General features: G+C 46.5%; 1 protein-coding gene across 3 annotated transcripts; it reads left to right on the forward strand.

The window, feature by feature from the left end:
- Positions 1-26310: 26310 nt before the first annotated feature.
- On the forward strand, positions 26311-119492 carry FAM78B (family with sequence similarity 78 member B). Of its 3 annotated transcripts, none has more exons than XR_011498106.1 (3): positions 26311-26761; positions 106295-107429; positions 116348-119492. XR_011498106.1 is itself a non-coding variant. In XM_070497205.1 (2 exons), exons 1-2 carry the CDS (start codon positions 26499-26501, stop codon positions 106815-106817), a joined length of 786 nt encoding a protein of 261 aa, XP_070353306.1. In that variant the 5' UTR covers positions 26311-26498; the 3' UTR covers positions 106818-116341. The 3 variants fall into 3 exon arrangements, 1 of the variants encoding a protein (XP_070353306.1); XR_011498107.1 differs by having other exon boundaries at positions 106295-107223; positions 116348-119491; XM_070497205.1 differs by lacking the exon at positions 116348-119492 and having other exon boundaries at positions 106295-116341.
- The last annotated feature ends 24687 nt before the right edge of the window (positions 119493-144179 follow it).

Consider the following 144179-nt stretch of genomic DNA (forward strand, 5'->3'; position numbering starts at 1 on the left):
AGTATACTATTTGAGGGAATTATATTTTCACATACTATCCATAAGGTTCTTTTCTCTATTCAAGAAATATTTGTTGATCTTCTACGTTGATCAGCACATTGTTCTCATGTATGGAGGAAAAATGGTGTCTCCTTTGCCCTATTTATGTATTCACTCCTGAAGAACCAGGCTTAGATTTAGATCTAGAAAAAAATATTTAGTTGAAAGCTGAAATCTTTAGTTGAAAAATTTTTAGTCTCTGTATCATTGGCTCTAGGCTCCTCAGGCCTTAAGGGAGGTGGTTTTGATGCATTAGCAGCAGGAAGCCATTGTGGATTCTTGGGGGAGCAGTAACATGATGAAAGGGGTGTTTGAGAAGGTTCATTTGGCAGCAGAGTGCAGATGGATTGCATGGCGTGTGACTGGAGTGGTGAGGCATGATCTTAGATGCAAGCTGACCTGGGTCCAAACCAGTAGATGGAAAAGGAGAGAACTTGATTATAGAACTTGATTTACTATAGAAAATGAAAGAGAATGTGCCAAAGATTACTGAGACTGGGAGGAAAATGGTGCCATTAAAAAAAAAAGGAAGAAAGAAAGAATGTGGGACACTTGGAAAAAGAATCATGAATGGGAAGTATAGTCCTTCCAAATTTGGACTTACTCATTTGGACAAGATGATGACTAAAAAGAGCTATTTTATAGGCAGTCAGCAGTTAAAAAAAGAACGTCAGAAAAAGAGCTGGAGCAGCAGATGATGGGTAAGAGAGAGGAGGGGAGGAATTCAGGACCTGATGATCTGCTTCTACACTTGGCCCACCTGGAATTGACATGGCTTTGCCCACCAGCCAGTGAACAGTGTGGTCCAGGCCATGATCAATGTCTGGATCTGAGACCTGGAATTCTAGAGGCCTGTGCAGTCATCCTGCTTCCTAAAAAGATCCAAAAACTTCTAGGGGGACCCAGGAACCACAGTGGAGAGTGGAGTTCCATCAAGGAGGGAACACCAAAGACCAATCATTTGTGGAAAGCCCAGTGACTAAGCCACTGAATTTGAATCTAAAGCAGATCATTTGCCAACTTCCCCCAAAGTCATCTTTAAAGTAGTACAATTTCACAACTTATTGTTGTGGACTGAATGTTTTTGTCCCACCCCAAATCCATTTGTTGAAGCCCTAACCCCAAAGTAATGGTGTTAGGTGGTATAGCCTTTGAGAAAAGATTAAGTTTAGATGATGTCATGAGAGTGGAGGCCCCATGATAGGAGCAGTGCGCTTATAAGAAAAGGAAGAGACATCAGAGCTTCTTTTCTCTGCCATGTGAAGATACAGCAAGAAGGCAGCCATCTGCAAGCCAGGAAGGGAGCCCTTACCAAGAACCAAATTGGCTGGCACCTTCACCTTGGATTCCCAGCTTCCAGAATTGTGAGAAATAAATGTCGTTTAAGCCAAATAAATGTTGTTTAAGTCTATGGTATTTCGTTATAGCAGCCCAAGCAGACTGAGACACTTAAACTTTAAATAGATACTGCATTCTACATGGAAGTGAACTTGGTGGACTCCTGGTAAGCTCATAACGTTTCAGCATCATTCAAGCTCCCTTTGGGAGCAACTTGCATATCCAACACCAGTGGTACTAGATATTCCTGCATTTAAGCCATAAATTAAAAATAAACGGTGCTTGTGAAGATCATGAAACAGAGCATGAGTTACTCCAGTTTTGTCATTCTTTGTGATCACTTGTAGTTTTCATTTGTATTTAACAGTTTAAAACAGCAAAACAGAGTGGCTGGAGTGATCATTTGAAAATCATGCTCAGTGAATCTGAAATCCAGATGCCTCTGTAATTTACTCTTAAAACTAAAGTGTGTAACTGAGCCCTTGTGTGTTAGGGGCCAATTGTAGTTTATATATATATATAATCTCAACAGTAATGCAGTAATTATTTATTACTTAGATAATATTTTTTAGAAGGAGTATTTTATTTCTATTGCTGTCACGTGATGATAATAAAAAACAGACCAACTTTCAGTTAGCTTTATTATTTAAAAAAATTCTCTACAGAAAATATGCCCACTTATTACCTACACGCAGGGTGGACCATTCCCACTGTCCTATCCTTGGAATGTCAGATAGGGCTGGATTCTGAAAAACAACAGCATAGTGATGTGACACTAAATTGCCTTAGTTTCCCCAGTGTAAACAGCCACAGAGCGGAATTAAGAGACACAGATTGGAGCAAGCCCCCTTCTGCATAGATTGCACAACCCACACAGGACTAGTTGACTGTCAGAGAGGTCATATAACTTGCCCAAGCACCTAGTTATGAGTTGTTACACCAGATGAACTACCGGTACTCATCAGTATCTGTCTTCTCTCTTTCTTTGGCACACTGCTGGATCACGTTCCCAGCCCCCTTGCATCTAGGTGGGGCCATGTGACTAGTTCTAGACAGTGGAATGAGGGAAGAAGTGATTTATGCACTTCCAGCCCTGGTCCCTAAAACAAGTCTCGCCAAATTCTCCACACTTTTTCTCTTTTCTTGTCTCCTGGCTAGATGCAGACGGATCCAGTGGAGGACTCAGAAGAGACACTAGATGGGAGGAGCCTGGGTCCCTGAATCCCTACATGGATATATATAAGTGTGATCAAGCACAAGCAAGCCCTCAGGAGGACGAGATACCACATGGAGCAGAGACAAGCCATCCCAGCTGGGCCATCTTAGACTAGCCAGTCCCTAGCCAGCTCTGCAGATTATCACAGATGTATGAGACACTGAATATATAAATACATAAATGGGCTGTGACGTGGGAGAGAAATCACGGAGATTTTGATGTTATTACAGTTGTTACTCCACACTGACACAGTGCCATGGTTTGAATTGCGGTCATTTGACTTCAAAGCCTGGGCTCCCAAAGGGTAGAGCATGATGGGTAATAGAGCCCACCTCTTAGCCCAGATTGCCCGAATTCCACCTGGCTAGATAGAAAACTGCCCCTAAAATCCCAAAACACAAGATCTTACCAGTGGTACAAGATTTTAGAAGAGCCCTTGGGGAAATATCTGTGTCAGTTAGCTTTTGCTACATAAAAAACCACTTCAAAACTAAGTGGCTTACAATAATGGCAAAAAGAAAAGAAAAGAAAAGAAAAACATTATTTTAGTTCACAGTTTTGAGAATCTGCAATTTGGGCCTGCCACAGCTGAGCGATTCGTCCAGCCTGAGCTAGACTCTGCTAATATCAGCTGGGCTCTCAGACATCTTTGATCAGCTGTAGAGTTGACTGGCAGCTGGCTAGTCTATGATGGCTCAGGTGGGATGGCTTATCTCTGCTCCATGTGCTTTCTCTTCCTCCAGCAGGCTAGCTTGAGCTTGATCACTTGGTGGCAGTGGCAGAAGTTTCCAAGAGCAGCAAGAGGACAAGCCCCAGTGCACAAGCAGTTTTCAAGCTGCTCCCTTTGGCCAAAGCAAGACGCATGGCTAAGCCAAAAGTCAGTGTGGGAGGGCATTATCAAATGCTTGGGTGCAGGGAGCTGGGAACAAATGGGTCCGTTACTATAATCAATCTACCCCAATATCCAAGGATCAGTGTGTGGAGAGCAGAGCACAAAACAAGCATGTCATAGACTTTAAAGTTCCCAAAGTCATTTCTTCCAGCCTCTGACTTCCAAACCTCTAGCAATCCAATGGTAATACAGTCTGTGGGACAACAGCATCAGTTGGCTTTTTTTTGGAGCTTATTGGAAACCATGCTTGGGAGGAAATGACCGATTCATTGCTCCTGTGGCTGGTTTGGCAGAACTGTGGAGGCAGCGTCATCTCCATCTGACAGAAGGATGCTTCTGCTGGGCGTGAGAAATCTTCTTCCTGCAAAAAGTGAGTCATGATAAGAACGGAGTGCCAGGCCTCCCTAGTACTCCTCGGTGTGACAAGGAGAATACGACCAAATCCCTGAAGAGTACACTCCCTTTTCTAAGAGGGAAGGGATAAAGGATGCTGGCAGGAAAAAGAAAATGCTCCTGGAGCTGCTGCCCAGCCTACTCTCTGCTCCAGTTTCCCTTTTGTCTTGATTCCTATGTCCAAGATTTTCTTTTTGTGGCTTGCTGTTGTTTCCATAAAAATGCCTTTCACTTGGCAACATCTTAGCCAAGAAAAGCAAAATATCTAACAAGAAAAAACAGCTTGTCTATCATTTCAGTGACTTAAGGCCAGAGCAATAATGAGTTGTTATGGGTTGAACTCTGTTCCCTCAAAATTCCTGTGTTAAAGGTCTAACCCCGAATACCTGAGAATGAGACCTTATTTTGAAATAGGGTCCTTGTAGATGTTGTTAGTTTAGATGAGGTCGTATTGAACATGCAAACAGAAAGAACGCTGTATGATGATAAAGGCAGAGATTGGGGTGATGCAGCAGAAGCCAGGGAACACTAAAGAAGCCAGCAAACCACCAGAAGCTAGGAGAGAGATGGAACAGCCTTCAGAAGGAACCGACCCCACCAACACCTTGGTCTTGGACTTCTAGCCGTCAGAACTGTGACACAATACATTTCTGTTACGTAAGCCACTCAGTTTGTGGTACTTTGTTATGGCAGCCCAGGCAAATTAATACATGAGTGAATGACCACTTAATGTCATGGGCAATTTCACACTCGTTTTTCATTCCTTGTCCCCAAGACTGTTTGCCCTGGTTCCAAATGAGAGCACTGAGGCTGAGGCTGGCCTATACCAAAAACCATATTCAAGCGAGGGTCTCCTGACACTGCCCATGCATTTTCCTTTACACAAGGTTGCTGCATAGTGGTTGCTGACAAATGTTGATGGCCAGGCAAAGGTTGGAGCAGCAATTCTAAAGGCAGCTACATCCCCATTGTGCAATAGATTGGTTTCTGAAAGAATTATTTCTTAATCAATTCTTTATAAACTCAATGAAATTTTAAGTGCTCCTGAGGAGTTTCCCATTTAAAGAAGCCCTGTGGTAGACCCTTTTGTGTAGCAAAGGGTCTTTTTGGAGTGTGAATGATCACCTCCCCCCTCGACATTCATTTGCTTTGCAAACGTAACTTGTTTTCATAGGAGAGATTTTTGTGAAAGAGGGCCTGCCTTCAATTCTGCACCTCTGCCTCGGCTGGCAGGAGCTCAGTAAATGCTTGCTATTACCTTTGTGGTTAATGACAGCAATGAAGGATGCCCACAAGTAGCACTGCCTTTTAAGTACATGTGGTGTCTGGAATGAATTCCTCCCATTTCAAGCCATTTTGAGCATCCTCAACTCAAAACCATTGCTTGGGTAGAAGAAGGGGAAAACATCATTTTGTTAAACGCCAACGTTTACCTATTAATTACTCCCTAACTATTAGTGAGCTTTGTGTTAATTACTATTCCAAATACCTAAGTGTTTGAAAATTAGAAGGTGCTTCCTTTCCTTTTCTGGGTCTCCTTCAGGGTGCCTGCACAGGAAGATTCCCTTGGGGGTGCATATGGCCCACTGGACAGGGGATGGCTTTGGCCTTGGCCGGAGTGACCAGCATCTTACTACTTCAATATCATCCTCTATTTGGAAATGCAGGTTGCCAATGTTTTAGATTAGTTTCAAGGTTCTTTCCTGCAATTTCTTTTATTAGTAATTAATTAGTTAACTTCACAAGCATCAACTGAATATCTACTAAGTGCCAGGCACTGTCCTTGGCCCTGAAGATGCAGAGATGAGTACTCTAGCCCTATCCCTCATTCCTCACCATCTAAAGATACACGTCAGTCAATAACCACAACAATGTGTAAGTGCTGTATTAGAAGGATGGAGAATTGCACCTTGGGAACCCGGGGAAAAAAGCGCTACACTTTGCTAGAAATGGCAGGAACCATTTCCCAGGGTTGGTAGCATTCTCACTAAATCTTGAAGGATGAGTAGGAGTATGCCAAATGCATAACGTGACAAAGGACATTTCAAGAAGACAGAGTAATGCCCGCTAAGTTGCAGCTATGAGAACCTGGTGTTTGGAGACTGGTGGGTGGCTAGACAGAGGAGGTGATGAGGGAGTAGCAAGAAGTGAGTTTAAAATGGTTTTCTGGGGGCCGGCCCGGTGGCGCAGCGGTTAAGTTCGCACGTTCCGCTTCTCGGCAGCCCGGGGTTCGCTGGTTCGGATCCCGGGTGCGGACATGGCACTGCTTGGCAGCCATGCTGTGGTAGGCGTCCCACGTATAAACTAGAGGAAGATGGGCACGGATGTTAGCTCAGAGCCAGGCTTCCTCAGCAAAAAGAGGAGGACTGGCAGTAGTTAGCTGAGGGCTAATCTTCCTCCAAAAAAAAAAACAAAAACAAATAAAATAAAATAAAATGGTTTTCTGGGGCAAGATCACAAGGAAGCTTGGACATTAGTCTACAAGAAATATGGAGCCACTGAAACATTTTATCTTGGAAGGAAGGGTGACAATTAAACTTGGTGGCATGGAAACTGGCCTGACATGTAAAAGGGCTGGATGCAGGGAGCTGAACTGGAAGACAAATACAATGGATAAAGGTCTAAGCGAGGGAAACAGCATTGGAGATGGAGAGAAGGACGAAACTTTAAGCAATAATAACAAGGTCAACTTCCAAAAGTTTGTCACTGGGAGGTGAGAGACAGGAAAAGTCTGGGATGACGACACAGCTCAGGCTTGTGCATCCAGGTATACTAACCAAAAATGAGGAATGCAGGCAGAAGAATATTCATTTTCAGTTGATTTAGAGTGCAGAAATTACCAGGAAGCTTCAAGAAGTGATAATTGTGCTCACTCCTTCCAGGGTAGGTTGGGACCTGTTCATTCATTCTGACCCAGCAGCAATTAGTAAGCTGTACCTTGAGTAACAGAATAAATGAGTTCGATTTGCCTTCACAGAAACAGGAAGTGCTGGCCCTTATCAACCAACAATGGAGAGGTTTTTCAGCCAGGTTCTCAGTTACACATTACAGAACCCCTTCCAGCAACCTTAAGCAGAAAAAGAATTTATTAAAAAATATTAGGTAGCTCAGAAAATCTCCAGGAGGGCCAGAGAGCCAGGCTTGGAGGCAAAAGTGACCAATGACAACACTTGAACCACACTGTGGATGGCTCCTGCAGAGACACCACTGGAGAGTGTGACACAGCACGCGGTTCACACCCCTGACACTGGGCCTTGGAGGCTTAACACACCGCCTCTGCTGCTCCCTATAGCCCAGTGCCCCGTGGTCTCCCTCATCTGACAGAGGGTTACAGCCCCTGCTTCTTCACTCTGCTCTTCTCCTAATCGAAGGCTCCCATCAGCGAATCCAATTGGCAGAACTTGGACCTGTGAATATACCCAGCTACAAGGAAGACTGGGAAAATGAGTGCCTGGCTTTCCCCTTGGGGAGGAAAGACTTGTACTGCAGAAAATGCCCCAAATATAGGAAGGGTTTTAGGAAATGTGGTTAGGAAATAGACAAATATTAGCTTCAGAGAGCAACTGTTTAAGGAAGGAGCTAGAATTAAGTGATCTCTTCCTCCTGGGTTTTGTGAATCACTGCTTTTGTAGACATTACAACTTTTCACTTTGTCCTGTAGTTCTTTGCCCCAGACTGGAAAACTCCCTATGGCAGGTGAGGTGTCATTTGCAATTTTGTGTGCTATATTTTTGGTGCCATGCACCCAGGAGGAGCTCAATAAACATGTCTGTCTCCAAGCCCATGACAACTATAGAATTCTCTCTGTTGTTCCTTCAGTGAGCATTTCCTGTGCACCTACTGTGTATCCTGACCTACACTAGGTATTGCAGCTGATTCAGCAGACATGTTGGATACACATATGTTCACACACTACAGTCAACAGGGCCTTCTACGAAAGGTGCACACAGATCATGCCTGGCATTTGTCATCACTATGATAATCTATCATCATTACAGAAACGATCACAGTTTGCCCTGAAAGAGGCCTTCATGGTAATTGAGGGAGATGAGAGGTTCCCTTGGCAGGGCCACCTTGGCTTCACCTCCTTGGCATTGGTTTCTATGTACTCTGCCTCAGTAAAAAGAAACCAGAAGAGAAATGTTACTGAGTTCCAACGAGATATAAAGAGAGGATCTTCTCGGCCATTTAGCCAGACCCTGAAATAAGGATTCTAGGCCTGGAGGAGAGGCTTAACCTACAGAGAACTCTGTTCCAATCTACCTTTTCCAAGAGGGTGGTCATCAGGGATCCTCAACCATCCACACTACCAGTTCCCCAGCAGCACAGGGAGCTGCCCAAGTCTTACTCCTCATCCTAGCAGAGCCACTCCACCCAGGAGATCTGAATTACTGTAAGGAAAGAAAGTCATTTATCATAACTCTGCTGCCACAGAGTTAATCATGATCCCAAGGAGCAGAAGTGAGACCTTGGGAGACGGCTTCACTTCTCAGGCTTCACTTCTCAGTCTTGAGTTTCAGCGTTGAGCTGTTAGGAGGCCCCATGGGGCTCAAGCCTGTTTCCCTGGAAACACAGGCAGAGATAGTCTTCAAGGAAGCCAGGCAAATCCACTGTGACCAGGGGCCCAGGCCCAACCCTGCCTGTTGACTTCAGCAACTTCAGCAGATTGGGGCAAGCTGGTTGACTAGAACTAAGGGTAGGGTCAAAGCCCCAGCACTCAGTGACAATGGGGGCTTCTGTGTCCACTCTAAGAAAGCTCTCAGGAGAGTCTAGAGTGGACTTCGGATCTGAGGCAGGTATAACTGATTATACAGGTTTTAGCATATTGGGATCAGTCTCTTGCTCCCTACCACACTCTAGGCTTCTATGCTCTAGGTTTTCATGACTATGGCATCATTATTTTGGATCTGAGCCTTCTGAAACAGTCAAATCTGTAAGCAATCTCACCTTAAGCTGTTTTATGTCTATATCCACTTCCAACCAAGATGGAGTAAAAATGACTAGAGTTACCCTCCTTCCTTAAACAACTAAAAAACTGAACAAAGTATGTGGAACAACAGGTTTTAGACATTGGAAAACAGGCAGTAAAGGACAGGGTTCCCTGAGATAGAATAAACAAAAGGAGAGCCCTATGATTGTCCTAGATTAATGCTTGGAAAGAATTTCTTGGACATAGAACAGAGAGGAGTTCCATGCAAAGAGGTCTCCTTAAGTTGAAAAGATAGAGTTGGGAGGTTGGGGAGCCAAAGCAGGTAGAGTTCATCAACTGAAGTATCAGAGAAGAGAGACGTGCATACAGAGAGAGCTCTAGAGATCTGCAGGGGTTCCCCTGGAGTCTTTGGCTAAATACAGATTAGTGCTATGTGTGAAGGAACTAACTAAGGCAGGAGAAAGACCCACCAGAAAAGAGCAGGAGAAACAATTCTCAAAACTCACACAGGGCTGGGAATAGTTCACATTCCCAACAATCAGGGTGGAGAAATCTGTAATACATGGGGCATTAGAAAGAGTATTTAAAAGAGTACTGCCAAACTAGCTCCACATAAAAGATTACCTGGTCTCACATAACCAAGTTTAAAAACAAGCCTCAAAGGGATCACACTGTATGATCCTTAACTGCTTCCCATAACAAAGCATAAAGTCATTTAAAGGAGCACAAAAAATTTTAGCACCCAAAAATGCAAAATGTTTGGCATCTAATGAAAAATTATCAGGCATACAAACAAACAAGAAAATATAATCCATGTGATGAAAAATCAATCAATAGAAACAGACCTAGAAATGGTACTGATGATAGAATTATTAGACAAAGACATTAAAACAACTATTATAAATATATTCCATATGCTCAAGAAGATAGTGGAAATCATGAGCATGATAAAGAGAGACATGAAATATATTCTTTAAAGACCCAAATTGAACTTTTACAGATTAAAAATATATCTAAGATGAAAAATACAATGGAAGGTATTAAGATCAGATACTGTAGAAGAAAAGATTAGTGAATAACAATAGAAGTAACCATAGAAATATTCAAAATGAAATAGAGAAAAAAATATTTTAAAAATATGAATGAACTGCGGAAGTATTTCAAGAAGCCTAATATATGTGTAATTGGTGGCCCTATAAGAGAGGAACAGGAAAGGGAAGGAGGATATAGAAAAAAAAATTTGAAGAAATATTGAAGATATTTTTTTCCAAGTTTGATGAAAACTACAGACATAGACCCAAGAAGTTCAAAAGAAGAAACAAGACAAGTATACAAGGCACATCATAATCAGACTTTTTAAAACCTCAAAATCTTAAAAAGAGCCAGATAAAAAAAAAAAAGATATATCACGTACAGAGGAAGAAAAAAACCATTCGCATAGAGCTCCCTAAATATTTACAAATTTAACAACACACCTATGCATAAACCATGGGTCAAAGAAGAAATTAAGAGGGACAATATAAAGTATTTTGAACTGAAATAAGATGAAACCCAACACACCAAAGTTTATGAAATACAGTGAAAACAGTTCTCAGAGAGAAATTTATAGCATTAAACACATACTAGAAAAGAAGAAAGGTCTCAAATCAATAACCTAAGATTCCACCAAAGAAACTGGCAAAAAGTGGATTAAACCTAGTCGAAGAGAAAGAAATAATAACATTCTAAATCAATAAAATTAAAAAGACAATAACGATAGAGAGAGTCTATGAAACCAAAGCTGGATCTTTGAGAATATCAATAAAATCCATAAACCTCTATACAGATTGATCATGAATTAAAAAAAGAGAGAAGACACAAATGACCAATATCAGAATGAAGGAATGGATATCACAGCAGAGCCTACAGAATTAAAAGGATAACAAGGGAATGTTATAAACAACTTTATGCCAATAGATTCAGCAACTTGGATGATATGGTACAAATTTCTTAAAAGGTATAATTTACCGAAGCTTTCTCAAAAAGAAGTAGATTACCTGAATACTCTTATAGCTATTAAAGAAATTGTATTTGTAACTAAAAATCTTTCCCTGAAGAAAACTCCAGGCACAGATAACTTCACTGGCAAATTCTACCAAACAAGTAAGGAAGAAAAAATACCAATTCTATACAAACTCTTCCAAAAAATTGAAGAAGAGTATGGTAGGGAGAATAATGATCCCCAGAGATGCTCATGTCCTAATCCCCAGAATCTATGACTGGCATGGCAAAAGAGACTTTGTAGATGTGATTAAGCCAAGAATCTTGAGATGGAGAGATTACCCTGCGTTATCCTGGTGGGCCCAATGTAACCACAAAGGTCCTTATAAGTGAAAGAGAGGGGCAGGAGAGTTAGAAGAAGAGAGAAACTGGAAAATGCTACACTGCTGTTTTGAAGATAGAAGAAGGGGCTGTGAGCCAAGGAATGCAGGCAGCCTCCAGAAGCCAGAAAAAGCAAGAAAGCTGATTCTCCCCTGGTGCCTCCGGAAGGAAGTCAGCCTTGCCAACAACTCAATTTTAGCCTAGTAAGATTCATTTTGGACTTTTGGTCTCCAGAACTGCAAGATAATATATTCTTGTTTTAAGCCACTAAACTTGTGTTACCTTGTTACAGCAGCAATAGAAAATTAATACAAGGAGGGAGCATTTCGAACTCATTCTATGAAGCCTGCATTATCTTGATACCAAAACCAGACAATGACATTACAATAAAGACCTAAATAATATAAACACTAAATGTCTTTACTAAATTTTAACAAATCCAATCTGATAATATATAAAGAAGACAATTCATCGTGCCCAAATGAGGTTTATCCCAGGAAAACTATTATGGTAATACTCCATTGCTTTTCCAACCTGCCCCAAATTCCTTTGACAGACCTGGCCTCCAGCAGCCCACCCTGTATTATCTTCCATCTTTCCCCCATTCTACCCTTAGCTCAGGCTTTCTCTGCATCAGCCTTCTCTCCATTTCCTAAATAGATAAAATACCTTCATATGATCATGATACCCTCCACCCCCCTGCCCCGACAAACACTCTCTTCTCATCGGGGAACTCTTACTCATCCTTCACAGTCCAGAACAGATATCATCTCCTGCTCTGAGAAACCTTTCCCTCTGCCTCAGGCTCTTCCTCCCCATCTCCCCTACCTCTCCCACAGCACTCTATGAGGACTTCTATTATAGGACTTCACCTTCTCTAATAATTACTTTCTTCCTTAAACCAAGGGTTCCTCCAGGGCAAGAACAGAGTTCAATTCATCTTTGAATCCTCAATGCCTAGCACAGTGCCTGGCACGTGGGAGACCCTTCATAAATTATTGATCAATAGTCACCTTAGTAGAAAATAGTTGACAGTCGCTTGGGATACCGTCTAGTGTTCTGGGGGACAGAGACAACTGATCCAAAAGGAAGAAATGATCCTCAGAGGGGATAGGAAGAATTCCACAAACAAAACATCATCTTTCCACTCAAAATTACGATATCTAATTTATAAGCATTCAGAGCCCCACTATGTCAAAGCATTAACACATATAATATTCTATTTGAGAGCAGATAAGGAAGACTTGATTATACTCCTTATATTATATATAAGGAAGATGTGATTAATCCTACTCTTCTCATGAAGGAACTGAAGCTCAGGAAGGATAAATTATTCACTCAAGATTATGGAGTGAGATAGTGGCAAGGAAGTAAGATCCACTCCCAGCCTGGCTCGCAGTGCCCTACTCCACTCTTTTGAGTATATGCCACAGTTGTCCAGCCCTACCTGAGGGGGGTGAAATTAATAGGGCCTTTGTGCTGATTCTATGCATCCCATCTGCATTTCTGAATTCCTGCCCTCTGGATGACTTCCACCACGGGTAAAGATGATGGAAGTCTCCCCAGCCCTTTGACATGCCTCTCTGACCTCTAGACCTTCTAGGCATTGCTTTCACCTCCAGCAAAGCACTTGACCTCCTTTACTTCTCTCCCCAAAACGCTAATAAAAATAGCAAAGAGAATATGTTTAAATTGAAGTTTAATAGGTGCAGCCAGACAGAACAACAGCCCAGTAAGGCTTTCTCACTTTACATTTTAGAAGTCAGCAATCTCCCAGACACAGCCCACCAGTCCATAGTGATGGCGTCTTCCACTTTGGGAGTGTTGGGGGTCATTGCTCCAGTCTAATGTGCCTGAGAGTCATCACTTTATTCTTACTTGATGCGTAACTTATCACACTAATTTCGCCAGTCTGTCTTTTGGTTTTCACCATTTCTGCTCGTCTATCTTCAGCTTTACACATTCTGCTCAATTGTCTGCACATCCCTGTGAAACTTGAGTAAAGTAGATAAAATCTCTTGCTTTTGCCTCTACTCCTTACCTTGAGAATTTCTTTTATATTCCCCCCTTTTCACATCCCATCATTCTCTGTTATCTGAAAAAGGAGCTGAATTTCCTCCCATCGATCACTCATTGTTTTCATTTGTTTAATGCTGTATTTTAATTTCTTCCTCTTTGAAGAGGAAATTGCTCGATCTCTTTATACATTGCAAAATTTCTCAGTTTTGCATTTATTTTAGTTCTTACCGTAGCATGCTTAGGAAGATGCTCTCCCTATGGAGTGGCCCTTGATCTCCAACAGCCAAGAACAAACAATAAATCTTGTGTAACACTTTCCAGATTGGAAATTCAGTCACAAAGTCTAAGGATACAAGTAGAGAGGGCTTTAAGTCCCCTAAAATGGTAATAGTTATTACGATATCTGACATCAGTAAAGCTTTTCACATACATTATCCAACTGGTGGCCCTTCTCAACCCCCAACAACTATATAAGGTAAGCAGGGCATGGCAGTTTCCAGCAATAATAAAAATAATTACTTATTCCAACAGTAAGTGCTCACAAAGATTTCTGCCTGTGTTGGGTTTATTTTCACCATTTTGCATGTGACCTGGTGTACTTGGGTCTTTCTTCTCCTTGAGAAACAAGGATTAAGTTGACTCTAATTCTCAATCTATGCCTGCAGATAATTTATTCACTTTTCCAAGATTTCTGTCCATTCCAGGGAGTTTATGTCCTCCCACTCTCCTTTGACACAGAGTTCATGTCATTTCTCAACTCTTGGTCTCCACTCTAACTCATACAGTTGATCCTATATCTTTGCCTTAGAATTGACCCAGACAGAGACCTCAGCTCTATTCTTTAACTTATTTACACATACACACACACACCACCTTTGTAAATAAGGAAGACTGTATTAAAGGTTTGGGGACACAGAAGAGTGGGTCTTCTACATGAAGAAATAATACAAACCTTTTAAAATAGGACATTAGATCTCCTTGTTCTAAAGGGTTGAGCTCCCTATCCATTTTGGTAGGCCATCTGCTCTCTCTTCCTTCCCCTGTTTCTCTTTGCTCCCTTCTCTTCCCATCTCCCAAATACATAGTCATTTCTAGGAGAGAACCAGCTAACAACTTTTTGCCACATCTCAAGTTCCTTGTCAAATCCTCATCTTCTGCCCCAAGTAGTTTATCAAAGCATTCCCAGAACAAAAACAAGAGGAAATCTGGAGACAACCATGAAGATAATCTTTTTGAATTACACATACAAACAAGAAAACTGAAGCTGAAAGGCTTTATGTGATCTGCCCAAGACCAGCAGGTGGATATCACTGCCAATCCTTCATTAACTGAAAGACACAGCCTCAGAGACATAGCTTTCCAATAAAGCTCCCAGCGCCAGGCTATGGGGCTGTTTTAAGATACGCTCAACAGTGCTTCAAACATTTTAGAGAAACAGCATGGTCTTCTCCACTCAGCTCCATGAGGGGGTTTGTGAAATGAAATTGTGATGTGTGACCTGCTTGACGCTTGTCTCGTGTTGGTACAGGATTGTGGGTGTTGCCTCCAATTGCTTTGGAAAGTGTAAACATTAAAGTTATTTTGCTTCCACTGTGTGTGACACTTACGGAGCGATACAGATAAAATTGGTTTCTATTCTAGTAAACACCATACCCAATTAAAGACATTCGCGGTTTTTCTCCTTTCCTTTTGTATTGTTTTCTTCCTATACTGCTTATTTCCTTTACTATAATGGGATTGGGACTTGCTTTCTATTCATAAATCAACAGTTTCCAGCAGTAATAAAAATCAGTGCTTATTCCAATGGTAAATGTTCACAAAGATTTCTGCCCTCCTGTTGTGTTTATTTAGCCTGGACAGTGGCCCAGGCTGAATTTTCTGAGTAAACACAGCACACGTTAGTAGTCCCCACACAATCAGTCCCTGGGGATCCCCGCACCAGCTCCTTACAACCTCCTGTTGTATCTCCAGACACGTGTCCCCAACACAATTTGGACGGGGCAGTCCAGGAGTGGTGGGCCCTGCAACTAAAGTGGAGCTCCCATAGCAGGAGAGAAATACGGCTAGTCCCACATGTACAGCATGGTGTCAAGAAGGCCTGGCCTCAGTGCCAGAGCCTACAGTGGAGTGAGAGATGTGTCCTGGCAGAGTGCAGAGCAGGGCACATCCAGGCACAGTGATAAGGTAGGTAGCCTGAGGGAAGTCTGTCAGTCACCACAGTCAAGTTCAGGAATCTCTCTTTCTCTCACCCAGTGGGAAGGGAATGTCCAAGGTGAGATAAGGTGACAACTCTAGAAAGACTGGGGCACTGGGAAGGTATCAAGACAAGGTCCCCAACTCATTCAACAAGTATTTTGTGAAAAATCACTATGAATCAGGCATTGTTTTGAGGGCTAGGCAAACAGCAATGAAAAACATAAACATAGTTCCTAACCTCATGGATCTTATGACCTAGCAAGGAAGAGAGATCACTGTGAAATAACCACAGAAATGATTAATTACTAACATATGCTGTCAGGAAGAGGTACAGGGGGTTTTAAGAGTACCCAGTATACTCCTAGCTGGGTCTAGGAGGTGAAAAGCATTGCCGAAGGAGTGGCATTTAGGTTGAGCTCTGAAGGATGATTTGGCTATGTGCAAGAGCAGAAGCTAGAGGTCAGAGGTTGGAGGTCGGGGCACAGGTAAAGGAAAAAGAGTGATCCCATTGGAGGAGAGATCTTACGCAAATGAATGGAGGTGGGAAGTAGTTTGACTTACTCAATGAAACAAGGAAGGAAAGTGAGTGGATGGAAGAGATGAGACAGAACATGTGGGAATGTGAGGCAGGAGAGGTGGCCAGGCCAGACTGTGAAGCCTCTTGTCCTAGTCATGGCCGTGGTAAGACTGAGAATGGGGTCCCAAAGCAGCAGAAAGCCACTGAAGTGTTTTTAGAGAATAAGTGGTGTGATCTTACTTGAATTTTTAAAAGCTCATGTTGACTGTTATGAAACAAAACAGGTTAGGGGCAGGGTAGAAGGGCAAACATGGAGAAACTAATTAGGAGGCTCAAGAGAAACAGACAGAAGCCAGTTCTTAGAAATGGAGCATAGGGTAAGGAGTGGGTGCTGGGGAAGAGACAGAGACTCTGTGGCCAGGACCAGAGACTCAAGTGGGTACTGGGCCTCGTGAACGAGGCTCTAAGTCAGATTCAGCCCACAACCAGGGTTCCCCTCACTGCAAAGCTCAGAGGCTGAGGCTGGGCCTCTTCAGCTGCCTTTGGTAAGGCAAAACTTGACCCTTAGGCAAGGGGCGATGCCCAGCCCACAGGGAGTGGGCAGGGCCTCAGCTAAGGTAGAGGAGGTGTATCAGTTTCGAGGGCTACCGTAACAAAGCACCACAAGCTAGGTAGCTTAAAACAATAGAATTTATTCCCTCACAATTCTGGAGGCTGGAAGTCCAAAATCAAGGCATTGGCAGGACTACGCTCCCTTCAAGACTCCATGTAGAATCCTTCCCTTGCCTCTTCCTGGCTTCTGGGGGTGGCCATCAATCCTTGGCATTCCTTAGGTGCATCACTCCAGTCTCTGCCTCTATCATCACGTGGTATTCTCTTGGTGTGTCTGTGTCTTCACACACCTGTCTTCCTAAGAGGACACAAGTCATATTGGATTAAGGGTGCACCCTACTTCAGTGTGACCTTGTCCATCTTAACTCATTACATCTGCAATGACCCTATGTTCCAATAAGCTCACATTTTGAGGTACTGAGGGTTAGGATTTCAACATATCTTTTCTTTTTTTTTAAAGATTGACACCTGAGCTAACATCTGTTGCCGATCTTTCTCCTTCTTTTTCTCCTTCTCCACTCCTTCTCCTTCTTCTCCCCAAAGCACTCCCAGTGCATAGTTGTATATTCCAGTTATAGGTCCTTCTGGTTGTGCTATGTGGGATGCTGCCTCAGCACGGCCTGATGAGTGATGGCATGTCTGCACCCCGGATCCGAACCAGCAAAACCCTGGGCCGCTGAAGCAGAGTGTGTGAACTTAACCACTTGGCCATGGCGCCAGCCCCTCAACATATCTGTTGAAGGGAACACAATTTGACACATAACAGGAGGGTTATTGAGGTGGGAGCCACCAGAACCTGATCCCTCCCTTTAAACATCACAGTCTCTCTGCCCAGCAAGATCTGTAAGGATGCCTGCCTTAAGGAGACCTTAGCTTCTGCCATCCCCCTCTTTGCTTTCTGAAACAATTATTAAACAATTTAGTATGGGATAGGCACCGAGATACACAAATGGAAAAGATATGGTGACTCCCCTGAAGGAGCACACACGCTAATGGGAGACACTGACATATAAAAAGTAATTACAGGACACCCTGACCATTGCTATTATGGAGAAATATACAGAGCAGTAAGGAAAAGGAAAAAGAAGTCCCTGTGCAAGGTAGGGTGTGTATGCGGGGGACAAGGAGCAGGGAGGCTTTGAGGCTTCACAGTGGAGTGGTTCATAAAGGGTGGGCAGACATTCAGAGAGAAAAGACCTCGAAGAAGAGGAATCAGTGTATGCTGAGCATTCACACTTTCAGTAAATCTTTGTTAAGTGCCTACTATATTCTGGGTACTGCACTAAGCATTTGGGATACATTAGCAAACAAAAAGGCAAAAATGCCTGCCCTCGTGGAACTTACTTGTTTGTGAGATGTGAAAGTGAAAAAGCACATGGGGTAAAACCAGTGGGCAATGCTAAGCACCTCAGTGTGGCTAACGTGAGCGAGAGAGCTGGGAGATTATACTGCAGGGCAGGAAGGGGCCAGATTACAGTCTTTGTCATCACACAGAGGAGCATGAGATCACAAGGAGCCCACTTTCCTGGATTCTGTAAAGGCCAGGGCAGCATCTTACTCATCTTCATATCTCCAGCACCTAATACAATGCCTGACAGGTGGCAGCTGGTCAGCATGTGAATGCATGAATGAATGAATGAAAGAATGAATAGCTTTACACACACCTGTGAACAATGAGAAGTGTGTTTTAGAAAGATAACTCTCTGTGTAATGTAAAAGAAGGGATCGAGACAAGGAGACCAGCCAGAAGGAATTGCAATTGTCTAGATCAGTGTTTGACATAGAGGTTTGTTGGTTTATTTATTTATAAATTATATGTCAGTACCACAATACTGATATATGCATTAATAAATCATACAGAAAAATCAAAATTTTAACAGGAAAAGTTGAAAATAGAAATTCTATTGCTTTCTTCTTCTGTTCTAGTGGAGACCAGTGCTCTAGATGATGAGGACTGAATGGTGGCAGTGGCAAAGGAGGTGGAGGGCAGTGGCAAAGGAGGTGGAGGGCAGCAGCACACTTGAGGACAAGTGGTAGCTCTGCCTTCCACACACAAGAGCTGGACAGCAGCCAGCCCTGCTGAGGAGGGACATCTGTGGGTACACAGTGGCACTGAACTGCTGCTCCAACATCCTAAATCTAAATTCTGCTGTGTGACCCACATGCAGGAATCCTGGTAAAATGTACCACATCCAAGATTAGTCAGTGTTTAGCAGGATAACCCAAGGATAAGGTAAGAAGGGAGAAGAAGGGAAGATGTCTAGAAGAGGTGTGATTGAGGCCAAAGCAAATTCAGAGAAGGTGACTGCCTACTGCTGAGGCTGTTTACTGACCTGGGCCTACCTGCAAGTGGTCATCCCACCTGAGGCCCTCAAGCTGTACAACCAGTTTACAGCTTATCCCCTCCAGTCATGAAACCAAAACAGAAAATGGAGGGACTATAGTCAGGAGGCGCATCCACACTGACTATTCATTCACCCTGGAAATTCCTGCAGGCGGATTGTGTTCAATCCATCTGCCCAGATTCACATTACCCATCCTCTAAAATGGTAATGGTGATAACGCTCACTACCACTTATTGAGGACCTACTATGTGCCAGGCATTGGACTAGATTTACGTTTAGTTGATGCTCATGGAAGCCCTGTGAAGTAGTCACTGTGCCTCCCTAGTCTCATTTTATAGATGAGAAAAATGAGGCTTAGGAACATAAAAATTAATACAGCTAGTTCTTGTCCAAACTGAGATTAGAACCCAGGTATGTCTGACTCCAACTGCGTTAGCTTTTCACTATACCTCCCTCTGCCTCATGTAGACATTAGGAGCCACAGGTTCTTGTCCAAACCTCACTTTTTGGCTTCCTTGATTCCCACGCCTGCTCTCCCATGTGCTATGCTCAGCCGTATTAAATTTCCTGCTGCTCCCTAACATGCCATCCTCTCTGTCATGCTTCTCAAACTTGAATGCCAATGCTGCTGGTCCTCTGACCACATTTTGAGCAACAAGGATCTAGAAGCTCACTACAAATGCAGAGTCTCAGGCCCCATCTCAGACCTACTGAACCAGAATCTGCATTTTAACAGGATCCTCAGGGGATTTGTACGTGCATTATAATTTGTGAAGCACTGGTCTCACCCTAAACTACTTCTGCCTTACTTCTCACCAGGCTACCTTTTACTCAGCATCATTTGAGCATTTACAATGTGCCAGGCACTATGCTTAGAACTGAGGACACAAAGTCAAATTAAATATAAGGCACAAACTCAAGATGATGATAATGTATTCATGAGAGAGATATGTAAATAAACCATATTCTTAAAAGTATGAGTGCTATGAACAAGATAATAACACGATGGAGTATCTTATATACCTCACTATCTCCAAGCAGCATCATAATATCAGGCAACAAGAAAACGCTCAATGATATTTCTGGAAGAAAGTCAAGGAGGGAAGGTAAGAGAGAGAAAGCGAAGGAGCGAGAAATGAGACAAGGAAGGAATTGCACTAAGCTATAATTTCTAAAATGACAATCAAACAAGATGTGTCCCCCAGTGACTTCCCCACAGGGTGTCTTCACTTGAACACTTGGAGACCCTGATATTGAGATTACTGTAGCCCCTAACCCCACAAAATTCCCCTCTTCTCTTGTGATTCACTGGATAACAGTATTATCATTCTTTAAGTGATTAGCCTAAAAACCTTGGATTTATCCTAGACTCTTCCTTCTCCTTTGATCTTTCTATAAAGCTATTATAAACTCCTGCTGTTCTATTCATTCATGTACTAGTCACTCAGCCTCCACTGTATGTTCTGAGCAGGAGTTCGGGGGTGGAAAAGATCATTTCTAGTTGAAGTTCTTATCAAAGTCAGAGGGTTAGAGTGTGTGATCAGACAGAGATCTGAATCTTGGCCCAGCCACTTACTAGTTGTGACCTTGGGGCAGCCCCTTACTCTCTTTGCACCACCATCTGTAAAATAGGATAACAATATCACCCTACAGAATTACATAAGGGATAAATGAGACACACACTCTTGCTATTATCATTATTGTCATGGAGCAGGTGGGATTTGAACACGCAGTTGAGGACTAAGCTTAAACAAAGACAAAGAGGTGGAAAGGATGGAGGCCTGTGGAGGGAATGGTGAGTGATCTGCTTGGACTGAGGTCCAGGTATGTTGGAAGTAGAAGGAAAGAAGGCTAGATAGGCTGTTTGGGGTCCTGGGGTCCTATCATGGTGCAGTTCAATGCTCAGCCAAATGGTTTACAGTGAGTTTGATAGTAAGAAGAGAACAATGAAAGTTTCTACAATAGGGAGAATCACGATCAAAATTCACTCTGCCTTGATGTGTTGGATGAGAGTGGCAAAGATGGAGAGGGAGGAGCCTTCAGCCAGAAAAGGGAGTCAGGAGGAGAAACTGGCTTGCAGAAGAGAGGCGTCAACTCACTGAGATGGAGAAGATGGTAGTATATCCAAACAGAAACATCTAGTAGGCAGATGGACATGCTGGCCTTTAATTCAAGAAACATTTGGGCTGGAGGGACGAACTTGAAAGATATCCGTGGAAAATAGTAGTTAAAACCAATACCGTGGGCAAATGCCCTGGGGGAGTTCAGGTAGGGGAGCAGACCCTTAGGAATACTACCCTGGGAGATGTGGGGAAGCAAGAGGAGTCAGAGAAGCTAGGAAGAGAAATCGGTTTTGCAGAATCATGGAATTAAAAGAAAAGATCATCAAACTCTACAGATAAGGACTGAGAAAAGGACTTTGAATGTGTCAGAGAGAGGTACGAGTGACCTTCAACAGGACAGCTGAGGAACTAGGGCATCTTTCTTTATAGTCTTTGCAGCCTAATGTAATGTGAGACTGGTGGGTAAAGCATGATAAATATTGGCTCCTTGAAGCAGCTGCCGCATCTTAGGCTCAATGCCTTTGGCAAAGCTGCCCAAGTCCATTGCCATGGTCCACTTCAGGTTGAGTTTCTTAGTCTGGCCTGGAAGAGAAATTGGTTACTATGACTTGAAGTGGTGGTAGGGGTAATTCACAACCAAAAAAGAATTGTTTCTTTAATCCTGTACTCTTGGACCTTGGGGACTCATTTAACCTCTTGCCTGTCTTCTGACCATCTAAGCTAGACAGAAATCCATCTCCATTTTCAACAGCTCCAGAGGCAATTCCTCAATGACTTTTGGTAGTCTGTTCCACAGCGTCTGAAAACCCTTGCCAAGGTCAACTAGAAATTAGGCCATTGTGACCCAGAGTTTCTAAAAAGCTCACTTGACAAATTGAGTAATGAGTCAACCAATAGGAAAAATAAAGTCAGAGATCGCCCTGCTACTGGAAAGATGGAGCACGGGGTCATCAGAGGCTGAGGGAACAGATTGTAAAGGAGGTGCAGAGGTCAGCATCATGGAGAGTGTGCTCCAGGGCTCCAAATCGGGGAACTGAGGGCCTCTGTCATGCACAAGAACATCAAAAGCGGGAAGTACAAAGAAGCATCTGTGCTGTGCCCTGAGAATAAACTCGAATGAAGTTATTCACAAAGAAACATTGTCATCAAGGTCTTGTCATTGAAATTTTTCCATTTCTTGGTGCCTAGAACAGATAGCCCTTGAGATGGTTTATAGTGCTCAAAGACAATAGGCATGACCTAACAAGGAGGCACATTGGGGGAAAACAGTGGGAGCGCAAAGAGGTACCATGCATAAAGAATTAGGATAAAAATGTACGCTTGCTGTAGGTAAGGAGACAGAACTCAGGTAAGTTATGGGAAAGAATATTTTATCAGATTTAAAAATAATAATTTTATTCATTCAAACATTTATTGAGCAGCTCATGGTGCCAAGCACTAGGTTGGGTAATAGGAGATGATGCCACATTCCCTTGAGGAGTGAACAACCTGTTGAAGGAGACAAGTGTGAGCAAACAAATAGTTGTGAAACAGCTTGAAAGGTGCTAACAGGCAGGTATATGATGCTAACAGAAGAGAAGGAGATTTACTGCCAAGAGAGAAAGAGAAACTTCAAAGAGCAGAACAGAAACATTGTTGCACTTCTGAGGACTTTCATTTAAGCCAATGGAGTGGTCCATGGCATTTGCAGACTGAATATTCATGGATGAAAACAGTCTCGACCGAGTGATCTGAAAGGTCCCTGCTGTGAGGTAATTCACTGAGACACAAATTTGAATGGCTTGGTAGGAGGCCACAGTGTACTTGCCAGCCAGTTAGCTAGTGAATGGACCACGCCCAACACCTGGCATCTGTGTCCCAGCACGGCTTAGCTCTTCTCTTCTCGTTGACATCTATGTAGTAATTCTCATACTGTGATTAACATTTTTTTCTTTGCAGAGTCAGGGAAATATGGAATTAATAAGGTACAGATGTAATGAGGTCAGAAGTTTATTTTAATGGAAAATTTATTTAAGTAGCTTTAGAAATTACCTTGGTCCCATATTTATAGAACCATTAAGAGTCTAAAAGGATCCCTTACATTTTTCAGTCACACTTTACTGCTTTTTATAGTGGAAATTATATGTCATGGTGACATTCATGATTTTGGAGACTCACGAAGGTCATGGATGAACCCTTTGAGAATGTCAAGGGTCCAAGTCTGTGAATAATGAGTTATATTTGATTGGCATTCCGCTGGATATAACAAGGTCTCATCTTAAGTTTGAAAAAAGATATATTCTCCTTTATATGATTTCCCTATAATTGGGGGAAGGCTACCATTGCTCTAGCCTGTTTATGAAGGCTTAGCATGTGGTGCCAGAAGACAAAGGATGACATTTATCCACAAAATTGCACCCTTACAAGTAACTCAAGTCAACAAAGATAACTAAATTCTTCCAATTGAATGTTTTTCTCTTGGTCTATTTCCTGGAACCTAATAACCACTAAAACTCAAACTCTGACCCTCTTCTCAAAATACCCTCCAAGTACCTCAAATTTAACACGACAACACTCAACCTCAATCTACTTCTACTGCTGTCTCCTTGTTTTGACTATTAGGATCACATGTATTTAATTGCTGAAGCCGGAAAATTCAGAGCCAGCCAGACTCTTCCTCCAACATCTAATCAATTACCAAGTAAATCGGTTTTACATCTTAAATGATTCTCAAATGCAGTCAGGCCTCTCCAGTCCCATGGCACTGCCCTCGCTCAGGGCCAAATCATCTGTCGTCACAACATCCTGACACCTTGCCTCTAAACTGTCCTTGCTCTATCTTCCAAATTGAGAGAGTAATTTTTCTCAAAATGCAAATCTTGCATCCGTTGGTTTCCACTGAAGATCAAGATACGGTCCTATCAATAACTGGTTCCCGGCCAGCAATTCTGATGCCCATGGTCTACACGTAACACTTTGAGAAATATGCCTTGACTGTGAGCATTTTCTCTCTGTGAATAGGCTATGTTCCTTCATACCTCTATGCAGTTTGCATTTGCCCACTTCTTGTTCTACACTGCCCTTTCACTTTTCTTGGCAAGCCTCTATCAGTATCTTCAAGATCCAATTCAAATGTCACTCCTTCAAGAGAGCGACGTGTAAATCCCTCAGGGTCTCTTCTATCTGGGCTCCCATAAGACTGGATACACAGTACCATGAAAGCACGTGTCACAGTTAACAGTAACAACTTGTTAACAGGTTTATCTTCAGCGATCCATGAGCTCTTGTTCATCTTTGAATCCTAGTACTTAACACAATACTTGGCTCCTGCCAGGCAGTCAGGGTTTGCTGAATGAAAGGACCAGTGATTAAGATCTGTGGCTACGTGATAAAATGAGAGAACTATGTTAGCAAAGGACAAAAACTGCTTTTTTGATAACTATAAAGTGAATCAAGGTGCCAGAAAAGTTAAAACAAGGATAAAGAGTGCTTTTAGATCTTGATCGATCTTTAAATTACTCATCACATCTGTCCTAACTAAAGATTAATTCTAGCCAGTCTCCTGCATCCTGTTAGAGTATTTCACACCAAGTTCAGCAAATGTTCAATGATCAGACAAGAAATATTTAAAGAGAAACCATCCATCGACTTTGAAAATATAAATGTAAAAAGATGCCCAGTAAGAGCATTTGCTAAATATTTTTTTTCTGTTTGGCACATTAGACCACAATACCAGACACACAACATGGGTCATACTGTACACAATGTCCAATATCTGTGGCGGCAGTTTCCACACGACAATTACAATCGGGCTGTTCATTGCTTACTCATTCACTCATTAATAGACAGCTGTTGGCCAGCCACTATGTGCCAGTCACTGTGCAGTGCTCTGGAGAAGGACAGATAAGAACGGGTCCCTGAGATTCCAGGCTTTCTACAGATTCCAGGGGTAGATGGAGTGCTACAAACGGGTATCCTGAACTTGTATCATTAAGCAGTTACTATTTAAACCCAGCCTTGTTCCAAAATGTTTTCAAGGTCCCCTTGTACTTAGCAGGTCACAGGTTACCTTGAGTAACCTCAAGAAAGCTGCTAAGCATTCTAATCCAGCTAGATGGTCCTGCTAGGCACAACCTGTCTCTAGGATACAGCTACATTCAAAATGTGATGTTTAGGGTAAGTCCACCACGGCTCCAACTCCCCAGTGTGTGGGGTTTTACTGAAAGAGCGTTTTCTAAGAAGGAAAAGATTTGGAGGAAGGCAGGCGATGAGTAAAAGCTGAGCTCGTGCTTCCACCAAAACTATTGCCATTTTGGTGACTCGGTGTTAGGACACGGAAGGATTCTTTGGGTACCCTCCCTACAAACAGTGGCGGAAAATAAAAGCTTCCAGAGCAAATCGTCAGGGAAAGACGCAAATGCACTGCATTTAGCACCATTACTGGAGCCCAGACTTCAGCCTTCTTCAAGGTAGGCTACCCGGGGAGCTCAAGCCTAACTCTAATCTAACAAACCACATTATAAATAACGGACCAATCTCAGATACAGCTGCTCTCCCAACCCTTTGGCTGCCCCAAACATTCACGGCTGGTTTCCGCCCTGACCCTGGACAGGGCCGCGCCCTGCTCCGCCCCACCCTCCTCGTCGGCGCCCGGGCCTCGTCCCCACTCCCAGGCGCCACCTACCGCAGCCCCGCCTCGCCCCGGCTCCACGTGTCCGGCCCCACCCCAGCGCTAGCGGCCCTTTAAACACCCCCACCCTTACACATTTCTCCCCCCCCCCGCCCCCACCCGGACGGCAGCCGGAGAGGGACAAAACTCATGGCGTACAGCCAGTTTCCTCCGCGGGTCAAGTCTCGGGCTGCCTAGCCCGTGGGGCTCTCCGCCCGGCCGCAGCCCCCTGGCGCCCCCCAGCCCCCGGCGGCCGGGGAGAGGAGTGTCGGCGCGGCCCGGCTGTGGGGCGGGGCCGTGGGGAGCGCGGGTCTCCGCCGCCGCCGCCGCTGCCTCCGCCTGCCGCTCGGGCCGCCCGCTCGCCCGCCGCTGGGTGCGCTGCACGCGGGGGGCAGCCGCGGTGCAGAGGTTCATGCAGCGGCGGCGGCGGCGGCGGCTGCGGCTGCTGCTGCTGCTGCCGCGGAGGCAGGCAGACCGGGCGCTGCCGCCGCCGCCGCCCTCCCCCGGCTCCATGCCGCCGCCGCTGCCGCCTCCTCCTCTCCGGCGAGGGGCGGGGGGCTCCGGCCTGGGGTGGGCACCACTCCTCACAGCGCTGCTCCCCTCCCTGCCCTCCGCGCGGGCGCTGGAGCCGGCGGGGGCGCCCGCCGCCTCCTAGGAGCGCACGCTCCGCGCGCCCTGCCGGGGAGAGGGGGCGGGCGTGGGCGTGGGCGGGGGCGGGCGGGCGTCGGGGCAGCGGGGACCCCGAGCGGCGGCGAGAGGAGGGGGCTTCCCCGGAGGGTGCCCGGCGGCAGCGCCCGGCTCCTAGGCGTGAGCTGAGCCGGACCGGGAGCCGGCGGCGTGTCGCCATGCCGGCGTGACGGGCGCCCCCGGCTGCCCGCGCGGGCCCCCGCGCTGCCCCACGCCGCGCCGCGCCGGCGCCGGGCGGCAGGATGGGCTGTATCCAAAGCATCACCTGCAAGGCGCGGATCCGGCGCGAGAACATCGTGGTGTACGATGTGTGCGCCACCATCGACCAGTGCCCCACGCGCATCGAGGAGACCTCGCCCATCGTCCTGCGCTACAAGACCCCCTACTTCAAAGCCTCGGCCCGCGTGGTCATGCCCCCCATCCCCCGCCACGAGACCTGGGTGGTGGGCTGGATCCAGGCGTGCAACCAGATGGAGTTCTTCAACACCTACAGCGACCTGGGCATGTAAGCGACCGGCCGCGCAGAGCCGGAGCGGGGTCCCTGGCCTCCGTCTATTCTCCCCACCCGGACCCTCCTCCCCAGCTCCTTCTTACAGCTCTCCCCATCCTCTTCTAAACCTTTCTCCCGCCTCCTCTTCCACCTCCCTCCTCCCTACCCTTTTGTTTCAGTGACAGGGCGGGTGTAGGGAGGCTCCTTACGAAGGCATTTTCTTGTGGTTTGCTTCTGACTCCCCTGAACGCAAGGAGAACGATGCGGGGCGGGAAGAACGCGACAAGGAGGGTTCGAGAGACAGAGGTGGGGATGGCTGGCGAGTGTCCTGGGAGTTTCGGGGCGCCGTCAGTGCTTTGTGAGGTTTCCCAGGAAGAGTTTGGGGGGACCTGTGGAAAGAGGTGTGGAGTGGAGTTGCCGGGGGCGCATGGGCTGTGCCTCGCGTCCTTTGGAGAAACCAGAGCGGGCTTGGAGGAGAAGGTCCTGGGTGTCCTGGCGGGACTTGGTAGTTCTGCTCTTGCTCCTCCGACTGTTGAATTCGAACCCTTGTCTCCCAGGCCAAGAAACCTAGAGGCGTTTCCACCCGGAACCGCAAACCCGGCCCAGGCGCCTCTGGCTCAACGCCCTCTGGACGAGTTCTGGGGCGATGGGGAGCCGGAAGGCACCGGACGTGTCCCACCCGAGCAGGGCTGATGGCCTTGTGCGAGCGGTCTCCGGCTGGCGCGGCGCGGTGTCCCCCTTATGCTTAAGAAAAGTACGGGTCTCCTGTTTGTCTAGGGTCTTTACTTCAAAACTTTACTATTTGCGGCGCTCGAAGGGATTCCCCGGCGCCCACCGCCGAATCCTGTCGGCGAGCTGGGAGCTCTCCAACTTCTTTCAGCAGCGCCGCTCGGCGCGCGCCGGGCTCGGCGGCTGCGGTGGAGACCAAGGATCGCGGCGACTCCTCGGCCGCCAGGGGCCGACAGCCTGCCCTGGAACCGCAGGCTGCGGGCGGTCGCGTCCAGGGCTGTTGTATTTACTAAATGTTCGTTAACTCCCTCTCAGCCTCCTTTCAGAACTAGACTCTGAGCGGTTAGCAACTACAATGGCTAAAAGGTTTGGGGTCGCGTTCTGCCTGCCGTTACAGTGTCGGTGTGGAGCACCCTAATTAGCCTACAGCCTATAGGGAAACCCTTTTCTGGAAGTTCAGCCTCATTTCATTTATTAATCCAGAACTCTAGAGCTCCCAAGGTTCATCTACTGAATATGGATATGGGGTGGGGGAGTTTCCATTTTAAAAGGTCAAACCATTTTTTTAGCAGCAGTGTGCAGGTTTTTTATGGCACTCTGAAAGCATGTAAGTTAACACTAGTCTTAGGTACTGAAAGGAATTTTGACAGTTCGCTTTGTCTCAGCACCCCCTCCCCCAAGAGTTTGAACTTTTCTCTTTAAGCATGAAAGCTCAATGCTGGAGAAAGTTCATTCCTAGTGAGGATGTGTGAGAGCCCAGTTTCCTCTATGCCTCTGCACATCGTGTTCTTGTCTTTCTGGAAGGCAGCTGGATGTGAGAAATGGGGGACATATTATTTTAGGTGAATCATGCCATTTAAAAGCAGACACACCCTCAAAAGAATGATTATATCTGAACACGTGTCTCTTATAGCTGTTTTTCTTAGAAACCCATTATTTCCAGCCAAATCAGAGAAAGCCCCAGACAGGGCAAGGGTGCCCTCCCTTTTTCCTCCCTGGCCTGGCCCTGATGGCAGTGTGCAACCTTGCAGGGGAGGGAGGGGGCAGTCATGGCAGCCTGGAGCCCCTGTAGAGGAAGCCAGGAGGAACTGAGAAGAAATAGCCTCCCTTTTCTGCACAACCAGGGCTCTCCGTTGCCTCACGTCTCTTGTAAAACAATAAATCAAAAGCAAATAAATAAATAATTCTGTCCATAAAAGAAAATATATTCTACCTCAGGAGAAGCCGAATTGAGATATAAACAGACGTGGTAGTTGAATTTCCTTGAATCTGTGGAAGAGTGTGTCCACATTGGAACCAACTTTCATGGGCATGAATCAGTGCCAGCTCTGAGGGACACAAATTCCCTGCCCTTTCCTTGCTGAATTCTTGCCTTTGGGGTCTAGAAAAAAGTTTTGCTTTTAAACTGCCACTTGTAGTATTTTAAGATTCTTGGTTTTCATGTTGTTGATGCAGGGGGGCAAAAATAGTCCCTAGGAAATCATAAAGCATATTATTATAGATCCATGTCCACCGTCTACCTGTCTTTTCATGGTTGCAATAATTGCCACGCGTTAAAGGCCGCTTTGGAGCCCAGATTTGATTGAAGCAATTTCCGCAAAATGTTTATGCCCTGAGAACTTCACCAGTGTAAACTTTTTAATGGGAGCTCATATTGCATGAAAGTCGCTGCAGACTATTTGTTATTATGTCTAATTTAGCCAGTACCTTGAGTGGAAAAAACACCGCAGGCTGAATTTTCACCCCTGTGCAGTGCTCTTGTTACATGAAGCATGATATGATAAGAGGGTGTAGCTTAAAAATCTCCTTTTCAAATTTTAAAGGGGTCTATGCCAGGGGAAATCCACAACTTAAAATGGCAAGAAACCTCTGTCTACAGGGTCAAAAGAGAGCATGAGCATTTGTGGTTTAAATTTTCAACACTTGCAAGAAGGGGTAGGCTTCTAAAGGAGCATTTGAAGTAGTTGATGATCGTGATGGCCAGAGCTTAATTTGAACTTGAACTCAAGTGGCTTGCAACTTCCTCAAATGATTCTATGGAAACCAGGCTGGCGAATACTTGTGGCACCCATTTATTTCTCATTTGGCCCTGGTGAACCCTGCTAATGCAGTCCTGATGAGACTGCGGCAAGGCTTCATCCTTCAGGGAGGATGGGCTACTGACTTTCTCAATCAACCCGTCAATAAACAAATATTTACCAAGTGCCACCTATGTACAGGCACCAGCAAAGAAAACAAAGGAATAAGCAGGCAGTTTCACTGTTCCTCAACATAGGAGGTATGGACACATGCAGAGAAAGCCAGGGCAGTGTAGGAAAAATGCCGGAGAGAGGAGTAGGGGACCAGGCAGGGTTTTCTAGAGGTCTAAGGACTTGAGCTGGACTAGAGGTATGGATAGGAGTCAACTAGGCAAGGAGGAGGGACTAATTCTAAAGGGGAAAAACAGCGAATTTATGGAGGTAAGAAAATATAAGATGTTTTAAGGGGCGTAAGTAGGCTGGGGTGGAGTTTCAGCTAGGAGAACAGTGGGAGATGAGGTCTCTAAGGTAGGCCTAGGATGATATGATCTAGAAAAGGCAAGGTTGAGGTCAGGTCTTCTTAGCCAGAGTGTCAGGTGCCTCTATACACCTTCTTCATACCTCCTGGGCATGCAGGAGCTTTTCAATTGGGGCACAAGACCTTTATGATGGAATGGTTTTGAATGCTGGGGTACAACACCCAAGAGGTTTCCTGAGTGAGGTTTGAACAAGGAATGGGGCTCATGTGCCAAGGATGGAGGAGGTGAAGCTGAGGTCAAGGGAGAGCCAACAATGGCTACAGGCCCTTCCTGTTCTCTCTGAACCCATGTTCGTTGTCTTCTAGAGCTATAAGGGAACTGTTTGTAGTCAGCCCAGGCCTGATGGCATGGAAGCCATCTCAACTGCCAACTGAGAACCTTGGCCTGGGTAGAACTTGAGGAGGTCATAGCTCACTCTTCTCCTTCAGAGCCAGTGTTATTGAGGGTTAGACTGTACCCACCCACCTCTGTTGCCTGTTTGGGTTCAGTCCAAGCTGGTTCCTATCCATTCCGAAACTATTCTTGCTCAGTTCATCTGCAATTTCCCTACTGCCAAATCCAGCAGGCACTTTTGAGAGACACTCACCTTTTCAGCACTATTCCACATGGTTGGCAGCTTCCTCCATCTTGAATCACTCCCATCTTTTAGCTTTCATGCTATTTTTCCAGCTGTTTCTCTACCTTCTCTCAAAATACAGTTCATCAGGACATTTTTCTTCTCATTCTCTAGTCTCCCTGGGTAATTTCATTCATCTCAGCGGCAGCAGATGCTTTGTGATATGCAGTCACCTGCAGTTTAGGTGTGTGTATCTACCCACAATTTCCACTTGGCTGTCTGAAAGACATCTCAAGCTCAATGTGTCCAAACCTGAACTCTTGATCTCCATAACAGCTCCCGCCAAAAACCTGTACCTTTACCATTCTTCCCCATCTCAGTAAATAAAACCTCTGGTTCTTGAGTTGCTCGAGCAGAAACACCTGTGTGTCATCCTAGATATTTCTCCACACATCAACCCATCGTCACATCCTACCCATCCCAATCTCCAAGACACATCTGTAATCCAGCTACACTCTCTGCGTCTGCCCATACCATCTTAGGACATGTCGCTATCAACTACCACCTGCTGCAACAGAGGCTTTCTCATCAAACCTGCCACCTCCATTCTTGTCCCCCTTCCAGTCTGTTCCCCACACGGCAGGCAGAGTGATATTTTAAAAATGTAAATGCTATCATTTCCCTGCGTAAACCCTTTAATGACTTTCCATTACAATTGGGATAAAATCTGAAGATCTCTTCCCGCTCTCTGAATTTCTGTTCCTAAGTCGTGTCAGCCTTTTTCCGTTTCCTGAAAGGAACGAACTTTGTCCCACTTCAGAGCTTTTCCATATGCTGCTCTCTGTCTGAAATGCTCTTCTTGCCTGCCCGTTTCTAGCAAATTCCTACTCCTCATTCAAGTCGCAGCTGTTACCCCCTCAGAGAGGCCACCCCTGATTTCAGCGTTTAAATTAGGGTTCTCCATAATGATGCACAATTCTTTTACATGTTACAGTTAGTAAGAAGGTAATTGGATGTTTGTTTAACATCTGACCCATCTACTAGAATTTAAGCTCCATGAAAGCAGATATTATATCCATTTTATTCTCTATGAACAGTTCTTGGCTCATAGAGATATTCAATAAACATTTGATAAAAATAAATAAGTGAACCACTTTTCTGACCTCAAATATTCTGTGTCCTCTTCAACAAATTATGTGTTAGCTTTTCACGTTAAACTTGAGGCTAACCCTACAAAGCTCTTGAACTCTAGACACTCCAGCAGTCACTTAGCGCATAAACAGATGAATTCTGCTGTGCTTTTGTGCCATTTTGTGTCATGTGCACTGCCCCATCAGATCCACTGCTCCTCAGCACACAGCTTCTGTCTGTCACTTCCTCCCTCTGCCCGCAGTGTTCTGTATACCAGGAGCGGTGTTCAGCAAACACTGAAGCCTCACTCTCATGTCACCTGCCTTTAAAGTGGCACACAGTGTCTGCTGAAGGAGATGTAACATAGAAACCTTGTCGTAGCTCTGTTCCCCCTGCATCCCTAACTCATGGCCTGAGTCCCAGGACTTGTCAAGGTCATGGCCTAGCCAGTGCTTAAATACCTTGCCTGGTAGGTCATTTTTACCAGAGCTAACACCCCTCTTCCTGTTCATGGCTGCATGCTGCCTGCGTGTGCAGTGTGGCTTTGAGAGTGGCCCTCACTGGTCGTAGAAATGCCTCCTTTGGGCTTTTAGCTCTTGAAGGCCAGCTCAGCCCATCTGTCCAGGGAGCCTGATGAGTCCCCAGGCCATTTCTGCCAACACCCATCCCCCATTCCTGTCACATCCCCAGTCAGGGGTTCATAATCTGGCAGTAGCTAGAGCTGCTCATCACCAGAAATGTTGGGGACCCCCAGTCTAGAGCATCGAGACTCAGGATCAGAAAGCAGGACCCAATTCCCATATTAAAGTCCTGAGTGCCCTTGAAGGGGAGATGGCCTAACCCTTTGCCTCTAATCTTCTCCATCTCAGCAAAAGAGGAGCAGCAGAGGATTAGCTGGTCTTATCAGGAAGTATTAAGCTCACTGGAGATAAAGCACAACTCCAGAGTTGGAGGGGGTCGGGGAAACAGGGGAGGAGACAAATGATTAGGACAAGAGTTAGAAGGGGAGAAAGCAACGGGGAGTTAAAAACGCAATGTGGCTTGTGTAGCCTGGGATGCTAAAGTATGGCTGTGCGGGCACTGGGTGGGCAGAGAAAGCAGGGACAGATGAGCTGGGAGGGTGCTGGACTGCAAGGTCAGTGACTTTCCATGGGGCAGCAGAGACAAAGGCTGTCTTTGGGGCTAGGTCTGCAGATGCTTCGTGTTCCAGGTTAAGAAAGAAGGCTGCTGATTGAGTAAGGAAATGTAGAGTCTGATGCAAGATCCCCAAATGCCCTTTCCCTCTGATTTGCATCACACTCCGATCTTGTCTGACCTCCCTGTGACCTGTGAGCTCGATGCTCGTGTTATGCCTGTCTTACTGATGAGGAAACTGAGGCTCAGGGAGGTCGGATGACTAGTCTAATAAGTGGCTGAGCTGAGACATCTTCTGACCCCATGTCCTGCCTGTCTGTACACTGTCACAGCTTGGCCTAGCTGTGATGGGGACAGGTCAGCACTCTGTTCACATCAGCTCTAGAAAACATAGTGTTGATGGCTGCTGCAGTCTTGGGCCTGGCTCTCTTCCTCAATGCTTCTTGAGAAGCTCAGGGTTGCCCACAGGCCCCAAGTTGGTCATTCTTCAGCTTCCTTTCAATCAGTCACTTCTGTCCACTGATAAGGAAAGTTGTCGCAGATACCAGAGGGGCCACTATTTCTGTTGTGTTAACACCATACAGGCCCCAGGAGGTGGCCATCATTTATAAATTGGCCCTTATGAGAAGAGAAATCACATGAAGTTAGCAGCAACAGAGCCTTCTGGTGAGCACTCACGGAGGGTCCCCAGGAGGGCTGGAGCCCGCACACCACCAGCACAGAAGCCCACAGTGAGGGATGTTCCCCCCAAAGACAGAGTCAGGGGTGAGTTGCCTCTCATTCTCAGCAGTCTGAATCAGTGAGGTATTTTGGAGTCATTGTTGTGATGGGTTTTAGTAAAGAGAATACGGGTGTGCAAGTGTTGGGAGAATTGTTTGTATCAAGGAACACCTTGTGAGTCTAGGAGATTGTGCTATGGGAAGGAAAATGCAGGGAAGGGGCATAAAATGACGTGAAAGGTGTATGAGCTGGGTGCTTTCCACATGGCCTCATGGAGAACTCACCAAGGTGGGAGTGAGACCAAGGTGATGCTCAGAGACGTTCATAGCTAGTCCAAGGCCACACAGCTAGCAGGCAGCTGAGCCAGGAGTCAGCCCCTGTGCCGTGACTTCTCTGCTTCTAATCGATGGCCTTACCTCCTAGGAAGGAGGCTTTCCACACTCACTCTGCAAAATATCGTTGTGCCTCAATAGTTTTCTCTTCTGTTCCAAAATGGACCCAGCTGTATTGTTTTTTTCTGATTTGTGTGTGTCCTCACCCCTTTGGAAGTTGTTCTGAGGTCTGTAGGCGAACCTCTTCGAACTGCCCCTGAGAGTGGCTCTAGCGATTAGCAGTGAGAGCCGAATCCTTGTGAGAGCATGGGAGCAAGGATGGCAGGGAGCCAGTTCTGTCTGTGGCTGAGAAGCTCGTTCCCTGGGGGCAGGGGGACACTGCCTCAGCTCTCAGGAACCCCAGGCTGGCCAGTCTGGGCTGCAGGTTTTAGCCCTGGGCCACTGCCTTCAGGAGCTTCCCTGTGGGTCATGTGTCAGCCCTGATGGGCAGGCCTGGGCCCTGGCAGACAGTCACCCGGACCACTCAGTTACTGGACTTGGGAGTCTGTTTGTCCCTCAAACTCTCCAGACAATTGCTATTTGGACAAATGATTAGGAGGAGAAAGAGGATCCCCTTCTGGGGATGGGAAGGACCCCTGGCTCTACCATCAGCTCATCGGACATGCCTCTGGCTCCCAGGAATTCTTATACTCTTATTCTTTTTTCCAAGGCCCCCTCAGGCCACCATGTTAGCTGTGTGGACCCTGCTCCCTCATTAGGTTCTGATACAAGCCAGTTGGAACTGTTCACCATGCCAATTGAAGATACAGCTGCTGGATCCCCAGCACAAGGGTTCACCTCAGAAGACCTGGGTTTGAGTGCCAGCCGTGTGACCTTTGGCAGGTCCCTTACCAATTCAGTGTCTAGTTTGCATGCATGTAAATAGACGTTAATGAGATCTGTCCCGTCTCCTTCCCTGGGGGTCAGGAATCAAGTGAGATGACAACTGTGAAAGAGTTCTCCAAACTGTAATGTGTTGTGCGCATATTATTTGTATTATTTTAGAATGTGACTGTTATTATTCTAGAGGATGACTCTGGATCAGCCTCAAGGAACAGGGAGGCTGTGGTTGTGGCCCTGCAGCTTCCCCAGGCAAAGAAGCATTGAGACTCTGGAGAGGGGACTGTCACGCCTCAGCCGCTGCTCCCCACGGCCCTGCTCAGAGCCAGAGGGGAGGAGAAAGGCTCACTCTGTACCTCCAGCTCCAGGGCTGTTTTCCACTCATAGTCAGAGGAGGGTGGTCGCTTCCCCTTGCCCCACCCAGAAGTCACCCTCTCAGATCTGCTCTAAGCTGTGGATTTTGGACAGCATCCCTGGCCGCTTTCAGTCCCTGGGCATGATGTCTGTCCCTCAGCCACGTCCTCATGGAGACTGCCCCAGCCCTGGGCCCTCCAGAGGTGACAGTATCAGTCAGGCTCAGGTGAGGAGCCAAGGACGCAGGAGCAGGGCAATGCTAGAGCATGTAAGCCATGCCATTCGTGCTCAGGACGGCGTGGAGTTTCCAGCCTGGGTCAACCAACACCTGAAATAATTTCCGTCTGAAACTATTTTTAATATTTTCTTTCCAATGTATTTTTAATATATCTTATATACATGTTTTCACAATTTTGTGTCTTTGTGTGGGACCTCACATAATGAACTTCACCTTAGTCATGAAACTTACGTAGGGCAACTGTTTTTCCCATTTTACATAAACAAGCTGAGGCTCAAAGAGATTAAATAATGTTCTCAAGGTCACCCTGGCAGATGCTGGTAGAATCAGGCCTGGTGGCCAGGCCTCCCAACTCCTGGCCTCCTGTGCCAAATGTGAGGTCAGCCAACCTGGGACAGGAGCTGGGGATGAGAGAGGTCGTCCTCAGAGCCGTGTACATTGAGCACCTCTGGATCAGTCAGCACATGGGCATTTTGGCGGGCATCACTTGTGGCCTCTGGAGACAAGAGAGGGTAGATAGGAACATTGAAATGTGTCCAACAAAAGCAAAGAGAAATTTTCAGGCTGTCAGACTAAAACAGAATAAATAAGGCCATGTGCTGTCTGATGGCGTCTCAGTGGGGTTACTATGACAGGCCTGCCTCTGAAAGCCTCTGGCCGGCTCCCTCTCTTGGGGCCTGACCTTTCCAAGCTGGTTTGCAGGCTCATGTCAGGCCGGGGAGGTGAGAGGCTGTCAGAGGTCTGGCTAATAGGAAGCAATAAATTGGCATTCTCAGTCAGGAAGCTCAGCAGCATCCTGAAGGGGCAGGCAGGCCAAGGAGGTCAGGGCTTCTGGGCATGAGTGGCAGCAGGGACAGGCTTTGGCAAGCCTGGGAACCTCCAGAAATAGACAAATAAGATGTTGCTTTGCCCTTGGCATGGGGGTCAGGGGGAAGGGGTCAGGAGCCAGGGTATGTGGGGAGGTGTGGGGCTTGAATGGTTTTGGACATGCTTGCTCTAAGAAAGCAGGGTGTTACCTTCTCATCCTTCCTCCTCCTAAGAGCCACCAGCTAAGCCTCCATTCCAAAATGGCAGTCTCCACACCTGAGCCTGGGGAGCTCGATTCAAGACTGGATTTTTCTTAAGTGACTCAAATATTTGAGAATCTGTTTCAACCTTCCGTGAACAACCTTCACATTTTTTAGGAAGGAAAAGAGATTTGTGCCAAAAAAACGAAACCCAAACTCCTATTGAAGATTTGGCCTTCAGAGCCAGGAAGCCTGTCTTTTGCTGGGACACGTGTCTACTTTGAGGAATGGGCAGGTATTTGCTCATTGTCTGTGTCCCCCTGAGGCCATAAGCAACTTACTCAACCCAATAATAACCACAACAGCCATTTGTTGAACACTTATTGAGTAGTGCTCAGTACTTCATATACACTGTCTGTGAAGCAGGTGCCATTACTTTCCCCATATTAAAGATGATGAAACTGAGACCTAAAGAGGTTGAGTGGCTTACCCAGCATTGCCCAGCTAGTAAGTGACAAAGCCAGGATTAGAAACCAGAATTCCAGTGACTCCTTAGGATGTTATACTGCCTCATTAAGGGTTGAATGAATGACTGATGGAGTGAATGAATGAACAAATGGAGGAATAGGGAGTCTTCAGGATATTCTTTGAGTGCTTGCTTTTGTCTTTGCTGAGGAGACCTGGGAAACAAAGGGTTTAAACCAAATTGGAAATAGCCAGCCTCCTCGCCTCCCAGCTGGTTTGCTCAGCTGGTCAGGACACGATGTTAATGAGACCAGGGTCTTGGGGTCAGACTCAAGGGACCATCCCAGCACCCACGTCGGCACTCTTTACCCTTCCAGCTACCAGTCATAGCAGAGTCTAGGTTAAAGAGTAGCAAAACAGGTGGGAAAGTGCAAGTGGTGGGTCGACAGAATCATCCTTGACTTGCAGGGTGTTAGGGCAGTATGGGAAATCATCCAGTCCAGCTGTTCATTTCACAGACGGGGACACAAGCCCAGAGAGGGGCAGTGACACAAACTAGTGAGTGGTAGAACCAGGACTCAGACCCAGGTCCGTCCAACTCCATGGCCAATGTTCTTCACCACTGGCCCACACTGGGCCCTGATGGGGAGCAGGTGGCTCACTCCGTGGGTCAAGGCTGGGGCACCCTTAGTCTGCAAAGTAGTAATCAGGGGTCACCACCTCCTATTTTTTTATCCACCCCCCCCCCCAACCCTGTTTGCTGAGGGTCCAAGTCTGTGGGCAGAGACGGCCGCCTGCTCAAGAGGCTACAGGCTGCAGGAAGAACCTGGCCCTGGGCACCACAGAGAGGAGCTCAGCTCTGCCCAAGGGATGTCTACACAGTTGCTGGGAGCAGAGAGACCAGCCTGTTCCCAGTGTTTGTAGGCAGTGATTAGCAAGCAAGAAAGGAGAGGGTCTCCCCAGAGACCCCCATTACAGATGGCAGGAAATGGAGGGCTTGGCGGCCCGAGGGAGACATGTATGGAGAAACTGAGATTCAGCCTGGATACCCAACAACCCAGAATCCCTTTCCTCCACCCCTCAACACCCCCTGCCCCAGCCCAGGTGCTGATGCCATCCATGGGCTCCCTGGCCCCCTGCCCACAGACAGGCAAGGTAGCTCCAAGGCCCCTGGCAGCTCCAGAGGAAACAAGATCCAAGTGGTGTCAAAGATGACAGATTGTGAGGGGGCCAGGGGCCCTCCTTTGACAGCAGGGCTCAGCTGGGAGGCCCCCATGGAGCATAACAGATGGGGACGTCTGAGAGGGATACCCCAGCCGCCTGGAGACTCTGTTTCTGTTGTGGATTTTAGTTGCATTTCTCTCCATTTTTTTCTTTTCTTTTTTGTTAACTTGAGGCATTTTAGCCTAGGAGCATGATCCAGTTGTGCCGTGTCTGCTTTCTCTAAAGGAGGTGGGGGTGGAGAAGAGCAGCAGCGAGCAGTTCGAGGCCACCAAACAATTTGCTGGGGCCTTGTCAGGATCTAAGGGAAGAACTGCATGGGGGCCGAGTTTATGCCTCCGAGCAGCCTGTCACCTCTGCCTGTCTGTCTGACTCCAAAGCTATAGTCTTTGCCCCACTCCAGCTGCTTCTCCTGAGGAGGACTCTGGAAATCCAGGGTGATGTCACAGGTCTGCCTCTTGCTTCCACAGTCCTGTTCCAGCCTTGGCCCTTCCTTCCAAAACTTGCGCTAGGGACCTACCTCCAGCCCTCGCTGGAGGCCTCCCTGAAGGAGGAGGCACCTTAAGATCTCCTGGACTACTTGGACCTCTCTCCAGTGCCCCACCAGCCTGGCATGATCTTTTCAAGTCCTGTAACTTTCAGGGCTCCCTGTGCCTGTCTGATCAGCCCCACTGCCTGATTCTTTGGTATTTTTGAAGGCTCCTGCCTGCCTTTGTCCCTATCCACTGCTTGCACTGTCTCTGTGTCCGTCTTGATGTCTACCTGCTTGGTTTCTGACCCTCTGCTTTTCTCAGGCCAGCCACTGTTTCAAGCTGCTGGGCCTTAGTCAGCTGCCTGCCACCAGGCCCTCTGTCCTCCTGGGTCCTCCCTGTCAGGCTCACCCTCTCCTTCTGAGGTGACAGATGCAAATGCAGAGGGGCCCACAGCCCAAGGAGCAACACTGTCTTGCACCTGGGAGCCCATGAGCCACTCTGTTCTCCTCGTGCCCTCAGAGCCTGCACTGGGCCTCCACTTTCATTTCATGAGTGGGATTTCAAGAACCATGGATGATCTTTATAAAGAAAATTACATGTGACTTAAGGGGCAGCTGAACTAGAGGCCTGGAGGTCTGATGAGAAAGCTGAAACACAGACCAGAGTGTTGGGGACTTTCCCAGAGTGGGTGGGGAAGGGGGAAGGGGCTTGACTCAACCAGCATTCGAGGCTGGTCAACTCACAGTAAGTCTGTAGCAGAGAGAGGGGACGAAAGAAGTTTAAGAATGTGGTTCACTGCCATTGTCTCTTTGGTAGCCATTAGAAAAGCCTAGGTGTCAAGAACAGACCCTAAGATAGAGGAAAGAGGACCATTGATGGGATGTAGACAGGGCCAAGGGAAGCCATGGTCAGTGTAGTACCCGCCCAACAAGGCCGGACTGACGTGTGAGCTTTGTCCTAGCCTCCCGGGTGTGAGCCTGGGAGGACCAAGCAGCCGCTCTCACCTCCACCCCTGATGCCAGAGAACAGCCGCCCTCCAGAGTCTTCTCTGCTGAAAAGCCCCCAGAGGTAACAGTCTTCAGTCAGGTGGCTAAGCTGAGTGGCCCCAGCTAAGAGGTTCCTGAGACGGAAGGGAGGGTAGGAGACAGGAACACCAAAGCAGCTCCTGTGCGGCCATGGTGGGCTTCCTCCTGCACCGATCATTGCCTGGGCTTCTCTCGAATGTCTCTGAAAGAGGTTGTCTTTTCAGAACCTGAATCCCACAGGGAATCTAGACCATCTGAGTACCCGTGGGGTTGCTTAATCACTGGCAAAAAGACTCTCAGAGGTGGAACTGTTGCATAATTAGACAGAGAGTTAGACCTGGAGCAAGGCTGACTGAAAGGGTCATGCAGATTTAGATGGTCAGGCTGTCTTTACTAGGACAGGTCAAGAGTTAACATATATATCAGAGTGTAAGAGCACAGACCAGTTGACTGGGGTAGCAGTGAGCTCCTGAGCTGCTACAGGTCTTCCTGCAATCATTTCCAGTCTCAGGTGTTCAGTTTTTTCTGATGCCATCCGTGTGGGTCAACATTCTGGTACGTGCATGACCCAGGACAAAATGAGATGGATCTCCTTGACCTGCAGCTCCTTGGCAAAAATGAGTTTCCATAGGCGCTCAAAATCCCAGTTCTGGATTACTCCATCCAACTTCTGCATATTTCTGATTGGCTACTATGTATCCTTGAAATGAGTGTTTTCATTATTTCTTTTGTCCATAAGATCTAGCTTGTAAGTTGTGTTGTGCGAATGTTCTATATTCTTGCCAAGTTTTATCTGCTCTGTCTATCAATTATTGAGGAGGTCTTTGGAAATTTCTCACTATGCTAGTGTGTTCCTTACTCTTCCTGTAAGGCGCTCGATTGTGACTTTATACATTTTGAGGCTGAGGCTGTTTACCTCTTTGGTTTCAGTTTCTTCTTTATTTTTGACACCTGGGGATTTATTTTGCAAGCTCAACCGTGGATTCAATGAATGTCTTTCAAAGCAAGCTGCCTGTCTAGGCAAGGCCCTTTGGTAAAAGGAGCTGAAGTTTCTTAGCAATCTGACATTAAGGGTAAAGAGGGGAGCCAAGGACCTGTGAGAGTCTTGGGTCTATGGCCAAGAGAGAGTCCAGCAAGACCCCCGCTGTGCACTGGGCACAGCTGACTGTTGTGTACCACTGCCTCAGTGCACACGGTTTCTTTGTAAGCGACTCTGCTGAATGACTACTGCATTTGTCACCCATCTGTACACACTTCAGGGCCCTGCATCTGCCTTGACAAGCCAGAATGTTCTGTTGGAGAGGAAGCTGCATTCCCAAGAAGCCTCGAGGCCCCGCTTGTGCACAGCCATCCTCAGTGTCTCTCTGTAGCATCAGAGACTCAGAAAGAGTCGGCTCCAACTTTCCTTGCTCTTCTGCTCTGGGCCTTACCCCAGGGACTCATCTTGCACTGGCATTTGGCTTCTGGCAGGTGGTGAGCTTGTTCGAGTCCTTTTCTTCCAGATGGCTCTGAGAAGGACCAACAGGAGGAGGGAGGGTGGGAAGGGGGCGGGGAGGCAAAGCTGTCTGCTGTTTGGAAGGCTAACTAGGGACCCCTGAGGAGTCGCACATGCCTGGCATTGCCCTGGCACTCAGCAGGCTGGCTCTCTCCAGAGGTGGTTGAGGACGGGAATTCCCTGCATTGAGCTATTCTGGGGTCTGGCAATCTCAAGGCAGTTGGGGTCACATAAAGCTAGACTCCAGTGACAAAAGGCTAGGCTAGAACTTCAGCATTTATAAAAATGCTTTCGTGTGTGTTACATCTGTGGTGCCTCACTCTCACTCTTAGAGAGGGTGTTATTGTTGTCCAGGTAACAAGGGAGACAACCAAGGCTCAGGAAGCTTAAGTGATGGGGGAGGTTTACGCAGTTGGGAAGTGGCCACACATGCCATCCAATTCCAAGCTGATTGCTCCCTTTGGGTAGCTGATACTGGAAAAAGAAAAAGTGGTAGAACTTTAGGAGGTGAAAAGACGTTGGAGTTCCCCAGTCTGACTCCCTTATTTTACAGATAAAAAAAAAAATTGACCAAATTGATGTAAAAAAGAGGTAAAAAGAATTGTCCAAGGTCCTACAGAAAGCTAGGTGGCAAACCAGCAGAGATCCTCAAAAAATTTTTACTTTAAAACTTGTCTGTGTTTTTTATAATAATTGAATTCAGTGAATGTATTTTTTTATGAAAGCCTATGATTTTTCTGAGACACACGCTCCGTGATGGAATGAGTGTCCCCAGGAATGACCAGCCTAATAGAAAAGCATCTCGGGAGGAAGGGTCTGAGCCCCCATTGTCAGCTGGGCCTCCTGGCTCCACGTGGCACAATGAGTTGTCTCCTCCCCCGTCTCCATTTAGTGCCCATCAGAACTTCTCACCCACTTGACTGTCGAGTAAGTCCTGTTCTTCCAGATAGCCATCACTGAGTCATCACCTGATAGGCACCAGGCCAACATGAGATGCTAGGTGTTTTACACAAATTTTATCTCGAAGTTCATTTAAATTCATATTCTCTCTGTTTCACACCTAAAGTAGCTGAGGCTTTTGAAAGATCACGTAACTTACCCAGACTTTCAGTGCTAGAACCAGGTTCAAAGGACTCCACATCTGTGCTTCTGACCACCATTATTCATACACCTTTATTAGTACATTATTGCTTCAGCTGAAAGAGAAAAATTAACCTCAGATTCCAAGCAGGACTTGACAGTGCTGGGCACAGCAAATAATTTGTACATCTGATAACAAAACTATTGCAAACACTGTTACCAAACTGCAAGTATAAGACAGGTATTTCAAGATTTATCTGTAAGCCAAAAATAAAAATACTCTTTAAAAAAAATATTATCAAAGATTTGAGTTCTTTGTGTTACCAGCTCTCTAGACCCCTCAGATCTTACCTCACATCCATCTGAGGTTTCTCCATGGGTGGACCACAGACTTGGAGAGTCATTGTTGTAATTGTTGTTGGTAAAGATGAAGCATTAGATAAACAGGAACAGTAGAAAAGGGCATGGAGTTCAGAGCCACCAGTCACTGAAGAGTCCTTGCCCTTAACTCTTCCTTGACTGGAGGTGACATGGTGTTAAAAAACATGAACTCCGCTGCCTCTGTACATAGGTTCAAATCCTGCCTCCACCACTTACTAGCTGTGTGACTTCAGGCAGCTTATCTAATCTCTCTGTGCCACTGCTCCCTCATCCATAAAAGGGGATAATAATAGTTTCTACTTCCTAAAGTTGTTAGGAAGATTAAATGATTATCATTTATAAAGTGCTTAGAACAGTGCCATGCATTGCAGGCACAATATGTTTTCGTTAAATTTTTTAAAAATGGATGAACAACTAAATGGACAGAGATTTATAGACTACTTGGTATGTGTCAAGGACGGTACTGACTGGGGAATTTTTCATACTGTGCGGAAAAGCCCTTTATACGGTGGGATCACCCGGCTGGTGTTAGTAAGCAGCTGGGTGCCTGGCTTTGTGCTGGGTCTACCGTGGGCTTCATGGTTAGGGAGGCCCACCTGAGGAGGGGTAGCCTGACAGACCCTGAAGACCCCTGTAAATTGCCTTTCGTTCAGCCTTCTCCGGGCAGAATTGAGCAAGTTCCCTAACACGTCCTTATGGGTTCTGACTTCTTCATCCTGAGGACTGTTTGGGGAGAAGTTCTGGCCCGAGCAGTCAGCAGCCATGAGAGGACTTCCCCATGCCTCTTGCTCACTGACTCTTATCTGGGCATTATTATCCCAGCATTGTGCCTGCTTTTTACTGAAACCACAGCATTCCAGTAAGAGGAGTCAACTGTCACCTTCATAACCCCTAGGACTTTTCTGGCCGTCCTTACCTCACGCACAGCCAGCCTTTCCTGTCCTGGTTGTGAGGCCATCTCCCCTCCCTGTGTCCATCCTGCACGTACTAAGCTGCACTTTGCTCTTCCCTGACCACCTCTCCGAGGGCAAGGTTCTCTCTGATCATCTCCTTCTGGATCTGGTCTCTCCTGAACCCCAGCCAGGTGAGAGCCAGACCCAGAACTCAAAGCCTTGGAAAGAGGTTATGAGCTCAGACTTTCTAGGAACCCTGATGGCTTTGTGCGTGTGCTTGGTGGCTGGGTATGAGACGTGCAAAGAGAGACTGGGGGTCATTAGCACAAAGTCGTTGACCTTGCCTGAGCACTGAATGCTGAGAAGGCCAAGGACCTAAAGCTTCCAAAAGAGGACACTCCGGATAACTCCAGGTCCTGTGAGCCAAAAAGGAATGCATGCTAATGCTCGGGAGGCTTCTCTGCCTTTGCTGAGAGGTTGATGGAGATGTCCCCTAAGACTCATTTCCCACTGTTTTTCCACCTCACCATCCTATTGGCCTTCTGGGTTCTGAATTTGAGCATCAGCTTAATGTGCCACCCTGACCCAATAATCAGTAAGTTTAATTCAGAGGTAGAAAAAGTGACTCAGACAGGATCCTAAATAAACATAATGCTTTGTGGTCCCAGATGCCATAAAACCCTGAATGGAGAAGGTAGAAATTGGCCCTTGAGGTCAAAATCCTTTTCAGCACAATGGCAGTGGCAGTAACTCTGAGACATCAGTCCATTGAACTAAAGGCCTGAAGCATTCCCCTGAATTGTCCTCAGGGAAGCTTTTGGACCTTCCAAGCCATGTTAATAATAACCATCCTTCATCTTGGTAATAGAAGCTTATAAAGTGCTTTTGCTCACAACATTTCCTTTGCTCTTCACAGTAGCTGTAAGAGGAAGGTAGAGAAGGTGTCTCTTTTTCGCAAATGAAGAAACCAAGACTCAGAGATGTTATGTGACTTGTCCAAGGCCAGAAGGCTCAGACATAGGACTGAAAAAGTATCTTCTGACTTCTTGCCCACTATTTGTCCATTTTACCATCCTACTAACTTTCAGGTTCTGAATCTGAGCATCAGCTTAATGTTCAGCCAACCAAAAAAAAAGAAGAAGAGTCACCTTTCATTTAGAAAACTTACATAGATGGGCTCCATTTGGGGCCAAAAATGTGTCTGACTTGAGCTTGTCTTGGATAATATACAAATTCAAAACTAGATCTTTTGGTGACTTTTGCTAAGATTATGCTTTGTGGCCTCTCTTAAAGTCATAAAGCAGCTGAAAGGGATTGGGGGAAAACATCTGACTCATCCCTCTCCCTCCTCCATAAAACGCGGAAGCAGGTGAATGTCCTGTAGGCTACAGACCCTTCCACACCCCCTTCACCCATTGAAAGGCCTTCTTTCCCTTTGACAACATGGGCAAAATGCTGATGCCATGATGGCATCTGGTACCAACCTGCAGGATGCCCTGCAAGGCAATGTGCCAGGCAGGCTCTGGGATGAATTTTTGCCATTCAGACAGGTTGGGCAGGGGAGTGAGACAGGTGGAAGCACATCTGTAAAATCTTGCGTTGGTTCCATGTTTAGGAGGCACCTCTGACTTGGAAAGATGAGTGTGATGGAAACGACCTTGATGGGAAAGATGCGAGTCTGTGGCAGGCATGGCGGTTCCTGCAGTCCTTGGCCTCGTGAGTCTGTAGATATCAGCCATCCAGGCGGCACATCCTTCACTTTGAGTAAAATGGATTCACCCCAACTTAAGGGTGCCCTACCACCTGTCTTCTTTGGCGGAGTTTGAGATTCAAGGAACTAGGGTCTGATGTGTGCCTGTAAAATGATAGTCAGTCTAGCAGGTGGTGTCGATTTCCCCCAACGCCTACCCCATCTCTGGCTTTTTCAAACGAACACAGGCAGGGGGTTGGAAGAGAGGGTTACTTTTTTTATGGAAAGATGAATGAATTCATGGAGAAGCCTCTAGGTGAGGTACCACAGTGGAGATGGCTGTCTGCCGTGAAGCAATGGCAGGTCTCTCCTCCCCTTGTGGGCTCTATACCTTTGATACGCCTTTTCTCCCTTGAAGCTGAAGATTTTGCCCTGAGGAAAGTTAGTTTACGCCTTGTTACTGAAGAAATTAGCTGTGGTTTGAGAGATAAACAGCTACCCACTCCCTGTCTGTCAAGAGCCAGTACAGCCTAAGATGAATAGGAGCCCACTCTTTGCTCTCCTCTCCGCCCGCCCCATTACGCTCTGATTGTTCCTGCTCCATCATGAGGACAGCCAGCCTCCTCCTCCCCATCCCTGCCTCCCACCTTTCAGAACTGAGCTAATCCTTTAGGAAATATTTAATGTTCATATGCCTCCCTTGCATAGAAGCAGTTTAAGGGTTTCTGTGATCCTGGATTTAAATCTGTTTCTTTCATTTCCTACAAAATTATTGCCATCTGTTGATTTCATTCCTGTGACACCCACATCAAGATCATTCATAAGGAGGATCACATCCATTCCTAGACCCCTCCCTTACTCACAGCTCTTTCTTCCCATCCAAATGCCTGAGCATGCATGAATCTGTGAAAACATATTCTCTCTCTCTACCTCTCTCTCTCTCCCCACCCACCTCTCTCCCTCCCTCCCTCCCTCCCTCTCTCTCTCTCTCTCTCTCCCTCCCTCTCTCCCTCTCCCCCTCTCCCTCTCTTGTATATGCTTACACACACACACATGCATTTGAAAGACTGTCAGGCAGTTTTGAGTTTTGGTATTTATTTCCTGAGTAATTAAAAGTAGGCACCCACTGCCCTTTATCCCTTGGGGACCCTGGTTACTGGACCCAATAACTTGGGTTCAGGATTTCTTTGGTGCCTTTTGTCAGCTGTTTTGGCTGCCTCATGGTTACTTAGTCCTTGATAAAATCTCCTTCCTTTTTTATTTTCATCAAAGGTAAGTTAGTAGGTTGTTTCTCAACTGTCCTCAGGCCCTAAGGGCATCCTTTCCCTCGCCATCCTACCCACACCACCCCTGTGAGGTTTGTAGGGTTTGGGTAAGGACTAAATGAGATGATCCATGCCAAGTGTTTAGCAAAGGTCTGACACGTGGTTAAGGGCTCAATATGTATTATTGTTGGTGTTGTTTTAGTATTTGTCATTTAACCTGCCAGTCCTGTCATTTAACCTCCTAATCTTTCTCAGATCTGTCTGCTCTCTTCTCTCCATCCCCACTCCCTTAGTACAAGCCTCACCTCCTCTCACGTGCATTACTGCCACAGCCTCCTAACCGGCCTCCCGGCCTCCCATCTCCACACTCTTCCCCTCTGCCACCTATTCTCTGCATCATCGTCAGAGTGGGCATCTCAGAATATAAATCTGATCATGCCACCCCCTTCTACTTAAAAGCCTCCCAGGGTTCCCCATGCCCTTCAAGATAAAATTCAAGCTCCTTAGCAAGTAATGTCACACATCTGGTGATCTGACTTTCCCTGCTTAGGGAACCAGGAGCATCTCTAACCTGTCACATCTGCCACTCCCTCCTTGGTAAGCCAGAACCACGCCAAATTGCATGCAGTCCCCAGCCATGAGGCCTCTAGGCCTTTGCACATGCAGGTCCCCAGCCAAGTTCACCTTCCTTTCTCCTAGAAGATACCTGTGCAGCTCCCCAGAGAGCCTTCTCTGGCATCCTCCTCCCATTCTGGATTAGGTGTCCCTCCCTGCCACTGTCCCAGCCTCTACCACACGTTAAAAGCTAGCACTTATGTGTTCCCAAATATTTCACATATCAACTCGTTTAATCCTCACATCACCCCTATGAGCTAGGTACTCTTATCATTATTGCCACTTACAAATGAAGAAATGAACACAGAAAAATTAGGTGATTTTCTCAAGATTGCACAGCTCTTTAGAGCTGAAATTCGAACTGAAGTGATCTGACTCGAGTCTACACTCGTAACCACTGGGCTCTGTGGCCTCTTGTACTGTCGATCAAACCATCACTCTTTCTGAATTGAGCTCCTTGACCTGAGAAGCCCTGTGCTATGTGTGTTTGAATCCTAGAGCCTGTCACACTGCCTGACTCGGGGTAGAAACTGTCCAGTCCACCCACTGTTCTAGGCCTGTGAGACTCAGTAGATTTCAGACTAACCCACTTGATGCAGCCCGTTGCCCACACGTTATTCCACAAGAGAGAGGCCTGAGTGCCTTCTGGGTGCTACAACTATGGGGGTCAGAGATTCAGAAAACAAGGCTCCACCCTTGGGGAACTTATAATTTGGTCGAGGAGATAAACAAGGTTATACACAAACTTAAAGTAATGAAAATGATTCTTCAAATCACAGACCAAACCAGGTGCTTCGTTTTATGGTCAGTCCTCATATAAAAATAGTCTCCCTCTTGTCCCAGCTAGACCCCAAGCCCCTTGAAGAGAAGGACCATGTATCATATCTCATTGCCCAGCGCTTGGTAAGTGCCTTTCCCTGGACTTAAGGCTTCTGCTGCTGCCTCACGTCCTAGCCTCAGTTACGCAGTCTTCCCAGGTCTGGCGGGTAGAGGTCGCTCAAAAGACCTAGGCATCTAGGAGATTCCAGACTGGAAGTGGATTTCTGGGGACAGAGTCCCAAGCTGCAATAGACCCAAGTTGTCCAGGACACTAGAAGCTCCTTGTTGTGCAGCCTGACACCCCCCCACCCCCACCAACAATATTTTTTCATTGCACAATGTCCCTAGTGACCTACCTAGGTATAGACCTCTACAAGGCAGCCGTCCCCTTCCATGCAGACATACCCCAAGGCAGAGAAGGGCTGGTTGCCACTGTGCCGCTCCCCCTCACAGCCAATCAGATCACAGGGGAACTGTGCTCAGGGCAAGGAAACTCAGGACCTCTCACAGTTGGCGTGTGCTGCCAGGAGTGCAGAGGGCACCATGACTTTGCAGGACCAGCCTAGCACCTGCCAGCCTGCCTCCTCCCCATCCAGCTCAGAGCAGTCTCCCACCTCCGGAGTCGGGGCACTTGGAGTCTGTGCCTGGCCTGTACAGCTTTGCATCCGTCAGCGTGCATGCAAAAGACAGTGCCAGCTGTCGTGGACTGTGCATCTGGTAGCTGCCACTTTTCTGTAGGGCACCCTTTGCCAAGCCCCATGTGGATATGACAAAGGACGTATAGAAGAGGACACTTTCCTTTTCTGTGAAATGGGGATAAACAAGCCTTCCTTGCAGAGTTTTTGTGAAGATCTTACATTTGTTTAACAAATTTTTAAGTACCTAATATGGTCCCGGCTCCTAGCACATAGTAAATACTCACTTACAATATCTTTAAGAAAATCTGTCTTAGACAAAGAAGTTTCAAAACTGTGGAAAATGCACAGGTAGCAATATTCCCTCTCTTCCTTTGATTGTTTAATGCTGTTAGGATGTTCAGGGAGCGGAGTGTCTTGCTCAGTAACTGGAGTAAGACCCACAGAGATTTCCATGTCCCCAAACCTCTGGTGTGCTCAACATGGGGCACTTGCCCCATCAACCATTGGTCTCACTATGATGTAATTGCATGTTGACCTGTTCATCGCACTAGAGACCTGAGGGCAGACTTACGGTCATTGCCGCAGTGGGTGCTTCATGCATGTCCATTGGACAGTGGCAGGTGAGCCCTTTGTGAGTGTTCTACCCCTCACTGGCTGGCCTTAACGTCAGGGGAGCATTGCTGACACATGAAGAGGGTGTCCACCTTATGAACACTTCATGCCCCTCTTATTCAGCTACAGTAGTCCCCCTTATCTTCTGGGGATACGTTCCAAGACCGCCAGTGGATGCCTGAAACCATGGATAGTACCCAACCCTATTTGGACTATTTTTTCCTATACATATCTATGATCAAGTTTGATTTATAATTAGAGACAGCAAGAGATTAACAGCAATTACTAATAATAAATAGAACAATTATAGCAATATGGTAAATAAAAGTTACTATAGATCTTAGCAACCTCAGCATACCATTTTTTTTCTTAAGTTGAGAATTTTCACCTTTTCACTTAAAAGAAGCACATTACGGCTTCTGTTTGGCATATGCAAATTGTCAGCATCACTACTCTTGTGCTCTGGAGCAATTGTTAAGTAAAATAAGGATTACTTAAACAAGAGCACTGCAATACTGCGACAGTCAGGTGGGTAGTATTTACGGCTTGGATATGCTGGGTAAAGGGATTCCATCATGCTACTCAGAACCGTACACAAAACTTATGAATTAAGGACTGGCCCTGTGGCCGAGTTGGTTAAGTTCGTGTTCTCCGCTTCAGCAGCCCAGGGTTTCACTGGTTCAGATCCTGGGCATGGACCTAGCACCGCTCATCAAGCCATGCTGCGGTGGCATCCCACGTACCACAACCAGAAGGACCTGCAACTAGAATATACAACTATGTACTGAGGGGCTTTGGGGAAAAAGAAAAAAGAAGATTGGCAACAGATGTTAGCTCAGGTGCCAGTCTTGAAAAAAAAAAAAAGACTGAGTGACGGAGGGCAGCTTAGGATGACTAATAAACAAGACACCAAAACTGGGAGTGTACCTATAACCGCAGTGATTACTGCCCAACATTAAGTTAAAAAAGAAGTATGAATTGTTTATTTCTGGAATTTCCCATTTAATATTTTTGGACTGCACTTGGCCATAGGTAACTGAAACCATGGAAAGTGAAACCGTGGATAAAGGGAGACAATTGTACTTTTTCTTACAGAGGCAGCAAGGCAGCTTGGGCTCTGTTGTCCAAAGACCAGATTGTAGTCACTGCTCTGCTGTTAGCTGACTGTGAACTCTGAGCAAGCTGCCTTGTGTCTCTGAGCTGTGGTCTCCATCTGAGAAACGGAGACCTTAGTAATAATAATACGTGCCTCACAGGGTTGTTTTGAGAGTGAACAGGATGATGGGAAACCATTTTGTAAACTTCAAGCACTTCCTCTCTTCTCTGTGCTACAGACCAGTGTTCAGGACTGATGCAAATCATGCCCCCAAAAAGGTCTCTTTATTGTGTTTTACCATCAAGCAATTTCTTAGGAACCTCAGCAAGCCACTTTGTGTTTCCTAGTAATCAGCCACTTAGCCCACTGTTTGCAATAAGGGAAACTGAGGCATGCCATGTTGACTTACTCAGCATGAGCAACCTCGCAGAAGACAGAGACCTCCTGCAGATTAGTTTCACCATTCACCCTCCAGCAGAGACCATGGCGCCTTTCTCCCTCCTCTGGCTAAGTTACAAAGTCAAGTTTCAGATTTATTAGTTGCCCTTTCGTTTCCTGAAGGCCCAAAGCTCTGTAACACTGCTGTCTGGCTTCCCAGATTTATAATCAGGGTTTCTAGCTGCTAACAATGTCTGGAGTCCAATTTGCATATTCACTTGCTCTGTCCAATCCAAATCCTCCCAAGTGGCCGTCCAGCCGGGCCGGTTCACTCATCCGATTGCAGTCTCCACTTGCCCAGCAAGTCAGCCTTGTCTCTCCAGGACCGGGGCAGCTCTTAGGAACCACATGTTGGCGGTGGATTGTGCTGTGGAGAAAAGACTGGACATGGGACCTGCACATTATAAGGCTTGGGGGTGGGGGGCAGTGGGATGGGTAGGTAGCAGTTCTGTTCCTGGAATGCCCTACCCACTTCTAGAAAGGTTATCTTCTACCTTAGAAGAGTCTGGCCCTCCTATAGAGTGTCAGAAACACGTGTGCTCTACAACTCTTTCCTGCTCATTTAAAGCAGTCCTCCCAAGAGGTCTGTGAAAACCTGCCTCCACCCTCCCCTGCATCCTGCATGGCCTTCATCACATCCTACCTCTGAGGGGGGTCTGGCAATGGTGGTAGGGAGGCTGCCACCCGAGCTTCACATCCTGGAAGAGTCCAGCCTCTTATCTCCACCCCGAAAGCAGTATAGCCCAACTTGGAGCTTCCTTAGGAACCAACAGCAACAGAGGAACTCTAATAAAGCTGTTCAGCTCTCTGGTTGAAACATCATACTATGCTATTTCTGCGGCAACACAGACCTGACTGACAGTGTCTGTAGGAAAAGCAGCTGGTGGGATTTGCTAGTCTGGTTAAGACGAGCCTCGCAGTCCCCTCTGCCAGCTGCACATCACCTACGTATCAGGGTCCAATCTGAAGCCAGTGCAAACCCAGCCCAGGCACATGTGGTCTTGGTGCTCAAATGCTGCATCCTCTTCCAGGAAGCCTTCCTCACCTCTCCAAGGCTACTTAGGGGCTCCTTCTCCTTCTCTGCTCCCTCTGAACTCTGCCCCTATGTCACTGTGGCCATTTTGTTTATTTGCTTGGGTTTCTCCACTAGACTATAAGTGTCAAGTGTGTAGACACCTCTTTTTTCCAACTCGGTATCCCCAAAGCCCAGCACAGTCCATAGCTTTTACTGTCTTCTCAGCAATGTATGTTGAATGAGTAAAGAGTCTAATTGCATAGAGAGCCATAGTGGTTGGTGTGTTTTTGGAGGTACCTATTTTGGAATTCTGCTGCTCATGAGGACAGCATCAAGAAGATGGGAAATACCTTGGTCTTGGATGTGTTTTACCTACAAAGTTTCTGCATCCTGGAGCTTATTTCAGCTTTTTCTGATGTTGGCCCATCTCCTACTGAATAAAACCTTGAACCCAGGCCTCTCCTTCTAACAGCCTCTGTACTTTTATGGGCCTCCATATTCTTGTATGTAAAATGAGAACATAGGCTAGCCAGGAAAGTTTCAGATGTACCCCTTTCTACTTTGTGATTCTGGAGCACATTCAGAGAACATCCCAAGATGGTAAAGGGTCTAGATATTCTTCGTATAATGTTCAAAGGATTGTAAATGCTTAGGGAGGGAGAAGACTCAGGGAACATGACAGCTGTCTTTAATTATTTGAGGTGCTGTCATATAGAAGACAAATAGGATTAGACTCTTGAAAGGCCCCAAGGGCTGGAAACAAGACCAATTATTAATTCATTCAAATATTTATTGAGCACCTGCCAAATGCCAGGCACTATTCTAGGCAGCAGGAATGCAGTAATGAATGAAACAGACAAAAATCCTCACCCTCATGGAATCTACCTTCTAGAGAGCAGAGATAATCCAGAAATAAAATAAGTGTTATGAGTAGAAGCTTCTTAGACCCCCAAAATGGGCTGCTTGGGAGCTATTCAGTTCTCTGTGTTCAAGGATACTTTCAGTACTTAGAATCTGGCTGGTTAAATAGCGCTACAATCCTATGAGTCTGAGACTAGTTAAGATGAGTGATCTCTCTCTATTCTAACACCTCTAGGTCAAATTGTGACCTCCACTCTATGGCAACTCTCACTCCAAGAAGAGAGACAAGATAGATGCAGTGGCTGTGTTTATGAAAGGCACTTCAAAAATTTGCAAGGTGGGATGGGAAGATTGTCTTTCCTTGATATCACTGTGATATTGAGGCTGAAGAAAGAGGACCACAGAGGATGAGCAACTTGCTTGAAGGATCAATAAGTGAGTCAGGAGGAAGAGGAGGAGGAGATAGAGAGCAGGGGAGGTAGAGATGGAGCCTTTGATGAGGAGAGTGAGGAGGGAGCAGAAGTGGGAGACAAAGAGGAAAACCCCAGCTGGAGACCCAGGAAACTCAGCCTCACTCCCCACTAGACCCTCCTACCATCATCTATTCTGAGGAGGTGGGAGTCTAGTTGCGATGTCCCATGTTCCAGTTACACAGTTCATGTTCATTGACTAGATCTGGGACGTCCACTCTGGAGAGCAGGAGGGAGAGGATGAGAAGGATATCAGAGCTCCTATTAGGAGTTTCTGCCTTTAGCCACATGCTCTCTTCTGAAACATACCTGGGACCAACTGCCTCCAGGGGGACTGATTCTCTCCTGTTCTAATTCTTCCTGAGCTCCTGCACGTGAGGCTGTAGCGAGAAAGCCTGCAGGTGTGGAGCAGATGTAACTGAAGTGGAATGTAGGGCTCCAGACTCTTCGCTTCCCATAATACTAATCTGCATTTTTAGGGTTGCTTATGCTTTTCAATGTTTTCAGATCTATTGATAGCATCCTGGTGCAGTAGCAAGAACATGGGCCTGGGAGCTGAAAGTTCTGGGATTCTGGCTTTTCATTTTGTCAGTAGTTCTGTGAGATGGATAAAAAAGAAATTATTTCCTCTAATCTGTGAGTGAGGAAATGGAGTCACAGGGGACTCATATTTCCATATTTATGGAGCCATAACCGTAAGTATTAGGACCAGGATGGCATGACATAGTGAAAAAATACTGGACATGTATTCAAGAGTCCCACATTAAAATTTCAGCTCTGTTACTGTCCAGCTGTGTGACTTCGAATACATTAATTTTATGATAAACTTAATTTTATTATCTACAAAATGAATAGGTAGACTAGAAAAAGAAGATATGGCCCTAGGCAACATCTTTGGTCCCATTAGCCCTTTCCATCCCTGTGGCAGATGTGGCTAATCGATCACAGCACGCTGCCCTACTGAGCAGCCCCAGGGTCCTCAGTACCATGCTCCCAGGAGCCAGCAGCCACTGCCAAAAATCTGAGTACACACATGAAATGCAGTTGCTTGCCATCCCTCAGCTATAGCCGCAAGTTCTTTCCTAGTCTAACATTCTGGGCACAGAAACCTGGTGTCCTCTCTTCCAACTCATGCTCTTTGTATGAGGTCAGCCTGGAACATTCCTTTTCCGTAGGTCATTAGAAAAAGTGATGGACTGGGAAGGAGAAGATCTGAGTTCAGGCCCTTCCTCTCTCCCTTATGAGCTTCGTTTCCTCGTGTTTAAGTGGAGTGTAATAGCACCTGCTGCACACCATAGTTATGAGAAGTGAAGGGGATAAGGTGAGCAAGCGTTTTTCTAAACTGTAGAGTGCGGTACAAATACATTCACTGAGCAGACAGTGCCTTGCCTCCTCTGTGCCAGGTACCGTAAGTACTAACACACAAGGTAGAGCCTTATTCATGTTTGGTCAGGCCAGGAACTTGAGCAACCCACCAGGCGTCTAGATCCTCTTTCCACTCAGGGACTGAGCGGGAACCTAGACTCTTGATCTGGAGCAGACATACTGCCCCAATTACGGGCAAGGTAGCCTGGGACCTGGCACAGAAGGTGGATATGTCCCTCACTTAAGGCTACCTTCCACAAGCTCATTGCTTTTTTCTTTTGGCAGATCTTCCCTTTACCCTTTACTCATTTGCTTTTCAGCTCTTTTATTTCTGGGTATTACTTATCAATAGAGTTATGCTTCTGTAAATAGAGAGAAGTAAGGGGTCACAGTTTGCAGTAACACTGGCAGCGAGAGTTGGCAGCAGTGGCAGCAGCAGTCAAAGCAGAAAGATGAGGCGCCTGGATACGGCTGTCCTGTTACCCACGTCACTGATCTGCTCTCAGGGGCCAATACGCAACTAGAAGTCTGCTTCCCTCACCTCACAGCCCATCGCCACAGCCTCAGAGTTTCCATTACCCAGTCTCTGGGAAGATTAACGTGTCATCTTTAAAGCACTTGGCACTTCTCAGAAAAAGCCATGCTGTGAATTCAGACATTGGTATAAGATTGAACTCTTATTAAATCTCTGACACCCTGCATGCATTAGAATTCTTACAGCCTTGTTCTGTTACATCCTCTGTGGCCTTTGCTAGTCCCTAGCTGGTCCTGTAGGCAAGCAAATTACTGGCAGGGTTTGGTTAAGACTGTACTTAGCTCACCTAAAAATACGGTGAGTGACAAGTCTCCCTCAAAGGGGCTGTTGGATAAGATTTAGCATTGAGGCTTGCCATGTTTCCACGTTCCTTCTACTCCATCTTGCAAATGCAGGTGCCCCTGGGAATTTCCTGGGTCTTAAGAGACTAGGTCTCTTCTTAAAATATCAAAAATGAACTTTTAGAAAATGGGTTTGGTCTGTACTGATTCTAAAATACCTCGGATTATTAACCTTTGCACTATCTCTGTGGAATGCATACAGATGTAAATCTGTTTAGAGGAGAGAGAAGCACTTTCAGGCACTGACTTGCCTCCCTTGACAAACACCATGATGTTGAGTTGGAAGCGCTCTGTCTCTGTCTGTGTTGGTTGGGGCTGGTAACTTAGAACCCTGAGACCATGATGGAAACTGTTCCATTTGGAATTCTCTCTGGCCTGGTTGCTTCTCCGTCCCTTTCCTCCGCTGGCTGCAAAAGGAGACTCAGAGAGTGCTATGTATCTGCCCTTTCTTTCAATCTTCAAAGAGAATGTCCTCACCCAACATGTCTCATGCTACTGGACTGAACAGAAAAGCAGTGGAAGCTTATTCCTTATTGCCGGCGAAACAGACAAGGGGTAATGCCTGCTTTCATTATAAATCGTGATCCAGAAGGATTCAGGTAATGCAACCTGAATCCTCATCAGGATGGTGTTTCCTGCTATCCCATCTCCCAGCTTTAGCTATTGGAATTGGTTAGCCATTCCCAACAGACCCTTGTTTAGAGAGGAATTGTTTCCAGAGTTTTGGACTTTGAAAACAAAAGAATGCATTTTCAAGATGTCATTGCTGTCATAATACTCTAGTACAGATCATATATTCCTGCCCCTCAGACTCACTTTTTTCATTTTTCTTCTGGGGCAGTCATAAACCACGTTCACACAGGTGTCTGAACCTGAAGTGGGTTCTACCTGGAAGTCTTCTGGAGAAGGCAAGCCCCTGTACATGGACTGAGCTCTTTTGGGGAACTTGTAGGAACCTCAAAATTCACCTAATTAATGTTTTTGCATAGTAGTATACCTGTTTTCATTGTAGACTTAATTAGCTTTTTTAAAAATAATTCTTCAGAGGAAAGATATTAATGGCTTCTCATCCTGCCCTGCTGAGCAGAGTCAGCGAGCTTGATAGTTTTAGGCCAAATAAAAGGTGGTAGTACTTTACGCTGTAGGTAGTAAATGTGTAAAAATCGTTACTCTGAGAAACAGTATGGGCTGAAATTATAAATAGATTCCAGGAACGAACTTTTGGAGTCAAGGATGACAGATATAAATTGGGTTATTACAGGGAACTTAGGGACATTTCCTAAATGTTTCAAGTTAACATTATAGATGGGTCTCCCATGACCCTCTGTTATTCTGCCATCAGGGGTTCTGTGTCAGGTGAGGTGAATGCTGGTCTGACCTACTGAGGTGCTTTAAACTCTCATGCTCCAGTCTTGTTAAGCCAGTTTAACCTCTATTCTTTTTTTCTTTCTTTCTTTCTTTTTTTTTATGTTCTGGTCTCTTTCAATTGACCACTTCTTCAGAACTCTCTGCAGTGACTTGGAATACCTAGAGGGTCCTACAGTCCACCCATAAGATGGGAAACCTGAGCTCTGAGCTGTAGTCCTGCCTCTGCCAACAAGTTGCTTAATCCTGGGGTGTCACTGCAGCTCTCCTGCCTCATTTTTCATACCGCAAAGAAAAGCAGTTCAATCAAATCCCCTCTTAAGTTCCATTGGTAGTAAAATTCTAAGGATCTTTAAATAAATATGATATGTACACATTCAGGGAATGTCTAAAATAGAATAGTGATGGTGGGGTAGGGGGACTGCTTTGTCTTATTTTCCAGAAAGGATAGAGAATTTTCCCCGTCTGACAGGAAATGAGCATCGTAGGAACAGTGTAAGGAAACCCCTATCAGCATCAGAAAACTCCCCATAACTTCCTTAACTTTGAACCTGCTGGAGGAAATGAGAGAGACAGTGGGGAGAGCACAGGCAAATCTGAGTTCAGATGTGGCTCAGTCACCAGCTGAATCCCGGTCTCTCGTTGGTAAAATGCAGATAATAACATGGAACTTGTGGGGTTGTCGTGAGGATGAAATAAGATTAGTGACATAAAGTGTTTTGTCAAGTTCCTGGCATAGAATAAGTGCTCAATAAATAATAATATTTACAGAAAGGAGATGAGATTTCCCAAACAGGATGATTATTGTGGCCAGCTCCTTGTGAGTGGCCATCAGAGAGGGAGAAGCCAGTGCTGCTGAAAGAAATGGTCTGTGTGTTTTCATTTGTTTGTTTAAGGTTGCACAACTTTGCAGGTTAATATTGTGTAAAATTTGTCTATGTTTTAATAAATCATTGGAAATAACAGTTTACACTGTGGAGTTTGGGGGGAAGATCCCCGCATGAAGCAGACATCTTGTAGTTTGGTTCACATTGCTGTCACCTGCTGGCAGAGTATGCAAATTGCAGGCTCTTTTATTTACGAAATTGTGCTCTTAGTGCACATCTTTGGGAAAGTGTAATTCTAAACCTAAAACTATACAATAACCGCAAGCATCCTCTCCTGAGAGTTCCCATAACCTGCTCTTGAGAAAGACCAAAGGGGCCCCTGTTAGGAGTTTCAGGTGCTGCCGGCAGCCTCTGGATCAGCACACTCAGCTCCGCAAGGCTCAGCCCTTGCTCCCCATATATGAAGCCAAGAGAAGAACCCCAGGGTCCAGACTCTAGCAGAAATCGTGCTCTCAAAGAGAAGAAGAGGGCCACTTCCCCCTACCCAGAGTCAGCAATGCCCCTTGTCCTGCCCGGATCCTGCCAGATTAATAAACAACCCATAATTTCCCTCATTGTTGTAAGTGCAAGTAGCCCAACAAATTCCCAGCACTGCTGATGACCTTAGACTGGCCCCAGAGATTGTTCCCCTATCCCCGGAGGCATAAATAGGACAGTGAACCCCCCTACAAACTGCTCTTACTGCTTTCATCATGGTTCATTTTGGGAAGCCAGCAGATATTATGAAGCATTCTTTCATCGTACCGATGAGATGGTATTGTAACTCAGTCACTGTTTATCTAGTAATGCTTCGGGGCAGTTAGCAACAAAGCTGACCTTACTGGTTCACGTAGTTGGTGTAATTTTTTTTTTTTTTTTGTAGGGATTCCTTCATAGAAAACAACTGGAAACAAGTGCCTTTCGAACTTGGTGCCTTCATCCTAACATGAGAATGTTTGTCTAATTAGGCAGAAAAATTTGACAAGAGGGAATAATTGTTAGGTGGAGAATCATGCATTGGCAGGTTCGGGGAAATCTCCTGCTGCTGCACCTTATGGTGGTACAAGGAGAAGGGAGATGACATGTGAGAAAGCCCTTTGTAATGATGGCTAACATTCACAGCCACTTACTGTGTACACACCCTGTTTCATGTACTTCATAAACATGTCATTTAATCGTCAACAGTTACCCAATAAAGGTAGGCGGTAGTATTTTCCCCATATTACAGATGACGGAACTGCAACATGAAAATTCAGTGACTTGCCCAAGGTCACACTGTTGCATTTTGAACTCAGGCGATGTCAGTCACCTCCAGTGTGTCATATTCTTCAACTGTGCGTGTTGGAGAGGAGAGGTCTGGAGCCACCCCTCTAAGTAACAAAGTGCGAACAGAAAGACCAAACACCTTTCAGTTATTTATGAGAACTGCTTCATCTCCTTGTTACACAACAGTAATGATAAGATATCACCGAACATATCATAGTCGTTTTTCTATGTTTTACTTAATAATGACGGCTAATACATGCCCAGTCTTTGTAGCCTGTTGCTCTTACTGTAGAGACATCCGCTAAGAAGTTTTAAAAATTGGCGAAAACTTAGGTGAGCTCTTATGGCCTTCCTGACTTTCAGCCTCAGGTTGAAGTGGACGTCTTTTTCAACTGAAGTCAACAGCTTTGTTCAGAGTGTAAGCAATGCGCGTGCATCGCTGCCACTGCATCTTAAGACCTAGGTCTTCAGCATTCTCTGAACATGTCCTGCTATGGAGGGGCAGGGCTTTTTCAAGTCATGTCTCCTGTCTTAGACAGCCCTGCCGCTGAGGTCACAAGCTCAGGCCTTACAATTAGCGCATAGCTGCATAACCTTGCTTTTTCTTTCATAAAACATGCAGGATTTTGGAGGTATCCAGTTAGGAACTTCTTCAACATTCCTTAGAGATCATCCAGCTTACCCTGAATCCCAATGACATGAAACCTCATGTGATGTTATATAATTGTCCCTATTCTTCCTCATATTGAGCCCAAATTTGTCCAATTTTATTGTCTCCATGAATCCCATTTCTGCCACTAACGGCCCCAAGATAAATCTTCTCGCAGATCCACATGGCTGCCCTACAGATGCTTGAGGAAGCGCTTATACCCGCTAGTCTCCTGCTCTCCTCACCAGTCTTTCTCAGCCCTTTTCCATCCCACCGCTCTCCTATAGATGATGGGTTTTAGGACATGGACCCAATTGCTCAGAAAAAATGGCATCTGTGTCTGTCAAGCCCTCCTTTTTCATGCCAGCATGCCATCCCTCAGCTCTCTTGAGTCAAGGAATTCAGTAACCAAGGCTTGGTGTAGGGTTTCCCAGGATGGCATTCCCATCACTGGATATTGACTCTCCTTGGGCCGCTTCCCGGGCTTCATCACAGTACTTTGAACAAGGAAAACTGACCTTGATGCTGTTTTGTCCTAGCAAAGCCACTGTCTGCTGGAGGGATCAATTATCCATTGATGGGAGGGGGAGGTATTTTCTTCTCCCTGACGCCCTTCCCAAAATGGTCCAGTGGAGTTGCTTCAATCCTAGAGCAGTCTGGTCCTGCCCACTGGGTTAGGGGTTCACGTGCCTCTGGGCTTCTAGCATTGCCTCCCACTGTCTTGTTTAATTTAGAAAAATATAGAAAAGCATCTTGGCTCAGGAGAGGGGGTGGTAGACCAAGTTATCCTACCTGCACCCATACCGTTGTGGTCACTTTGACCTCTACCAGGCTTAATAGCATTCTTGTTGGGTCTCTTGCTTCCGAGTTCCTGCCATGGTGTCTGGCTCTACAGATGGACACATAATCTAGAAGAAAGAACACAGGGCCGGGAATCAGAACTATAGGCCTATTTCTGCCACTTAAATAGCTGTGTTATCTTTCCCAGCTGGGAAAGCCACCTGGCTTGCTTGTGCCTCAGTTTCTTAATCTCAATCAGGGGATTAATAATGCCTATTTTATATTAATTCAGGGTTTCTCAACAGTGGCACTATTGACATTTTGGTCCAAATAACTCTATTGTGGGGCTGCTGTCCTGTGAATTGTAGCATGTTTAGCAGCACAAGATGCCAGTAGCACCTCCCCCTTATGACAACCGAAAGTGTCTCCAGATATTGCCAAGTGTCCCCTTGGGGGCGGAATTGCCCCCATTTGAGAACCACTGCATTAACTCATAGGATTATTAGGATACATTAGATAACAATGTGCACAAATACAGACATCATGGTTGTCACCATCATCATCTTTTAGCATCTTGGTCTTCTCTGATTTGACTATAATTATGTAGAAGCAGAAAGAAGAAACAGTGTATTCTATACCAGACCCCTACACGATCCAGCAAGTCACTCGGTATGTCTGTGCTTTACCTAATGCAATTCAAGCAAGTTTCTTTCTTTCAGTGTGTTTAATATCTACTGTGTGTGAAGTGAAGAGCCAGAAAGATGAGTAGTGTGCCTGTTTTCATGGATGGTAAATTCTAGTGGGAGGAATATTTAAGTGCAGAAATGACTGGAATGCAGAGTGTACATACCGAAGACCAGAAAGAGATGCTCAGATAACGGAGAGAAGCGCTTCAGGGAAGAGGTGATGTTTGGGATAGGGCTTGAGGGTTGAATAGGATTTCAGAGGCAGACACAGGATGACATAGCTTGCAGGTGGTCTAAACAGAGGGAGCAGTGTAATCAAGGGCAGAAAAGCAGGAGTAGAGGACAAGGTGGTAGGAGGTAAGACCTTGTGGCCAGTCTATGAAAGCTCTGAATGCCAAGTTCGCAAGTTGTCCTTAACTTAGTCAGCAGTGGGGAGCCATAGAAGATTTCTAAGCAGTGTAATGGCATGTTCAGAGCTGTGTTTAAGAGGTCATTTGGCAGTAGTGTCTGGAGTGGATTGGAGCGAGGAGAGGCCAAGTACAAGATGACTAGGGGAGCTGAACCAGACGGAGAGTGCTGGGAGTGGGGAGAATGAAGCAAATGGAGGAGAAAGTGCAGAGGGAGGAAGCAATGGGTAAAGGAGAAAAGGGAGGAGGCAGAGATGACTAAAATTTTGAATCTGGATCCCTGGGGAAAAGGTTTCCGTTAATAGAACAGGAGATAAGAGGAAGAACCAGGAATCAGGAACTTTGAGCACTGGAGAGGGGCCAGGGAAAAGCATTAAATTTGTGGGTTTCCCAAATCCTTCCACATCCATGCCTGAGATGGTCTCACACACTTCCTGTGGGAAAAGGCACAGGAAAAACATTGTTTGCTGAATGTATTTTTTTTTCAGTGGAGATAGGCTTCTAAAATCCATTTATCATTTTTTAGGGACTACGTGACCCTCAAAAAATAACGTTCAGTGAAAAAAAGAAGCTCAGCCTGGGGCCTTAGATCCTGTGCAAAGCACCTTTTTATAAGCAGAAAGATTCAGAGTTTAGAATTAACTAAGTTAACAGCAGGAGCAGAATTGCATGCCGAGCATATGCCATATGCTGTTTTTTCCTAATATTCTAACAATACACCGGGATGCTCCAAATCTGTATACACAGGAGTGTGCTCACAGCAGGGGCTATGAGCCTGAATTGGTGCAGCTGAGCTTCCTGCCACTGCTCACATACCCAGGCAGGAAAACAGACCTGGACTCTTTGAAGTGCGAGTGGGTACCCCATGTTTGTGTTCCCATAAAAGGCTTCCACCCTTCCCAGAGACACCTCAATCACATTCACAAACTTGACCCTTGGCAGGTGACCTGACTTTGGTTTATTTTTCCTCTTACAAACCTTGCTTTAACCTTCCCCCCCCACCTTTTTTATTATTTCATTCCAGCACTCTGCAATTATGATGTTGAGATCCTTAAATGCATCTAAGAAGGGACAATCAAAGCGATAGCTCCCAGGACACCCATCCATCTTCCACCCTACATATATATTTAGTCATTAATATTTATCTGCTAACCAGCCAAAGGGGTACTCCATGCATCTGTGGATCTGCCACAGGAAAGAAGGCGATCCTGTCTCAGCCACTCTCTGACAGCCACATGCCAGGTTCACTCCCAGGGGGAAGTGGGAGGAGAGGCCCAAGGACCAGGTCCTCCTGGTTCTGGTTTGGGGATGTTGGCAGAGGGATCCAGCTGTGAAACCTTCTCCCATTTATTGTCCAACTGAAATCCAAACAATAGTGGTTTACATGCGTATAGCTTTTCGCAATTGATCAAGCATTTTCATCAACGTTGGTCTACTCAGTTGTCATGATAGAAACTAGCAGGGGTATTAACCCCCTGCTTTTTAGGGGACTGGGGTGCAGAGAGATGCATGACTCATCCGAGGACACACAGCTCCTGTGTGCCAGTGTAAGGATCAGAACATCAATCATCTGACTGCCAGTCCAGGCTCCTGCCACCTGGCCACTTCTGTCAAGGCCTCTGCTTCTCTTCCTTCTGCTGCAGGCTTCCTCTGGTCCATTTCACTGTGCATGGAATGAGGAACCCTTAAGGGAGGAATAAAATAGGTGAATGAGGAATGAATAAAATAACGAGAAATAGTCAATGAACGAGGAATAAATTAAATAAATAAATAGAGGAATAAATTAAGGAGATGAAATGGAAAGAAGAAAAGTTTCGCTCCTGGTGATAGGTCTAATTAGGCTGTCAAAATGATATTTGTTGACTTAGCTCTCCTGTCGCTCAGTTCCCACATTTCCTTCAGCTCCTGGATCCGGGGCTTTTATTTTGTGTAAGATTTCCAATACTCCTCCAATAAAGCTTATACTAGTGAGGCCAGTTTCACAGGTTGTTTTTATGAAATAGCAAAATGCTGTGTCTGATATGACGGCTTGATGTTTTAACAGGTTATTTCTAAGATGATTACAGGGGCATGCTAAGTAATTCTGTGGGGACTAATTTGCCACCTGAACCACCAGGGCTGTTGCAGGTGAGATGTGATCTTAGTAACATCCTCAGCCTGCAGGTGAACACCAGCAGGCGGTCTGTGTGCTCTCTGATCTTGGTGCAGATGTGTGTCACTGGCTTCCCCCCAACACGCAGTGACTGTTAGACAAATTCGTGAGCTAAATTTATCTTTCTCTTTCTATCACCAAGTTTTCCTTTACCAATGTTTGTTCAAACTGGCAATACATTTTTGGTGGCAGCAAATTCCATTTCTACTCTTAGTAATAACAATAATGACCATTTATTGAGCACCTAACATGTGTCTAACACTTTAAACAGAGCTGTGAGCATGCACAGTAGGGCCCCAACTGATGAGAGAGGGACTGCGGAGACTCAAGCTTGGGGACCCCTGGAGCACCAGATCCTGGGCCCACTGGGTGGAAAGTGGACTCGCCATGTGTGAGGACAGATAAAGGAGGTGATGCTCCTCAGTCCCAGGTAAACCCCAAGCTCCCCACTGGATTGGTGCTGGTTGGGGTGGAGGCTACCAGTATATATATTGTCTCTCTCTGGGGCAGGATTGAACTCAGAGAAGAATTGTCAGTGGCTGCAGCTCTAAGAAGCTGGGGAAGAAGGTAGGAAAATAAAGAGGAACTGTTAGCATTTTTCTGAGCCTTTATACATAGATCATTTCATTTGATCTGCACAACCCTATGAGGCAAGGGTGGTTGTTTCCATTTTACTGGAGAAGATACCTGTCATATGTGATATGTCCTGTCATCCAGCAAAGGAGAAGACCCAGGCTTCAGCCTCAAAATCTGTTGTTCCTTCCACAATGCCAGAATTGGCTGAGAAGATCTCTGGGATTCTTTCCAGCTCAAAAATTTCTCAGTCTTTGGCCCTGCCCAGCCTAACTTGGTTGGGAGGATTCAGGAAACTTTGGGTTTCTGTGTGTGGGGAGGGGGTGCACTGCATTAGGATATGCACACAAGCTCTGGATATAGACCACCTGGGTTCATTCCCAGCTCTAATACTTACAGGTCATGTCATCTTGTGCATAACCTTTCTCTGCCTCAGTTTCCTCATCTGTAAAATGGTGATAATAATGGTACTCATATTATGGGCTACATGATATGACCCTTCATTGCCCCTCATCCTCCTCTTCCCTGCCCTCACTCCTTCCCAGCCTCACTTGCCTCCTCACATTCCCTGAGCACCCCAGGCATGCTCCCACCTTCAGGCCTCTGCACTGGAAGTTCCCTTTGCCCAGAATTTTCTTCCCCCAGGTAGCCACATGGCCAACTCCCTCACTTCATCAAATTTTTGCTCAAATATCTCAATAAGGCCCACTCAGACCATCCCCAGCACTCCCAGCCCCTCATACCTGCTGTACTATTTTATCCATAGTATTTTTCCCTAGCCTACTACATGGTTTGTCTTGTGGTTTATTACTTGTTTACTGTGTTTGTATATAATAATAATAATGTTTATTTTTGCTTGCAGTCTGTATACAAGTAAACAATCTTTGGCTGTTTTGTTCACTGCTATGTCCCAGGTGCCCAGTACGGAGCCTGGCATATACGGGTACTAGATCACATTGTCAAAAGGATTAACACAGATTTTCTAGGATTAAATTAGATAAGATTTCTTAATAGCTTAGCTCAAAGCCTGACCCATTGGAAGGAATCAATAAAAGGCTGCTCTCATTGTACCCAACTTTGATATTGATTAATTTGCCGTTGGGTTGTAGTTTGGGTTCAGGTCCCACTGGAGGGCAATATGAGCCATGTTTAATGACGGCTGCAGTCCCTTCTTACCGCCTGTCTCCCTACAGGAAACCAATAGGCTCTTATATTGAGATCCATGGCCCCCCCAGGCAGGTTAGTAGAGTCAGCTTCAATATGCAACTGGGGAAACCAAGTCAGGAAGCATTTGATAGCTTATTTAAGGAAAGGTGGTGAGTCAGAGACCTGCCTGCCTATTGGTCCAGCAACTGTAGGAAAATGAAGCTAAATTGAGCACTGCCACCACTCCAGGTGAAAATCACCCCAGCACTGCACACCCCAGCACTGGCCTTATCAAGTTATGTATGGAAAAGAACTGCAGTGGTGGGAGCACAAAGCAGAAGCCTCTTTTTATGCCAGTAGGCAAGTCCCAGTGCACCACAGGAGAAACCAAATTTGATTAAAGAATATGGAGAAAGTTGGAGAGAAAGAAATTATGGCTGAGTCAGCCAGAGACATTTCACAGAAATCTCCTGGTGGGCAGTGGGGCTCTGGCTGGCCTCTTTGGTCTGTGCTCCCCACCAATCCATGTCTGCCAGGACACGGGCAATTTGGGACTAGATTCTTCTGACCCCATTCCTTCCACAGCTCTACAAAATCCAGCTCCCGGGGGCCCAAGTAGCCTTTTCTCCTTCCTTCTTCCTCCTCCTGACACCCAACAGAGAAAGTTCTGTTAGGTTCTGTCAGACAGTATTTTGTGAGTGCCAACTCAGTCATCACTAGGAGTATGAGGGTGGCTGCCACCATCTTTGCTCTTGACGGCTCACAACCCAGCAGGGCAGACTGAGGTCTTCAGGTCATTTCTAGAGGCAGTAGTTAGGAGCACAAACACAGAGCCACAAGTCCTGGGTTTCAACTTGGCTCTGCCACTTGTTAGATCTGTAATCTTGGGGAAGTTACATAAGCCATCTATGCCTCAGTTTCTTTGCTTCATAAAATGGGAACTTATATAATAATATTATATTATTAGAATATAATAGTGCCTATTTCATAGGGTTATTGTGAAGAACAAATAAAGCATGTCAAGGGCCTGGAACAGTGCCTGGTATATAGTAAACGGTACATATTTGTTTTTATTATCATTATTGTTGTCTGGTATCATTGTGTAATAAGTGCTATAAAGATGCACTGGTGTTCTAGGAACTCAAAAAGAGACATCGAATCTAGCCTAAGAGCTCCAGGAAGGATTTCTGGAAGAGGTGACAATGAACTGAGTCTAGAAGGATGAGTGGGCATTATCCAAACAAAGGTGCAGATGGTCCAGGATAGGGGTGTGAGCCTCTCTTGACCCATGAGCAAGACATAATGGAGTGTGCTGGAAACTGCAAGGAGACTGGTATTGCTGTCGTGTAAGGTTCCAGGCGAGACACTGAATGATGTGGCTAAACAGGATCAGATCATGGGGAGCTTTAGTCTTTATCAGCTCAGCACCCTTCTCCTGACTTCTTTTATCCCAGATCTCACTCCTCTTCCCAGTTTGTCCAGGCCCGGGCATGGGGCCGAGACACAAGTCACCTCCTCCAATTCCACTGGCCACAGTGATTATTGAGGGATGGTCATGTAACCCAAGCTGGCCAATCATAATGCTCCCTTGAGATTTCTGCTGGAGCTGGTCTACAAGAGTCAGGCTTGCCCCTCATGGCATGTTGCTGGAGGATTATGGTTCTGGGCCACAGAAGGCCTCTTCCCTACCCCTTGGAGGACTCCCCAGTCCTGGCCCCTGAGATCCCAGGAGCTGCTCAGGTTCCTGCAGTTCTTCCTTCCGTGCTGTGATCTTTCCCAGGATCCTGCCAACAAACCCTTTTCTTAAAAATCTAAGCTTCTTCAAGTTGGTTTCTGACATTTGTAAATGAAAAAGCCCTGACAAAATCGACCACACTAAGGACCTGGGATTTCATCCTCTGAGCAGTGAGGAGCTATTGGAGGGTGTTAAATTGGGGTTGGTTGTGCATTTTGGAGACATCACCCTGACAGCACTGTGGAGAGTGAATTAGAGAGAAAGGTTGGAGACAAGGATACCAGTTAGGGGCTGTCGTTGATATCTAGGAGAGAAATGGCGAGGGCCTGACCTGAGGTAATTGCAGTAGGAATAGAGAAGACAGACCCATCTGAGAAACCGTGAGGTAGTGGCCTGAGGCAGCCTGAGCAGGCAGAGCTAGAGACTGACTGTCAGCCAGGTCTCTGCCCATCAGGCCCAGGGCCTGAGGTTCTGGACAAGCTGCAAATGGTCCAGTGTGTGGGAGGCCTGGCCTGGCTTTGAAGGTCAAGGCCTGGAAGCAGGGGGCCAGCAGAGGCAATGAGAAACTCTTGTCCCCTTGCAGCAAACCCTTTCTGCCGTGCCACACTGTCACCTCGCCATGTCGGATGTGGCCCCCACTGCTCTGCTCTCTGTCGCTGAGGGATTTCTTTTAAATATGTGTATTTTCCCGCCTTCCTTAGAGTGGTTTCTGACCAAAAGCAGGCCCTGCCCTCTGCTGCTTCTGTACCCTCCTCCCAGGCCTCTCAGCCTCACCATGTTTCTCCCTATGCAAAAGAGGGCCTCCGATGGCTGTGACCAACCCCCTTCACGGAATCCTGCAGTCTGAGCACAGAGGCTCTGGGAAGGAGGAGTGGAAGCAGAAAATGGCCTACGAGGGGGGATCATAGCATTTTAAAAGCACATTCTATATGCCGGACCCTTTACAAACATTATTTCATTTAATTATCACAATAATCCTGTTAGATACTTTCTTTCCCCATTTTATAGGAGAGAAAGCCCAAGTTCAGGAAGATAAAGTGACCTTCACAATACCACACAGCTGCTAAGGGAGAGAACGAGGATTTGAACCCAGATCCGAGATGATTCTCACCTTTAGACAGATTTTTTAACCATTTGAGAGTGGGATGCAGCTCTCTCTATTCTGATGTCTATTAATTCTGAGATGTGAGTTGGCTGATAGAGTGTTGGATGATAGACTTTACAATCGGATGTAACTATTAAGCTGACGGTGTTTTCCTTGGCATTTATTATCTGATTTAGGTAGGAGGGTTGGGCTTTTAAGAGAACCGAGATGAGCACAGTCGCTTTCTTTGGTTTGTACTTTCCCCCAGTTCAAGGCCAGTTACCATCACTTGCTGTAGAAACCTAGCTTATCTGGGGTGTTTTCCATCTCATACTTCAGGCAGATCCCGGCCCTGGGCAGAGCAGCCTTCTCCTGGTTATCAGCTATGGCATCAAACCACAAATGACCTCAGACCATGCTTATCCCTTCGCTTAGGGGTGTTCCTTATCCTGAATGAGGCAGGAAAAAAAATCCATCTCCTAACTCAGTTCCAACCCTTCAAAATGATGCTTCAGCAAATCCACCCCACAGACCTGGGGTGATTCAGCAAATCAGTCAGCGATGCGGCAGTGTGACAGAGAGCTGTTTCAAACATTCAGGAGTATGGGCCACAAGTATACAGTAGGCATTTCATGATGACTGATTGGGAGTTGTCTTGAGGGCTGTGCATGCCTCTGGGAGGCTGCCATGTGAGCCTTATGTGCCCGAAAGGTGAGCTCTGCCATGTGAGGAGGGGACATGAGGTAGTCGAGAGGAGTCAGCGCCGGCAGTCAGGTGACCTAGCTCCGTCCCTTTTACCTTGGCCTAGTGGCTTACCCATCTGTGTCTCAGATTCCTCATTTGTGAAATGGCAATAACAATAGTACCTACCTCCTAGAGCTGTGAGAATTAAATAAGTTAACCCATGTAAAATGCTTAGGATAGCTATTAGTACTTGATGCTCAATGGGTTCAGTGAAGATCATTGCCACTCTTGGACTCCTGTTCTGGGATCCATGCTTTAGAGGGCTCTGTACTCCACAAGGTATGGAGTTCTGAAGGGCCAAGAAGTCATGTCCATACTCTTCCTTCTAGACTGTGCTTCAGGTTCCCACAACTCCAGAATTCTCTATTTGAACAGCCCTATTTAAGGAACCCATTTCTGGGACCCACGTGGACCATTTCCCCAGGTCTGCCTCATGAGGGTGGACTCTACTGCCTTGTCAACCTGCAGAGGCGCCAGCCTGAGTGAAGATGAGGGTGTGGATGGAGCCTGGACCTGTGGACTTTGGTGTCCCACCATGAGTGCGTGCGTCCTCTTGGACCGTGGTGTCCACATCCATGTGGGTGCCATCCCTCACCACTATGGTCCAACACAGAGCTCTGTGGAGTCTGAGAATTCCAAATTTGCATCTGGCCTTTCGGATATGCTGATGTATAATTGTCAAGGTAGGACATATATTTTCTTGAGCAGTTTGTAGGCTTGATTTATAACTTTTCAATATTTAGTCATATGGTATGTGGGCTTTTTTTATTCTTGCCTCAGACCCTGAAAGTTTTCGGAGTGGACCTGGTGGTGATAATCTTGGTGTTAAAGAGTAAGATCAAGAATGGTTGCTCTGAGCTGATGCTCTGGGGACCAGCACCTGGAAGTGACTGCATTCTATATTGATTTTCATTCTCACTTCCTCCCTCTGCTAACTATGGCCAAGTAGATGGAAGGTGGAGGTGTTGGAAACATAGGTGTAAAGAACAAGACTAATGGTGTTCGTGGACATGACCAGGGATTCTGGAGTCAGGCTGACCCCTCCTGCCTGGAGTGTTCATGCATTTGCCCTGGTTAACTGTGAGTTCGCAGTGGTGGTCCCCTGCTCCCCACCCACCCTTTCTCTTGGAAACGGCTCTTAGCTCCTCCTGTTTTTATCCACTCACCTCCTTCTGGATTCAGCTGGAATCATGTTTCTGCTATCTTTAGCATCCCTTGCAATGGCCCTCAGGGACCCCTTTTCAGGAGCCCCTGGGGTCTGAGTGAGTACAGTTGTCTGTACATCTGGTACTCTCACCAGCCAAGATCAATCCAAATAATTCACACCAACATAAACAATTGTATTTCCATACAAATCAGATTTGTTCTTCCCTCATTTCACTCCTCTGCCTCCCCTCTCCCAATGACCTTCAGTGTTTCAACTTGCTCTCATTTCAACATTATGTGCAGCACATCCAATGCATCTGTGCCTCGGCCCATGTTCCTGCAGCTGCTGGGCACCCTACTAAGTGGGTGATGCACAGTTGGCCAGCCACTGCAGTGAAGGAAAGTACCCAGGGAATTGGAGGTGGTGTTGTGTGATGGAAAGCACACAGACAAACAAAGCCTAGCTCCACCACTTATTTGCTGTGTGTCATTGGACTGGTTACTTAATGTTCCCAAGCCATGGGTGCTACACGTGTAAAATGAGGATGATAATGCTGACCTTATGGCTGTGTGAAGATTTAAGGAGATGGCATGTGTCAAGCCCCTAGCACAGGCCCTCGCACAGATAGATTCTCCTTAAATGTAAAGACAAGGACCTTATTTATCTTTGATTCCCAGCACCCCACCCAGTGCCTGACACAGTACATGTTGGTTCTCATCTTCAGGCTATGAGGAGCTGAGCCCCCTAGGAAGGGCGAGTTGAGTTCAGAAACACAAGTAACAGCTGAGCCCCAAGCAGAGCTGCCTATGTTGACTATCTTCTCTCTCATCCTTAGCTTTCCTCTCTTGGCTGGAAAATGTCACCCTTGAAATTCAGGCTTGTGTCTGAGCTGGGCAGGAGCTCTGTGGGCCCAGGGAACCACGCACTTGTTAAATGTATGGCCTTGGCGAGGCTTTGGGGAGTCTCATGTGGCTGCTTATGACACGCGTCCTTTATTCTCCTGACCACTTGTGTTAGGACTGCTGAGGCACTTTAATCTCTTCCATGAATATTCATTCCTATCTGTCCAAGAGAGATGTGTAATAGAAGTGAAAATGCAGAAAATTTAAAAGCTTATAAATGGCAAAGAGAAGGAAAACAGCCCTCTTAGGGAGGCAGCTGGGAGAAGGGTGAAAGTGGGGGTCGGCTTTCAATTTATATTCTCCTGGACAAATGTAGATCATTCTAATGGTCTGATTGATTCTCGGTGCTCTGGGAAATCTCCCACGCAGAAAGCAGAGGCCCACCCCGGGCCTCAGATTGGCTGTTTGTTTCTTTAAATATGATTGTGGGCGGGTGGGGCTTGTTGTTTTCCCTTTGCATCTCTCCTTTGGAACCGCTTATTTCAAAAGAAGGTAAATATCAGGTACTCATATGTTTTGCTGTGTGTAGCAGATGCCACTGAAGGAATTGAAGGCAGCTGGGTGTGTTAAAATCATTTTAACCCATCAGGGCTGGTTGGAGTGATTTCCCTGGAAACCTGTGAAAAAGGTTTTCAAGTTGAGCTCAAGACAGTTGTAAATGTGTCCTTTTGTTGGATAACAGCAGGTGAATGCTAATGCTGAGAGGGAGTGGGGAGCCAGATGAGTTCTTCTCTTAGAAGCTCTCATTGCTCTCCAAGGCCTCAGCCTTCTTGGGGTAGCAGTTTGGAGCCACCTCTGTAGGGTCAGAACACGTGAGTGTGAGGCTTGTCCTGTGGCTGGCAGCTCCGTGGAGTGAGGCTGGGCCGGTGGGTTCCCCTCTGCCCCTTGGGCCCTGTGTCTGTGAAATGAGACCATGCCATGATGTGAAGAGCTGCTCGTAAACAGAGCATCCAGGGATGCGACGATGCTGTGAGCTGAAGGAGATAACTCAGACCTGGGTGTCAGATGTCATGGTTCTTGTCTCAGCTCAGTCACCAACTAGCTCAATCTGAAGGAAGTCACTTAACTCTGTCAACCTCAGTTTTCTTACCTATAAAATGGGGGATTGGATTAGATCAAAGTGTTGGCAAACTTTTCTCTAAAGGGCCAGATAATAAATATTTTAGGCTACATGGGCCATATGGTCACTGTTGCAACTACTCAATTCGGCCATCCTAGCATGAAAAGAGCCAAAGACAATATGTGAATGAATGGGCATTGCTGTTCCAATAAAACTTTATTTGTAAAAACAGGCAGCAGGCTGTAGTTTGCCAATCTCAGATTAGATGACCAATAAGCTTCTTATCTTTTAATTTACAATTTCTTATTAACAGCTTTATTGAGATATAGTTGATATACAAAAAATTGCATACATTTAATATTTAATTCAATGAGTTTGGACATATGCACACACCCATGAAACCATCACCACAATCAAGATAATAAAGATATCCAATAAGGTTCTTTCTAACAATAAAGTTACACGTTTTATCTTGTGAAAGCATAAAATCCATTAGAATAAAATCCATTAGGATGTGAAATTGTTGGTGCTTTTATTTACTATGTGATTAACTGAAATTATGCATCAGATGGCCATCTTGGTATATACTTCTAAAAGATTCCATAGAATATCAGACTCTTAGAGGTCAAAGTGATGTTGGGTATGGTAGAGTGCCACCACCCGCTTCCTGCTGGAAGCCCCTCTACGAGTTCCTGCCTCCTGGTTATCCGTAGTCTACACAGAGCTGGTCATCTCAGGAGATAACCCAACCCACTCCAGCCAAGCCCCTCTAGCCGTCAGCCAGTTCTCAGAGAAAGCAGAATCTGCTTCCTGTAACTGCCCCCACTCCCCGTTGGTCCTACCTGTGCATGCTCCTTTGTTCCACCTTCTCTTTCTACCCTCATCCCCCACAGCTGAGCTGCAGTTCCCATGCAGAGTCCAGGTTTGTCTCAGTGGACCACTTCAACCCTGCCTCCTTGCCTCTCATCCAAACGTGACCTGGTGTCTCTGGGCCCCACATGCCCCTCCCCAGCTGCCTCGTGTCACCTTTGCTTACCTTGGCCCAGCCTTTTGGTGTGAGCCCTCCCATAGGTCTTCCTGCTTGACTTCCCATCCCAGCTGCCCTCCTGACTCTCTCTCTCAGACCCCACTTGGCTCAACCCCCACGCCCTTCCCAGACATCCAGAAGCTCTGCCCATGTCCAGCCCCTGGGCCCCACTTCATCCAGGAAGAAGGTTTAGAACACGTGATAACCCTTTCAGTATTTAAAGTCCACTCCTTTCCAGACCAATCAGACCCCCAGTGCCTTCTACTTACCTACAGTACCCACAGTTCAGCCATTCCTGCCATGAATAAAACAGCTAACAGCCTTCTCGACATAAATCTATGCTAATGAAAACATATATCCATAGAAAAATAAGTACCATTCAGACTGGAATGAAACAGAGACCCTGGGAACTGCACTTCTCAGATGGGAATAACTGGATACTTATGTTATTAGCACATTGGAGAAGCAGCAGCTTGTGCTGACGAGGAAACGTGGCATCGGGGGTGCCAAGACTGTAACAGCTGATCATCTAAATGAACAAAGGAAAACTTGCTATTTGGGGGTTCCATTATTCTGCTGTTGTGTTTATTGAGCACCAGTAGCAAATTACGTGCTCCACAAAATGCAAAATTAGTCAAGAATCCTATCCAGGGACTTGTGTCTCTCCCTCTACCGGGGAAGAAAGCAGAAAGAAACTATGGAAAAGGCAGAAGTCAAGGTAAAAGTCAAGGGACCTGGTGACTCTCAGCCAGGACAGAAGGCAGGGAGCTGTCATTAGATGAAGGGTCATGGGACCTTGGGGTCATCTATTCTCATCCCCTCATTTTACAGATAGCCTTTGAGGCCCAGGGGGTGCTCAGGGTCATGGAGCAGAAGCAGTTCTTGAACCCAACCAATGTTCCCCTAGGTGTCAAGCGTAGGCATTTCAGCTGAGGAGGGTGAGCTTATGGTAGGACAGCTCTGGAGAAAATACACTAGAAGATGAAATACATAAAGCCTTGGGGTTAGTGAAAGGAGACTCTGTTCTTCCTAAAGGGACCTAGAGATAAAGAGCTTTTTAGCTCCAGAATAGCATATGTGGAATGCACTTCATTCTAACGTCATTGGGGGTTGTTTGGTGTTAAACCATGACTTTATCAATCTGCTGATGGAAATTTACTCCCCAAATGTACCTTCTTTATAGAGAGAACAGGCTCTTCTCTTTCCCTGGCTGAGTGCCCCTTGCTACAGAGAAACACAGCTCTGGACAGAGCCCATCCTGGCTTGTGTGAGAACAGCGTCCTCCTCCCTGGTGCAGACAAATGGCAGTGCAGGGTGACCCCCTCTCCTCTGGGGCCTGGGGAGCAGGGGCAGGATCCCATCTCTGGTTCTGGTTGGAGAGCACTAAGAGCCTGGAAGCAAACAGGAGTCTGCACACATTTGGGCAATGCCAGTTACCACTGGAGCAGATGCCGCTGATGGCCACAGTACGCGTGGAGGCCACAGGATGCAACTAGGCTTCTGGCCAAGAAGCCTGGCTCTAGATCTTCTCCGACTGAGCTACCAGCTCCCGTGGGCTCCAGGAGGATGGAGAGAGGCTAGGAGCCTGTGCACTCACACAGTCACAACAGGCATAGGAAGAGAAAACAGTGTGGTGAGATAGTAGCAGTATTTTACGTCTGTCTAGGGCTTTCAAAGCACTTTTATACCTATGACCTTATTTTCTCTTTAGAGAAGAGGTATTGTTATTCCCATTTTATGCACGAGGAAGTAGAGTGTCAGAGAGATCAAGGACCTTGACTGAATTGGCAAGTGGGCAAAACTGGGTCCAGAACACAGCTGGCTTCTGGCTTATTTCACCACTCTTCCTGTCATCTTTGGTGTCATCTCCTCTGAGAAGCCTTGTCTGAGCCCTTCTTCCCTCCAAGTGCCCCCTGAGCACTGACCACGGGGTCCTGGACTCGTCTGTGCCTGCCATCCCTCGCTAGATCATAATCTGCGTGAAGGCAGGGTCATGACTTGTTCATTTCAGCATCCCCAGGTCCTAGGACGTGCCTGGCACATGGAAGATGCACACTAAATACCCAGAGTCCGTTCAGCCTGGCTTCCAGGGCCCATAGGATCTGCGCCACCACTGTGCCCACTACCTCTTTGAGCCCCTCCACCCGCCTTCCCCAAGCTGCCCTCAAATGCACGAAGCAGTTTCCCACCCCCAGGGCTTTTGCCCTTGCTGACCCCCCTGCGTGGAAGCCTCTATTCCACATATGCATGCGGTTCTCTCTCCCACTTCATTTGAGTGTTTGCTTAAAATGGCAATGCAACAGCATTCTCAAAGAGGCCTTCCCCGCCTCAAGGCAGCCCCGTCCCTCATTACCTTTTTCCTATTTGTTGTCTGGTCTCCCACCATGTAAACTCCCTGAGGGCAGGAGCTTTGGTTTTGTTCAATGCTGTGACACCCCCCTCCCCCACCCCCCAGCTGACCCTAGAACAGTCTCAGACACTCACTTGATATTTATTGAGTGAATAAACAAACCACGGAGTTTCATGGTAAGGCACCAAAAGCTGCTTTCTGTTACGTCTTGAGAGGACAGTGATACCACATGCCTTTCCTGAATCTCTCACTCCTCATCCTCCCCCCAAAATTTGGGAATCGCCATCTCTGCTGTCAAAAGGAGAAGGGAGAACCTTTTCTACAGACCAGACTTTCTCCCTGGGAGTCAGGAGCCCCTGGGGTCGACATGGGTCAGACACACTCTAACTCTGCTAAGATGTTGGCCGACACAGCCATGGTTTCTCTTTGGGGAGGAAGAAACAACCTAAGCTATACTTAGGAAATAAGGAATCCACACAGTTTTACTCTCCTGGGCAGGCTCCATGTCTTCCTCTTCTGTGTCCTCTGGGATGAGTAGCACAGGGCTGGGAAGAGGAGGAGTAAAGGCCCCCTTTCCACCCCAACTCTGTTATAACGCAAGATGGACTCAGTTCTTTCAAGTCCTGGAAATCTCCTGTCTGGAAACCTTCCCAGATACCCAATTTTCTTGCTTGAAGTGCATTTCTTCTTGAAAATTAGGACAGAAGAATTTGTCTCTGTTATAAACCCCATCCTGGTGGGAGGCGTAGAGTGTCCAACATTCACACAAAACTTTCTAAATGCTTGGTGTGTGCAGAGCACTGTGTGGGGTTGGGGGCTGCTACGGATGAGATTTGAAGGACTGGGGGAAGGGGCAGGTCATGCAAAGACATTTGCACGGGCTCTGCTCAGAAGATGTAGAAACTGACCTGGGACTCCTCTGTGTCAAGACTTAGGAAGAACTCTCTATAGGGCTGGGCTCGGGAAATACGGGTACTCGAGCGGCATCCCAGGGAGTCGTGTGCTCCTTTCCTTATCAAAACCTTTCTTCCCTTATTAACCAAAATTACAGGGGTCTTGGGCCCTTCTTACCATGATACCCTTTCTAAGGGAAAGAATTGGGCTTCTCTTCTGGGACAGTGACTCAGAGCTCAGGAATGTATTCATTCTTTTAATATTCGTCAAGCACCTAGTGTATATATATATATATATATACACATATATATCAGCCCTGTTCTGGGCCCTGGATACGGAGAACTAAATTACAGAGACCCTACCTTCAAGATGCTTCCATTCTGGGGTACACAGACATGTTCTAATGTCTAGTGGTTAAGATTCAATCCTCAGCCTGGGTTCATTTCCCAGTCAGGGAACCACACCACCCATCTGTCATACTGTGGTGGCTGTGTATTGCTGTGATGCTGGAAGCTGTGCCACCAGTTTTTCAAATTCCAGCAGGCTCACCCATGGTGGACAGGTTTCAGCAGAGCCTACAGACTAGGAAGAAGGACGTGGCCACCCACTTCCGAAAAAATTGGCCATAAAAACTTTATGAATAGCCGCAGAGCATTGTCTGATATAGCACCAGAAGGTGAGAGGATGGTGCTAAAAAGACCAAGCAGGGTTCCGCTCTGCTGTACACAGGTTCGGTAGGAGTCAGAATGGACTTGACAGCACTAACAACAACAAAGTGGGAGATATGGTCAGAACATGGAAAACTTTGGGCATCACAAAGAAGCCTGTCCTTCATCCTGTCGGTGATGGGGAGCCCCTGAAGAGTTTTGAGAAGAGGAATAGTTTTGGTTGGGATTTTCATTTTCAAAAGGGCGTTGTTAGGAAGTTGGTTGACTTAGCCTCGTTGTGGAGGTCCCATGACCCATGAGCTCTACCTCCTCCAGCTGGACCGAGTGCATCAGCCATGCACTCACGCTGCACCCAGACTTCTCCCTGCTACAGCGCTCATCCTGCATATTAGGATTGCCTGTCCTCTGTCGTGTTCCTCACTAGAAAAGTGGGTACTCTGCCGTGCTCATCATTATATCTCTAGCGTCCAGCACAGAGCCTGGGACACTGCTGGTACTCACTAAATATATACATTTTCTTTTTTTTAACAAATGTCAGATGGAACTATTGCAATAGTACAGGGAGAGAAAATCAGGGTCTGGATGAACTAGAGCTTTGACAGCAGGAGAATGGAAGAGAGGGAAAAACAGGGTGATGGGCAGACCCTGCCGTGGGTCAGCGCTCCTGTGACCTGCAGAGCACGGGTGAGGATGCAGCCAGCCTCGGCTCCCTAGTCCTCTCCTGCTTTTCTCATTTGTAAAGTGGGGGTTTTAACACCTCCTCACAGGGATGCTGTGGAGATGAAATGAGAGTGTAAAGTGGCAACTCACTGCCACTGGGATTGATAGCCGCTGGGCTACCTCAGTTTCCCTGGTGTGATCAGTCTCTGGACTAGTAGGAGCTGAGAAAAACAGAGAGGCACAGTTTGAAGGAGGTAAAAGCTCTCTTTTCTACCTTCTACACCTCCCTCTGTGTCCAAGAGAACAGCCACTTTCCAGGGGAGACCGCATCAACGAAACAGGCGTTCTTTCCTCTCACAGGCCCCTGGATCCTCTGGCTTCAACAGCCAGTCTTTTCTAAAAGATGACAGATCTATACCAAAATCCTATACCAAAATCAGGTCTGAGAAATTCCAACCACTCCGTCACTGACTGACTGAGTGAATGAATAAACAAATGGCCTCTATCCTGTGCTCTGCCATTCATTGTGATCTAGGACAGTCTCCCTCCCCGAGCCTCAGTTTCCCAACCTCTAAATGGGCATCAGAGTACATTTTGCACAGGTATGTTTCAACAATTCAGTTATATAATGCATATGTGCACACCTCAAAAATTCCAACACAATAGAAATGTACTTTTGTCATCATACATCATATCCCCCAAAGGTTTCTAGCATAGTGTGCGCACAGAGGCCTTTGGCAGAATGTTGAGAGGATAAATGGCATCTGTCTGATTTACTTATTGTCTTCCATTTTGTCATGTAAAGAATTTGCATGCCTCCAGATACCTGCAGGGTAGCAGATCCCAGTGTGGTAGGCGATGCAGTGTTACGAGTTCTGATGGGCTGCCTCCCTTTGGCCTGTGTTTGACCTTTGGTTTACCCCAGTTTGGATCCTGACACTGCTCCTGCTGGAGGTGGCATCTTCCCCTGACTTACCCACTCCGTGTGGCAGAGCTGAGATTTCACAGCTGTGCCCATCTGCGTGCAGGCCCTATGTCCTTATCCCGGAGGCAGCAGCTCCTCTGTACCGGGAAACACCAACTCACTTCTGTTGGGGGCTGTTCAAGGGAACACACTGAGTGAGAGCACAGAGGCCAGCTAAACAACACAGGCAGGGCTGTAGCTTCTCAGAGCGGGAGCAAGCACTGCTCCAGTCCTCCCGGACCACTGGAGGAAGCAGTGGGCCTCCTGAATTTCTGATGCCGCATTCACAACCCTCCACATGATTTAAGCATCATTTGTTTTTATCAAATTCCTGTTAAAATGCTGGTATCTTTGATGGGTAAATCCTAATGGTCATTCACATACTGATGAAAATAAACATATACTTAATTGCTAATGTTTATAAATAAGTTTTTATGTGTGTTCTCTCATCACACATATAATTTGATCTTCATATGTCTGTGAAGTAGCTATTAGCCATGCTTAACAGATGAGGAAATTGAAGCTGGAGCCATGAAGTAATCTGAACATGCAGCTGCAAGGAAAGGAGATGGGATTTCAAACCCAGCTTTTTAACCCTGCAGAGTGTTTCTCTTTTCCCTAAATCTCATTGCTTCCCAGGAAGTCTATAGGCGGCAGGACCATCCTGGGGGAGAGCTGTGAATCCAGGGCCCACAGAAGGGGAATCCTGGCTGAGGTCAGCAGAACTGGTCCAGAGAGTCAGTGTGAGAGTCAGCCTGCTCATCAGAGACCCATCTACCTACACTCACCTCCCTAATCTCTCATCTCTCTCATTTAGCCAATTTAACAATGCACTTGAAGTGGATTTCTCAAGAATACAGACTTTAGAGTCTAATGACTTGGGTTCCTATCCCAGCCCTGGACTTGTTAGTGATATGACTTTGGGTAGATTACATAACGTCTCTGGGCCTCAGTTTCCACATCTGTAAAATGGGGGTAACCCTACTATGTACTTAATAGGACTGTTGTGAAGATGAAATGAAATGACTGTATACAGTGCTTAGCATGGTACCTGGCATATAGGAAGTATTCATGGAATTGTAGGTGGTCCAGGGCCTCACTGCTGGATCTCCATCCTTCTTGGTTTGAGGGCAGGAGCTTGGACAATGCTGCCTCTCAGAGTGACAGAGCACGCGGCGTCTTCTAGCCACTGCTTGAATAGTGAGGCATCTGCGGAGAGGAGTGGCTGGAGTGGGAAGTTAGTGTGTAGTCTGTTCTTCATCAGTGAAATCCAAGAATTAACATCTCCCTCAAGGCGCTGCCTCAGATGTCTTGTCTGAAGTAACGCCCTGAAGGCTTGGAGCTTGGTCTTGCAGCATTTGGAGGGGGATTCTAAGGGAAAGTGCCCTTTCAGGCTCCAGAGGATTCTTTCCTAGACTAATTAAGATTGTTGACCTAAAAAACCTGTTGGTGATTTTTTTTTTTTTTAAATTTAAAGCTCAGTGCTGAATACCTTATTTGTGCAGTGCTTTTTTTTTTTTTTTAAAGATTTTATTTTTTCTTTTTTCTCCCCAAAGCCCCCCGGTACATAGTTGTGTATTCTTCGTTGTGGGTTCTTCTAGTTGTGGCATGTGGGACGCTGCCTCAGCGTGGTCTGATGAGCAGTGCCATGTCCGCGCCCAGGACTCGAACCAACGAAACACTGGGCCGCCTGCAGCGGAGCACGCGAACTTAACCACTCGACCACAGGGCCAGCCCCCTGTTGGTGATTTTTTATAAATGGGGTGAAGTGAGGTCAAGATCAGAAGAAATGCAATAGGATGGGCTTCATAGAACCGTGCTTTGGGCCCGTACCTATATTTTCCCTCGACCTTTCTCTGTCTTGTGTCTGTCTATCCAGGGACCAGGGTTGTGAGTCCAATTATAATAGAAATGTGATAAATGAATTAGAAAGCTAATCCCTAGTAAATCCGTTCTGAAGATGGGAATGACTAAGCTGAAAGAGAATTGCAGAGCCAGAAGAGAGAGACACCCCCAAGAACTTAGACAGAAGCAGCAATGCCAGAGAGGCTCGGCTGCTTCTGGAGACAAAATTGCAGAATTATAGCCAGGGAAGGCCACGGTGCTGAGTAATGTCTCCTGAGGTTAATCAAATCTTTGAGAACCTGGATCATGCAACTCCCTGAACTCAATTTATATTCTCTTAGGCAAAATCACTATGACCTGGATAGAAATTTAGCCAGAGAGCAGTAAAGAATGGGAAGCCACAGGTAACCAACCAGCCTCTGGGAAGCCAGGAGCCCTGCTCTCTGGCTGGTTATATTTTAAATATTATAGGAAATTTAATAATATTGAACATTTACTGAGTGCTTATTGTGTACCAGGATCTGTGCTGCAAACTTTGATGAACTGCATCTGTTAGATCCCCTCAAAAGTCCAGTCCAGAAACCACTTGTTAATTTTCTGTTATAAAGATATATTCTTGGACTTTATAGGTTTGACTTCTCTCCCACTTCAAGTGGCCCAAAAGAAGTGATATTCCCAGGTATTTGTAACTAAAGCAAGAGACGTAATACATTTCCAGAAGAGACTATAGATACAACAGGGGCACTGTACATGAGCCACTGTCAGTGGTTCCTTGCTGGATGACAGCTGTTCTGGTCTCTGTAACTGGTAGTCCTGGGCATGTCTGAGCATCCTAGATTTCTCTCTACATTGGTGAGTTTATGTATATCAAGCATCTTGACAACTGAGCTCTGAAAGCAGAGGCCCATTTACTGGGGTGCAGAGAACAATTGTGAAACCCAGTATAATCCTACCCTTACTATCCCTGCCCATCAGTCCTGGAGAGAGTCCTTATTTCTAATAAACTCCATCAATTTGGGGTCTCCTTGATGCAGAAATAGCAGATGCACTGGAAAGTGTATTCCTTGGACAGATCATAGCCACTTGGACCCCATGGTTGCTTGATCCATGGGCATATGAAAGAGAAGGATCTGGTCTAGGCCAGCATTTGTGGGATGGTCAGAAGACCCCTATATACAGTGGCCCTATCAGTTGTTTCACACAGAGGCCTTCTACCTTCCACCCTCCAAATTTGGTCATCACAATGATAGCTCATACCGGTCACTTAGTTTCTCACAACTGCTGTGTCCTTCTTCATAGGTGCCAGCAGGGACTTTTCAGGTTTCTCTGTCATTCCTATACACACTTATAGAGCATAGGACCTTCCAAAGCTTGATTGTATAGTGCTAGTATATTCTCATACTTATAACTTCTTAATTCCCAGTATTATGTGCAGAGAAGCACTTGAAGCTTGAGCCTATCCTGAAACACTTCATCCCATTCTATCTTCTGCCTCGCTCCTCACAGGTCCACGTATGCCCAGCTTCCCTGAGCTCTGCCAGATGAGGTATCGGAAGCTGAGTCTCGCATAGTTGGGGAGCCACAAGCTCTACCCTCCACAACTGGGAACTCCTCAGGTTTCTCTGTGTGGCTCAGTTCCAAGCTTCATGGCATCCAAAGTGACGGATGCCCATCCAGTCACCAGCCAGTGAGATATGCTCACTGCATCAGTGATCGCAAGCAAGAAAGGAGCAGGGATGTTAACTGTTAGCTGGGCTTTGGGCAGCAGCACACGAGCGGAAAAGCCCGTGTTGCTCACCACTTGCACTGGCCTCAGCCACGGGAAGAAAAGATAATGAATAATGTCCAAAACGGCAGAAGAGAGCAGCTGCAGTCTCTTACTGCCTGACTCTTCAAAGACGCCCAGCTGTGCAGAGGGAAGATGTGAAGTTGGGATTTCATGATACCCAGGGTCAAGGCCAGGGATAAATCCCTGTTCTTTTTCTTTTCAACACAGCACTTCTCCTGATCCTGGGACTCCAACCAGGTTGCCCTGGTAACTAGGCTGACTTCCTGAGGCAAAGGTCAGGGTTCGGGGTGGGGGGACACCATGCGGGGAGGGGCGCAGGCAGACCTGCTGTAATGGGTGTTCAGGGGATGAAGGCCCACTGAGTAAAGAGAGAAAGGAAGAACATTGAAGCAAGCCTCTGACTACTTCAGGACAGTCAGAGATATTCTTATCCTTAGTTCCCATCCTAGATGAGGGAACTGAGTCATACAGCAGCTACGTAACTCGCCCTGGGTCACGTAGCTAGTACATTGTAGAACCAGGAATTAGATCTATCATGGAACGAGTTTTCTTTCCTTCCAAAGAAAATACTACCACTGACCAACCATCGGGAAGTTGTGCACTTCAAGTTGTTTCTCTTGGAGAAGAGACAGGTATACAGTGATCTCTCACATGTGGGGTTGTTTGGACTGGCCAGCTGGGACAAGCTTCCTGTCCGCAGATGGGAGCAGACTGAACTCACTGCCCCTCCCCCCTCCCAGCCCCCCGCCCCCGCCCCCACGACCGGAGCTGCCCACCCATGTGCTGACCAGTGACTGCCTGTCCACAGCAGTGGCTCCTGAGTAATGACAGAGACTCACAGACCCAAAGGGGAGCTGGGAATTCAAACTTGTGTTCTTCCCACCAGTCTGAGCAACTCAGGATGAAAACTTGCTGAGAGCAGCAGAGGCTCCTGGGATGACTGGCAATTTGAGTTTCTCAGAGACAGACAATATGTTGGTACCAGATGTCATTTTAAGCTAGAAACCTATGGTTATGTTGCTTAGATGATCTTCTTTATTTACTCTAACCCATAATCCAGAAGCCATTCTAGATTGAATGTGGGCCGTGGAGCATTCCTGTGAGAACCACAGCTCAGTATTTGTAGGTGTTGCTGTTTCCAGCTGGGGAAATACATTTCGAACTGCAGCTTGCTGCATTTAGTATCTGATTGTCTCTGTGTTTAGTCCTACCATCACTGATCCTGAGGAGCCAGCACCTTCCTTCTCTCTGCCAGCAGAGTGTCACCCCCCAAAATAGTTCCTGATTCGCTCCCTACTCCAGCCAGAGACCTTCTCCCAGGGAGGGTCTGTGTGTCATTCACTGTATCTATCACTTGGGCAGTTCCCCACCCCTTTCCCCCTGCCCTCTTCTTGGCAAGGATGAGGAGAGGGATGACTGAGGAGGCGTGGAGGGTCCCTGTGGGCTTAGGTGTTCTGGGGCAGAGACGGGGAGAGAGCATTCCATGCCAGGGCAGCGCCTGACAGTCTGTGGGTGGAGGTGCCGGCTATCCTGTTCCTACTGAACATGTTGGTGGGGGCCTTCCTACTCATGCAGTCCATAACCACCCCTCCCCTGGTGGCTTAGGATGGCCCAGGCCACAGTACCTGTGTCCCCAGATACACATGAACCTTGGGCCAGCACCAGGCCTGTGTGTTCTGATTGCTCTGCCTCCATGAGCTCTCCTGCCTGTCTGTCCTATTCCTGGTCCACTGGCCACCCTGACTGCTGCCTCTACCCCCCACCTTCTTTTTACTGCCCAGATTCCTCACCACCCCTGGTCTCACCTGTGCTCTCCTCCACTGCGCAAGTCCTCGTGGGCCTGCACAAGGCCGGCTGCTCTGGCCTGCTACCACTTGCGGGTCTAGGACAGCAGGAGGGGCCTGTGCGTTGAGTTGGCCACCCCACCCACAGGGCCTGGGCAAGCCCTCTGGGAGCAGGGGTAAATGCAGCCACCTGAGGCCCATCAGGGTGTACCAACAGACTTGCGCCTGCAGGGCCCTGCGAGGGCGGGTACAGATGGATGGAGTTCGCCATGCCTGATGAGGAGGGGCAGGAGTGTCCTGAGTGTCAGAGCTGCCTGCCATGCCAGCACGACCTCCTCTGACTCGTCACCTTGGACAAGTCACCTTAGCTCCCTGAACTTGTGTTTTTCTATGTAAAATGGGTCTGGTAATACTCATTGTGCAGAAGGGTGGTTTTGAGGATTAAATGAAGAAGCGTATATGAAATGCTCTACACGCCCTGGCTGTAATAGGTGTATAAAGCGCAGTAGCTAGTACTCCTGTTGTTGTTACTGCAGTCACTACAGCAGAAGCCCCGTCTTGTCCCTCCCCTGCACACCTCGACCTCAGCTGGCCTTGTCCATCCTCTGCTCCTCTCAGGACTCCCTCCAAAATGACCACTTTGATTCATGGCAGCATTCACACGGGGTCAAAATATTCACTGCAGAAAAATTAAGGCACGTCTGTTCCCACAGCTGTAGGACACTCCTGCACTGTCAGCCTTCTGAGTACAGACTGAAGCCGAGGGCAGTCTGCCGTCACAGAACGTGACAGCGTGCATCCACAGATTCATGTCAGCCGCAGTCCCGCGTGGCCAACGGCAGTGCCGGGCCCGCCTTGGTTGGAAAATGCCCAGTGAGGCACTCTGTCAGTGTGGAGACGGCAGTGTGGCACGCACTCCTCCAGGTGGAGGAGCCCCTCTGGGGCGTGGAGATGGTTCCTACAAGAGCACGGGACGCTTCTTCCCTCCACCATAGCAGGGTACTGGCCTTCTGCTTCTGCCCCCACCTCATGGCTGCAGCCTCCTGCTCCATCAGGGCCCACTTTCATTCCCATCACCCTGTTCCTGCTCTTCATTTGCCACCGTTTTTCTCCCGTTTGTGGGCACGGGCACTTCCCTAGATACAGTCCACTTCAGATGGCTTCTGTTCCCGGGCTGCATTCAGCTCTGCATCTCAGCCTCCTGCTTCCCCTCCCACTGTCGTACCTCTGGCTTTGTAAGGCGTGGACTCAAAGAACACACACACACACACACACAATGCATACACACGCACTCATTCACACTCCCTGTGTGCCCCGCACCCCTCCCCTCTCCCCTGTGCACAGTCATTGATCCCAGAATATGCAGTTTCCCTTCTCAGCAGCCTTGGCCTTGTACCATTCCGGCCAATCAGGACGCATTAAATCTTTCCTAAAAATCAATGCCTGCCTTACCTCCAGTGTCTAATCTACATCTACTAATTTTGTTTCTTTCTTTAAAAAAATAATAGCACATTCCATGTGACCTGCTTGCCTGCCATTTATAGGCCCTTGAGAAGCCTGTGTTGATCAGGGTTCTTTTATTCTGCAAAGAATTGCTCTGACACACTTTTCACTCATAGTTAGTCCTCTGTTAATTTGGCCCAGGTTCGATCTCTTGGAGCCTTTACGTGTGGGAAGAGCCAGAAAGATATTTTATGGAAAAGAAGGCAAACCCCTTGCTTTAAAATGGGGGTCTGTGGGCTCTGGGTCATGTAGGGCCTGGAACCTTAGGGCTGTGATGTTTTGGTCTCTGTCCTTTTTGGCCCAGGAGAAAAAGAAATAAAAGGCGACAAATGCCCTGTCAAGCCCCTTTTGTCTTCGTGAGAGTGATGGGAAGGGCAGTGACTTGGAATAGCTGCTTGAAAACTAGAATTTATGATCATCTGCATATTTTTCCTACTGTTCACGACCACCACACACAACTACACTTGGGACATGACTTGGCCATGTCTTCCTGTCACCATTCTGCCCAATTCCTGTTCTGGGTCATGGTTCACAAACTGACATGCCCCACTTTAAGAAATATATATATTTTTAAAGAAACTTATAAAACTGGAAAAACTAGTGAGTGCTTATTGATATGTTACATAAAGATTTTTGTGTTCCAAAATGCTTCTCTGGGAGGCTCCTTGAAGGAGTAGCTGCCCCAGTATATTTAATTGTTTCTTTACATATCCCTAACTACTGCTGGAGTTTACAAGTGAATTTGAAAGAATGTAGACCTGGGGCTCAGATAAGCCCAGGTTTAATTCCAGCCTGGCCGTGAGGGGCAAGTTAGAAGGTCTCTGACATCCAGTGTGCTCATCTGTAAAATGGGCATTGTTGGAGGATTAAACTTATTCCTTCCTTCACCAGAAATGTGCATTAGAATCATGCTTTTGGGGTCCTCTTTTATTCTTACGATATCACACAATTAATAACTGGACAGATGTCACCAAACTTAAGGGAGTATGTCTAGACCTATGATAAAAGATGTGCTCCATACACAAAATTTACTTTGGGGAGCCCATGCCCTGGGGTCCCAAGGTCAGGACTGGAGATCTGGGTGGGCCTGGCTCGCTCATAGCTGAGGAGCATGGAGTAAAGGAGAACCAAGGTCTATATCCTGGATGACAAGAACATTCAAGCTTAAGAAGCTTGAAACTTGAAGCCCAATAGGCAGAGACTCAGCAGAGAACCAGAATTGCATTCAGAGTGAAAGGTTTGCAGGAGAGAAGAGGCAGAGCAAGACTAACTGGAGCAGGAGGAGGTGGAGGGGGGTTGAGACCACTGACACCTGGAGGGATCCCTTTAGACAAGCCCCTGGTGAGCAAGCTTAAGAACACCCGGCTGGTTTGGGAGTACAGGCTACCTGGGTTCCCCTATTGGGGTGAGCAAGACTGTGGCCCCACCATCCAAGGGACTCTTCTCCATGGCTTTTTATCCTCCACATCGATGCTCGCCTCCACTAGCACAGATAATTAGTGTTGATGGCAGCTCATTAGCTAATTATTTCTGGCTCATGTTTACCAAGTGTATTACAGACAGTTTGGACAGATCTTTTCCCTGAGAGCCAAGTTCTGGAAAATTCTTCAGAAAAATAGACTCTTGATACACAAGGCTCCCACCCTTTTTGTTTTTCAGAAAAATGTTAGCTCAACCGTGTTAACCACAGAGTTTCCGGGTCCTCCAGCTATCCTGCCTCAATGAGAGCAGAGAGATTGTGGATGTAGGTTCCAGACCTGTCTCCACTTACTAGCTGTTGGACCTTGAGAAAAATCTTCCAGCCTTTCTGAGCTTTGGTTTCTTTGTCTATAAAAGGAAGGATTATTGTGAGGATCAAATGAGATCATTTATAAGAAGAATATTTTGTGAAATGTAAAGTGCTAACCAATATTTGGCTATGGTTATTTTCCCATTGGTTCAGCCACCAAACATTTGTGGAGCATCTTCATGGCAGTGGGAGTGACAGGACCCACAAAGAATTATGCTTGAGACTCCACCTCCATGCACCAACCCAACCAGACAGCCACTGGGGAGTTGTCAAGGCCACCACCACCCCTTCAGCCTCATCTTCCCTGACTCTTGGCCCAACTTTATGTTCAAGTAATACAGAAACTACTTCTTCTACCCTTTGTGTCCACACCACGCCTTACGGCTGTTGCTCACGCATCTTTCTCTCCTGCTACTCATTCTTCATCCAGGATTCCACTCAGGAACCAGTCAACCTGTGTTCAATCCTGCGTTACCCTAGGCTAGTTTATTCACCTCCCAAACCCCAGTTCTTCCCATATAAAATGGGGACAATGCTATTTCCAACCTCCTTGGCTGGTTGGAGGCTAATCAGTTCATGCATGTAAAGTGCCATGAACGATGCCTACACCAAGTAGGCTCTCCATCAGTGTTGGCTGTCGTCGCTAACACCACCATCCTCTCCCCACGTGGCCTGCGTGCCTTAACGCTGCTTCCATGATGATATGTCTCTGCCCCAAATAGCCCATATTGTATTGAAGCCATCTGCCTCTAAGTCTGTCCTCCCCAAATAATGTTGACATTCCCTGAGGGCAGGGTCCCTGTTTTGTCTTGGTGTCCCTTACACCCAGGAGAGTGCCAGGCACATGGTAAGTGTTCAAGAAATCATGGAACGGATTTAAAATGAGCCATACCTCTGAGGTGGCTTTTTTTTATTATGGACTTTGATCAGGACTATACATTCCCTTCAGTGGGGCTGGTCGTAGCCATAGAAGGATGGACTTAACCTGTGATCTTGGATGGCTTGTACTCCGTTGTCCTTGGAGAAGTGGCTTCCACCTTTGGCTCATGGCGTCTACTTCCCCTGCTGACTGTTGCTTTTTCGGCGCAGTCTTCCTGTTGCATAACAGGTCAGTTTCAGGGCCTGGGCAGGTTTATATATTGGTGAATAGGCAGATGCTTATGGTGGTCCTGGCTTGGAAAATGGAGAGTTATCACCTTAATTGTGTGCTCAGGAGCTGTCAAAAGTGGTATATGCTGGATGGGGCTTTCTGTTTCCTAGTTTCATGTTGACATCTTTCAACCCACACAAGAGCACAGGGTCAGCGAATGGGCACTGGGAAGAAGAATTGTAGGGCCTGGGAGGGACAGGAGGAGCATTGTGTAACTGACCTTGGTACGAACCTTTGTATTTTAAGCGAGCTACATCTGCAAGAGGCTATTACCAGCTTCCTGTTTGGCCTTCGATTCTTCCCTGCCTCTGCTGTTCAACTTTATCATTGCTGCCAGGAGGAACAAGAGCCGAGTCTCGCAGAGTCCATGCAGCGTTTTCAGCCACAGGGCTCCAGATCATAAGGAAAAGCTGCTGTTTAACCCCCACCACAACTATGTTACAGAACCTCCTGCCCTCCCTTCTCCTGAGTCCAAGGGATACTTGGGAAATTCCAACTCCCTCAGACACCTGGAGGGCAGAGCCACCACATTCCACAGGGACATGGGCAACAGGGGCCCCTCCACGGAGCCCTCTCCTACTTCCTGGTCCGTTTCCCAGCTGCCAGTGCACTCTGGATGCCCTCACTGTGCAAGGCCCATCAGAAGGCAACCCTTCTGGGAACGTCGAAATAGACCGTTCTTCGTGGCTGCTCCTCTGAAATCTGATGTTCAGTCACTCTCAGGTCTTCCTGCTGGACTTGTTCTTTCATCTCAGAGAGCCCTCTCCCTGCCCGCCGCACCGTGTTCCTCCTCCTTACCTCTCAGGCACATCACCACCACCACTCCTTTTCCAATATCCTCCAGCCTCTTGCCTCTTCTGCAGGCATTCACTGCTTCCACACATGTGTTTATGACGTACCACTATGTGCCAGGCTGTGGCAGTTACTCAGTCAATAGTAGTTATCAGAGTCAACATGTTCCAGCCCACATCAAGAGACAGACATCAAACCATAAACACACTCATGCATATGTAAATGCAAAGGATGACAAGTTCTATGAATCAGGAAAAGAACAAGGTTCTGTAAGAGAGACCTAGTTTAGTTCAACATGGGGGGAGGGTATGTGCAGAGCAGGGAACGTCCTAGAGGAAGTGACACTTACACTTAGACCTAGGATTATTCAGTTACCCAGGTAAACAGTGGGGAAAAGTACTTTCCAGACAGCATATGCCAAGGCCCTGAGGCAGGGAAGAGCCTGGCATGTTTCAGGACTGTAAGGGAAGCTGGTGGGCATGGAGTGCTGAGATACAGCGGGGTGTAGTGTGAGATGAAGCTGAGGAGAGTCAGAGGCCAGATTAGGCAGGGCGGGAGGAGCAAGTTAGGGGTTTGGGTTTTATTCTACCTGTGATGGGAAGCCTTTAACGAATCATGAGCTGGGGAGGCCACCAACCCAGAAAACCCAAACCTCAGATTAATCCAGTATCTGCCTCCTGTACCCCTAGACCTGGGCAGCTGAGTGCTGTGGGAAAAGGTCACACAGCCCTCCAGGAGTCAGGCAGGCTGGAATAGTCAAGAAGCCCTTCACAGAGGATCATGGGGTAGAAATGGCTTGGCCATACCTGGATGTCACTCGATGAAGCCTGGAAATTGTAATAGGCATAAAACCTAACATTCCACATACTTCTCATGTAACCCACACATGGCAGCTCCATGAGGGGACATCACTGTCTCCATTTGACAACTCAGGCAACTGAATCCTAGGAGAGTATCAGTGATGAAGTCATGCAGATGAGTGACAGACTGGAACAAGGACCTGGATCTTCTTGACTTCAAGTCCAGTCCTTTTTCTGCCCCACCCAGCAGGGTCTGTAGTGGAGAGAAAATTCCTTGGGAAGAGAGCAAGTGATGGAGAGTGGGAAGATGGAACCTGGTGGAGCTACAGGACCACGCAGGTGTGATGCTGGTGTTCCTTCTGAATCCACGTCAGCTCCCACACAGCTTTAATGGGCTCCCGAATAAAGGAAGAGATGTAAAGCTCCTGATTTCAATTTAATATCTAAAAAGTGTGAAGTTTCAGAGGCCTCTGTTGCAAGCCTGCTCCCCTGCTGGCTCTCAGGCAGACGCCAGAATCATCAGAGCAGAAATGATCCATTCAGGGACAAAAGCCAGTCCCCCAGTGTTTGATGGAGATGACCAACAGCTGGAACAGAATTGGCTCAAAGCATCCACAGCCTGGACGTCGTGTTGGGGGAGACTGACTTCCAAGCCAGCTTCCCCAGGATGCAGCAGACACAAGAGCTCTCTTATGTCTTGAAATCAGTTGCATTTCTCTATACTAATAAGGAACTATCTGTAAAAGAAATTAGGAAAACATTCCCATTTACAATAGCATCAAAAAAGAGTAAAATCCTTAGGAACAAGTGTCCTCTGCCATCCCCAGCACCCCCAGAGCGTTCTCTGGCCTGAGTGGCATTCCTCACCTTCTTCCTTGCATTGAAGTCATTATGTACAGCTTACACCCACCAGGAACCAGGTCACAGCCAGCTTAGTGTCCCCTCCCCCCAGATTGCCTTGGATGCAGAAGGACTTCAAAAATTACATGTTAAAGGAATTAACAAAGTCGGGGAAGGGGCAGATAAGTAACGTAACTTTTTAAAATTGAAAACAACACAGTCACGTGGGAGATACCCAGTTTAGGAGAAAGAGCACAGGGTCTCTTCTGGGCTTAAATCTCAGCTCTGCCACCTACTAGCTGAATATAGGAGCTGGGAGAAGAAAGGTACATACTTACCTGCCCTCAGTTCGAGTTGCAGCATTTGTAAGTCAGGGCTTATGCTGCCTCCTCACAAGGACAGTTCTGAAGACCAGTTGCGCTGCCCCATATCAGAGACCTAGCACAATGCCTGAAGCATGGTAGGAGCTAGAGAAATGGCAGTTTCCTTCCCTCTCTGGAGAGCTGAGGGCTTAAATGTGGGCCATGGAGGCTACTGCTTGTGTGTGAATCCTGGCTCCATGGTTTACCAGCCACGTGATCCCAGGTGTCACTTAATCTCTCTGTCTCAGTTTCCTCCTTTGCAAAATGGGATGGTGATAATGGAAGACATCTGGTACTGTGGTTACAGATGAAATGAGATCAGGTGTGTGAAGCATTTACCTCATTGATAGCCAAGAGGGGTAGCCCACCTGGACTGTGCCACATGTGGCCACGCTGGGGGAACACTTAGATGTCCCTAGATATTTTGGACTCTTTCTGCCCTTCTGGTTTAGTAATACCCATGTGAATTCCTCTGTGCTCATATGTGTATCTACTTCCACTCTCTGCAGACAGGCACCCCTTCTGAGTGCTAAGCAGGGACCTGTCTAATAAATCATTTTCACGACCCTGTCACCAGGACACACACTGAGCTGCCCTCACCCTCCTATTGTCTGTCCCCAGCTTAGCTGCTGCTGGTAACTCCGCATGGCTGCTGCTCTGCTCAGCGTGCAGTGAAATGTGGCGTGTGAAGAACACACAGTGGAAAGTTAATGAAAACAATAAACTCTGATTTTAAAAGCCTGCTGCTAGACCACTCCACCTCCATCCTCAGCCTTGTCCCTTCTGTGTCCCTGGGTCTGCCTCCCTCCTCTGCTTAGCTCCATGAACCTGACCCTTCCCTCCCCTCCCCCTCCCTCCTTGGGCCTTATTTGGTGGGAACTGGGAGCTCCTTGAGGAAGAAGCAGAGGGGAATGGGCATGTCCATATTCTGCCCACGCTGTTTCCATCTTCCTACCCAGTCCTGGTGAGAGGTGTCCAGCACTGCTGGCCCACCAACTGGCCAGCAGCACCTGGCAGAGTCTTATCCCTCTGTCCCCAGGCCTCCTCTGGGGACACGCCTCAGCTCTAGTGTCACCTGTACAGAGTACCAGTGCTTTGGGGGATGATGGCTGAAAGGGAATCAGGTTAGGGGACCACAGTCAGTACTGGCTGCCATCAACCTTCCATTCTGAGCAATGAGGGGGCACAGGTGTTGGAGAGTCAGGTTCATCCCAGCTTGGTCACCTACTTGCTTTATGACGTTGGTGAGTGATTTGGCCTGAGCCACAGTTCCCTTATGCAAAAAAATAAAAAAGGACAGAGACGGTAATTCAGCGCCTACCTTGAGGCTGCAGTATTAAGCATTTCATAGAATGCATGGCACAAGGTAAGCCCCAGTAAATATTAGCTCTTACCAGTAGAGGCAGTATTAATAACACCCTACTTTTGAGATTCCTCCTATCTGCCACCTTGATCATCTCAGCCTTGTCACTACAGTTGCTTTCTTCAATCTGGCTCCCCTGGTCTTGTTCTTGCTCCAATAAACAGATCTGTTTGACTTTATTTCCTGGTTTCCAGGCTTTGGGCCCATCTAGACAATGGGACCAAGGAACCCCAACCCCAGACCCTGCATTGAACCCCTAATACCTAGACCCCTGGGTCATTCTTGAGCCTACCCTAGGCTTAGTGGTCCAGACTAGGGTCTATCAGCCTCTCCTCTGGTGCTTCAGCCTTTTGACCTACCTTCCCAGTTCTAGTCCCCAAAAGCAGCCTGAGCCCTGTGGGCCCTTCTGTAGGGCTAGCTGATGGGGTGGGCAGGAATGGAAGGGGGCAGTCTCCTCTCTTCCCAGGCTGGTATCAGTGAGCCTAGGACAGCCCTGGTCAGAGGAGCTAGGTTTAAACAAGATGACGGTGGACATGTTCTGGTCATGGTCACTTCTCATTGGGTCGCTGAGGCCCCTGTGACCAGAGGCAGGAGAAGTGTGAGAATGCTATCCTAGATCAGTGGGCTGGTGGTGTCCCTGCACTCCTGCTCGGACACTTGTGCCCTGGAGTACTGCTCTGGTTCATTCATTCATTGATTCATTCAGCTGGTATCTAGTGACTTCCTATTCATCTTGAGCAAGACTAGGCAATTCTGTCATTGCCAATACCTCATTGCCTTGAAGAATCACTCCTCTTAAGGATTCCCAAATGAGATGGGAAGAAATCACAACAACTGCTCTCTAGGACAATCGATAGGGAGAGTTCTGACTTCTGGCCCCAGCCTCCAAAACTGAAATGTCAGCATTAGGTCCAGATGTCAAAGGATGGCAGGGTGGCTGTCTCTACCTCAGGGCTGCCTGGGGCTCCCAGCCAACTGTCCTCACTGTTCATCATCTCCATCAGATACGTGTGCCACCATTAGATTCAGCCCCAGAAAATTAGTTGTATCTTTATAAATAACACTTAAAACTGCAGATATTCTATGCTAAAAGAGTCAATGAGAACACAGATTGTGCAGTGCTAGACTATGTCAGTTCACCAAGACAGGGTGAATGGAAGGACCCCAAAATGGCCTCCTCCAGGGATCCAGCAGAAGATTCTGTACTAGGAATCCCACTTGAATAACACAAAAAGAAACAAGCAAACCACACCTCCTCCTAGTCAGTGACAAGGAACAAGAGGAAAAAAAGGCAAAGAAAGAAAGGGGTTGGATGTTCACATGGTCACAAGAGCTGCTGAATTTTAGACTCCACTGGGAGCCCTTGGGAGGCCTGGCTTGGGGCTGGTATCCAGGTGGTATGAAGGCAGGAGCGATGTCTCCTTCCACCACCCAATGCACAGGTTAGAAGCCTGACAACCAGCAAATCAGAGACGTCCATCGGGGCTCAAGACCTGCAGTGGCTCCCCAGCTGCAGGTAGTGCAGGAGACTCAATCAAGAGGATGCCAGAACCCTGGAAAAGAGAGCAAATGGGGACCCAGACCCAGCATAGATCCAAGGAAGCTACCCTCAGTCCCCAGTGGCCTTTGAGCCCAGGGAGAACCAGTTGTGTGGGGTCCCGTATTCTGGGAGGATCAGCTCATACCTGGGGAATGACTTTTGCATTCTTCTGAAACCATAGCTTCTTCCCTTGTGGCCCTGAAAATCCATCCCACTGGCCATCAGCATAAAGACTGAGGTCTTTGGTCATAGAATACAGAAGCTAGCCATAGCTTTATCCATGAGGTTGTTTATTCCACCCTCTCAGTTTTACCCAAAGAAATTGAGGGCGAAAGGGCTTGCCCTTGCACTCCTGCTCGGACACTTGTGCCCAGGAGTCCCACTCTGTTTCATTCATTCATTCAGCTGGTAAATATCTACTGACTTTCTACTCATTCGGGGAAGATTTGGCAATCCTGTCATTACCAATATCTCCTTGATCTTGACCTTGGAGGAGGAAGCCCAAGTGATATTCCAGAAGAGCATGAGAGAGTGGTTTCTGACCAGGCTGGTAGCTTCTAGAGCAGTTATTTATATTCAGGCTGGGAACTCTTCTCCCACAAAATTGTATGCAAAAGTTGCTGAGGGAGGTGGATATCCTACATACTCTGTGTTATCCGCAAAGTCTAACACAATGTTGGGAGCAAAGTACATGCTCAGAATACTTTGTGCAATGAATATGGGAATGTGCATCTTTCTTGGTGTGTGTCATGAATGGATTGTCTCTCTCTACTTCAGTGTCCCCATTATGTAAGTGAAGTGTGACCATCTACCCTCCTGTTACTTTGTCAGGATGAAAGGGAAGTACTCAGTTCCCTGGCCCACCTGTCACCTGCATAAAGTGAAGAAATGGGTCTTACTGTTTGAAGAGGCTTGGGTCCAAGCCAGTCAGCATTGTCTTTAAAAAAGCACTATCCATGACATTTCCTATTCATGAAGCACCTACTACTTGCCAGGCACTTTATAGATTGCTTTTTGTAGGTTTTCTCATTTATTTCTAAAAACAACCTATAAGATAGGTTTTATTATTCCCGTTCTTACTGGAAATTGAAGCCCAGAGAGGCCTAGTCATTTGCCCAAGGCCACGTGGTCAGCAGGTGGTAAAGTCCAGAGTTGCACACAGGTCAGTGCGAGTCCCCACCCCCCACTGCTTCTCCAAGTGAACTCTAGCCATTTCTCAGCCTGCCCAGCTCCACTCAAGCTAGGTTATGTTTCTATTCGTATTCCTTTTTTTCCCCTCTGAATGCTTCGCACACATGATATGCAATCCTGTGAAATAACTCATCACTTTTTATTATAGAATAAATACAACTTATTTTTTTAGTTAGAACATATACAAAATAAAGGGAAAACACCCATAATCTCATAATCAGAGATAACCTCTCTTAACATTTTGGCGTGTCCATCCAATAGTGTCTTGTCTCAATTTTAACTAAGCTTCTACCTAAAGTAGCAGAATTTCCAAATAAGGAAAACACATGTCCACTCTCCTTCTCCTCTTATCCATCATTTGTCTAGCTTTTAGGGTGGAAGTAGAGGACTCAGTTGACTTCCATGGCCAGATCGAATGTGTGTTGTGCCCGCTATACCCCTGAGCAGCACCACCTGGCTGCTCTGCCTCTCCCAGCACCTGTGGGGCTGAGCTCATGGGCGATGCTCACTGTCAGATGGAGGGCACTCAGCACCAAGCTGGGAGCTTCTGGGATGCTTGTCCCAGCATGTCTGCATTCAATCCCTTTGGATCACTTTGGCTGCCACATTGGGCCTCTCCCCTGGACTCTAGAAGAGTCTTCCCTGTTTTATCCACTCTGCTGCCCTCTTGAACTGACCTTACTAGGTGACCCTGCCTGCCCTGCTGGAAACACTCACCCCATTCTTTGCAGGAGCTTGAAGGAAGCTCTTGCTTCAGGCTGTTCACTGGAGATGCAGTAGACCTGTCCTCGAGATGCCCACAGTCTAGTGGGGAGACAGGCGTAGGGACCCGCAGATGCAGCACGCTGAGAGTGGCCTCTCTCTTGGGGGTTGGGGGGGTGACTTTGACATGCAAGTTGAGGATGAAAAGGAGCCAAGCATTTAAAGAACTGAGGGAATAGGGTTCTGGGCAAAGGGAACAGCAAGTCCAAAGGCCCAGCAGTAGGAAGGAGCTTGTCTTCTTCTAGGATGAGAAAGGTCAGTGTTGCTGGAGTATAAGGAGGTGGTGGTGGAGATGAGACTGGAGAACTGGCGGGGGCCAGATAACGCGATGTGGATGTCATGAGTGCAGTAGAAGGTCGTCACAGGAGTTTTCAGAGAGATGAGGCATGATCTAATTTACATTTTTTTTAAAACCACATTTGTGGCTTGTGGGGGCAGGGCAAGCTTGGACCTGGGGGCCCAGCAAGAAGGTCATTTGCAGCGTCCTGGAGAGGGGAGAAATGGCTGGGAGCAGGGTGGTGGCCATGCAGATAGAAGGGACAAATTCTGGCATCCAGCCCATCCGAAGATCTCCAGGCCTTCGTCATCGACATGGCCTCAGGTAGGCTGTGAGCTCCTTGAGTCCAGGGCACAGATCCCCACCTTGCCTAGCACTGTGCCCGTACCTGGCCAGCTCCATAAGGGACACCGCCTGAGTCTGCATACCCACCCCGCAGGTGTGTGAGAGGATGCTCCTGTGTTTAAGGCTCCAGCCCGCAGCTCTCTGCATGGGGAAAGGCGCTTTGCTCCAAGAATCTCAGAATTGGAGTTAGAGGTAAACTATCTCGGACATGACCCAGAAAAGTGGCCACCAACCCGAGACCCCAGGGCTGTCATATAGGAACAAGCCAGCAGAGGCCTCTGGGAACCCAACCGGGACAGGGAGTTCAAGAGAGGAACTGCCCTTCCAAGCAGCGAAGGATAAATACACGATGAGAGGATGTCTCCAATGCTAGAGAAACCCAGTCTAAACAGAACATGAGGGGGGCTGACTGAAGAAGCCTCTTGCTTAAACGCGGAGCCTCTCCCAGCACGGATGGCTCTTTAAAAACACTGGAAGTTGTCTTTTCTGCTATGGGAAAAAAATGCCTCCCTGTGTGCCAAGAAGAGAAGGATGTGGTCAGAAAGGAAGGGAGCAGAGGGGGAGGTGGGAGGGTGGTATTTACAGGCTTCTCAGAGTCTGACATAAACAGTGCAGAATGAGGAAAAGTCTAATTTTAACTCTTACTCTGTAATCATGGCGCAGACCATCCGAGAACCCGGGCATGTGCCAGCGCCAAGCCTGGGATTGGTGTTTGAGTGGGCTGAGAGGCTGCCCACAAGCTGTAGGCTTTGCGACTCCCCAGATGACATGGGGCATTGGCTTTGCACCCCTTCTGCTTCCCCCTCCCACACAGCCCTCTCCCCAGCCCTGAGCCCTGCTCCCATCTGCTCCTTGAAAAGGGGCTCATCTCCGTCCTCTCCCCTCTCTTAACCTCCCCGCCATGGACTGTTATTTAAAGCTCCACTGGCCGAGGGGTTTGAGGGGAGGAAAGGTGCTGGGCGCTGAGTAGGAGGCTCCCTGGAACGTGGGCACATGGCTCTTCTCAGCGCTAGATGGAGAAAAGCCTGAATCCTCTGAAAACATGGTGTTCTCTTTAAACTTTCCGTGTTCCTGAGTGCTAACTCTGTAGGTTCATGCCATGAAATGAAGAGAGAACGTAGGAGCCCCTTTTCCCACCGTCTAAGTGCAGTAAAGTTAACACAGCAGCCAGTATTCCTTTAAGAGTAGGCCCAACGAGGTGGTTAGAGCAGACTCTCAGAGCAGTGCTCAGATGTGATCAGCACTGGAGGATCAGGAGGATCAGGATCAGCCGGAGAACTGGAGTGGGGTCATGGAGGTCCCCTGCCCTGCCTGCATTAACCCTTTAATTGGTGGATGTGGGAGAGATTCAGGGCTCTGGAGGGGAACCTGGCTAGCCAGGGAGGAGGCACTTGGGCAGAGGGGGGTCATTTTAGCAATTGTTCCAAAACTGCTTCAATATTTTAGCAACTGGTATCCTGAAAGCAGGGTGTACCAGCTAATATCATCCATGACTGTTATCATGATTTTTTAGAGCCTTTGGACCACTAATTTAATACCAGGGAGTTATTGTGAGGAGAGCAAATGATTCAGAATCAGGTCTTGGGTTCACAACTCAATTCTGCCATCACTAGCTATATGACCTTGAGCAAGTTCCTTATTGTGTAATGGAAAGTAGAATGACACCCACCTCATGCGATTGATTTAAGAAGTGGAGGCAATGCTGTTTCTGAGAGAGCTTTGTAAGTGTTAAGACTAAACAGGTATAAGTAAAAACAGACATACCAAAGAAAATTCTAGATTGGAATTGTCCAGAGTTTCGAAGCTGTGGGAGTTCTACAGGCTTGAAACCAGCATTCCTGTATGTGTGGTTCTCCAGCTCCCATCCCACATTCCATCAGGGGGCATTAGTATCAGCAATGGCCGTGCACGCCTGCCCACTCCTTGACTTCAAGAATGCTTCTGCCAGCTCCCCATCCCCTCAGTGACCACAGGGGGAGCGAAGTGGGGCTCCTTTGACGAGGCTGCTCTTTCCCTCATGGGTACTGGGTGAGCTGGCCAGGTCTGGGTGGAGCCTGGACCTCAATCCAGGGACCACCTATTGGAATGAAATACTTCACGTGAGGGTGTTTGATTGAAATTTGCCTCTTTCTTCTAAAAACGGGATGCAGAAAGCATGAAGGTTGCAATAATCGATGTTTTCATTATTAGCTCCATTGACGAGTCCATTAACTGTGAGCTTTGGGTCAATGGCTGATTGTCTCAGACGAAAACCCTGTGTTTATCACAGTGAGAAGGGTTGTTGGAGAAGGAGGGCAATGAGATAATAACTGATATTGACCTGGTGCGGTATAGCTTACAGAGCATTTGCTCACACATCATCACCTTATTCGATCCTTGTAATAGCTCTGAGATGTAAGGAGGCCTGGGGTTATTTTTCTTCCCATTTTACACAGGAGGAGCCTGAGGCTGACAAGAAGGGCTTTCATGAGGGCAGCTGTTACCTGGAGACTGACACCCACACCTCCTGAGGACAGTTTTAGTGCTTCCTTCATTCACCACACTAAAGACTTCAAGGAAGGAGAGATGAGATTAAGAACCTGAAAGAGCTCTTCCCACAAGTGTGGAGCAGCAGAAAAGGCTGGGTTTGGGGTCAGAGAGACCTGGTTTCAGTTTCCAGCGCTGCCCCTTCCCACGTATCTGACTTTGCACAGTTTACTCTGAGCTTCTTTTCCTTGTGAATGCACAGCACCTAATAATCCCTGCCTCGTGTGGTTATGGCCAAGGGCTTGCACATGGAAGGGTTCAGTGGCTGTTAGTTTCCTTCTTTCCCTGCCCCTGTCTCTGTCCCCTAGTAACACCTAAACTGAAATGTCATTGACTTTGTGCCACACACGGTGCTAAGTACTTCCCACTTATTATCTCATTTAATTCTCACACCAAGTACACCAAGTAAGTACTGTTATTATGCCTGTTTTATAGATGGGGGAGCTGGTATAAAAAGGGTAAGAAACTTGTCTCATTCACACAGCTAGTAAGTGGGAGCACTAGGTTTACAAGCCGAGGCAGTCTGGCCCCAGCAGTCCTGCTTTCGGGCGCTATGCTTGAGTGGCTCTCTACTTCATCCTTCTTCTCCCCTTCATTGCTTGACTTCTTGAAGGAATTGCCTAAACTCTCAGTTTTTTCTTGTGCTTGTTGATTCCCTCCATAATCCCTTACAGAAGGGCCTCCACCAACATATCTTTACTGCTGTCTAAAAATTAATAAAGCTAACTGGCTGCTTCTTCACCCCACTCTCTTCAATTTATGTGGCTTTGACACTGGTGACTTCCTGAAACTCTCTTGACTTTAGAAACTAGTTCTCTCCCTTCACTGGCTATTTTGCTTTCCAGATTCTTCTTTGTCTTCTGGACACCTAAACAAGCCTCCTAAGATCTCTCTTTCATCCCCAAGGATCTCACCCATCACCATCACATCAACTAATCCTGTCCATGCAGACAGTCACCAGATTTATATCTCTAGCCCTCCTAAGCTCTAGACCCAACTTTGCAACTCCGCAAAAGCAGTAGCATCCCAGTTGAAATTCATAGTCTCCTCCCATCTTTCACTTCAGCTCAATTCAATACTTATTTATTCAACAAATAATTTCAAACTCTTTCTAAGTGCCAGGCACTGCTCTAGCTACCAGAGATATAGTAGGGAATAAAACATAGGAAATCCCTGCCATTTGGGGAGTGGGATGAGGGGAGACAGACTATAAGCAAAGTAAATGTTATGTAGTGTATTACAAGGTTCTATGGAGAAAAATAAAGCAGAGACGGGGGATGGGGAGTGTGCTGGAGCAGGAGGTTGCAATTTTAAATATGGTTGTCAGGAAAGGTTGCAATGAGAAGATGATATTTGAGTCAGGAATGATGGAGGCAAGGTAGCAAGCCTTTCAGATTCTGAGGGAAGAATACTTCAGATAACATGAACAGTAAGTGCAAAGGCCCTGAGGTGGGAGTTTGCCTAGCTTGCTCAATGGACAGCACAGAGGCCAGAATGGACAAGACAAGAGAAAAGGAGATGAAGTCAGAGAGGAAATGGGGAGCCAGATTATGTAGGGTCACGTAGGCTCTTTTAAGGACTTAGACTTTTCCTGAGTGGTTTGGGAGCCATGGTAATAGTTTGAGAAGAGGAGTGACACAGTTTCACATAAGTTTAACAAGCTCTCTCTGGCTGCCATGCTGAAAATAGGCTGGGCAGCAGAGCAGAAGTATTACCAAGGAGGCTAGTTAGGAGGCTATTGCAGTGCTCCAGGAGAGACAGCTTTAGCCTGGATAGGGTAGTGGTGATGGAGGTGAGGAGAAGGAGTTGAACTCTAGATATATTTTGATAGCTTCAACAGGATTTGCTGATAGTTAGTACGTGGAATGTGAGAGAGTGGTCAAGAGCAACTCCAAAGTTGTTGGCAAGTGGGCAGTTGGGAATATGGATCTGGAGCTCAGGGGAGCAATCCAGGCAGGAGATAGAAATTTGGAAGCCATCTGAGTAGGTGGTACTTACAGCCATGAGACAGGGTTCACCAAGGGAATGTGAGTAGATAAAAAGGAGAGGACCAAAGACTGAGACCTGGGCCCTCCAAAGTTAAAAGGTTGAGAAATGAAGCAGAACCAGCAAAGGATACTGAGAAAGAGATAGCGAGATACAAGGAGAAACAAGAGTAGTAAGCTTGCACCATGTGCCAGACCCTGGTCCGGGCAAAGAATACAATAAGAAACGTAACTCCATCCTCTAACGGAGGAGTCAGGACATTGCGCCCTGAAATACCACTGTGGGTAGGTCCAGGGATGGGTGTGGAATATCAGTAACGGTGAGACCACATCTCTTACTTCTGAGTATGATTTTACACACACACACAGACACACCAGTCAACTGTGCTTGCCTCTCCTCAATGATTGCTTTACTTTAACTCCCCTTTAGCCTCTGATAAGCAATCGGTTACCAAACCTTGGAGAATCTGCCTTTGCAGTATCTCTTGTATGTGGCCCCTCCTCTCCATTCCTTCAGCCACCGGCCTCAATGAAAGCCTTATTAAAATCACCTAGAATGTTGCAAAAGCTCCTAAAAGGCCTTATTCCGTCCCTGTAGCCCTCTAATTCTCCTTTTTACATTACCCTTCTTCCTGACACATAACTCTCCTGTTCAAAAGACCCACCACCCCTAGGATGAAGCCCAATGCCTAAGCCCATTATTAAAGGCGCTTCACAGACTGACACTCCCCTGCCCACCAGCGTTGTCTCCACTCTTCCCAACGCTAGCCCTCCCAGGTGGTCCCTCCGGTTCCTGGACACTCCATGTTCATGCTTGATGTTACACGTTTGCCCTTGATGGAACCTCCTCCCACCTGGGAGTGCCTTTCTTTATTCCCAACAGTTCATATCCCATTTCCTCCACAAAGCTTTCCCCTACTATAGCCTGCATGGATGCCCATGTCTCTGACTTCCTGTGTCACTTGGAGTCTGTGTCACTCATTTTTGTATGTAGATATATGATGGCATGAATAGTCAGTATGTACGTTTATATTCACCAATTCATTCAGTTTTATTTATGTGTGGTTTGTCCACCTCTCCCTCAGGGATAAATAACTTCCAGTGTTAGGCATGGTGCTATTCTAATAATAGATCCTAAATGAATAGTAGATGTTTTCTTAAAAAGGTGAGTGAATATATAAAGTGTAAAACTGATAAAGTACTTTGTTGTATATAAGTTCTACCAAGTTCCAGATATATAGGCATGAAAATGATTCAAATAAAATACTTATTTGTTCCTTCAACAAAGATTTGTTAAGATCTACTATGTGCCAAAATGTACTAGACACTAATGATTCAAAAGTAAGTCATGTGGGGCCTGCCCAGTGGCACAGCAGTTAAGTGCGCACTTTCCACTTCTCGGCGGCCCAGGGCTCACCAGTTCAGATCCCGGGTGCGGACATGGCACTGCTTGGCACTCCATGCTGTGGTAGGTGTCCCACATATAAAGTAGAGGAAGATGGGCACGGATGTTAGCTCAGGGCCAGGCTTCCTCAGCAGAAAAAGAGGAGGACTGGCAGTAGTTAGCTCAGGGCTAATCTTCCTCAAAAAATAAAAAAAAAGTAAGTCACAGTCCCAAGCCTCGTGGAAATCATAGTCTAATGGGGAAGACAGACACATAAATGAATAATTATAATTTGGGACCTGTAAAGATCTTGATACATCCATGGGAGCCCAGAAGAGAAGGCTTGCTGGAGGAGGTGATGCATGCGATGATTCTCAAAGGATGAGAAGTTAGATACAGTGAGACTTTAGGAGGGGAAAGAGCAGTGCAGACAGAGCGCACAGCATGAACAAAGGGACAGAAGTGAGAAATAGCATGGTGTGTGGGGCTTGGGAGGCCAGACTACGGAGGACCATGTATGTCCTATTAAGGAACTTGAATTTTATCCTGTGAGTGATGCCAGTGACATCCATGTGGCAGAGGTTTTGGAGGGTTTTAGGTATAGAAAGGACATAATCAGATCTGTGTGCTTGAACATCAACACAGGCTAAAAATGAATTTGAGAAGGATCAGGGTTGGAGGCAGAGAGACCAGTTATAGACCATTACAGCAGACCAGGGGAGAGATGCTGAGGGCTTGGATTAAATGAGGGTAATGAGAGTTGGATGGAGAAAAGAAGATAAATTCAAGCATCAGTTATGGGGCAAAATTTACAGGATGCAGTGATACAGTAGCTGTGGCAGTCTAGGAGAGGGCGTGGGAAGAGCCAAAGATGACCATCACTTCTGGCCTGGAAGACTGAGTGAGCAGTGGGCCACCCCCTGCCCCAGAGATAGGGGTAAAGGCCTAGTTTATGGCGGAGGTGATCAGTTTGGTTTGGTCCATGTGGAATTTGAAGTGCCTCCAGTATCCCACTCAAAGTAGGTGGCCCTAGAGTGGCTCCAGTGGTGCTGTCATTCTTAGAACTTTTCAGGGACTTCTTTGAAAACCATTATCAACGCCAATTTATGAGCTGTATAAGCCAGTCATGCATTTTATAGGCATAACTCTTTTTGCAAAAAAAAAAAAAAAAAAAGCCCCTGTCTTGGAATACACAGTAGTACCTATTTTTCATAAAGGAAATAAAAATATGACACTTTTCAAAAGAGTAACCTGCTCCCCAGTCACTAGACTTAAGTCATAATGAGTTTTGGCTACTTCCAAAATTAAACCGTCCCTTAATGATGTCCCTGGGGTCTCCGGGGCTCCAGCAGAGGACTTGTGCCTCAGACCCCAGGGATTTTCAATAGAGCAGTGGTAGCAGTGATAGCAGTGTGGATGGAATGAGTGCATAGACTCCCAAGGTCACCATGCCCATTGGCTACGCTCGGCCCGATGCCCTTGTTCCGATGCGATGATTAAGAAGCCTGTGTTATTTCTCTATTCCAGAGAACCCTCCAAGACAAGGGTATCTTCCTTCTCTCCCAGGGCAGGTACAAGAGTGTAACTATTATGTCTGTTTTTAGAAAATCTGAGACCAAACTAAGCTTGGTGATTTTCCCACAAGACTGACCTCTAGGCCCTAGACTCAAGTCTCTGGTCACATAGCTCTGGACAGGAAGATGGGGGCAAAAATACGAACTGTAAAGACTCTAGACTGAGTAACTGAACTGACCTACAAGATAGCCAGTCCTGAAAAGGACGGTGTTACAATAGAATCAAAAACCAGATTCCCCAGGGAATACACCACAGTTTGCATAATGTTTAGGTTGGGAGAGCAAGTACAATTTTACGCTGTTGGGAATACTTGTCCTCTGGTCCCACAGAGGAACCCAAAGACCAGCAGGGTCTGGTCACTGTAACCAAAATGAAGAACAGGGTTGAGGCAACACAGAAGATAAATACCTGGTGGCTGAATAATTGTCTCAAGCCTTTGGCTGGGGGCATGAAGCTGACTCCAGTATGACCATTTCATAAAACCAGCAAGCAGACTGTGTCTGATCTCTGACCCATGAGTGATTATATCCCAATCAAACTACACTTACTGCCTTTTGTACAGAAAGAAATGGCTATAGAATGATCTGGGAGCTACTCCCTGGCACAGCTTCAGCTAGCATGTATAGCAAAATGGACTCTCTCTCACTTTCTGCCTCAGGTCAGTTCCTGTTCCCTGCTGTCTGCCAACCATGATATACTGCAGTTATTCCCAGCAGTTATCAAGGGCATGGAGACAAGAAAAAAAAGGTTCTTGCAGCTGTGGGCTCACCTTCTCCCGGCAGTGCTGCTCTCCTTTCCCTTCAGGTTGGGACTGACCAGCATAGGGAGTGCTGTGGGGGGGCCCGGAGGAGGTAGTGGTTAGTGTCTCCATGTCCCCATATGACAGTAAAGGATGCTGAGACGTTTCAGCATGAACCTGACAGTGCAACTCCCTTTAAGGCCATTTATCTAAAGCCCTGAAGGATCTTCTGTCACTTCATAAGAGGAAGAACTTCATATCGGACAAGGCTACCACCTCGTAGCTGATGAATAGAACAGTCTCATTTCTTTCTTCACTTATTAAATTCTTATGCAATATTGCCAAGAATCATTCCTGATCCCAGCAGTGGATATATGGAGAGTGTATAGCCAGGCTCTGCTGACTAATCTTCTGCCGCTTAAGTTAGGGTCCAGTCTAGCTCCCCACGGCTGCTCTGGTAACTGCTAACTCATTGGACAGCATGAGTCCCCTCCACTCTGACTTCCTCCAACATCATGGAAGGGCACTTCAGGAGACAGTATGGTATAGTTAGTGGTCCAAAACATAGACTTTGGAATCAGACAACTCCCAGCTCCACCTCTTAAAATCTATAGAACCCTCAACATGTACCTTAACATCCCTAAGTCTCCATCCTCTCGTGTGTAAAGTGGAATAATAATTCATTTATCTTTTGGAATATTTTAAGCATTAACTGAGGTAACATGGTTAAAGTACTTGGCACAGTGGTTGGAATAGAGTAAGCACTCAATAAGTATCAGCTATGATGATGATAATAATGATACTGATGAACAGTCCATGGCAAGAGGGGAGGCATGGGCTAAGAGTGGGGCACATGTCCTCCTTTCTCCTTTTGTACAAGGTTGAAGACAGTCAGGAGGAGTAGGAAGATGCTCAGAATGGCAAGTTTGCCAACTAAGCAATTAGACTTCCAGGCTGGACTTGAAGCCAATGGGAAACCATCATATTAGAGATTGTGTGTCCCAGCCTTCAGCACAACTTTCATATTGAGGTGGTTTCCAGAAAGTGACCGTTATCTCCTTGTGTTATCAGTTTCTATGCCTGTTTGCTAAGTGCTAGATTGGCCGATGACTGGAATTTAAACAACCTTTTTCATTGAGTAGAAATTACACTACTGTGTTTTCTAGGAAATTAGTATAACCTTTAACTTTGCCTCCTTTTGCCCTCCTTTCTACCTGATACTTCCTTCCAAATACATAGAATTTCAACCACCACCTCTTCCCAATAAACAAACGTTATGCACACTCATACTTCCCAAGAAAGTAGTTCTTGCAGTGGAATGCCTCTAAACAGTTTATTACAATTGTACCATCCCAACAAGTTGATGCCTCTTCGTGGCTTTCGTAAATGCCTCTTTGAGCTTTCTACTTCCAGTTGGACCACCTATGGTTTTATTTAACTTGTTTCAGTATTGCTTTTTTATTTTTGTTTTGTTTTGATTTGTTCCCATTTAATCCTGAAACAGCACAGCATAGAACTTTTTGACATGAATTCCCCTCTGAAATTCTCATTTTGACCAAGTTCACTGTGTTAGTAAGTGGTGGGCACCTCTCTGGCTTTTGAAAAATTTATTCGGCCTCTTCTTTTCTTGTGCATCTCTTCTGCTTTGCCAGGTCAAGCTGGGAGCTGCCTGACTTGAGGGAAGGGAGAGTAAAAGCCATCAGTGACTCAGATGGGGTGAGCTACCCTTGGTACGGGAACACCACAGAGACTGTGACCCTGGTTGGCCCCACCAACAAGATCTCCAGGTTCTCCGTCAGCATGAATGACAACTTCTACCCAAGTGTGACGTGGGCAGTGCCAGTGAGTGACAGCAATGTGCCATTGCTCACAAGGATCAAGAGGGACCAAAGTTTCACTACCTGGCTGGTGGCCATGAACACCACCACAAAAGAGAAGATCATTCTGCAGACCATCAAGTGGAGGATGAGGGTGGACATTGAGGTAGACCCTCTTCAGCTCTTGGGGCAACGGGCCCGGCTGGTGGGCAGGACTCAGCAGGAGCAGCCCCGGATCCTGAGCCGGATGGAACCCATCCCCCCCAATGCACTAGTGAAACCCAATGCCAATGATGCCCAGGTCCTCATGTGGAGGCCCAAGCGGGGGCCACCTCTGGTTGTTATCCCTCCTAAGTAGAAACAGACTGGCCTGACTGTGTGTGGAGCACATACCAGTGAGACACTTAGTGAGGTTGCCAGGGGTGGCAGGAGCCAAACTGAGTTTCTGAGCCAAAGCAGACCTCTTGGTTTGCCAGCCTATGCAGCCACTTGTGAAGAGTAGGCCTGCTCCTTGGGCGGTAGAACCATATCCTTAGGAAAAGTTCTTCCTTTTAGGAATAAAGAAATCACTGATTTGACAGACTTGCTGTGATTACCATGCAAGTAGCCATATTTTGGAGCTGACCAGGATGATTCTTTTATCTGAACTATTGACCATTTCTTTCCTGTGAGATGCAGGGGATGGAAACGAAGTTAAACAGTGCCTGTGGCAAATGCTGCTTCCCAACCAATTAGAAGTGGGAGTGAAAACATCCATACCAGGTGTTTGTAAGACAGACAGTTCCACTGTCTAACTGGAGGGTACTGGGGAATGGGGTGGAATGGCGGTCAGGTTGTGAAGAGAACGGGTGATAGGACGAGGAAGAAATAAGTTGTTATTACAAATTAATACCTGTGCATTTATGAGCTGATCATCAGATTGTCAACACACTCACTGGAGTGAAAGAAAAACTTAGAAAACTGGAGAAAGGTTGGTATTGGCTCCCTTCTGAGGGGGAGCCTCTTGGGAACTGTCCAAGGTGCTGATGTGAACTAACCGATGGTGAATCTCAATGGTTCCTTCCACCCACCTCTTTCTGAAAATTGATTATTCAAAGTATGCTCAGCCACAGTATTTGGATAGATAATTCCTGTATTCTGCAGTAGCTATGATGTTTGGGGCCTTCACCATGTTTTTAGTGAAAACCGAATTCTAATTTTGTTTACAGCTGCTTATTCTGCTCCCATTACCAGCCCTAAATTTAAAAAAAGATAAATAAGCCGTGAATCCATGTAGGGTTTCAAAAACACTTCAACAAATAAGAATAGTATTTTCATTCTTTGGGGTCTTTTTTAGTTTCTGAATTATTGGAATGTACATTTGTATGCATGGACACACACACACATGCACACATGCAGGCAGGCATGCCAGGATGCGTATAGCATAATTACTAGGAGATTTTCCAGCAGTACCTGCATATGTACTTGTAGCCTTTATGCATACACAGTACATACATTGCGTATCTGTATGTGTTTATTTTAGCTCAATTTCACAGAAGCTCAACTTTAACTGCTTGAACATTTGTGAGAAAGTGCTTCATAAGACTTCACTTCAGAGCTCTTTAAGGAAAATCTGAGCTACTCACATTAAGCAAGACTTTATTGCCAAGATCCAACCAGTAAGGATAAGAGACCATATTTTCTTTAGTCAGGCCAGTATACAACTTTTAAAGTTTTCAGTCTTTACAATTAGGATTTTCCCAGCTCTTCTAGCTTAAATCACCCAAAAAAGAGCTTTTCCTTTTATTCTCAATGATGTAAATTGTGAGATACATACATACATATATGTGTGTATATATATATGAGAGAGAGAAAGAGATCCTTGTTCAAGATTCCCCATGCAAAATAATTATAAAACTCTCACTGTGAATTTTATGAATGGATACTGCCAGTCTAATTTCAGAGGTGAAAAATTTGAGGTTCAGAACTGTTATTATAGTCCCATAGTTGGCTCCAATGATCTGTCTTCTGCCAGAGTTTGAGGATGGAGAAAGAAAAGCAGGAGGACTTATTTATAACTTTTATTAAAAATACAATTTAGTCTCATTTCTTTCAGGTTCTAGTCCCAAAGGATGGTGCTTTTTTTACATGAGGAGGTTAACAAATTCACTCCAAATGATGTAGTGTTAACCTCACACCCCAAACACCAGCTACTCTATTATAGATTAGTATTGATGGCAAGCTGAGCTATTTATAAAAGCACATTAATGACACATCCGTGACTCAGAAGACCTGGAGACATTCCATTTAGAAATAATTCAGCTGTTATATTTGGATTCCTCTGTCCTTTTCCGTGCTTCCTTGTTTTTTATGGAAGAGGTAGCCCCAGAGAGCTCCATGCCTTGAATATAAAGCTGCTCGCTTTCCACACTGACATAAGGAACAGCAGTCTCTCCATCTGATTGAACTAGACGCCACCCTTAGGAGATTCTGGAGAGTGGATACTGATCCTGGAATCTACATGTGGCTCCACTTTAAGAAAACCTGATATCTGAAATTCCAAAATTGTAACAACAGATTAATGAAAAAGAATTATTTACATTACAAAATCCTATACAAGATTTCTGTTTTCAAATTCCCCCAGCCCATTAAAATAAGATATGACTTACACAATTATACTTACATATAGCATAACATTTTCAAAGGCGTATCTGTGTTTGTAAAACAAGGTGCAACAGATTTAGCTGGATTTGTTCTCACTGAAAACTCACACTTTTCAAAGTTTTAAAAGAAATGACCTCAGGCCAGTCTTCTGGAAAATTATGTAATGAGAAAAGTAGATGGGAAAGTGCTTGTAAAAGTTAAAAGTACAGTGCAGATATACATTATGATGATCGTCAGTGATACTCTTGTGAACTCTATAGTTGGATCAGTCAGTTCTGAAATCAGCCTGGCAGAATGCTCTGTTGTCTGATTATTTTTAAGTTATAGTTGTTTTACAAGGAAAGGATCGCTTTTCTTTATGTGATCCTTAGATCATTACCTTTCAACTTGGTCAAGATATTGCCAAATGAAGGCTCTCCAACAAGAGAGAATTCACCCTAGAACTTCTGTTGGGGTCAACACCATCCTCCCATGAGGCCTTTCTTCCCCTAATAGTCTCTGGGTCTGATGCCAGATGCCATCAGTTTAAAGGGGCTCACTCGGTGCCTTGATTAGGTTTTAGTTGGGTAGTTTTAGGACTATATTTGGATTCTAAACACACATACACCCAATGGTTTCTTGGTGGCACAAGAGTTTTTAATTCCTGTGTGGAAAAGGGCATTTCATAAGCTCATAGATTCCTTAGTCACCTTTGAGATCTTTTCTTCCACAATCTCCAGGAAATTGATGTCTATTTCAATTATTTCATCTATTGAGGGTCACATACCTAATAAGAAGCAGAGCCAAGAGAAGACCCTGGGTTTCCGAAATCTCATGTCACAGCACGGTCACACTTACCTGAGACCCACAGTCATCTCTTTGTCTCCATCCAAAGCATTGTCACCATCCTTGAGCCATTCACTCTCTTAGCACTAGAGACAATTGAATCCATCCTTTAAAGAGTAGGGGGAAATCCTTATTACAATTATGTCAAAAAGTAAATGTTCCCGATTCCCTTTTATTTAGCTGTTTTGAGATGGAACTCTTAATCCAAGCCTTTTGCAGCATCGTACATTCCCAAGGCATGGCTTCGGTCCACAGTACGTGGGAAGGTCGAAGCTAGTCCTCTCTCCACCTCCCATTCCATGGGCCTTTTTACAACTCCCTCTCTCTGAGTACTAGAAATGATATCTCATAGGTCAAAATCATGTTCTAACAGCAATTCTGAGCAGTAAAATAAAATAACTATGATTTATAGAGTATTTTACAAAAGGCTTCCACATGCACTTTCTCATCCCCAGACAGTCTTATGAGGAGTGTAATGTTGTTGTTGATATTATTATTACTATTCCCATTTTACAGACAATAAATTGAGATCCAGTGGGGTTAATTTAGTTACCCATAGGCACACAGACAGAAAATTCCAAGAGCCAGGATCCAAACTGGGGATTTGGGCTCCAAATCTCATGCAGTTATACTATACTGTGCTGCCTCCCCAGTTATTCCCTGCATAGAGGGCACAAAAGAGAAGGAAGAAAAGGAGAAAGCAAGCCACTTTCACCTACACGGGCACGTAGTCCCTACCAGTCTACTAAGTGAACAGATTACAAATAAGAGAACAAACACTGTTTCCTTATGCAGAGAATCTTGTAATCCCCAGGGAGATTGGCCCAGAAAAATGCCTGTCAGGGGCTGCAGTGTGGGTGAGCTGGCTGTCACTTGGCAGCTCTTAGCACAGTGCTGGTAATTAGTGGAGTAGGAAATCTGCTCTCCTGGTCTCAGAATCCCTTAAACACCATAAGCACAAAAGGAGGAGGAAAGCGTGCATCCCGCAGCTGAGGTCCCAGCTGAGCAAGGCCCTGCCACCCGCCATCCCTCAATGAGGCAGGAACAGCCCGTAGGGCAGAGGCAGTGGGAACAATGGCTTTCCGAGCTCCGGTTGGCACATTGAATGTTCTTGTTAGAACTGAGGGCACAATTAAACATTGCCAGAGCCAGCTCCCCACTGAGTTGCAAAGAAAGATGTAAACACACACACACACAGACCCACTACACTCACACACTCTTCAAGCTGAAAAGAAAATTAATCAAAAACCCAATGAACGCCTGAACTCTATAATTAAGCCTAAATGATCCTTAGATAGAAAGGGAGCTGAGTGAGCAAGCTCAGCGCACACAGATATTTTTACCCCAGAGTCTATTGCCATTAATTTCTTTTGAGATCTTGAGTACATCTGGTTCCCATTTCCCTCGTAGGACATGTGCCTAGGGAAGGCCTTCAGGAGAGTTGCCAGCCCAGTGGCCAGAGGACAACCAAGGTTATTTGGCCAGTCTCAAACACTTTTATAGGAATGCATCTGGCTGATGAAGTGCCATTGCTCACCTTGGCCAGCTGTGCTCCCTCCCCTGATGGATCCCATCACTAACCTCAGTCCTCCTGACAATTCCTTTGAGGTGCACAGTGCTTTACAGCTTACAAAGGGCTTTTCCTTTCCTTTGCACAGAGTAAAAAGATCTGTGTTCAAGATAGGAAATCTTAGTATTGGCCTAACCTTTCTGTCCTTATTATTATTAATAACAATAACTCCCGTTTGAATAGTATGCTACAGTTTACATAGCACAGACACAAATACATTGTTATTTTATTCTCAACAGTACTATAAGATCCACTTTATGTCCCCATTTTACTGATGAGGGATTTGAGGAGAAAGGTCAAGTGACCTGTCCAAGGTCACACTAACACTAGTAGTGCTCTGGAGACTGGAGCTTCAGTCTTCTGGCTCCACACCTTTACTCCATTCTCACAGAACATCCTCTCCCTAGTTAAATGCAAGCATCCTTCTCTGCTTGTCCAGCCGCTGCTATTCCTTGAACAGGGCTGACTGACTAGGACAGGGAGTCTGCAGGGCTGCCCTAATCAATTCCTGGATGCACTTTGACAAGATAGAGTAAGCTCTCCTGAGGAGTCTGGGTTCAGCTTCCCAGGCTCTGTGCCTGCAGGTGATTTCTCTCCTATCCCACATTGGAAGGGAAGCTCATTTGGGTGCTCTGAGGTCAGAGGCCAGAGCTCAGGACCTCAGCATGACTTGAATCTTTTGGACGCAGCTGGTAAATGAGACCTTGAGCAAATCACTTAATTCATCTGGGCCTCAGTTTCCTCCTCTGTTAACTGAGCCACTAATATAGCCCAGTCAACATCACAGTCAGGAAGACATAGTGCAATGATGTCTGGAAATAGTCCAAAATGTCTAAAGCACTGTCCAATGTAAGGTACTGTCACCTCAGTAGAATCACAGGGCCCAGGGCTAGTTGCAGACCCTCAAGCCCCACCTACTTGGAAGTCCAAAACCATCTCAGGGAAACCCGCTCTCCCTGCCAAGTGATGCCTGGCCTCAGTGGAGGGTGGTAGGCTTTAAGCTCTCCCTTCCCCTAGACACCTTGCTGGATAGGCCTGGACCCTGGCAGACAAGAAGAGAAAGGGAACTACTACATAGCCCAGTAGAAAGCAGCTCTAGGAAGAATTTGCAGCTAGAACTTCAAGAGCCCTTCTGAAAAGGAAAGGAGGCAGAACATCAGATCTGGGCCAGACTTGAAATCCCAGCATGATTCGCCAGTTTAAGCAGACTAGAGAAACCAGCCAGGGACAGCTACGTTTTTCCTGTCGTGGGTCAGGCAAGAAATAGAGAGGGGAAAATAATAATAATAAATAAATATTTTTATATATATTTTTGTATATTATATGTACATACACACACCTCTGTATGGGTCTCCACCAGCCTGTCTGTCCCTACGGTTTCTGATACCCCAGGTCTTGGCTGAGGTTCCACAGTTAGGCGGTAGCCTTATAGATTTGGTCACGTAGGTGCACATAAAGGAGGTAATACTTCTTCCTAAGTTGCCCCTCCCAAGCTGTCTCACCACACTGGAGGCATACTTGGTTATGGCCCCTCTCTGCCCACCCTGCCTGCTGTGGCCCCATTCCACAAGGCCCCACCTGGACCAGCCACACAGCCACATGGCTTGCCTCAGGGTTGCTTCCCAAGGCCCCCTGTGCCCACACCCCAAACTGTGCCTCTCCCCCAAGATGGGCCCCCTGCCACCCGTTCTCCGAGGAGAGAGGTAATTTTGTACGACTGGGGAGTGGTCCTGAAGAGAACCTGCCAGTCTTCTCATCAGGACAAATGTGAAGCCAGGCCTCTGGACAGCAGGCCATGTAGCCACGCACAGGAGTCTCTCCTCTGCCTCCAGGCTCTTGTTTGTCCTTGGCTAACCCAGAAAACATGGCTTGATCCTTAAAACAGCTGAGTGCTCGGTCAGAAATGCCTGAGAGAAGGGAAAATAGACATTGGAATTAGAACCATAAGGGGAGAAGGCTAAGACATAGAGCAGCAGCCCAGCTGCACTCAGACCTCCCTGGGGATCGTGAGGGGCTCCGACAGTGCACGAGAAGCATTTGAAGGATGAGATAGCTGAGTGTGGGGCTGGTCTCAGGCTGTCTGAGGCCCAGCATCCCTGGGAGGAGGGAGCAGACAGGAAGGAGCAGAGAATGCTTTGCTTCAGGCAGGGCCTGGGACTAGGGTGAACCAACCAAGGCCTCGAGGGTGCAGAATTTAAGAAGGCATTCACTCAGGTTTGTGCAAACACTGACGTTGTGCTTGCTGAGAGTGAGCCCCTTTGGTGTCTGCCCTAGATGCCTGGCTTGTCTCACCCCAGTGCCCATCCTGCTTCAAGCCATCTTTTATGCATTGTTTTCTTCACAAGAGGAAGAGCTGCTGAGGGAGTGCCATGAGATCCCTCTGGATACTCATTCTCTCAACAAGTAGTTATATGGAGTGTCTGCTCTGCACCAGGCTAAACAGAGTCCCTGCCTGCAGGGAGACGATGCTCACAGGAAGCTTTGGGAGCCACTCATTTTCCCCCTTGGGGTCACACATTGCAGGGAACCCAGTGCTCCATTAGTCTGCCTGTGAGAGGACATTGCCTTTCTGTCCCAGGGGCTCAGCAAGGATGGGTGAGGTGACAAGGCAACGCTCTGTCCATCTCTTTGAGCTCTTCTAAGGAAAGGCACTGGGGAAAACCTACAACCACATCAAGACATACGCAGGCACTGGTGATGAAGGAAACAGCTGGTTATCTCTCCATCTGTTCCTGTCCCATCACCCCCACCCTTCAAGCCAATTAGAATATTCCACACAGACGTGATCCAATGAAATGTTAATTGGAAAAATAACAGGAAAGATAATACATGCACTTCAGACTGAGAACTATTTCATTAAACTGGGCTTTGAAAGCAAGACAGCCAATTAAATTATTTCCCACTTCACTCCCTCATGTACCAGAAACTATGGAAAGCTATTACTTCTAATTAATTAGGGAAGAAACAGGGACTCTGCATATGCACATCAGATGAAGAGGGACTGAGGCGCTATCTCACCTACCTCTTCGTGTGCAGTGCAAGCACACACACACACACATATCAGGGACTAAGGGCTCGTCTACCATGTCACCTGAAGAATTTGTGGGTCTTCTGAAACAGCAAGAAAGCGCCTGCTTCCAAGAACCCCTCACAAAGTCAAACAAAGGAAAATGCCTTCTTTGGGCACGTCCATCAGAAATAAATAGGGCATTTGTTGTGAGAGAATAAGCAGCCCTAAACTCAGTTGGATTCCAAACCTGCAGCCAAAAATGATCTTGTCTTTGCCTCTTCAGTAAAGAAGTAGCCACTCCCAAGCCAGATCCCTATCTCAAATGCTCAGGATGATCTCATGGACCAGGAGACCTGAGACCACTGAAGCCTGATTTTGAATTGCCTTTATTATGCAGCTCACCTTTACTTGTCCATCTGTGAAATGTGAAGAAGGCCTGTTCTCAGTGCCGTAGTCACCCCTTAAAGTTTTTAGGCTTGTGAGAGAGCTCTGAGCTTCTCGTGCCTTGCCTTGGGGAAAACTGATAGACAAAACTCAACCCTGTGGCTAAAATATTATCTGTACAAAAATTATGCTAACCCAAGGTCATTTATACTGTATAATAAATATAATTAATATAATATGAATAATATAATGAATATAATGGTCATATAAAGCAGTCGTCCTGATGATATGACTTTTGCACACAAGCATCTCTCCAGTATGACCCATGAGTACACGTGTGCCCACATTGTATCCCACTTTCCCCCATCACCCACCATGTCTGTCCTTCTGTGCCATACAAAATAGCAAGGGCTGGCAGAGCCTAGCACAAACAGTGCCTCTGGCCAATCGCTTATTGCAGGAAGAGGAACTGGCATTTATTGACACTAGAGTATGGCAGCTAGGGTGAATGGAGGAACAGTTTCTGAAATGACTTCTAGGCTATCAAGTTTCCATTTGTATCTATAATGGGGTTGTCTGAAAACCTCAAACGATTGGAACCAGTTTATTTGGCTATCAATATAAGAATTTGGGTTTTGTTTTCTTCCTAAAACTGAAACCATGCATAAAGTCTGAAAAGGCAACAGCATTCATCTGTAATCATAAAGCCTTGTATCATTATAGCAGTACATCCCTGTAAGCAAACCCAGTATATCAAAATCCAAAGATACAAAACAGAAAAAAAAATAATCAGGGAACAAAGAGGAGGATGTCTAATGCTTGGATTTACCTCAGAGTAACTCCTTTCATGTATTCAAAAATATTCTTTTTATTTTAAAAACTGAGTTCACCCACTTCTTCTTTAGGACCACAGCTATTATATAAAGCAATATATACAAGTACTCACCAAAAAAAATACTGTCAACAGTTTTCTTTTCAAAGAAAAATTGACAACTTCAAGTTGAATAATGTAGACTCGGATTTAAGAAGTTTTAGTGCAGTTGGAGTATGCACCATGCCCAGGATTACTGGGGAAGCTGTGGGGTTCTGGTGAATCAGTGATTCTTGCAAATCCTGTGCCTTCGGATGCTGAGAAACAAAACCCTAGGGGCTCTGGAATTCCCACTCATTTCTGTAGATCCTTTTATGCCTTGCTGATGTATTATACCTATAGACGATCTGGAATCTCTTAATATTATTTTAATTATTTATTAAGAACCACATAAAAGCTATAGACCATCTTTACAGAGAAATATGTAAATGAGTACCCATAATTTTGCATAAAATTTCAGGGTCATTGTCCCCTTGAAATCTATTTATGAAGCCCAGATTATGAACATCTGCTTTTAAGGAATGACATTCTTTGGTCGCTGTCTTAATGCCCTTTTTATTGACATGTTTCCATGTCCACATACAGGTCATCTAGTAGGACAAGGCACGCCCAGCAAGCAGAACCACATGGCAGAGACTAAGAGGAGGAAATGAGCAATGGCTGTGGCTCCAGAAGCTGAAGCCCTGGACAGCTGATTTCCCATTAAAATGAGTGCCATCCTGCCTGTCTCCTCACCACCCTCCCATCTCATGACCCATACCCCCTCCCATCCCACCACGTGCCATGCAGCACTCCCCAAGGGCTGGCTGGGCTGGCTGGTTGGCTCCTGAGGAGCTGTGTTGCAGTGGGAGTTGTGTCTGCTGTATCTTTCTGTGTGAAAGATTGGGTCCATCCAGATATCAAGTTCATCCCCAACCCTCTAACTGAAGCTGCCCAGGGATGAAGAGCTGGTCAGCCTGGACTCCAGATACCTAAAATGACCCGGCCTTGGTTCCCAAACCCTGCCTTCCCTCCCTACACTTTTGGTTGGGAAACAGAAGGATTATGTATCTTTCCTCTTTCTCCCTTCTCCACATGGGTGGCTGATGTTAACACTCTCTTAAGATTTATCTGATCCTTAGAGTCAGGACCAAAGCAATCCTGTCTCCCCTACACGTCCAGGCTGGGTGACTTCAGGTAACCAAAGGCAAAGTGTATGTCCCCAGGATCAGTGGGGTGAGGGGAGAACCACCCTAAGGGGGCAAAAATGGTGTGCATTGGTTTATTTATTGGCTTATTTATTGGCTTGCTCACTGACTTATTTATTTACGAAATATGTATTTATTATATAGCAGAAAATCCACTCCCATCCCTGAGGCATCCAGCCCCGGAATTTGTCTTCTTGGCCCCATAGAGCACAGTGAGTTATTCCTCTTTGAAGCCACAGAAAACAAGGGGGAAAATTCTCTCCTTCCAGATTTTCAATCAGATATAGGGTTAGAAACCACCAGCAAGTGATGCAGTAAAACCACCCAAGTCAGCAGAGGCTCGACAGTCCAGATAAAAGCTCTCAGAATCCTCTCCACACCCACACCCCTGTAGAGCCAGTCCTCCCCTTCTCTTCTTTCATGTCTGCAGGTGGGGATCAGCCAGACAGCTCTAGCCTGACCATCTCGGAACTAGACTTCTCTTTCTGCTCTGGTGCCATTTTCTTAACACCACATACATATTAGAGACACCTGAAGAGCTTAAAAAATCCATGCCTGGTCCCCTTCCCTACTCATTACAGCAGAATCTCTCGGAGTAGAGCCTGGGCACTGGTGTTTTTAAAAAGTTACCCAAATGATTCTGATGTGAGACTAGGGTTGAGAAGCACTTCTAGGGTATTCTCGCCTTTGCCTCTTCCCACCACTCACATCCTTCATCTTTATCTCCCCAGCTTTCTCCAGTGCAGAGAATGGGAAAGGCCACTGAGCATGACAGAGTTCTCTTCCCATTCCTCCAGCCCCTCCCTGTCACTGAACCTCCCCCATCAGGTCAACCAACCTGAGCAGAGCCCTGGAGAGTTGGCAGGTCCCACCTGTCTCACCTGGCTCCTCACCATCCTCCCTGGTTGTACCCTGGTTATACCCTGAGACTGGCTCCTGAACCTAGCGTGGGAGCTGCTCTCAAGTGACTTCTGGCTATTCTAGGAGCAGAAACCTACACCTTGCCAGATTCCCTCTCCATCTGCACCTCCCCCAGGCTCCCCAATTCCAAAAGTTTAAAGGGCACTTTTGTGACATTCATGTCTCCAAATCCCAATCCTGATGGGAAGGCCCTTGCCCAATCTTTATAACCCAAGCCTTGGCCATTTCTGCAGAGCCACCTGAATTGAATGAGGGTCAAGTTGAATAACAGAGGAAGGAGTCACATTGCCCCAAGCCAGTCCTTTCCCCAGCAGTCAGGCAGCATCCAATTCCCGAATGGCTGAGAAGAGACATCTCATCCTTCATACTTATGAAATTTCCACTGCTGAGTACGAGTGAATGTGTGTATGTGTGTACATGTGTGTTTGCTATACACAAACCATCCAGATCCATAGAGATGTACGGTGTTCCTAATGGGCCCAAGTGAACTTCATATTAGATATATACACAGAATGTTGTAATATATACAATCTGTTAGACACACTGCACACACTAGGGAAACCTATGGTGTGTATTTTTGATAACTGATTTCCCCCTTAGTAACCTCCTAGGGCAAGTACTATTTCACACGTGCCCTCAGCTGCCCAGCCTGTCCCGCTCCTGCATTCCATACCACCAAGCCTTCTTTCCCCATTAGCCAGAATGTCCCTGCCCTATGTCCCATCTCTCAGGGTCCTACTCTCTGATAGGTGACAGACAGTTCAGTCAGTGGGTGCTAAAGAGTTGAGTGTTACCCCTCCCAGGTGACATTTCCGTTTTAATAGGGGCTACAGATAATGCCTTAATTCGAAGGAGTGGCTCTAATGGTGGGAATTTCAGGCACAGTTGTGGGCCAGTAAGGGAGATTATTTTTTATCGGAGGGGCTTTGGAGAGCCCCCCAAATCATACCTATCTCTAAGATCAGCCCTTCCTAAGTGCATGAAGCACAAGCAAGCACACTTACCTACATACACTCTGCATCATTTTGAGATACCTCCCTTATATTGGCCCTGTCTTTAAAAAAGGGGGGGGGGGGGGGAAGGAACCAGCTAAATTAATTTAAATCTCACTGGGAAATGTAGCCTACTTTTCACTGGCCACCAGCCATCTGGCCCATCCCACCCCGTTCCACTTCCCTTCTGCTCCTTCTCTTTTCTGCCACCACCCCATCATTTAATTTACTTACATGTGTCCTCTCTGCGCTCTCCTTACCCCCCACCCCCCGCAATGTATTTCCTTCCTCCTTGGCCCTTCACAAATGTATTTCCTTCCTTTACTGTTTCCCAATTGGAATTGTGCTGTTTTTTGGTGTCGTCAGGACAAAGAGCAGGTTAAAAGCATGAGCATGTGTGTATCACTTTGAAGAAAGAGAAACCAGGTATTCTGCTCCAGTGTGGAGAAAAACCCAGTGAAGGAAGAGAAGAGAGCTGGCTCTGCAGAGTGCCTTAAAAATGACTTTAATAGGAAATACTGAGTCGTCAGTCTTTGGATGTTACATAAACTCAAACAGATGTTGCATTTCACTTCTCTGGGATTAAAAGATGTTAAATACAGTACGTATTCAACAACAAAAACAAAGTATGTTTTCTCTTTAATTTTGTCCTTAAAGATGCAGTGCCTGGTTTTCTAAAAAGCCTGGGGAAAGCCTCAGGAACAAGCAACTCTGGGACGTCCAGAGGGCAGATGGAAAACCAGCAGGCTGAAGCAGAATGCTGCAATCAGAGCTGGCCCAAAAAGCAATTCTAAGATGAGAAAGAAGCCTGGATGACATTGGGCAAAGAACAGGAAGGGGTCCTCACCCCTCTCCTTGATGACATACTATCCTAGTCTATGACTTCGTGCTGTGAAATTGAGGGAAGGAGAACATTCTAGAAACACAGAGCGTAAAAGCCCTTCCATCCCCTCCCCACCACCACGCCTCCCTGGAGCACCCTTTGACCAGTTTCTGCTTTGCTTTTGCTAAATGATGTTCCTTTAGTTTAACACTTGCCACTTAGGATCTGACTGAAATAAGATAATTTGAAGTCTGAGCTCCCGAAGGTAGTTAAGTCCTCTGAGGTCCTGCCCTCTCTCCCTCAGAGTTGCATTTTTAAATGGTCAGACCTCATCTAGGCCAGAGTGGAAAGTGTAGTTAGGATCGAGATCTTGATGTGTACTTGGGTTCTGAAAACTCTGTGGAGGTGGGAAGGAACTGAAGACCATGGTTCTTTCGGCGCCAGCCCAACGGAACCCTCCTTTTCACCCCACCACCTCACCTGACCCCGCCTTTCTACTTTGGAAGTCAGCGCCTGGCTGGTAAGTACTTGGTGTCATTTAGTTAACGGCTGTTCTCTCTACTGGACCTTTCATTCAAATCTGCGATGGCTATTTTCCACATGTAACCCTTCTGTAGGGTCAGCAGGGGGTTTTTTTGTTTTTGTTTTTTTTTAAGATTTTATTTTTTTCCTTTTTCTTCCCAAAGTCCCCCAGAACATAGTTGTATATTCTTAGTTGTGGGTCCTTCTAGTTGTGGCATGTGGGACGCCGCCTCAGTGTGGCTTGATGAGCAGTGCCATGTCCGCGCCCGGGATTCACACCAACAAAACACTGGGCTGCCTGCAGTGGAGCCCGTGAACTTAACCACTCGGCCACGGGGCCAGCCCCAGGGTCAGCAGTTTTAAGAGGGCTGAGAGTCACTAATTTATATTCATTGTGTGTGTGTGTGTGTGTCTGTCTATCTGTCTCTCTCAATACACAGACATAAACACACAGACACACACACCACTCAAAAGAGGGAGAACAGGAAGGAGACCCAGATACTGAAATGACGAGTGGTAAATAGTGGCTTCCACTCCTGGAAAAAAAATATTTCTCTGTCATGCGTGTCATGGGGTGAGGGGAGTACATTTTTAAACATATGTGTTTAAAACCTCAGACACCCCCCACCCTCACCAAGTCAGTCAAGCAGCACATGCTCAATTCTATGGGAAGCAGCTTCATGGACACATTTTAGAAAAAGGATTTGTGCCTCTTCTCTATTGGAAAGCATGATCTGAGAGACACTCTCGGTGAAAGGGCAATTGCACTTTTTTTCTAGTGTATTCATCTTAGGAAATAAACAATGTACTGGTGATGGCTAAACACACCAAATATGTATGTGTGTGTATATACAGCTCAAGGGTATGAGTGAGGATTGGGGAATACAGTGACAGTTGAGGCAAACTGAAAATATAAGTAGTATTTCTTTCTCACTTAAAAAAAAAACTGTGAAGTTCTATGTTAAACTCTGTGCTGGTTTGGAAAAGGAAACAAGGATGTTTGCTTTAAAAAAAACAACTGTCATATAGATAGATGAAATAGATGATTATAGATGATAGGTGATTGATAGATAGATGATAGATAGATGATGATAGATAGATGATACATGATCGATAGATAGCTGATAGATAGAGAGATAGATAAAGAGAGAATATTCAAATAAAAACTATATATTTATTGTTACCTATGTGAAAAAATGGCATAACCACCCTAATCAACTTAGGGTATAAATATGGTCACGTTTCTTTTATTTTTCAAATTAATTACTTGAACTTTCTTAGTTAGGTTCTCATAGCAGAGAATTCAGCGATCCCTTCTTGAGGCTCCCTAGCCCACCCTCCCCAATTTCTTAGGAACCCTGGGTCCTGAACTCAGCCCAGAGAGAGTCAAAACACCAAGCAGAAAGAAAGGGTCACATTAATCCATTTCTGCCTTCCCTTCCCACTACGTGAGGGAAGATGGCAGTTCACTGTTGCCAGGATGCCCAGGACATAAGTTGTCACCTTGGTACATCTTTGGCCACCATACTTTGCTCAGTCACTGTTCTCAAAGAAAAATGATGCCAAGGGGTCTAGGACTGGAGGTCTTTCCAGAATCAGGCCTATGTTGTGCTGAAGCCATCCTCCTCACAAACTTCTGAGCCTCTGCATTACAACCATGTCAACAACCTAAAGGCCTGTCCTCCTCAAGTCAGTGACCTTATCACTCTCTCTGCTCTGAGTCTGGGTCTGGGTCCCTTGGAGATCCCAGCAGGTGTCCCAAATTCCAACTTGTAGAAGAGGAGTCAGCTCTCTTTCCCTGTTTTACAGAAAGGCCCAGGTTCCCTTTGCAAGTTGATCTCCTTCTTCCACGGCCCTTCCCTGAACACCTGCGTTTGCATGAGTAAAGGAGATCACTGGAGTGATCTGCGGAGCAAAAAAAAATTTATTTCTTAACAACAAGTACTTATTAGTGACCAACATGTGCCAGACACTCTTCTAGATGCTAGGCATTCTTCAGTGGACCAAACAGACAAAAATGCATCCCTCCTGAAACTTTCATTCTAGTGGGAGGAGAGAGAGACAATAGATATAATAAATAAGGAAATTACATAAGCAGTTGGGTGGTAAGAAGTGCTAAGGGAGGGGGAGAAAGAACAAATAAGAAGGATGAAGAGTTGCAGAAGATCCACTTCCAGGTGGTTCTCTGTCTGGGCTATATGTCAAGAAGCAGCTGTCAATTGTATTTACTAATAACAACAATAATAATAATTATGGCCGCTGCAGGCACCCCACTTAACCTCCACATTAACAGGCATCCTGTTCCTTGTAAGGCTTGAGATCTACAGTTTATACATTCCAAAACAGTCTCGAGTTTATTGTCTCCTATCTTAACCCATGGAGACTTCATTTATTGTGGCTGAGAAAGGTTAAGTAACTTTCTCAAGGTCACATGGCTTTCTCAAGGTCAGAATGAGGATTCAAATAAGGCTGTCTTGACTCCATTGTATGATTTTCTCAATGCGCTTGTAAAGAACACAAGACAGGAAGCCAGAAGATCCAAAATTGAGACCCAGCATTGCCTCTTACTAGGTGTACAAAACCCTGAAAAGTTCCCTGCAAACTTAAGATAAGGCCGGATGTGAAATTACATTATAAATCATCAGCCTTGGTACAAATGTGACACTTTGGGGCAACCCTGCAGGCTGCCTCAGCACTCCACTTACCTACTATCTGTGTGATACATTGAGTAAATAAATATAATTAAAAGGAGTTATTTTTATAGTATGCTGCACACAATTCCCAAAGCAATCCTTACTCAAGTTGGAAAAATTAAAACAGTATATATTTTCTGTCTATAAACTAATTATCTGATTCAAATGGATTCAAAGCCAGCCCACTTGTAAGGTGTTCTATAAAAGTGTGTACCTAATTACACTAAATGTATCGAAGAAGCACTGGTGCACGGCCCTTATTAGGAGCTCATGAGCACTCTGCGCGGAGAAAAGGACGTTCCTGTGACACATCTCAGGCGTGTAGGTGTGGCTGTGGACAACTGGTTGCATTTACTGTCCTATTCCAGGCCTCTGCTTCCTTTTTGTTTTCTCGGTCATTGGAAAATGCCCACCAGTGAAGAGAGAGAAAGCATCACATTGGCCTGAAAGGCAGCTGATCTGAGCCCCTCCATCAGTCTAAGCTGGTAAATAAGACTGAATTCAGCTTCTGGGAAAGCTTAGAAGATGCAAACTACAGTAGGAAAGGGATTATGGAGTGAATGTTTGTGTCTCCCTAAAATTCATATGTTGGAGCCGTAATCCCCAAAGGGGTGGTAGATGGAGAAGGGGTCTTTGGGAGGTAATTAGGTTTGGATGAGGTCCAAACCTAACGAGGGAGGAGCCTCTCTGATGGGCTTGGTGCCCTTATGAGGGCATGAAAAGACCCCAGCTCTCGCTCTCTCTGCCATGTGAGGAAACCAGGAAGAGTGCCTGCACTAGAACCTGACCATGCTGACACATTGGTCTTGGACTTCCAGCCTTCAGAACCGTGAGAAATAAATATTTATTGCTTAAGCCACCCAGTCTATGGTCTACTTGTGATAGCAGTATGAACTGAGCTCGGCAAGAGGCATACTCTATTTTCTGAAACGGTTCTGAAATCTACCTGCCCAATCTCTGTGCTTCTACAAAGGAAATATATTTGCCTTTAGGGGAGAAAAAAGTTCCACGAAAATAAAGCACACCTTCATGGAGCTGACAAATGTTACCTGCTCTCTTCTCCCCATGGTCAGGGTGTGAGACTTTAGAACAACAAGGAAAGGCAGTAACCTCTTCACCCATCCTCGCAGCTTGGAGAATGTGCAGGGTGTTCTTTCCCTGCTTCTGAGGCTCCCCATCATCAAGATTCCAAGGGTAGTAGGATAAAACCACCCAGAAAATAAAGCTATCTTGATGAGCCCAGGTTCAAATGAAGGAAGTGAGCGTCTCATTTTCATGGGGAAGGATAGAGAAGGAACCAAGACAGAAGGTGAAAGAACTCCAAGAATAAATAAAATGGATAGGGGAGAGGCTAAAATCATGAGGATCATAGTTTCCAAACCAAAAATTCATGTCCAAAGCCTGACAGAGGCACAAGATAGTTTAAATCAAATCTATCTGCAAAATTCTGGAGCTCCTCTTTGTCTCAGCCCAACAGCCCAATCTGTGGGGTCGCAATTGTTCTCTCTAGTGAGATGATCTCCATCAAAGATCATGGGAACCAATTGTTTTCCTAACACTGAGGAAAGACAGAGAGAAATGGGGTCCCACTGAAGCTGTAGGGCTCTTTTGTCAAGATTCTGAGAGAGTAAAAAATGGTATCTGGTGCAGAGTTTTTCTTCTCTTCCTTACATCCCTCTGCCACCCCAAATAGAGGGGTCCATAAGCAGCGGCAAACGCAGCAGGCTGGAGAGTTTGTCCCTGGATAATTCTGAATTGACTCTGGCTCGCTCTTCTGACATCCAAACTATTAAACTGATGGCCAAAGAGCCCCCCAGATCCCACCTCTGTAAGAAAGCCCACCTTCCGGAGGAGCAGTGCCCCTCAGTGGAAAGGAGAACCCGGGATGCCCATGGCCAGGCTACAGTTCGAGGCTGCCAACGGGTGGCCAGGGATCTGATTCTCTGGAGTGTTTAACGATGCATGAATATCTCTTCAATGTCAAGTAAAGAGCTACCTCAAGGCTGCCGTCCATTTGTAGTAATAAACAATTTAGTCTGAGAGAAAAATGAGCCAGACCAGCTCCCCAAGAGTTAAGGTCCTCTCTGCCCTCTGGTTTCCATGCTCCTCTCATTCTCTGATTCAGACATTCCTAAGCACTTTCAATTGTATAAAACCTGGGAGTTCATAAAGTTTTGTCACTCATAATACCTCACTTCATTCTACCAACAACCCCGTGGGGTGTTACTAGCTCTGATTTACATATCAAGAAACAGAGACTGAGAGAGGTTGAAAGACAGCTAATAAATCTCAGAGCTGGGTCTTTAGTCTCTCTGATGCATTAGGTATGGCTCCAGCTGGGAAGTTTAGAGCAAAGAAAGAAGCCTACATATCACACACTCATGCCATTTTAGAGATGAGAACACTGAGATCCCAAAGGTAATTCATTATTCACTTAGACACATGATTTACCCTAAGTGCAGCAGGGACAGATGCCCTCCTCCCCAACACTCAGCTGGTCCAGGTCTAGCTCAGCGATGGAGAGGTGGTCAACCCACAGAAAAGGACCTTGAAAGCTGACTCAGCACGGAGTCAGTCTCAGCCCAGGTTTCTCCCTCCCCTGTCGGGAGACAGGCAAGGAAAGTGCCAACAACTTTTCAGTGGGGTTCGTGCTTCCATCTGCTCTACTAAAAAGCTGCAGCTTCCAGCAGAGATGAACCCTCCAGGCGCTATCAGCTTCCATCACAAGAACCTGCCTGGAGCTAGAATCCTCCCTCTGAACCGGGGTACATGGGAGGGCTGAGGGGACTCTTGGGATGACAGCAAGCCACTTATTTCATGTGTAGCATCAGTTCCATGCCTAAAGCTACTGCAGAAATGGGAGTGCCCTGGAAACTACCTGCCTTTGGATGTGAGCCCTCAAACACCACTCAAGCCCGTGGAGCCCCAGCTGTATCAGAGCCCGCCGATCCACCAGCTCATCCAGAGTTGGTGTTCCACGTGCCCGCTCCATCCAAGATTGGGGCCACCACCCCCACTCAAGCTCCTTTCTAGCTGAAGGCGCCCGGAGAACCACTGTTCCCTCTGCCAAGGGAAGTGGATGCTGACTCAGCTGTGCCAAGGACCCCTTGGAGTGCCTGGGAGCCCTGCTAAGGCCCAGCAAAGGGTGAGGGCCTCCTCCCACCCCCAGCCCTGAAGAAATTCCCTTTCACCTTGGCCAGTTCTGGGAAGGTTGATTTTAAGGGAATTCTAGGCTGACTTACGAGCTCTCTGTGAGGGAGTGGTTTACTTTGGAAAAGGGCCCCATCCCAAACCTAATAGCAACTAAGTTGGACCCTATGGGATTTTCCTCCACCAATTTTTCCCCTCAAGATTTGTTCCTGTGTCACCCTCCTATGGCACAACTCTCATCTCCCCTAAAGACAGGGAGGGGTTCTGGGACGCCTCAGGGAGCACAGAGAGAAGACCAGCATCTTTACAATGACTGTGCATGCACGGCGAGTTTGGGGCACTGAGTTCCCCATTACCAGGCAATCCAGGATCCCAGGGGCAGGGAGGCCACTGCAAAACCAGCAGGAGAAACGGCAGCAAAGCTGACCAGGGACTGCAGCTCTTTATTGCCTCCCTCCACTCCAGTGAAAGATCTCTCTGCTGGTGAGTTCAGGTCGGCAGAAACCAGAGGCTGTAAATGAGGACATTCTCACACCTCTGTTGCCAAGTGACACTAGGAAAATACTGCCTGTGGGAAGGCAGCCCCTTAGAGAGCAGGGAGGGGGTGGCCCATTCAGTTGAACAAACATCCTAGGAGGACCTACTATGACTTTTGGGAGGATGCGGGGTGAGATTGGCTCTGAGCTAACTTCTGTTGCCAAACCTCCTCTTTTGCTTGAGGAAGATTGGCCATGAGCTAAGATCTGTGCCAATCTTCCTCTATTTTATGTGGGACACTGCCACAGCTTGGCTTGACGAGCAGTACTAAGTCCACGACAGGATCCAAACCTGTGAAGCCCAGACCGTGGATCACACGAACTTAACCACTATGCCACTGGGCAGGCCCCAAGGACCTACTATTTTAGGGGATGGGAAGAGGAGCAGGACAGTCCCAAGGGTCCCAAATGAGCCCCTGAGGATGCCTGTGACCGGGGTTTGGTAGAGGGAGGTGAGGCCTCCATGAAAGAGGATGATGGGTCCTGAGTCAAGGGAGCAGATGCTTGGAAACCAGGCAGAGGAGTTTCCCAGTGATTCTCTTACAACTCATAACCACCATCCAGTGCCTCTCAGGAGAGGTACAAGATGGACCCAGTTACCTCCCTTCAGTCCCATTATTCAGCCCTCAGAAATGTCCATTTCTTGATTATTTATTCAACAAACATGTAGGGCGCACCTGCTCTGTGCCAGGCACTGTTCTAGTTCAGGTGTGGGGCCCCAGAGGTGAACAAGACAGGCAAAACTCTGCCTTCAGGAGCTTACATTCTAGATGGGGCCTGGGAGTGACAGACAATCAAGAAAATTAGTAAGCAAAACATATGCTATGTTAATGAGAAGTTCTCTGGACGAAGATAAAGTGGGCAATGGGAAGGTGTGATTAATGAAGGGTTTAAAATAGGATGGTCAGGGAAGATTCACTGTGAAGGTAGCATTTTAACATGGACTTAAAAGAGGTGGGTGAGTCATGCAGATACCTAGAGGAGCTTACTTGAAGAGAAAACAAGCAGTGCAAAGGCCCTGAGGCAGGAGCAAGCCAGATGTGGATGTGATTGAGGAACTGCAGAGGTCTAGTGGGGTGAGAGTGGAATGACCCAGCTGTCAGGAGTTCATCTGAGCACCCTGCTGAGTCTGAATTGGCACTGCCCACTGGTCTTCATCAGAGGTGAGGATGCCCTGGCTGGGTAGCCAATTGCCCCATGAGAATTCTTTGGTAGTTCTTAGGTCTTTGGTGGAGGTGAGTTCAGAACTCTTATTGGAGAAAGGAAGGAAGGAAAAAAATAAGAAGAAGCAAGTATAGGACACTGGGATACTGGGCAGACGGTGGACATCTAGACAGAACTTTGCACTGTGAACATGTCAGCTGTTCTCTTGGTGCCTCTGCACAAGCTGTTCCCTCTACGAATGCCTCTTCCTCCCTTGCCCAACTCATACTGTAGGTCTCAGTCAGTCCACCCACTCACACATACCTCCATGCTCACATCAGTTGTTCTGCAGTTTGTGCATTGTGAGTTTCTTGAGCTCAAGAGCAATATCATACTCCCAGGACCTCAGAATAGATGTTCGTTGAGTGAAGAGCTATGAGATTCTAGAATCACTGAGCTTTCCTTTCAACCTAGTGCTGAGGGCAGTTATTGCAACCATGTGGAGGGAGCATCTACATTGGAGCAGAGCAGTTCCTTTTTGGAGTTCCTTTCCTTTCCCGCTGCATCAGTGGGCTAACAGACAAGCCCACATAAGGCCCCTGAAACCGTCAGTCTGTCTCATTCCCCATTGACCTGAGACTTGAGCTCCTTGGGGTGAGGCAGGGCCTCCCTGGATCTGGAATCAACTGAACACAGCCCAGCTCCTCGTCTTTGTGAGGAGCCAGCAGGAGTCATGTGGCTGGGCCTCTTCCTGATGGGGATGGAGGCGGGGGATCCCATCACTGGTACCAAGTGCCTGTAGGATAAACCCGAGCAGGAATCTACATCAGTGCCATTTTTAGGGGCCCAGCGAGAAAGAGGAAACTTTCATTGACTTTGGTTACTTATCTTTTTCCAAAGTGAGATTTCAGCCATGGTGTTTGCTACTTCAGGAGTCCAATGCCCCTATCGCAAAAGGCTATTTCACAGGAGCCAATTACCAGTGGGGGTCGCACCTTCGCAGGAAGAGGCATCGGTTCAGGTGCAGCTGCAGCCTCCCCCAAATGCCTATGGAAACCCACCCACACACGGCATTTGTCTTTCACACCTTATGCACTCAGAGCACTGGCACCTGCCTCTTGGCTGTCACACAGAAGCTCACCAGTGGCCATTCAAGGTGCCAGCAAGGCAGATGTATTTGTCTGGGGCACCAGGGTGTGAGAAAATAAACCCTTTGTAGAACAAATGTGGAGAATGCTTATTTATTTGTTAGACATTTCAAATCATGTTTCCTGTAAAACTGGCTCCTGGGCAAAAGAAGCTGCACCAAAAATCTCAGAGGTTGAGAAGATTAAAGCACAAGAGGGAAACAGAGGTAAGTCTGCAAGACAGGCCAGCAAACAGGCGGGGAAAACCTTATCGTCTCTTGGGAGAAGGGGCTGGGAAACTCAGAGTGCGGTAAGGAAGAGAACTGGTTTTTACAGAATACCCTTTTGCCCTATTTCAGTTGTTTCTGTGTATGTGTAATATCTTTTCAAATAGCTTCTAACTCATCCTGTTTAATATATATAGCCTTTCCCCCATTTTACATTAATATCCATACCATTCCTATGTAGTTCCTCTTCCAGAAGCACTGAAAACTACATGTATCGAGTTTACTAAGTGCCAGCTGCTTAAACACCCCTCGGTTCCTCTTTATGCCAACCTGCAAGGTGATGGAGTGACCACAGGTGAGGAAGGTGAGGCTCAGCGACCCTCAGTACTCACCCCAGAGCACACAGACGGTAAATGGCAGTGTTACACGAAAATCCGGGCCATCTGATGGCAGAGGCACCTTCTTGCCTCATGTATAAATTCGAACAAAGGGGATGTGGATGAGATCAGGAAAACGGTTCCAGAGAAAGGAAAGTCTGTTTAACACTGACTGAGAGGCATGGCAGGGAAATGGAATCATCTCCTCCCTCCTCTGGCCTGGACACAATTCCTGTATTCCTACCTGCCTTTTCACCCTCTGGGGTGTTTGCTTCCCCCGAGTCTCAGCAATACCTAACTGTGCGTTGTCTCCCAGACTGTGTGGACAAGACAACAATTAGCCATGCTCACCTCCCGTGAGCTCCTTAGTGTTCAAGTGACTCCTAATTCAAACCTCCATCCATAACTCCTACCTTTCTCTCTCTCTCTTTCTCACATACACACACACTTCTGCACCCACTCTCAAATCTATCAAACAAACACTCTTGCACCAGAATATTGGCTCTACACTAAGACCCACAGACTAGAATGAACCCTTAGTCCAAGTATGAGTAGGAGCAGAATGAATGAACTGCACCAACGGTGAAGAGCTCTATGGCCAAGGCTGTGTTCTTGTGTGGGTAGACCTAACGACACAAGCATTTAGGAATTTCAGGAAACCCCACTGCCAGCACTCTCCCTGCTGTAGACTAAATGTCTCCTCTCAAAATTCATATGTGGAAACACTCCCAATGTGATGGTATTAAGAGGTGGAGACTTTGAGAGTTGATTAGGTCATGAGGGTGGTGCCTCATGGATGGGATTAGAGTCCTTATGAAAGAGACCTCAGAGAGCTCCCTTGTTCCTCCTGCCATGTGAGAACGCAGCAAGAAAACAATCTTCTAAGAGTCAGGAATCGGACTCTCACCAGATACCAAATCTGCCAGTGCTTTGATCTTGGACTTTCCATCCTCCAGAACTGTGAGAAGTAAATTTCTGTTGTTTATAAGCCACCTAGTCTATGGTTATAGCAGCCCAAACAGACCATGACACCTTTCCAAAAGTACCCATTCCCTACCCACAGTGGTCAATGCTGTGATGCTTTTGCACGAAGCTTTGATCCTATTAAAATGCACTTGCCCCTGGAAGACAGCCTGGGTAGTGGCAAAGAGCTCTTCCTCACCTTCCCCAGGGCTGCTGTGTGCAGTCCTGCAAACAGATACTACACAGCTCTAGAGGCACCACTTACGTCATCACTGTCAGGGATTTGTATTTCTTCTGAGAATTTTCTGGCAGATGACAGTCAAAGGTCTGGTACTGGTGTTGCCCACCCCAACAGGACAGAACCCATTTTATCCTGACAACCTTGCTGTCTTGACTCACCCAGGGCAGGGACGGGGGAGGGGGGGCGGGGTACAAGCATCACGAATCTTGTCTGCCCCCGTCGCTTTTTTCAACCAGGGCTTGTGCTCCCTAAATGCTTCAATTGGCCTCCACCCCATAACCCTTTCTGCATCTTGACTGGGAGCAGTGTCCCACTCCCTCCAGGATACCTTGCCTGTGGACTCTAACCCAGGACTTCACGGTCAATCACAGAGTGGGGAACAGAGGGTTAGAGAGGGCAGTCAGGGCCCAAGGGAGCTCGCACAGTCTCCTTGTCAACCACTACAGTCTGTAGCTGTTGAGAACTCCCACCCCCATCTGAAAGCCCTCAGCTGCTTCTGCCGTGTCCCTAGTATGTCCCTTGACTCTCCTCATCACCACCGGACCTGGGGTAGTCCCCTTTGGAACCGCAGCAGTGCCCAGGGTTATCAGCATTGACATGGCTAAGGCTCTGAAGGGCTCTGTCCCCACCTGTTACAACTCCCGTTGTAGGTTCCCAAAGTGCTAGCTTTGCGCTCTCTTGGTTCCTACAGCTATTTTTTCCAACACTCTTTGGCTTGACCCCAGACCTAAGTGAAACGACATTTGTAGGGTCCCCACATTCCCACCTCAAAGCTACGCCCCCCTCCAGTAATCACTCAGAGTCCTGGGACTGACCCAAACACCTCAGCTCTCTGTGGTCTCAGGGTGAATTCCCAGCCCACCCAGGGCATCCTTTGGGAAATGGGGTCACCTCTTAGTCAAGACTCGGACATTCAATACCTTGAAGCCTTTCAACTCTCAAAGTCATTTTTTTATCCGTGGAGTTTTTTCTTCATGTAAGGTTTATTTGCGTATTTATTTCTAATTGAAAAAGCCATGAAATTTCCTTCCCCCAGATGCCTATCTGGACAGCAATACACCCCAGGCAGCCCTTTGGGTTCTGCGTAAAAATAGGGTCTCCAGCAGGTACCTGGGCCTACAGACCCCTTAGGTAGATGCAAAGCCATGTGCGGCTGCACAGCTCCTTTGTAGGGGCTCCTGCCTTTGTTTCACACACACCGCCCCTGGGCAGGCAGAGCCCCCAGGGCATTGCTTAGCACAGGCTTTGGGAGATTATTATTTACAGCTCCTTAATGTCTGCTTTCCATTCCCAGCTTCTTGGGAAGCAATAAAATGGGAGACACACTTGCACCTGCTCTAAATACTCACCTCACTGCAGACAACGGCTTCTGGTGATTTAGGGCCCACCCTCTCACTGGGCCCGGGCTGGAGCGCCCACAGCCCTGTAATTACACTTCTTGTTCCAAAGGGATCTGAGGCAGCCCTTTCACACTGTTCAAAAAAGGGTGGTGTATTTATGTGTAAGCCAGCCAGCCAGCAAGCAAGGGCAAGCCCACGAACCCAGGAGGGTCAAGGGCCGGAGTGTGTGGATTAATCCAGGAGCCTGACAGCACTCAGGGCAGGCAAGCCATCAATAAAACATCAAAGGCCAGTGCCATTAGAGGAGGCAAAGCAGGATATTTTATTCATGACTGTATTTTGAAGGGTCTTGCTCATGACTCACAAATTATTCATGAGCTTCTTTCTATTTTTAAATGCAAATCACAAGGGTGCGTAAAGGGGCGGAAGTGCTACGCCCTCCCCCTGATACCACTCTGGGCTATTTTGGGGAAAGTCTGTCCCATTTCTGGTGCAGAGCCCCTTTTCTTTCAGAGTCCTGTCCCGCAGCACAGCCATCATGGTTTCCTCCCAAGGGCCTCTCCCAGCCGATTAGAAGGCAAGGGGAGCACTCGCCTCCCAGGCCCACCTTTCTGCAACTCGTACCAAGAGCTCCTGTCCAATCAGAATCAGAGGCTGGCGGCTGTGACAGGGACCTCAGCGATCAGCCCTGTGGTGTTAATGAATAGATGGTCCGTAGATCAATTCTGAATCTCCCAGGGTGCTCATTAACGGTGCCAATTTCTGGGCCTCTCTGACTTTCTGAATCAGAACTTCTGAGATGGGGTCCAGGGATCTTCATTCTAAATAAGTTCCCCCAAGTGATTCTTATACGAGGAGCAGTTTAAGAAGCACTGAACTAGTCTGGAGGTTTTCAGACTTCGGCATGTATCAGAGTCGCCTAGATGACTTGTTAAACTACAAATGGCTGCATGACCCGGCAATCCTACTTCTGGGTATATATCCAAAGGAAATGAAAACAGGTTATGAAATAGATAGCTGCACCCCCATGTTTATTGCAGTGTTATTCACAGTGGCCAAGATAGGGAAACAACTTAAGTGCCCATCAAAGGATGAATGGATCAATAGATGTGAGATATGTGTGTGTGTGTGTGTGTGTGTGTATGTGTAATGGAATACTATTCAGCCATGAGAAAGAAGGAAATTCTGCCATTTGCAACAACTTGGATGGACCTTGAGAACATTATGCTAAGTGAGATAAGTCAGACAGAGAAAGACAAATATTGTATGATATCTCTTATATGGAATCTAAAAAAACCAAAATCATGAAAGCAGAGAGCAAAATGGTGGTTCCCAGGGGCTGGGGCCAGGGGAATGGGAGAGATGTTGTTTAAGGGTGTACTTGCAACTAGCAGATAACTAAGTCCTGGAGACCTAATGCACAGTACTGTGATTATACACAACAAAACCGTATTATAAACATTAACCTTGCCCAGATACCAGATCTTAATTGTTCCCAACACTAGAAGAAACGATCATTATGGGACACAATTGAGGTGTTAGCTAACACTACAGTGATAATCATATTGCAATATAAATGTATCAAATCAATATGTTGTACACCTTAAACTTATGCAATGTTGTATGTCAAATATATCTCAATTTAAAAAACAGAAAGGAAAAATACAGATGGCTGAGCCCCACCTCCAGAGTTTCTGATCCAGGTGATCTGAGGTAGGGCCTGAGAATTTGCAGTTCAACAAGTTCCCAGGTGAGGCTGGTGCTGCTGGTCTGGGGACCACACTTTGAGAACTACTGATGTAGGCCCTCAGCCTCCTGAAGACTATTGAGGCCTGGGTTTGACAAAGGTCACTCATCTGGGTAAGGCAAGAGTCTGACGGTGGTTCAGGTCACCAAGTCCCCAGGTCTATAGGCCACTATAGACCACCGCCTCCCATTTCATCTCATAAGCCTTTCCCACTTTTGAGCCCATTCCCACAGCCCTCTGGATTTGCCAGAATATGGCCAGAGCAGTGACAGAATTTAAATATCACGACAGCTTTAAGAAAAATTTGGAAAGTCCTTCTCTTCAACCGTCATCCTAGAATTCTCCACATACATCGCAGAGGCATCTGCTTTATAGAGTACGCCGCCCGCATGTCTTGATCTAATAACCAATTAAGCACTTACCATGTATGCACTGGTGATGGAAAAATACAGAATTCCCGGCCTTGGAGAGCTAACAGTTTACAGGTTCAAATAGAAATGGGTAATTTTAATATATTGCGGTTCTGGAAAACAATAGTCTTTATGGGGACACTGAGAGAGGCGTATAACCTAGCCTGCATTGTGGAGAGCGGTCCCTAGGGAGAGGCAACACTGGAGCTGAGTCTGGAAGGCTGTAAGGAGTCAGCCTGTCAAGAGGAGTGAGGAGGAGGGAAGACACGCCTAAGCAAAGGAACAAAGATGGGGAATAGCATTGGCCAGTGATAGGTTCAGGAGCAGGGGAGGTGAGCGTCTGCAGGTCTTCAGTCTGTGGTGGCAGCATCTTTGAAATTTTAAAGTGACTTGTCCAGTCCTTGGAGAGAGTGTGGTAGGAAGCGAGAAGGTGGGAGAAGCTGGAAGTGGGAACTTCCTCAGCTTTTCTGAGATGGGCCTGAAAGGAGAAGAAAGTAGAGCCGTGAGCCTGTGACACTTCATGAACGTGACCATGAGCATCAGCCTCCAGAGGAACATTGCTCTGGTTGGGAGGGAGTGAGGACTAGGGATGGAAGACAGGAGATTGGCAAGGTTTTTTGGAGAGACCCTGCAGCCGACCTTGGGGAAGCTGAGATCCACTGGTTGGCCTTCAGGAGCGTCTTGTAGGCTCACTCCCACAATGGGCTTCTTCCAACCCTGCCTCCCGATCTTCAAATTAAACCCATCCTTTGGGTCTAGCTTAACCATATCCTTTCCCAAGAAGACTTCCCTGCTCCCTCGTTTAAAAGTAAATTTCCCTGAGTCAGACAGAGAAAGACAGATACTGCATGATCTCACTTATATGCAGAATCCCCCCAAAAAACCAACAAAACTCATAAATGCACAGAACAGATTGGTGCTTACCAGAGGCGGGGAGGTAGCAGGGTGGGCAAAATGGAAGAAGGGGGTCAAAAGGTACAAACTTCATGGGGCCAGCCTAATGGCGTAGTGGTTGGGTTCATGGGCTCTGCTAGGGGTTTACAGGTTTGGATCACCCACGTGGACATAGCACTGCTCGTTAAGCCGCACTGTGGCAACATCCCACATAAAATAGAGGAGGATTGGCACAGATGTTAGCTCAGTGACAATCTTCCTCACACACAAAAAAAAAGGTACAAACTTCCAGTTATAAAATAAATAAGTCCTGGGGATGTAATTTCCAGCCTGGTGACTATAGTCAATAATACTATATGGTATATTTGAAAGTTCCTAAGAGAGTAGATCTTAAAAGTTCTCAAGCAAAAGGAGGAAGATTGGCCACAGATGTTAGCTCAGGGCCAATCTTCCTCACACACACAAAAAAAGGTACAAACTTCCAGTTATAAAATAAATAAGTCCTGGGGATGTAATTTCCAGCCTGGTGACTATAGTCAATAATACTATATGGTATATTTGAAAGTTCCTAAGAGAGTAGATCTTAAAAGTTCTCATCATAAAAAAAAAATTTGTAAAAAAAAAAGTAAAAGTAAATTTCCGCTCCTGTCCTATGAACTCCTGTAGCATTTGATCTGTGCCTCCCTTAGAGCATGTAAGACTTTCTTGTACACTTGTCATTTCCCCAGTGAGACTGAGGTTCTTGAGAGTACAGGCCATGTCTTATTCATTTTTGTATCAGACACATAGCACCTGGCATAATGTCTAGCACATAGTAGGATCTTAAAAGATATTGAAAGATGAAGGAAGGAATTAAATAAATAATTGACTGAAATTTATTTCCCATGGTGGCTTCATTCCCAGGAAGCAGACTGGCAGCCATGTGGTTAGAATGAATATCCAGGAAGAGCTTACTCTTGATTACTGGGTGTTAGGCATAGACAGCCAGGCTTGGTAAGGGGTGGGGCCCCTACTGAACTTCCCACATGCCAAAACCCTGAATGAGAGCTTCAAAGCTGTCCCACCAGATCCCCCAGTACCCAGCCCACAGACTAGGGTTGCAGAGCCCCATATCCACCAGAAGCTGACGGGTCACTCTGGACATGCTCTGCAGATAATTACCTTGTGTGCACTGGGGACTGCGGGCAATTTGGGAAAACAATTATAACAGGTCAAGGGCTCAGCCAAAGCAAAATCAAAATGAAATCATAAGGACTGCTGAGGTCAGGAAAGGGATACTCTGGTCTCTGAAATCCCATCAAAGTAATTAGGAAAGGAAGGTGGGGGTGAGAAGGGAGAAGGATGAGAGAAGAGGAGCAAAAGTCAGATTCCTGCCCCTGATTAAATCAGGGAATTCTGGGTAGGTACAGATCCAGCCTGCCAGAGAGCATTCTAACTCTGCCTTCTCACACAACTGGGGGGAGGCAGGAATACAGGGTCTTCCGCATGTGCATCGCTCTTCTTTCTTCATTACACACAAATGACAATGCACTGCTGTGGAGTTGCTGGGAAGAGGAAACCACTCCAACTATTCACTCAAGAAATCAGGCAGGAGGTGTTAATCAGCAACTGTGTGCCCAGGTCTGTGCCAGGCACAAAAGGAGTGGATAAAAACAGTAAGACTCATCCCAGCCATCAACGGCTTATCCCTGGGTTGGGGGGGAAAACTAAGCCTTGTGAAACAATTAGAGAACCACAAAGCAAGCTGAGAGTCACTGTTAACGCAGTGACACACGAAGGTGGGTGCGCTGGAGCTTCCATCTCAGTGCAAGCGATGAGGAGGTGCCTTGTGCATGGAGGATTTAGAAACAATGGACCCACTAATGGTAGGTCTGCTTTTTATTATCACCATTGCCACAACTCTACACAATATCTGTGCTAAAATATTCCTCCCCAAAAGTAAAGATGGCTCCTAGCCATATGCCTGCTATTAAGATTCAGATTTCCAAAAAGGGGGGTAACATGGGGTAGAGTAGTTTAGGAAGACTTCTCAGATGAGGAGAGTCCAAGGTTGAGCCTTGATGTGTAGGAAGAATTTGAATAATGAGGGATAAGTGTAGGGATTCCAGTCAAGATTCCATTGTTGTGTTTACAGCGTTGAGAAGCATTCTCCACCAACACCAAAGACTTCCTATTGCTTATCTATCAAGGAGTTGGTGCAGGAGGAGCCTCCTGATTGAGACTTGATGCCCTGGAGCTTCTTGTGCGACTCTAACGGAGAAGGGCAGAATTGTCTCTCGCAAGCAGATCCTGTGGTGTGCCTGGGGCACATGAGAAGGGGCAGGCGAGAAAGCTTCGATTGGGGTCCCAGATCACTGAAATGAAAAGAGAAAGAATTTTTTAGAAATAGAAAATGGAATAGACAGCAGAGTTTATTTCCTGGAATCCACGGAGATATTAACAAAAATTGAGCTATCAAGAGAATCTGCTCCTCCAAGCTCCAGGGTGAGTCCTCTATTCTGGGGGCAGCTCTGCCTCTCCAGGCTCAGAAGCAGTGTCACCTCTCAGCAGGGGGACCTGAGAGGTGGCTCCAAGTAACTGAAGGGCTGTCAGGAAGGAGAGGGATGAGTCTAACTGTAGAGCTCCAGAGGCAGAATTAGGCTCAGTGGGAAGAAATTACAGGGAGGCAGATTTCAAGCCAACATTAGCCTGATGTTTTCTTGCCATTACAGATGTCCCACAGTAGGGTACACTGCCTGAGAGATGACGAAGGTTCAGTCACTGCGCGTGATCAAAAAGTAGCTGGACAACTAGCTATTGGAGGATTGTAGGATGCCACGGGGGACATTCTATCAATGAGCAAGGGTCTTGGGGGCCACCTGGAGGTGCCTTTTTAAGTCTGAGATTCCATGATTCCAAGTCCCCTCACTGGCCAAGCTCTTGGATTTAAATCATGCTACCCAATATCCAGGCTCGCCCAAGCCAATGTCGAAATATCAGTGACAATCCCCAGGGACACATCCTCCCAGTTAGCCCACCAGAGCCCAGCCAACCATCACTAAAGGGAGACCACAGAACCACATGTTCTCTTGTTTATGAAGAGTCAAGGTTAGTAAAAAAAACACTGGCCTTGGAACGAGGAGACCTAGGTGCTACTCTTAAATCTGTCAACTAGCTATGGAACCTTGGGCAAATCTCTTCTCTGAGTCTCGCTCCCTTATCTATCAAAAGAAGAGATTGTTCAGAGTAGTCCTCACACTCTCCCCAGCTCAAAGTAATTCTCTTATCCTCTTCACACTTTATGAAGAAAGTAGAAGCAACCAGATAACAATCACCTCAACTGCCCACCTGCCCACCTCTAAACCACACACCCTGCCTCTTCCTTTGTTCACATGAAAAAGTGTCTCCACGCCTCTCTAAAGTCAACTTCTCTTCTTGTGCCCTGGACCCTGCATCCACTGGAGCACTTTGGTCCTGAAATTATCCTCTCGCTTTCCTGCATCAACGACTTTCCCCTCCCTACAAGATTATTCTCATCAGCATACACACATGCCTAAATATCTACAAAATACATCATGTGGTCCTTCTTCAGACCCTGATTTGAAGAAATCTACTCCATAAAAACATTTGTGGGACAATCAGGGAAAAGTGAATTCCACTAAATGTTTGATAATATTAAGGAATAATTTTTTTTTTTAATTTTTAGGTGTGATGGTGGTATTGTGATGGTATTTTTTTAAATGCTTTCCTTTGAAATAATCTAGGGGGGCAGGAAGAGTAGGTGGGGTTATGAATGAAACAAGATTGGATATGCATTGATAACTGTTGACATTGAGGGATGAGTACATGAGAGTTCATGAAACTATTTTCTCCACTTTTGTACATGTTGGAACTTTTCCAGAATAAAAGTTATAAATAATAAACAAATAAATAAATGGCAAAGCTATCAGCAGATTTCATGCCACATCTTGGTAGGGCCTTCCCAGGGTTCCAGATGCCTGGCAGGCAGATGTAGGTGAGCTCTACAGGTAAGAGGACTCACCCCCCAAAAGGCTGGTTCAGCAGGCAGAGAAATAGAGATGGTGAGTCCCAGGCTCCCGCTCTACAACCCTGAGATTGCAGGATCCCCCAAACCATCAACAGGAGGAGCAGTCAGTCACATGATGAGGTGTCCAAACTAGGAGGCTACAACTAGCTTGCCCAACTCTCAACCCACCTGGCGGCCCAGGATAACTCCCATTTATCCAGTGCTTTACTGATTACTTACAAAACCTCTTCATATACCTCACCTCATTTCATCCCCACCAACACTTTAAGGTTGTTCTCATTGTCCCCCATTTTGTTGATGAAGAAACACAGGCTCAGAGTGGACAAGTGACTTGCCCATGTTTATTCTGCTGGTAAGAGGCAGAGCTAGGACCTGAATCCAAGTCTTCTGTCTACAAAAGTCATATTCTTTCCCTGTCTCCTCACTAGCTGTGAATTCCTTGAAGATAGAGACTACATTTTTAATCTTTGAATGCTAAGTACAAGAATCATTAAGGGAACATGATAAGAGCTCAGTAGATGTTGGCTGGATGAAAGAATGGGTATGAGCTGTGCCCATGTTCACTGTAGATACTTCACTCAGATGAGCGTTTATCACAGCCTTGTGTTACAGGTATAAATGAGCACATCTGCTCTCTCTCCTAGTGGACTGTAAATTCCCCAGTGGCCAGGAGGGGGCTTCCGTGTATCTGTGGCCCCTACCAGACATAGGCCAAGAGGCATTCTGGGTAAAATGGTTGGGAAAAGAGGAACAAAGTTTCCTTGGGCATGGTAGTGGCAGTAATCTCCATAGGAAGACACCTAGTATGTTTGTTATTTTCTCTCTCAGTGAAAGATTATGGCTTTGTTGTCATAAAATAAATAGAACTGTAATTTATTATTCACATGCTGATTTCTGAAACTGTTGACATCTATCACTTTCCCGACTTTTATAAATTATTTCCTCTCCATCAATGAAAAGTCAAATTGGATGTTGGCAACCATCCCCCACTCCATCTCTCCACAAGCTACCCTCACCTCTGGTCAGACACTGGGCAGGCGAGGACACTTCTCCATGGAATAACATTAGAATCCTCAGGGCCCGTCAATGGGCTGGCAGGGGCTAAATGGATATCTGAATTCACTGAGAACTCTAAGTGCCATGGTCCTGGCAAACGGCAAGAATTGGCTCTCTCGGGGGCACTCTGAACAGAATCGATTGGTTAGCAGGAAGTGGGGAGGGAGGGCTGGGGAAATGCAAAGTTTAATTTCCTTCCCTGGCACCCTGCCTGCTGGATATAACGGCAGCTGCTAATATATTTCAAACAGTCAGTTTCATGCAACGCTGGTAGTGTAAATGCTGGATTTTTGTCAAACCCTGGGATGCTAAAACGGTGAATTGTGAGGCAAAAGCTTAGGGCTGGCATGGTCCAGGTGGGCATGTTCATAGGCCTTGACCCTGGCAGCTCCAGCTGGTAGCAGCTCTTCTCCGCCCCTGGCCCAAGGTCCTCCCGCCTGGAGTGAAGTGTCAGAGTGTCTGCCAGGAGCAGCATGTCACCGAAGCTACCACGCATTTTCAGTCAGCCCTGAAAACTCCTAGGGATTTTAAAAACAGAAAGACATCAGGAGGGCTCAGAACCTAATAGGCACAGAGCAATCAGGGTTTTTAACAAATAATGGCACATCTGTGCACATCTGACCCATTCCTAACACATCTGTGGTGTCTGGCCAGGTTGAGGGATGGGCCAGCCAGGGCTTGGTTGATTTGATTGAAACAATGACCACATGGGCTGGGCTGACATCTGACCACTCATTAATCATTCTAAGGCCCTCCTTCTCCACCAAGGACCTGAGGGAAATGCGTCCCTAAACAACCTTAATACCACCAAGAAGGAACCCATGGTGAGAGGGAGTGAGGGTGAATGGAAGATCCCTCAAATTAGCTTCCAGCTCAGCCCTTTGAGGAAGTTGTGTCAGGTTGCAAGGAGAGATCGGCTGTGATTCAAAGTGACACACGTGAAGATTTCTAGCACTTGAGGCCCTGAGATCTCTGTTGACACCGGCAGAAAGGCGTTGTTCTCCTACTTCTCACCTCCCCTTGAAGGAGGAGCAGAGCAGCAGCACAAGAGGCCATCCAAAGGACAGAAGCTGAAGCCATAGCTGTCGGCCTTCCCCCAATCCAACCCCAGCCTAGGTGCTGCTCAAGGCCAGCGCTAACTGAACTGTATTGGTGACGTTCTAAAGCAGACAGCCAGGATCCACTTCAATCCACATTAAAAGGAATTCTCAGCTTTTAGTTCTGGGTCTCTTTGTTCCATCCAACTGCAATGTAGTAAACGAACCAGAAAAGTTTCCTTTACTAATGTATAGGTCCAGCACTGCTGCCTTGTACCAGGAGGATACCCCTCAATTGCTCCAGGAACTGACCAGATAGATGCCCATATACACCCTGGGCACTCGATCCTAGCACGAAGTCACTCATTTGCACACAAGTTCTATCTCCAAAGTAATGAGAGCAACCTTTGGGGGCCCACTTGGAATCAGACACATGGCCCCACTCCAGGGTCCTCAACCCTGACTCTGGGCTCCCAGGAAACGATCCTTAGACCTGAATGCAAAAAGGATTGGGCCTGCATCTTCTTGGGAAGAGGGTTCACCGCTTTCAGCAGATTCTCCAAAGGGAATGTGTCCCATAAAAGGTTGAAAGAAACTAGTTTACAAATAGGCCTGGGGTCTGGCAGCCCTGTCCAGGTACAGATTGATGCTGTGGCCTCAGATATGGAGGATAAACAAATGAGAAGCAGTTCCCAGATTTTCACTGCCTTTGTAATTCCTCAAAACTACTCAACCCTGATCTTCTCACAAGAAGCTTCCAGGGTTTGTGTCTTGGGTCAGTTTATTACAAAGGCTGATGACTTCACATTTGCATTGCAAATAGCTCTTTTGTGTTGACATTTAATTTGGTTTTGAAAGGCCCATAATATTTTTCTACACTTTGGGTGGGTTTGGCTCCCATCCAGAAACCAGTAGATATTCTTGAACTCAAAATATAACGGATGCTCAATAACTATAGATTGAATGAATAAATTTGAAGATAGGTTTCCTACTGCACAGAAGCAACACACATTCAGTTGTCTCTCAACAATTAAAAAGTTTTGAAGCTTTGCTTTTTTTTGGGTTAAATGCTCATATCTATCATTTATTTATTCATTCAACAAACATTTGTTCAATACCTCATTTAATACTTGACTGAAAACTCTGTGACCACAGGAAGCCTGGGACTACGTTATATTCAACTTTGCACCTCTAATATCTCCAGGTACACATGAAATGCTCAATAAATATTTGTTGGGTGTAAATAGGAATTCTGGATGTCTCTTATTTCTTTCAAGGAAGTGCCAAACACATTCAAGCTAAGCATCTGATTTATGCACCTACTTCTGAAATAAGAGTAAATGGGCCGGCCCGGTGGCACAGCGGTTAAGTTTGCACATTCTGCTTCTCAGCGGCCCAGGGTTCGCTGGTTCAGATCCCAGGTGCAGACATGGCACCACTTGGCAAACTCCATGCTGTGGTAGGCATCCCATGTATAAAAGTAGAGGAAGATGGGCATGGATGTTAGCTCAGGGCCAGTCTTCCTCAGCAAAAAAAGGAGGATTGGCAGTAGTTAGCTCAGGGCTAATCTTCCTCAAAACAAAAAAAAATGAAATAAGAGTAAAATATTAGTAAAGAGGAAGCTTTGATGGCCTTTTGGATATTCATAGCATACAGAGACTTGAAAAATTATAGCAACCCATTCATACATTAATTCAACACATATTTGTTATGCACCCTTCACTATGTAGGCACTGAGGATACAGAAGTGAGTCTGATCTCTGCCAGGTGATGCACAATGTCAACAAATCTTTGTTGATTGAGGGAGAAGGTAAAGGGAGATTAACCCCCATGACTAAGGAGGACGTGAGGGGCGCCTGGCCAAGTCCAGGTCTGGAAACAGTTTTCCAAAGGAGTGACGTGTAACTGAGATTAAAGGATGAAAGGGACTGAGGGCTAGGCAAAGGGGCAGAACCAGAGGTGTCACAGGACACACCTGGGGAAAACCCAAACTCCCACCTGGAAATCCTCCATCCACAGCTCTTCAGACAATGAAGACAAGTGGGAGTCAAATATCACCTCCATCCTTGGGTCTGTTGAAAGCTTAAGAGTAGTTTGAAAGGAAGAGATACAACACTTTGATCTGATTTTACCTCTGCCTGCCTGTCCCTTTCTTTCTCAACAATAAGATCTTTAGTGAATACTGAGAAGGGGCTTGACGGAGGAATTTTTTCTTTGAAGAGGGAAAAGCACGTGTGAGGCCTGAAAGTAAGAGATAGTGTGGTCCATCAGGGGAAGTGACAGAAGCTCAGTGAGAGTGCAGGGGAGAGGAGGCTGGAGAGGCAGGCAGGGGCAAAGACTGCACAGCTTTTGGTCCACATAAGGAATTTGCCCCAAATCCCTAAGAATTTGAACTCTTAATTAAGAATTTGAATTCGGAAATAAGAACAAAGGGGTTGGGCTTAAACAGGGATATGATAACATTCATATTTATAATTTTGAAATATGTCTCTGGCTGCAGAGATTCTCATCAGAAAGATTTGTCCGGCTAGGTAATGATGGTGACCCAGGCTAGGAGGTGGCAAAGGTAGAGAAGTAAATGAATTCAGGAAAGGAGATAGAATAAAAAGAGCCTAATGATTCTCAGAGCGTTTATTGAGCTCTTGCTATATGTCAGGCATGAACTATCTTATGTAATTCTCCTAATAACCCACTTGGATTGTTTCTATTGTCATCTCCTGTTTTAAAGAAGAAACTGAGACATCAAGCCGAACAAATCACCAAAGACCACCCAGCTTGTAAACAGCAGAGCTGAGATTCAGGCCAGGCACTCAAGCTCCCATCCTTTTATCCTTCCCCCTTACTCATCATGCCATACCACATGGGTGTGTGGCATAGGCAACGGGAAGAATGGTGGTGCCATTTACGGAGGTACAAAACGATTCGTGAGTTTGGGTGGGAAGAAAGTTATGAGTCCAGTATTCAACAGGTTTGTGGAACATCCAAGTGAAAACGAGCAGTGGGT

This window comes from Equus asinus, chromosome 25 (assembly GCF_041296235.1).
Source record: "Equus asinus isolate D_3611 breed Donkey chromosome 25, EquAss-T2T_v2, whole genome shotgun sequence".
Lineage (NCBI taxonomy): Eukaryota > Metazoa > Chordata > Mammalia > Perissodactyla > Equidae > Equus > Equus asinus.

Coding starts and splice junctions, on each gene's coding strand:
- FAM78B (XM_070497205.1), top strand. CDS start 26,499: ATGGGCTGTATCCAAAGCATCACCTGCAAGGCGCGGATCCGGCGCGAG. Junction 26,762..106,294: donor ACCTACAGCGACCTGGGCAT/GTAAGCGACCGG, acceptor CTGCTTTGCCAG/GTCAAGCTGGGAGCTGCCTG.